The 144,179-nt window shown below is 33.2% G+C and overlaps 1 protein-coding gene across 4 annotated transcripts; it reads left to right on the top strand.

Moving 5' to 3' along the window:
• The first annotated feature begins 23,675 nt into the window (after positions 1 to 23,675).
• LOC127700935 (synaptogenesis protein syg-2-like) lies at positions 23,676 to 137,952 on the top strand. Of its 4 annotated transcripts, none has more exons than XM_052204665.1 (22): positions 23,676 to 24,020; positions 52,539 to 52,679; positions 67,413 to 67,544; positions 93,582 to 93,767; positions 95,401 to 95,733; positions 96,349 to 96,639; positions 100,180 to 100,470; positions 102,720 to 102,845; positions 103,262 to 103,429; positions 105,430 to 105,735; positions 108,657 to 108,926; positions 111,148 to 111,429; positions 112,506 to 112,624; positions 115,020 to 115,395; positions 116,218 to 116,316; positions 116,869 to 117,027; positions 117,946 to 118,103; positions 119,258 to 119,383; positions 121,683 to 121,842; positions 123,745 to 123,827; positions 125,127 to 125,340; positions 134,458 to 137,952. In XM_052204665.1, the coding sequence occupies exons 2-22, from the start codon at positions 52,625 to 52,627 to the stop codon at positions 134,565 to 134,567; spliced, it is 4,044 nt and encodes a 1,347-aa protein (XP_052060625.1). In that variant the 5' UTR covers positions 23,676 to 24,020; positions 52,539 to 52,624; the 3' UTR covers positions 134,568 to 137,952. The 4 variants fall into 4 exon arrangements, with proteins under 4 accessions (XP_052060625.1, XP_052060628.1, XP_052060626.1 ...); XM_052204666.1 differs by lacking the exon at positions 23,676 to 24,020 and adding an exon at positions 49,852 to 50,087; XM_052204667.1 differs by lacking the exon at positions 23,676 to 24,020 and adding an exon at positions 52,327 to 52,452.
• Positions 137,953 to 144,179: the final 6,227 nt, after the last annotated feature.

Below are 144,179 nucleotides of genomic sequence, written 5' to 3'. Positions count from 1 at the left end.
AACTACGATCATCCCTTGGTATAATTACGTCAGAAACAAGATGTAATCAGTCATTGTCAGTACTCTGTACAGTGTGATAATGGAAACAATATATTTCCCAGCAGGAGATAATGGAGTTTTGACATTGAAAATATTCTTCAAGAAAATCACATAATGTACGTATATCAGTGTCTCAAAGTGGCTGAAGAAAAATCGAAACTCCTGTACCTTTTCGATTAGTTCGTCTATCTGTATGTATGTTTGTTTGTTTGATTGTTTGTTTGTTAGTATGAAATAGTGTTGTGACGGGCATTGTTGCTCCTAATAAGTATGTCTTACCCTATATAAACGGTATTCTAAAATGACTTTAAATTTACTAATTATACACGGAGATGATTGTCCCCAGATGGCTTTTATGCAAGACCTCCCCATTATGGATTGCAAGTGCCCAATTATTCGGCTAAATGAACTGTTAAACCATATAAATTATCCTAGATTGACTAATAGCCCCTAGTGATTTGCCTAGATTTATAGCAAGTTAATAAAGCCTATCACATTATCGATGTGAAAATGATATGCATCTTGCCGTTGTTTTTACTATATCTATAGTTTATCGAAAATACTTCCCCGACCAAAGCAAGCGTTACAGAGAATACGAACTGAATGATGCAGCAACTTAGTTCATACAATCATACTATCAAAACCTATACAGTACAAGATATCCCAAACTACCAAAGTCTATAACACAAGATGGAGTACAAGATAAGGTCAAACTATCAAAGTTTAAAACTCAATTTACCCCGCGATACAGTACAAGATAGGGTCAATCTATCGAAGTCTAAAACCCACAATACAGTACAAGATAAGGACAAACTATCACAGTGTAAAACCCACGATACAGTACAAGATCAGGATAAACTATCGAAGTCTAAAACCCACGATACAGTACAAGATAAGGACAAGCTATCTATCGAAGTCTAGAACCCACGATACAGTACAAGATGAGAACAAACTATCGAAGTCTAAAACCCACGATACAGCAAAAGATAAGGACAAGCTATATATCGAAGTCTAAAACCCACGATACAGTACAAGATCAGGACAAACTATCTATCGATGTCTAAACCCACGATAAAGTACAAGATAAGGACAAACTATAGAAGTCTAAAACCCACGATACAGTACAAGATAAGGAAAAGCTATCTATCGAAGTCTAAAATCCACGATACAGTACAAGATAAGCGTAGTCTAAAACTCACGATACAGTACAAGATAAGGACAAACTATCGAAGTCTAAAACACACGATACAGTACCAGATAAGGACAAACTATCGCAGTCTAAAACCCACAATACAATACAAGATAAGGACAAACTATCGCAGTCTAAAACCCAAGATACAGTACAAGGTCAGGACAAGCTATCTATCGCAGTCTAAAACCCACGATACAGTACAAGATAAGGACAAACAATCGAAGTCTAAATCCCACGATACAGTACGAGATAAGGACAAATTATTGCAGTCTAAAACCCACGGTACAGTACAAGATAAGGACAAACAATCGAAGTCTAAAACCCACGATACAGTACGAGATAAGGACAAACTATCGCAGTCTAAAAACCCAGGATACAGTACAAGATAAAGACAAACAATCGAAGTCTAAACCCCACGATACAGTACGAGATAAGGACAAACTATCGCAGTCTAAAACCCACGGTACAGTACGAGATAAGGTCAAACTACAAAAGTATAAAACACACGATACAGTACAAGATAAGGTCAAACTGCCAAAATCTAAAACAAACGATAGAGTACAAGATATGCTTAAATTACCAAAGCCTAAAATATACCATTCAGTAAAAGATAGGGTTAAACTACCAAAGTATAAAACACACGATTCAGTACAAGATAGTGGTAAACTACCAAAGACCTACCACACGATACAATACAAAATAGGCTCAGACTATAAAAGTATAAAACATACGATATGGTACAAGATAAGGTAGAACTACCAAAATCTAAAACAAACGATAGAGTAAAGACACACGATTCAGTACAAGATAATTAGTGTCACACTACCAAAATCTAAAAGGTTATGATATGGTAAAGGGGAAATTATACTGCCATTCCACCACCTATGCTCTACATGTACACCTGGTGTAGTTATGGGGAGTAATTACAATACTGTTCTGCCATCTATGCTCTATAGACGGGTATGTTATGTTAGAGGGGTAATTGCCCTGCTGTTCTGCCATCTATGCTCTACAGACGGGGAATGTTATGATAGAGGGGTAATTGCCCTCCTGTTCCGCCATGTATGCTCTAAAGACTGGTATGTTTTATGGTAGAGGGGTAATTGTCCTGCTATTCTACCATCTATGCTCTACAGATAGGAATGTTATTGTAGAGGTGTTATTGTCCGGCTATTCCTCAGTCTATGCTCTACAGACGGGGGATGCTATGGTAGAGGTGCAATTGCCCGGCTGTTCCGCCAATTTTGCTCTATAGACGGGGATGTTATGGTAGAGGGGTAATTGCCCGGCTGTTCCTCAGTCTATGCTATACGGGCGGAGGGATGTTATAGAAGTGGGATAATTACCATGATGTTCGACCACCTATGCTCTACAATATCCTTGTCAAGCTAAACTATCCAGTTCTCACATCATTTATTTCGCCATATTTGTAATTGATATATATTTTAGCATTGATGTTAGAACCCCGGGAAGTTGGATAAACATCAATATCCAAGGGGAAATTATGACGTTTTATTCTGTTATTGTTTTGTGGTGTAATGTTAGATTGCAATCTTGATCTTGATAACCATTTTAATTTATTTGAATTGCTGAATCGTGAAAATTAAGATTTAAATCCTTTAAATGTCAACTGATGTGTCAACGGCATAAATAAATGTACTTATAGCATCTGTTACAAAACTTTGATGAAATTTCTTGATATTTGTATACTGACGATGAAAAAGTGGAAAGGCAAACTTCTTTTATCCTTTATATTGTTAAAATTTATAAACATTTCTAGGAGTGGCGGAATTTATAAAAAATATAAGAAAATTAACATTCAAATATAGATGGGTATAATACTTGCACACTTTATAAAAGATATATTCAAAAGTTGTTTAATTTCAAGATGTATTAAAAAATCAAAGTTCATTTATTCTGATTGTCCCGGTCAAAAGGAGGAAAATATAAATTCTGACCTTCCATGTCAATATCAGAGGAAATCTATTCTGACCATTCAGGTCAATATCACGGAAAATGTATTCTGAACTTCAATGTATCAATATCAGAGATCAGAGAAAGTATATATTATCCTTCCAAGTTGATATCAGAGATAATTCCTTAATAGTATTATTTTAATTAGTTTTTTAATTTGATTTTGTATAAAATACATATGTACCCGAAAAAAAGTGGTATTCACTGCGCTTAAAGTCACGTGCTTAATGTACATGAATAAGTATGGTAAAAATGTTTGATGTACAATTGTTTTAAGTAGATAATTGTCATTAAATTAATATTTTTCTCTCGGAATATAAAATAAACTACTTCTATCTTTTGTGTCTGTAAATATGTCACAGTGGTTTAATTGACATTTGAAAAACTTATATTTACTTCGGCCGATAGTTCAAAACTTATATTTCTCCAATATTGACCTGGACATTCAGAACTTATATTTCTCCAATATTGGCGTGGATGGTTAGAACTTATATTCCAATATTGACCTGGATGTTCAAAACTTAAATTCCTCCACTGAATATTGACCAGGATGGTCAGAACTTATATTTATCCAATATTGAGCTGGATTTCTCCAATATTGACCTGGATGTTCAGAACTTATATTCTTTCAATATTGACCAGGATGGTCAGAACTTACATTTATGTATCTTCAATATTGACCAGGATGGTCAGAACTTATATTTCTCCAATATTGACATGGATGGACAGAATGTGTTTGCCTGCATGCATATGTTCAGAAAATATTTCTCCACATATAGAATGTATTTCTCCCGATAATGACATGGAAAGTCAAAATATATTTTATACAATTACTGTAATTTGATGAGATAAATGTGGATTTATCGACTATTGAATATAGTCCCTAGTGAAGTCAGTGTTTAGTCTACAAATATAGTTCCTAGTTCGGTTTGTGTATAACATACGAATATAGTCCCTAGTGCGGTTAGTGTATAACATACAAATATAGTCCCTAGTGCGGTTAGTGTATAACATACAAATATAGTCCCTAGTGCGGTTAGTGTTTAACATACAGATATAGTCCCTAGTGCGGTCAGTGTATAACATGCAAATATAGTCCCTAGTGGTCAGTGTATACACATACAAATATAGTCCCTAGTGCGGTCAGTGTATAACATGCAAATATAGTCCCTAGTGCGGTCAGTGTATATAGTCCCTAGTGCGGTCAGTGTATAACATACAAATATAGTCCCTAGTGTGGTCAGTGTATAACATACAAATATCGTCCCTAGTGCGGTCTGTGTATAACATACAAATATAGTCCCTGTTGCTGTCAGAGTATAATATACAAATATAGTCCCTAGTGGTCAGTTTATAACATACAAATATAGTCCCTAGTGTGGTCAGTGTATAACATGCAAATATTTTTCAAATTCAATATTTATGTGTTATGTCTGAAATAGCAAGTATGGAGATGAAATAACACTGTTAAAAAATTGGGTCATGAATTTTTAGGTAAAGTAGAGATATGGTCCAGTTAAAAAGGTCAAAAATTAGTATGTCTGAAGCTGTCAAACCAAATTCAAGCCCCCCCCCCCCTCCTCCCCGGGCCAACATAAAATTTGTAAGTTTTTTTAGTTTAAGCTGATGAAGTTTCGGTCTATAATATTGATATGATTTGTCCCAAAAGTAATACTTCACACTGCAAAAATATCATTGAGAAACTGCAAGTGTGCTTATTTTAAATTTGCACTTATTGTTCCAAAGAAATGCACTACACATTTTGTGTCATCGGGTCAATATAATTTTATAATGCCATAATGTCATGGATTATGTTTGATTATTTCCTGTCCAGTTTATAGGTTTTTTTACTTATACATATATAGTCAGTGTAACATTTTTTTTTCAGGTTTATTTGAGGATTTTTATGAATGTGTAATAGGAAAATATTGGGGTTATACATTAAGTTTATAAACCATTTATATAACAACATAGGCATTAGAGAGTTACTTTTTATTCTCAATAATATAGAATTACATCCGTATTTCAATGATGTAATACCTAAGCTTTTGGTAACGCCATAATAATAAGAATTTACTGTACACCGTACATTGACCTCTAGATGACCTTTAGATTTCTGCTTAATAAACTTAAACAGAACAGTCTACTTAATTATAACTATATATATTTATGTAAGATTTTAAATTCTATTATAGCTATATATCTTGTTGTAAGATTTTAAATTCTATTATTTGTAGATATGGATTTGATAAAAAAAAAGGTAATGATTCATTTGATCTTTTTCGTGTTACTATATGAAACAGAAATATCTAATTTGAGACGTCACGCAACAGAATGAGTACAGGAAAAAAAATCCCAGTCTACATTAATTGGGTACTTTCACACTTTAAAGTGAGAATTCGGTTTTAGCACTTTACTCTGTTTTCACCCCAGCTTAGTTTTCTTTATGCCACACATAATTACAGTGACCATAAGATGTCCTACCTTGTTTAATATAGGACCCGCTGTTTCACATTAACTTAATTACCATTACTACACACCTGTATCTATTGTATACCTGTATCACAATAGATAGAAATCGGAATCAGTAATGACCTGTTAAAATGTTTACTTTGTAGTTTATTAGTTTACATTGACAATCAGTAGATACATAGATTACTTTGTAAAGTATATTAGTTTTCATCGACAGTAAATATACATTGTATATCTATCAATGTAACAATCTGTGAAGTTAAATAACGGAATACATCTGTCTGACCAACGGTTCCTGACAGGTAAGTTAAATAACGGAACACATCGGTCTGACCTACGCGGTTCCTGACAGGTAAGAGAAGATCTTAATAAGACATGTGCATTGTCAGTATTTTTCTAAGTTTATTTGAACGAAAAAAATGTATTTGAATAAAAACAAAGTTGTTTTAAGGTTTACCGGATTTTAAAACTTTAAAACTTTCTGAGAACAAAGACCAGAATTTGAAGTAAATTTAATGGTTAAACATTAGAATACCCGAGTTAGATACGTACATTCAATGGTAATACATATTAATACCGAGAGACATTTTCAAATTCGCTTTACTTTACTTAATTCACAAAGTTATGCATTGTATGTCTTGTATGAAAGAATGAATGAATGAATGAATGAATCTCAGCATGGTTTATACTCCAATGAGGCAATCCTGTTCGCTCAGCATTGCTAATACTCTACTGTTCGTTGATTCATTTTTTATAATTTGTGACAATGTTTTACTATCTCTAATGCTAGAGCTAGATATTGTCATCGAATTATTAGCTCCCCCTTTTCTTGTGTGTTTGAGACGAATGTCTTCAGACACGACCATACAGAAGAACTACTCAATACATTTCCTCTATAAATATTTGATGAAGTTCTGTGAATTTATTTAGAAGATAATGGGTATAATAATGTACCATATTAAATTATAACATTGTCTTAGACTGTTTGAATGAATATTTCATTCGTAACTGAACATGCGTCATAACATGATATGCTGCACTGTACAGTTGGTATGGAAACCTAATAGTCTATTACCCCGTTCATACTATACCTTTTTAAACTGGGTTCGACCCGAAAAAGTTAATCCGGGTTAGATTTGGGTAGTGTTAACGCCTTAACGCGTGGCGAACCCTAATTAAAATTACCCCTTATTTTAGGTGGAGTTAGTGTATTCGACTCCAAAGCCTTTTTTTAGCTTACTATACAGTGTGGGTTGTTCTCATTGTTGAGGGCCGTACGGTGACCTTTATATATAGTTGCTATAATGCGCGTCATTTTGTCTTTTGATGGATAGTTGTCTGATTGAAATCCTACTACACCTTCTTATTTTCATATATATATATTCCCGTTTCCATCCTGAATTTTATGTTAGATAAGAATTTAGATTATTACAAGACAGTACACAATTTTATCGCCATTTTTTATGATCATGACATGGACGTCACTTTATTATCTACTGTAGTTTTAAAATAACCAACCATTTGTCATTTTTTCAAAGACTGATGTATATGTGAAGCATAGAAGTATCTTTGTACAATATACAGATAAGAGCTAACTTTTAGAGAAAGTAAACATAGAAGGAGGGCATTTTTAATTACTATGTAATGAGTGCTAGAGATGAGCCGCTGGGATAGGTCATTATTTCAAGTTTCCTTGTTAAATATGTGAAGGGCGAGAAATTATATTAAATATACAATAAGTTTGCTGATTACATCATAAGTATATGAATTAAGCTACTAAATCAGATTCAGTATTTTTTAACGTGTAATAAAACACACAGTCGTAAATGCATCATATATTTGTGAAATCTATTTTACCTGCATGAAATAATGTTAATCTATTTGACCTGCATGACATAATGTAAATATATCGCTACAGGTCAATTTTTTGGTGAGAAAAATATATGATTGGGTGTGTACTTTTAAATATTCAAAATGTATGAAAAGGGTGGGGTACTGGATGTCTCACCTCCCTCGAAGTGCTCCCCTCCTTTTTCCCTCCGAGTGCTTAGCTTACACCCAAACGAGCGTTGCTTTACCGGCACCCACAAATATGTTTCAAATATGTTTTCTTCTTCAAATAGTAAATAAAAGTTAATCCAGATTACAAACTTCAAAGATAGCTTAACTTGCCCGACTACCACTTGTCTGAGACATGTTAGTAATTGTTTTAATCCCTCAGGGAATAATGGATTTTCACTTGATTTAATCAATCCATTTATCTCTGTTCCTTTAAAAGATTTCAGTCACCTACAAAGACATGGTGTAAAGTACTAGATTTTATCATTATACCATTATCACATGGCTGATAGTAATCGATTGTCAGTCGTTAAATAATTTCAGTAGAATTTTCTTGTAATGGTCAAGTATTCAAAATGTTAAGAATTTTCTGAAGAAAAAAAATAGTGCTACATAGTCATAATAATTTTGATCCACCCATGTATTCTCGTTGAGGGAGATTTATACACTTTTTCAAGAAAGACTGTTTCAACACAATATCGTGTAGAGGGGGTGGGGTGTGGTGACGATATAGGGTGAATGAGAGTATACAGGTACAGATAATTTTAGTAACAAATCAAGGTGCCTTTGAAAGTCAGCTTAGTTACAACGTAATTATTCATAACATAAAAACAAACTAAACATTAAACTAATAATTCAATGATCGGTGCATTCGATTATACGTTATTCTAATGAAGTGTTCAAATGAATACCAAGTCCCTCTCGATGTGGACTTCTATAAAACGTTACCCACCCGAAGTGTTCAAATGAATATCATGTCTCTCGATTTGGATTTCGAATATACGTTACCCAATCGAATCGTTCAAATGAATATCAAGTCTCTCTCGATTAGAACTTCGATGATACGTTATCCAATCGAAGTCTTCAAATGAATATCAAGTCTCTCTCGATTAGAACTTCGATCATACGTTATCCAATCGAAGTGTTCAAATGAATATCAAGTCTCTCTCGATTAGGACTTCGATGATACGTTACCCAACCGAAGTGCACAAATGAATACCAAATCTCTCTAGATTAGAACTTCGATGAAACGTTACCCAACCGAAGTGTTCAAATGTATATCAAGTCTCTCTCGATTAGGAATTACATTTGTCATATACCGAATTAAGATTATACTTTTATCTACATCCTTTGTTGTATACCGAAATAAGATTATACTTTTATCTACATCCTTTGGTATATACCGAAATAAGATTATACTTATATCTACATCCTTTGGCATATACCGAAATAAGATTATACTTTTATCTACATCCTTTGGTATATACCAAATAAGATTATACTTTTATCTCCATCCTTTGGTATATACCGACATAAGATTATACTTTTATCTACATCCTTTGGTATATACCAAATACGTACATCCTTTGGTATATACCAAATGAACTGTGGATTTATTTTCATGGATAGAAGAAAAATCTTATTTTTGGGGAAATTGGATTAGTGGATTTGCCAGAGTTTCCATACAAGCCTACAGGAAACTCATATTTCGTTGATTTTTTAAATTCGTGGTTTGCCTCTTCCAACGACCGATAAACTACTTTTTAAAATATTATTTTTTTAACCTGCACAAACACAACTTTTAAATCCGTTTATTTACGAAAGTATTTCTATATTTAAAGTTCACGTGAGGAGAGCAGAACTCGAAAACGTAGATGTGGAAAACAGGTATATTTTGGGATATTGTAACATCCTAAGGATTATGTAAAAATTAGTGACTCGAAAGAGTCTTAGATTTTTTATTGTCTATTCTATTGTTCTCGCGCATCGGTTTTGCCACTGAGCTGGATTTGTATGTAGATGGATTTCTTCAATGATACTTTTAACATAATCCTCTTTGATTTGACTACATTTTGGACATACAAGTATAAAGTGGTATTCATCTTCAATAAAGCTAGTGTTACAGTTTATACATAATTTTATTTTTTTATCAACATTATAATATCTATTTTCTATGTTTAAATTATGAGCTGATATATATATGGTTTTTACAAAAGTATGGTTTGTATATATGATTTACAGATCTTTCTAAATATCATTGCAAATCTTATGTACTGTACAAATACAAAAATAACATTGCAAATCATATGTTGCATATATGGATATCTATTTTTCTTTTTGTCTTTTTGGGCTGCTTGTTTGTTATCTATATCAACCACACTTGCAATAAAATGCATTAGTATTAAAAAAAACATACTATAGATTCTTTGTCTACGTATTCTTTAAGAACTTAAATAATTCTGGTTAAACTTTTTTTTTTATCTCACTGTTTGTATTGTATTATGAAAAATTATTGATGTTGTAATGTTTATGCCCTTTGGGGCCCATAATTGGAAATAAAATATCTTATCTTATCTTATCTTATGTACTGTACAAATACAAAAATAACATTGCAATTCATATGTACTGTACAAATACAAAAATAACATTGCAAATCATATATACTGTACAAATACAAAAATAACATTGCAAATCATATATACTGTACTAATACAAAATTAACAAATAGTTTTCTTGACTAATCACAGTGCCCGTGTTAGGGCAGAATAATTACAGTTAAATTATAACTACAAAACATACAATACTAAAGAAACATGATTTGAATGATGGAGTTGATTAAAACATTGAACACATTTTTATAAAACTGACGTTTACTTGAAATTAAAAATAAAAAAACACGCAATAATGAATGCACCAACTATTCTTTCTTTCAATTGAAATTGAAAAAAGAAATATCTGTCTCTTTGACACATTCCCCATTTCCATTCTCAATTTTATACAACCCTTGGACTTAACCAAACACAATTAAATCCACATCTAAACAAAACATCTCTAATTTTACAGCATCAATTTTTTTTATCACTCTTTTTAATACAACTTCTTTCAAACATTTCATCGTAGCAATTCCTTAATATAAAAAATTTTCTGTACATACAATTTTGAACCAATATTTCACTATTTAATGTACATGTACATAGACAAGTTACCCAATTCACTAAAACTATATTAGTTACAGTACTCATCTTGACTTTAAGAATACGATTGAAATAATACAAATGGACTTTTGTCAAATGAAATCACCAAACTTCAGAGCAGTAGTTTAATATGCTCGCTACATAGTTATCAAAAAGAGACAACACAGTTTTAAGATTTAGATTTTATTATTCTGGATTTTGTGACCACTAATTTGGACACATTTAAAAGGAATAAATCTTACCACTTATTTCCTTTTGACCAGAGTAAAAGGACTTTATACAAAAGCAAGGTGTGTAGATTGTAAAAAAAGATTTAAATGATGGATAATGATATGTCTCTCAGTGGTCAACAGCATCTTAGTGTCATTGTAAAAGTTTTAAGATTAATCATCTGAATTCCTTAACTGTAGCATGATAATTTTGTAATTCTCCTCATGATGAATCGTTGGTATAATTATAAAACAAATGATATGAAAAAAAGATAACTTTCATCTAAAACAAAACATTTTTTATCAAAATTCGCTCATTTACAGGGGAAAATAGTAATATTTTATGTGTATTTTTGTTACACAAAGAGTTATAATCTTAAGTGGACGCAATAATAGTCCTAGGGGGTGACCTATACACCTACTGATAATATTGAGGAATTTTTAAATTAGTACAATGATATCATGGAGTTAATTGGAAAATATCGGTTACAGATTGACTCTAAAACTGTACAATTATCTCCAAAAGTGTACATTTATCTCTATATATTAATATATAGTTGATAACTAAGTGAATTGATTTGAATAAAAATGAACAATGGTTGAGATTAGGCAATCGGTACCAGAATTATATTTTACACAAAGGTCTCTCTTAGTTAATACTGCTGGTCTCTTTGAATACGATCTGGTTAATACTGCCCTATATGGTCTCTTTGAATACGATCTGGTTAAAACTGCCCTATATAGTCTCTCTGAATACTATCTGGTTAAAACTGCCCTTTATGGTCTCTCTGAATACGATCTGTTAAATACTGCCCTATATAGTCTCTCTGAATACGACCTGTTTAATATTGTCCTATATAGTCTCTCTGAATACGATCTGGTAAATACTTCCCTATAAAGTCTCTCTGAATACGATCTGGTTAATACTACCCTATAAAGTCTCTCTGAATACGATCTGGTTAAAACCGCCCTATATAGTCCCTCTGAATAAGATCTGGTTAATACTGCTCTATATAGTCTCTCTGAATACGATCTGGTTAATACTGCTCTATATAGTCTCTCTGAATACGATCTGGTTAATACTCCTCTATGTAGTCTCTCTGAATACGATCTGGCTAAAAATCATCTACATAAGTCTCTCTGAATACGATCTGGTTAATACTGCCATATATAGTCTCCCTGAATACGATCTGGCTAAAAATCATCTACATAAGTCTCTCTGAATACGATCTGGTTAATACTGCCCAATATAGCTATAGTCTCTCTGAATACGATCTGGTTAATACTCCTCTATATAGTATCTCTGAATACGATCTGGTCAATACTGCTCTATATGGTCTATCAGAATACGATCTGGTTAATACTCCTCTTTATAGTCTCTCTGAAAACGATCTGGTTAATACTGCCCTATATAGTCTCTCTGAATACGATCTGGTTAATACTGCCCTATATGGTCTCTTTGAATACGATCTGGTTAATACTGCTCTATATCGTCTCTTTGAATATGATCTGGTTAATACTCCTCTATATAGTCTCTCTGAATACGATCTGGTCAATACTGCTCTATATGGTCTATCAGAATACGATCTGGTTAATACTCCTCTTTATAGTCTCTCTGAAAACGATCTGGTTAATACTGCCCTATATGGTCTCTTTGAATACGATCTGGTTAATACTGCCCTATATGGTCTCTTTGGATACGATCTGGTTAATACTGCCCTATATGGTCTCTTTGGATACGATCTGGTTAATACTGCCCTATATGGTCTCTTTGGATACGATCTGGTTAATACTGCTCTATATCGTCTCTTTGAATACGATCTGGTTAATACTCCTCTATATAGTCTCTCTGAATACGATCTGGTTAAAACTGCCCTATATAGTATCTCTGAATACGATCTGGTTAATACTGCCATATATAGTCTCTCTGAATACGATCTGGTTAAAACTGCCCTATATAGTATCTCTGAATACGATCTGGTTAATACTGCTCTATATGGTCTCTTTGAAAATGTTCCGGTTAATATTGCCCTATTTGGTCTCTTTGGATACGATCTGGTTAAAACTGCCCTATATAATATCTCTGAATACGATCTGGTTAATACTCCTCTATATAGTTTCTCTGAATACGATCTGGTTAATACTCCTCTATATAGTCTCTCTGAATACGATCTGGTTAAAACTGCCCTATATAGTTTCTCTGAATACGATCTTGTTAAAACTGCCTATATAGTATCTCTGAATACGATCTGGTTAAAACTGCTCTATATAGTATCTTTGAATACGATCTGGTTAAAACTGCTCTATATAGTATCTCTGAATACGATCTGGTTAAAACTCCTCTATATGGTCTCTTTGAAAATGTTCCGGTTAATATTGCCCTATATGGTATCTTTGAATATGCTCTGGTTAACACTGCTTTTTGTGGTCTCATTGATTATGCTCTTGTTAATACTGCTCTATAAGGAAACATTTGTTTCAGCTGCCTCTGTTCTGCCAGGATGTCTAGGGGATAATGTGGATGAAAGCAGTCAAGACGAAACACTAAATAAGTGTTTGTTATGATATTCTTTATATAAATTCAGTAAGTTTGAACAACTTCCGGGTTTTGTGAGTGGTTAACACAGGTGAAATTGGCCCTATCTCTGAGTCAACATTATAAGCAACGTTGAGTGTTCATACTGTATCTTTGAAGAAATGATATCTGTTTATAATTGTAACGGTCTGTGTGAAAATAATTGAAGCAATTAAGATAATACGTTAAAGAATTGTTTGTTAAGCGAATAGGAAAATGTAAATTATTGATTTTATCTTCACCAGTCATTGGAACGAATCTGATCGAGTTTTAGACAATAATAACAAAAATATCATGAGAAAATCAAATTTGTCTTTCCATTATGGAAATGTATTTTCTTGTAGAAAAGTTTCCAAGTGGAACCTCTATGTTATTGATTCTAAATATTACACAAATTTGTTGTTTAACCAACCGACAACACATTATATGTTCTTAAATATTTGAAGAGAAAATAGATTATTTATCTCAAGTTTCTGTGATAATCAGACAATTTTGTTAGATTGATTGGTTATTTATAAATCTGAAATCTGACTTTATTTGTTTATTTCAGTACTTCTCTAATAGTTGTTTAATTACTGTTAATAACGGATTGTTTTTACCTCAGTACAAAAGACAATTCTGTTAATAACGGATTGTTTTTACCTCAGTACAAAAGACAATTCTGTTAATAACGGATTGTTTTTACCTCAGTACAAAAGACAATTCTGTTTTTACCTCAGTACAAAAGACAATTCTGTTTTTACCTCAGTACAAAAGACAATTCTGTTTTTACCTCAGTACAATAGACAATTCTGTTTGAAAGTCAAATATAAACAGGCCAATGAAGAGACAACTTAACATTTATTATAAGAAATGAATGCTTCTTTTTGTAATTTGATTGGGTGTAAAAGTGTTGACCGAAGCAAATTTTGTATGGCGGAAGCGCTTCATTCTAAAAATGTGTGCACGATCAACACTTTTACAACCCTATCAAATTACTAATAGAAGCACTCATTTCTTATGATTACATGTAAATGCTAAGACCATGAAAAAAAAGTTTATCAAGTTTTTCTTTTATTTACCTGTGCACTTTTTCGTGGAAGCACGTATCATTACGAATGTAACATTTCATTTTGATATGAAGAGGTTATTTTTTAATGACGCGCGATTGTTGTTAGCCAATCAAACTAACGGATTCTCGTGAAACATACATGTAACGTAATTATATGAATATCAATACATTTTGATGGTACAAAATGAAGGCTGATTATTACATTCTTGTCCTTTGGACTCTGGTGGATAGTTGTACCATTTGCAATCATTCCATATATCCATATTTTCATATTGATCTCAAACATAAATTATGTTCCGTCTTTTCATATTAGAAGTGAAGCTAGAATAATCTTCCAATGTGAACAAGAGAAAACGCAAACAAATCTTCATGTAAACAAAGATAAAACTAAAGCAAACCTTTCCTGTCTATCATAGAAAGATCAAAACTTCCATATGAACGAGAGAAAGGTCAAACTAACTTGTCATGTCAACAAGGAAGGAAGGTCAAACGAATCTACCATGTTAACAAGAGGAAAGTAAAACTAATCTACCCTGTTAACTAGAGGAAGGTCAAACGAATCAACCATGTTAACTAGATGAAGGTCAAACGAATCTGCCATGTTAGCAAGAGGAATGTCAGATGATTCTACCATGTTAACAAGAGGAAAGTAAAACGAATCTACCATGTTAACAAGAGGAAGGTCAAACGAATCAACTTTGTTAATTAGAGGAAGGTCAACGAATCTACCATGTTAACAAGAGGAAGGTCAAACGAATCTACCATGTTAACAAGAGGAAGGTCAAACGAATCAACCATGTTAACAAGAGGAAAGTAAAACGAATCAACCATGTTAACTAGAGGAAGGTCAACGAGTCTGCCATGTTAGCAAGAGGAAGGTCAAACGATTCTACCATGTTAACAAGAGGAAAGTAAAACGAATCTACCATGTTAACAAGAGGAAGGTCAAACGAATCAACTTTGTTAATTAGAGGAAGCTCAAACGAATCTACCATTTTAACAAGAGGAAGGTCAGACGAATCTACCATGTTAATTAGAGGAAGGTCAAACGAATCCACCATGTTACCAAGAGGAAAGTAAAACGAATCTACCATGTGAACAAGTGAAAGGTCAAATGAATCAACTTTGTAAATTAGAAGAAGGTCAAACGAATCTACCATGTTAACAAGAGGAAGGTCAAAAGAATCAATCATATAAAAAAGAAGGTCAGATCAACCTTACATTTTACCAAGATGAAGGTGAAAAAACCTTATAATTTAACAAGATGAATGTCAAACACACCTTTCATGTTATAGGAGAAACGCCAAACAAATCTTTCATGTTATAGATACAGTCAAGTCTGCTTAATATCTTGACTTACATCTAGAAATTAACAATTAGGGCAAACCTTTACGACAAAAGATATAATTTCAGCTTCCCAATTGTAAACTTTTCATTTCTATGTAGCAACATTCCAGGAGCGCCTGCATATGGAGTATAAATCTCCTAGTTGATATTACATAGTATGCATTTCCTATCATGATTTCTTTGATAGAGGGTTGCTGCTTACAATGAAGCTATCAAACCAACAGTTCAAAGTGGTGAAGTTGAAGTCATCCCTTCGAAAATTTTACGAACGCCATCTAATAATAGTTAGTTGAACATTTGTTTCATAGATTACGACGGCTATGATCCAATTGTCGGAACCACTATCCCGACCTTTTTTCCTCGGATGTTAAGGAGATATGGACATTCAAATAATTCCATAATGTCACTTCTTATCAAGAATTTATTCACAATGCGTAGAATAAAAATGTAAAGCAGAGAGCTGTAGTATTGCTTTGACCCTAATAATTAAGTTTAAAGTAGAAATAATGAGTAAAACACTTTCTACAAAATGCCAGTTCATGAAACAATATCCTTGTATGTGTACGGGATGCATAACGTAGTCTATCAGGTTTACTTTTGTTTTGTAATTACTGCTAAAAATAAATAGTTATTGTTAAACCATCGATGTAGATATGCGATCCTATTTCAGTCTTTGATATATGCTTGTATTTGATATATCGATGTAAATATACAATCCTATTTCAGTCTTTGATATATGCTTGTATCGGATATATCGATGTAAATATACAATCCTATTTCCGCTTTTAATATATGCTTGTATCGAATATATCGATGTATATATACAATCCTATTCCAGTCTTTAAAATATGATTATATTGGATATATCGATTGAGATATACAATCCTATTTCAGTCTTTAATATATCATTACATATCCATATGGGATATATTGATGTAGATATACAATCCTATTTCAGTCTTTAATATATCATAACATATCCATATGGGATATATCGATTGAGATATACAATCCTATTTCAATCTTTAATATATCATAACATATCCATATGGGATATAATGATGCAGATATACAATCCTATTTCAGTCTTTAATATATCATAACATATCCATATGGGATATATCGATTGAGATATACAATCCTATTTCAATCTTTAATATATCATTACATATCCATATGGGATATAATGATGCAGATATACAATCCTATTTCAGTCTTTAATATATCATAACATATCCATATGGGATATATTGATGAAGATATACAATCCTATTTCAGTCTTTAATATATCATAACATATCCATATGGGATATATTGATGAAGATATACAATCCTATTTCAGTCTTTAATATATCATTACATATCCATATGGGATATATCGATTGAGATATACAATCCTATTTTAATCTTTAATATATCATTACATATCCATATATTGATGTAGATATACATGCAGTTCAATTTGAGTCTTTTATATATGCTTCATAAAAACACATCGATAACCCTTGTTAGAAAAAGAAGATCTCTTAACAACTCTTTTGATGACATGTTGCATGACAGGAATCCGTATCGAATCCCACTTCTCCTTTACAAATGATGGTTTTTCTTGCTTCATCTGGTGTTTTAAGTAGACCTGAATGCCATGATGTCTTGTGATATCGTTTTGTTTGTTATCAAAATGGATTCTAGTCTTATTGATATCGTTTTATTTGTTATTGCCCTGGATACTAGTCTTGTGATGTCGTTTTATTTGTAATCAACTTGGATTCCAGTCTTTTTATATCGTTTTATTTGTTATTGGCCTGGATACCAGTCTTGTGATATCGTTTTATTTGTTATCGCCATGGATTCCAGTCTTTCGATAACGTTTTATTTGTTATTGACCTGGATACCAGTCTTGTGATGTCGTTTTATTTGTTATTGGCCTGGATACCAGTCTTATGATATCGTTTTATTTGTTATTGGCATGGATACCAGTCTTGTGATGTCGTTTTATTTGTTATCACCATGGATTCCAGTCTTTGGATATCGTTTTATTTGTTATTGGCCTTGATACTCGTATGTAAACAATTATACAAAATAATAAAAGGACAGAACATAGGACGAATAATCACAAAAAATAAAATAATTACTTGAAATCGAAGAACATACAAATTTCAAATACCATATTACGTGTACTAACTTTTTAATGGAAATGAAATTTGAGTCTGCTTTTTTACAGTTCTTTCAGGTTTAATGAGCTTTCATTTAGATCATTACCAAACAAATGACAGCAAATTGGGCGATACTTGTGAATTATGTGAATTATGATTTTTAAAACGTATTATAAAATGTGGTTGTTCATTGTAAACGTACTTTATATTTATAATCCTGATGTTTAATAGTACGTTATCATAAAAAGCCATGCCGTAAATCAAAATTTTTATGTTTGTTAGATAAGTGGTTTTATCTCTTAATACCTATGTTGATGTGATTTTTGTTTCAAAGGATACGTTTTACAGGCTCGACGTATTTGTGTGGTTGTATAAAAAAACTCAATGAAATAAAAGGCTACCAACTACACAACAACACCAACGGCTATCTAATTTACCAAAACAACACCACTAACTGCTAACTTATCTACCCTATCACAACACCAATGGCTTCATCATCTACCATACATGTACCATAACGTCAACGGCTATCTTATCTACCCTATCACAACACCAATGGCTTCATCATCTACCATACATTTACCATAACGCCAACGGCTATCTTATCTACCCTATCACAACACCAATGGCTTCATCATCTACCATACATGTACCATAACGCCAACGGCTATCTTATCTACCCTATCACAACACCAATGGCTTCATCATCTATCATACATGTACCATAACGTCAACGGCTATCTTATCTACCCTATCACAACACCAATGGCTTCATCATCTATCATACATGTACCAGAACGCCAACGGCTAACTTATCTACCCTATCACAACACCAATGGCTTCATCATCTACCATACATTTACCATAACGCCAACGGCTATCTTATCTACCCTATCACAACACCAATGGCTTCATCATCTACCATACATGTACCATAACGCCAACGGCTATCTTATCTACCCTATCACAACACCAATGGCTTCATCATCTATCATACATGTACCATAACGTCAACGGCTATCTTATCTACCCTATCACAACACCAATGGCTTCATCATCTATCATACATGTACCAGAACGCCAACGGCTAACTTATCTACCCTATCACAACACCAATGGCTTCATCATATACCATACATGTACCATAACGCCAACGGCTATTTTAACTACCATACCATAACATCTACGGCTAACTTATCTACCCTATCACAACACCAATGGCTTCATCATATACCATACATGTACCATAACGCCAACGGCTAACTTATCTACCCTATCACAACACCAATGGCTTCATCATATACCATACATGTACCATAACGCCAACGGCTAACTTATCTACCCTATCACAACACCAATGGCTTCACCATCTACCATACATGTACCATAACGCCAACGGCTAACTTATCTACCCCTTTCACAACACCAATGGCTTCATCATCTACCATACATGTACCATAACGCCAACGGCTAACTTATCTACCCTATCACAACGCCAATGGCTTCATCATCTACCGTACATGTACCATAACGCCAACGGCTAACTTATCTACCCTATCACAACACCAATGGCTTCATCATCTACCATACATGTACCATAACGCCAACGGCTATCTTATACCCTATCACAACACCAATGGCTTCATGATCTACCATACATGTACCATAACGCCAACGGCTATCTTATCCACCATACCATAACCTACGGCTAACTTACCTACCCTATCACAACACCAATGGCTTCATCATCTACCATACATGTACCATAACGCCAACGGCTATCTTATCTACCCTATCACAACACCAATGGCTTCATCATCTACCATACATGTACCATAACGCCAACGGCTATCTTATCCACCATACCATAACCTACGGCTAACATACCTACTATACCACAACACATACGGTTAACTTAAATAACCTATCACAACACCAATGGCTTCATCATCTACCATACATGTACCATAACGCCAACGGCTATCTTATCCACCATACCATAACCTACGGCTAACATACCTACTATACCACAACACATACGGTTAACTTAACTAACCTATCACAACACCAATAGCTTCATCATCTACCATACATGTACCATAACGCCAATGGCTATCTTATCTACCCTATCACAACACCAATGGCTTCATCATATACCATACATGTACCATAACGCCAACGGCTATCTTATCTACCCTATCACAACACCAATGGCTTCATCATCTACCATACATGTACCATTACGACAACGGCTATCTTATCTACCCTATCACAAAACCAATGGCTTCATCATCTACCATACATGTACCATTACGCCAACGGCTATCTTATCTACCCTATCACAACACCAATGGCTTCATCATCTACCATACATGTACCATAACGCCAACGGCTATTTTAACTACCATACCATAACATCTACGGCTATCTTATCTACCCTACCACAACACCAATGGCTTCATCATCTACCATACATGTACCATTACGCCAACGGCTATCTTATCTACCCTATCACAACACCAATGGCTTCATCATCTACCATACATGTACCATAACGCCAACGGCTATCTTATCTACCCTATCACAACACCAATGGCTTCATCATCTACCATACATGTACCATAACGCCAACGGCTAACTTATCTACCCTATCACAACACCAATGGCTTCATCATCTACCATACATGTACCATAACGCCAACGGCTATCTTATCTACCCTATCACAACACCAATGGCTTCATCATCTACCATACATGTACCATAACGTCAATGGCTAACTTATCTACCCTATTACAACACCAATGGCTTCATCATCTACCATACATGTACCATAACGTCAACGGCTAACTTATTTACCCTATCACAACACCAATGGCTTCATCATCTACCATACATGTACCATAACGCCAACGGCTATCTTATTCACCATACCATAACCTACGGCTAACTTACCTACTATACCGCAACACATACGGTTAACTTATCTACCCTATCACAACACCAATGGCTTCATCATCTACCATACATGTACCATAACGTCAACGGCTATCTTATCTACCCTATCACAACACCAATGGCTTCATCATCTACCATACATGTACCATAACGCCAACGGCTATCTTATTCACCATACCATAACCTACGGCTAACTTACCTACTATACCACAACACATACGGTTAACTTATCTACCCTATCACAACACCAATGGCTTCATCATCTACCATACATTTACCATAACGCCAACGGCTATCTTATCCACCATACCATAACCTACGGCTAACTTACCTACTATACCACAACACATACGGTTAACTTATCTACCCTATCACAACACCAATGGCTTCATCATCTACCATACATGTACCATAACGCCAACGGATATCTTATCTACCCTATCACAACACCAATGGCTTCATCATCTACCATACATGTACCATAACGCCAACGGCTATCTTATCTACCCTATCACAACACCAATGGCTTCATCATCTACCATACATGTACCATAACGTCAACGGCTAACTTATCTACCCTATCACAACACCAATGGCTTCATCATCTACCATACATGTACCATAACGCCAACGGCTATCTTATCTACCCTATCACAACGCCAATGGCTTCACCATCTACCATACATGTACCATAACGCCAACGGCTATCTTATCTACCCTATCACAACACCAATGGCTTCATCATCTACCATACATGTACCATAACGCCAACGGCTAACTTATCTACCCTATCACAACACCAATGGCTTCATCATCTACCATACATGTACTATAACGCCAATGGCTATCCTATTTACCCTATCACAACACCAATGGCTTCACCATCTACCATACATGTACCATAACGCCAACGGCTATCTTATCTACCCTATCACAACACCAATGGCTTCATCATCTATCATACATGTACCAGAACGCCAACGGCTATCTTATCTACCCTATCACAACACCAATGGCTTCATCATCTACCATACATGTACCATAACGCCAACGGCTATCTTATCCACCATACCATAACATCTACGGCTAACTTACCTACCCTATCACAACACCAATGGCTTCATCATCTACCATACATGTACCATAACGCCAACGGCTATCTTATCCACCATACCATAACATCTACGGCTAACTTACCTACTATACCACAACACATACGGTTAACTTATCTAACATAAAACACACCATCGGCTATCTTACTGACCAAAAACCACAACACCAACAGATTACTTATCTACCATATCATAACACCAACGGCTACCTTATCTGTTATATCACAACACCAACAGCTTCATTATCCACCATACCACCACACCCAACAGCTATCTTACTGACCAAAAACCACAACACCAACAGATTACTAATCTATCCTACTACAACACCAACAGATTACTTATCTATCCTACCACAACACAAACAGATTACTTATCTATCCTACCACAACACAAACAGATTACTTATCTATCCTACCACAACACAAACAGATTACTTATCTATCCTACCACAACACAAACAGATTACTTATCTATCCTACCACAGCACAAACATCTAACTTATCTGCCATATCACAACACCAACAGCTACCTTGTCTACCATACCACAACTGCTACGGCTACCTTATCTGTTATATCACAACACCAACAGCTACATTATCTACCATAACACAACACCCAACAGCTATCTTACTGACAAAAACCCACAACACAAACAGATTACTTATCTATCATACCATAACGCCAACCTTATCTACCATACCACAACACCAAGCAGCTACATTAGCTACCATACCATAGCGCCAACGGCTACCTTATATTCCATACTACAATACCAAGCAGCTACTATACCATACTGACACAAAAAACGACAAGCAACACCCAACAGCTACCTAACTCACAAAAAACCACAACACCAACAGATTACTTATCTACCATACCATAGCGCCAACCTTATTTACCATACCGCAACACCAAGCAGCTACATTATCTACCATACCATAACGCCAACGGCTACCTTATATTCCATACCACAATACCAAGCAGCTACTACACCATACTGGAACAAAAAAAAACGACAAGCTAACCCCCCCCCCTTTCCCCCTTTTTCAGAATTAGCCTTTGACTAGTATCACAAGTCCATTAATATCTCTGAGTATATACTAGTAATTTATTCATTTCATATCTTACTTTAAATGTTCACTTTTTTCTAAACAAATCTGAAAAATAATTATATCAAATGGTCCTATTTAGCAAAAGATACCGGTATGTGCGACAATCTACGTTAAAACTGTCAGACCAATCAGCTTCTAGGATTTCGACAGGTGCGCTTCTCATATTTTATATTTTAAATACCTTGTATGTGGTTACAACACCGTGGGAAAAGTTGCTACGATTTAATACAAAAAAAAAAGATTTTTAATACAGTTTGTTGAAACACTTTAAACATTTGAACAACTTTTTGTGCAATTATAAATTATTTGATATCCATACAGTGTATAACATTTAAGTATAATTTTTTACATAAAGTTTATGATATAGAAGATGTGAGGTTTATACAGATTGGAAAAATAAATATCACAAAACGGTCAGGTATATAGCGGCTGAATAAAGAAAGTTCTGGTCCATTGCTTCAATAGAACTGTATGATTATTGAATCAAATATTTCAAATTTAATTGATAAAAGGTTTTAAGTAAAATGTAGGAAGTATATACAAAGGATGAAAGGACAAAGCCCACGATGTAAATAAGTCAGGGCTCAACGGTTTTATGTTAAATAATATGACATGTTTATAACAACAAAATGTATATAAAATAATTTGTGAATTATTATGATGTGTTTTGGCATTTCACCAGCCAACCAGGTTAGCTTTCTCATCAACTGCGTATGACATCGCATTTTTTTTTACTTATGTGCTTTGTGAATTTCATTGGATTATTCGATTTCGAGAAGGGGGATTAATACTGTAAGTATGTTGTTATGCATTGACATGGGTGCAGTATATTACACTAAACACATAGAAAGTTTATTATTTAGAATAATATTTTTAAAAATCCACAGTAAGCATTAAGTGCAGATTTATTCATTGCAAATATAAATTTAATAGCAAAACCCCAACTTGAATCTTAATGAAGGAAGGTCTTTACAAAATGAAGATGAAATATTTTACCAAAACATTACATCTATTATATTGAAGATTTAAATATTTTTGATAATGAAAGAGATTTCCCCTTTACGTGTTAGTTTATGCGATATTTACAATGACGTTAGTTAGACTGTTACACTTATTATTGAAGAACATTTGAACATGACAGTTTTGTTTACTTTACCATTGTCATTCTCAGCTTGACATAGTAAGTCTGAAACATGACTTAATCCTAAAATCATTCGATGTAATATATCTACCAGATTATAGACAACCGTTACTTAATGCCAATATATACTCTCTTGGGAATGTCCTAATATAACAGAATTATGTCGTTCGTGGTTTTGTATGTAAGATGAAGAACAATTCGTCTTTATTTTTTAAAAATAATTACTTTTGAATAAAACCAAGCTTAGAATTTTCAGATTGCTTGAGTATCAAAAGATTTGTTGGTTAAAGGCAGTTCATTACCTTGGCCAACGCCGTATCTAAAGATTTGTTGGTTAAAGGCAGTTCATTACCTTGGCCAACGCCGTATCTAAAGATTTGTTGGTTAAAGGCAGTTCATCACCTTGGCCAACGCCGTATCTAAAGGTTTGTTGGTTAAAGGCAGTTCATTACCTTGGCCAACGCCGTTTCTAAAGATTTGTTGGTTAAAGGCAGTTCATAACCTTGGCCAACGCCGTATCTAAAGATTTGTTGGTTAAAGGCAGTTCATTACCTTGGCCAACGCCGCATCTAAAGATTTGTTGGTTAAAGACAGTTCATTACCTTGGCCAACGCCGCATCTAAAGATTTGTTGGTTAAAGGCAGTTCATTACCTTGGCCAACGCCGTATCTAAAGATTTGTTGGTTAAAGGCAGTTCATTACCTTGGCCAACGCCGTATCTAAAGATTTGTTGGTTAAAGGCAGTTCATTACCTTGGCCAACGCCGTATCTAAAGATTTGTTGGTTAAAGGCAGTTCATTACCTTGGCCAACGCCGCATCTAAAGATTTGTTGGTTAAAGGCAGTTCATTACCTTGGCCAACGCCGCATCTAAAGATTTGTTGGTTAAAGGCAGTTCATTACCTTGGCCAACGCCGTATCTAAAGATTTGTTGGTTAAAGGCAGTTCATTACCTTGGCCAACGCCGCATCAAAAGATTTGTGGGTTAAAGGCAGTTCATTACCTTGGCCAACGCCGTATCTAAAGATTTTTTGGTTAAAGGCAGTTCATTACCTTGGTCAACGCCGTATCTAAAGATTTTTTGGTTAAAGGCAGTTCATTACCTTGGCCAACGCCGTATCTAAATTTGTTGGTTAAAGGCAGTTCATTACCTTGGCCAACACCGCATCAAAACGAGTTTTCTTTGAAGGGAATCCAATACCTCATCACCTAATATAACATCTAATAAAAACCAAGAGTTTTGGGGGAACTAATATAACATCTAACAAAAACCAAGAGTTTTGGGGGAACTTATATAACATCTAATAAAAACCAAGAGTTTTAGGGGAACTAATATAACATCTAATAAAAACCAAGAGTTTTGGGGTAACTCATTATCTTAAACCTTCTAAAAATGTTGACCTCTCTGTTCTAATTGCCATGGGAACTTAACCTCAAAAAGTTCAAAAAATAGGAAAATATCGTTTAAAAGTTTTAAATGATGAATGATCGTAACTAGAGTGTTACGTACAAAAAAATGTATGAACTTCTCGTGGTCTTCACTGCACATAAGACTTTTACTGTACTCCTCACTCACATTAGTATTTCAACCATAGTCGTCGACACAGACTTTGCGGTTATAAAAATTTCGAGTGCGATTATCGTCCTCAGAATCAGAATGTAACCAATCAAAATATTGAATTTGGTGTTTCAAGAACAAATCGTGCACCTTGAGTACTAAGTAAAGGAGTATTTTGTCTGTACTTACTGTACGACAGTTTTAACAGCATTCGTCTCGTCACTAAACGAGTATCAACCATACTCGTCACTATACGAGTATTGTAACTACTCGTCACTACATGAGTATATTATCCGTACTCTTCTCTGAAAGTGTATTTTTACCACACTCGTCATTACATGAGTATTTTAGTCTTACTTTCCACTGGAAAATTATTTTAACCGCGAACCGGCCACTACTTGAGTATTTTAACCGTACTGGTCACTACAATAGTATGTTAACCATACTTTTCACTATATGAGTATGTTTAGCATACGTGGCATGACATGAGTATTTTAACCCTACTTCCCCCCAACATGGAATGATAAGCATACTCGTCACTGCATGAGTATGTTAACCGTTCTGGCCACTACAACATTAGGTAACCGCATTCTACACTACAAGAATATGCTTACCATACTCGTCATGACATGAGTATGTTAACCGTTCTGGCCTCTGCAACATTAGGTAACCGCATTCTACACTACAAGAATATGTTTACCATAATCGTCACTGCATGATTATGTTAACCGTTCTGGCCTCTGCAACATTAGGTAACCGCATTCTACACTACAAGAATATGTTTACCATACTCGTCACTGCATGATTATGTTAACCGTTCTGGCCTCTGCAACATTAGGTAACCGCATTCTACACTACAAGAATATGTTAACCATAATCGTCATGACATTAGTATTTTAACCCTACTTCCCCACACCATGGTATGATAAGCATACTCGTCACTGCATGAGTATGTTAACCGTTCTGGCCTCTGCAACATTAGGTAACCGCATTCTACACTACAAGAATATGTTTACCAAACTCGTCATGACATTAGTATTTTAACCGTACTCCTCAAAACATGGTATGATAAGAATACTTCTTCACTGCATGAGAATGTTAACCGTAGTCCTATTTGCATAAGTATTTAAACCGTACTTTTCACTGCATGAGTATTTAAACCGTACTCCTCACTGCATGAGTATCTAAGCCGGATACCTCACTGCATGAGTATTTAAACCGTACTCCTCACTGCATGAGTATTTAAAATGTATTCCTCACTGCATGAGTATTTAAAATGTATTCCTCGCTGCATGAGTATTTAAACCTTACTTCTCATTGCATGAGTATTTACTCCTCACTGCATGAGTATTTAAACCCTACTTCTCACTGTATGAGTATTCAAACCGTACTGCTCATTGCATGAGTTTCTAAACCGTATACCTCACTGCATGAGTATTTAAACCGAAATCATCACTGCACGAGTATTTAAACCTTACTTCTCATTGCATGAGTATTTAAACCCTACTCCTCACTGCATGAGTATTTAAACCTTACTTCTCACTGCATGAGTATTCAAACCGTACTCCTCATTCCATGAGTTTCTAAACCGTATACCTCACTGCATGAGTATTTAAACCGAAATCATCACTGCATGAGTATTTAATCCGTACTCCTCGCTGTTAGTTTAGCAATAATCGTCACCACACGGGTATATAAGCCTAATTCGTCACCAAATGAGTATTTTAGCAAAAGTCGTCACTACATAAGAAGTTAAGCAAAATTCGTCACTGTACGGGTATTTAAATGATCATAGATACTACGTGAGTATCTAAGAAATAGTTGTCACTGCATGAAAATTCTAACAATGCTCGTCATTACACGGGTGTTTAACAAGTATCGTCACTACAGAGTATTTTAGCAACAGTCGTCGCCACACGGATATTTGAGTCATACTCGTCACCAAATGAGTATTTTAGCAATACTATTCACCACTCGATATTTTAACCATATTCGTCACCAAATGATTATTTTAGCAATACTCGTCACCACTCGATATTTCAACCATATTCGTCACCACACGATATTTTAACCATATTCGTCACCAAATGATTATTTTAGCAATACTCGTCACCACTCGATATTTTAACCATATTCGTCACCACACGATATGTTAACCATATTTATCACCAAATGATTATTTTATAAATACTCGTCACCACTCGATATTTTAACCATACTCGTCACCACGTGGTATTTTAACCATATTCGTCAGCAAATGATTATTTTAGCAATACTCGTCACTACACGATATTTTAACCATACTCGTCACCACACGACATTTTAACTTTACTCGTCACCACATGATAATTTCAACCATACACGTTACTTTCTAGATGAGTTTTTTTTAACCATACTCGTCACCACATGATAATTTTAACCATACTCTTTACTTTCTAGATGAGTTTTTTTTAACCATACTTGTTACTTACTACATGAGGTTTTTTAACCACACTTGTCATGTCTAAACTTATTTGATTTGCACTCTTTACATCATGCCTGAGCTGAGTTACTGCTAATAGACATTTGCGGAAACTACCGTCTAATAGACATTTGCGGAAACTGTTATACACCTACGATTAGGACTACAATTACACTTACAGGTAGCATTTAAATTTTGGGTCGTTTCAAAATGTAAATATAAACCGTCGGTTCAAAACAAAGACTAACTCCTATGTTGTTTTTCTATAGTTGAACAACGGGTTTCAACGAAATATCGGTAAAAATGGCTTCTTAGCAGCCTGAGGTGAAATCTCGGGCCAATTTAAAGATAAGCCGGACCACTTTTAAAGACAGCTCGGACCAGTTTGAAATACAACTCAGACCAGTTTAAAACACTTGTCAGACCAGTGGCTCTTCGTGGTTTTTACGTTTAATATGATTTTTATTTGATTTTGTCTAGATTTTTTTCTTCTCAGTTTCCCCTATCTGACCATCTTAGCTTGCTGTGACAACTTGTCAGTTTGATGCATTCCAATAAGTTCTGTTACTATAAATTGTTTTATGACGGTCTAACGAGATCAATTAGAAATGTAAAACAACAAATATCTTACAATGCAATGAAAATATAAAGCAGATATATATTCGTCTTTACATATACGGGCCCGTGTTGTAATATGTGATCCTAGAAATCTTTCAAGATGGTTGAAATGCCATTTACCGTCAGTCGCCAAATGGTAATTTTCGACTATCGTTTGCGTCAACTTGATTCAGTTTATATTGTGGTTTGTCACATTATCCTCATTTGTCAGAGTTCACAAGAATTTCGTTTAAATATTCTTAAAGCATTCAGGTTGTCTTTTAAAGTACACGGATGTCTATGAACCCAATTTTAGATTTTTGCAAGTCAAACACTTTTTTTAAACGATGATTTTTTCTTATATTTCTTTAGAAATAAAGTAGTTATATGTTATAAAATAAAATTGTATTACATAATTCTTAACTTACATGCTCTTTGCTTGTATAGATATTTGAATGCACACGAATATCAATTGGATCCGAATCTTAATCAAACACATGACACATCATTTATAACGAGATATTTTCATATTTCATTAGGAATAAATTATAAGCTGATATTAAAAACAATCGCCAACGTGATATTTACTACATGTATCGTTAAGGTTAAAAACAGTAGAAAAATACCGTTTATATTATTTGGCAAGATTTAAACGTTATTTAAAAAAGAATCACACACTTTTTAAGTTGTTTAGGGAGCAGTGGCGGATACAAAAGTGTAATCGTATAAAAGACGAACGACTCCCAATTACAATATACCACCCACTTTTGTAAGGCGAGTGGAACTATTAATAGGGAAAATGAATAAATCAAAAGTGTATTTCGTGCATTTATTTTATTTCCCCCGTTATGAAGAACCCAGATTAACCATCATGGTAGCTTTACCTGCCCTGATGCAGACTCCACCAGATGTTATGGTTCCGTGACATTTCATTCGTCATCTGATTCTAACCCTGGAAAACCAATTTGACCACCGACGGCCAATCTGTTACAATCAGGGAAATATTATAGGTAACGATGTACACTTTTGGAATGGGAGAGATGTGTTCACTTGTTTTGCAAGCAAATGATCATAAGCTTTGCCCTGGCAAAGGAATTCTTCTTTTATGTTATGGTTACAATCGAACCCGTATTCTGAAATAGTTGACGTTTGTGTTTCGACTACCAAAGACGAAACAAATACATGTATACCTATTTCAAGAAACATATAACCGTCTTATTTATTGGCCTTCTTTGGATGATTGGCAGAACTTGTAAGGTGAGTGGCCAAAACTTCCGTTTGCAGTTGGGCTATCGCCATCGGAGAATTAAAAAAAACCACAAAGTTATGGAGACTTTGTGCCGATTCACATCTGTTGTAACCATAATTTTCTGCATTTGTGTGTCGTCGAAAAGACTTATTTACATGATAAAACAAAATATCATTTCATTTTACTATGTATCTCAATTGGGTTTATTTTTTATTATTTTGAGAGGACCCCTTGTTTTTGGTCAACCGTAATCGTAAGTCTTGTTGTTCGTCTTTTCGGTGTTTTTCTTTATGTCATGATGTTGTTCGTCTTTTCGGTGTATTTCTTTATGTCATGATGTTGTTCGTCTTTTCGGTGTATTTCTTTATGTCATGATGTTGTTCGTCTTTTCGGTGTATTTCTTTATGTCATGATGTTGTTCGTCTTTTCGGTGTATTTCTTTATGTCATGATGTTGTTCGTCTTTTCGGTGTATTTCTTTATGTCATGATGTTGTTCGTCTTTTCGGTGTATTTCTTTATGTCATGATGTTGTTCGTCTTTTCGGTGTATTTCTTTATGTCATGATGTTGTTCGTCTTTTCGGTGTTTTTCTTTATGTCATGATGTTGTTCGTCTTTTCGGTGTATTTCTTTATGTCATGATGTTGTTCGTCTTTTCGGTGTTTTTCTTTATGTCATGATGTTGTTCGTCTTTTCGGTGTATTTCTTTATGTCATGATGTTGTTCGTCTTTTCGGTGTTTTTCTTTATGTCATGATGTTGTTCGTCTTTTCGGGTTTCTCTTCTATGTCATGATGTTGTTCGTCTTTTCGTTTTTTTTTCTTTCCTTATGCTGTGCTGTTGTTCGTCTTTTCTGTTTTTACCTTTATGTCATGATGTTGTTCGTCTTTTCGGTTTTTTTTTTCTTTCCTTATGCTGTGCTGGTGTTCGTCTTTTCTGCTTTTACCTTTATGTTATGATGTTGTTCGTCTGTTCGGTTTTTTCTTTATGTTATAATGCTTTTTGACTTTCTTATGTCATGGATTTTGTTGCCCCTTAGTAGCATTCGATTTTATTTTTTTTATATTTTTTGTATTATTTTATTCATGTTTAAAATGTAATCCTTACTCGTCATGATACGAGTTATTCGACCTATAATCTTCACTAAGTAACATGAGATATTTGATATACACAATATGTATTCACGTATGGAACTCATTCTCGCCATGGCATAAACTATTAAACTCATACTTGTCATGACATAACTTCTTAATTTTTAAAATGTACAAGTTTTAGGGGCGGTGCCTTCCAACATTTCCTAATCCATATACTACTGTTTATTTCCAAGAGAGACAAACGTTAGCGTCGGTATCTTCTTATATTTTTTTCAAATATTAACGAAGCTACCTCCCATCTTTTCACAAATATTAACGGTGCTTCCTCCAAACTCCCCCGGTCATACGAGATCTTTTAATTCCCAGTTTGACAAATACTAGCAGAGGTACATCCAAACTGTCTCTCATCCATATGATATATTTTAGTTCCCTGTTGGGCAAATATTCGCGGTGGTACCCTCCAATTTTCTTACATTTATGTTATGTCTTTTATTTCTCTGTAACGACACAACTAACCCTATAATAACCTGTTAGCCTGAAGTGAGAAATAGTGGACATAAAGACAGAAGTCTAATTGTTCTTTAATGATTTGGTCATCTTAGAGAATTTATACGATTAGGTCTGTTAGACATTAAGTCTTATTTATGGACATTAAGTTGATTGGGATCGTTATTGTCCTGGTATCAACCTGGCACGGACAAATTAGATGCTTTTCTTCTGTTCAGCTATTCTTCTGATAATAGCCCATAGCCCAACACGGATAAATTATATGCTGTCCTACTGTTCAGTCATTCACCTTATAATAACCTAACACGGACAAATTAAATGCTTTCCTACTGTTCAGCCATTCACGAATTCTATGATAATTTGATTGTTTAATTTAACTTGTAGTCAGTATGATTGTCATATAAACCATCTGAATAAATTTTATGACGGATAAAATTCTGCATTTGGATATTTGTTACTAGCTGATGACGATTTCCAGTTTGTCAAATAACTGACTGAGATTGTAGTTTTTCCTTGCTAAATCGATGCTCAGTTTTTCATATTGCGATTGTAGTTGTTTATGATCTAAATCAGCACAATATCAAATCTGTTTTTTTTTATTTTTTTTTATTGAATACAGGAATTTGCTTGCATCAATTTGTCTCCAATCATTGCTATATTATAATTTATGTTTCGTTCGAGTTACCACAGTGACAGTTATGTTTCATTCGAGTTATGGCCAAAGTAACAGTTATGTTTCATTCGAGTTATGGCCAAAGTAACAGTTATGTTTCATTCGAGGTATGGGCACAGCAGCAGTTATGTTTTATTCGAGTTATTGCCACAGTAACATTTATGTTTCATTAGTGATATGGATACAACATCAGTCCTGTTTCGTTGATGTTTCATTGTTCATTGATGTTATTCTTATGATTTAGATAAGGCCAGGTTGCATATATAGCATGTGTCATTTTTAGTATGCCAATAAAGCTACAGTTTCAGTTATTTTTAGCATGCCTATAAGGCTACAGTTTCAGTTTTCTTTAGCATGCCTATAAGGCTACAGTTTCAGTTATTTTTAGCATGCCTATAAGGCTACAGTTTCAGTTATTCTTTGCATGCTTATAAGGCTACAGTTTCAGTTATTTTTATCATGCCTATAAGGCTACAGTTTCAGTTATTTCTAGCATGCATATAAGGCCACAGTACTAGTTTCAGTTATTCTTAGCATGCCTATGAGACTACAGTTTCAGAAATTTTTAGCATGCCTATAAGGCTACAGTTTCAGTTACTGTAAATTCAGAAATTATTGCGATGTTTTTATTATTGCGAAAAATGCGACAGGGTAATAATCGCAATAATTTAAACTCGCATTTTGAAATTTTTTGTAAGGATTAAACAGGATTTTTCTCAATATCGCAAAAATTAAAATCGCATTTTAGTCTAAAATGAGAAAATAGCAATAATAAATCCACGCAATAATTTCTGAATTTACAGTATTTTTCATTCGTAATTGGCTGCATTTTCAGCGGAGACAAGTTCCATGTCTATAATTTCTTTCGTGTCAGGCTTTTCGGTCTTCTCTGTTTGTAAGTTCTTTCGTACATGTCAGGCTTTTCAATGTTCTCTGTTTATAAGTTCTTTCGTGTCAGGCTTTTCGATGTTCTCTGTTTGTAAGTTCTTTCGTGTCAGGCTTTACGATGTTTTTTGTTTGTATGTTTCTTCGAGTCTGGCTTTTCGATGTTCTCTTTTTGTAAGTTCTTTCGTGTCAGGCTTTACGATGTTTTTTGTTTGTATGTTTCTTCGAGTCTGGCTTTTCGATTTTCTCTCTTTGTAAGTTCTTTTGTGGCAGGCTTCTCGATGTTCTCTCTTTGTAAGTTCTTTTGTTGCAGGCTTCTCGATTTTCTCTCTTTGTAAGTTCTTTTGTGGCAGGCTTCTCGATGTTCTCTCTTTGTAAGTTCTTTTGTGGCAGGCTTCTCGATGTTCTTTATTTGTAAGTTCTTTCGTGTCAGGCTTTTCGGTGTTCTCTGTTTTTTAGTTTTTTTGTTTCTTTTTCTTTTTGTTAATTCTTTCATATCATCTTGGTGTTCTATGTCTGTAAGTTCTTTTGATTTTTGTATGTTTTAGATGTCTACCAATTCTTTTATATCATGTCAATGTTTCATCTCGGAAGTTCCTTTGCGTGTTGTGATATAACATTAACGGTACCAATTTTTTTGCTCCAGATGCGCATTTCGACAATAAATGTCTCTTCAATGATGATGGTTGTATGTGTGTTTTTCATGTCCGCTCGACAATAAATATTTCTTCAGTGATTATGCTTGTATGAGTGTTTTTCGTGTCCTCTCGTTGTTTCGTAATTTAAATTTTAATCGTGTCCTCTTATAAGTTCATGTATGTAATTCTCTTGAAAATCCATGTATGTTAGTTTTTTCGTGTCAAATCAATGCTCCATGTTTGTATGTATAATTCATGAGCTGTGTATACTGCATGTCTGTTAGTTTTGTCGTGTCATATCAATGCTCCATGTTTGTTTGTATAATTCATGGGCTGTCTATACTGCATGTCTGTTTGTTTTGTCGTGTCAAATCAATGCTCCATGTTTGTATGTATAATTCATGAACTGTCTATACTGCATGCCTGTTAGTTTTGTCGTGTCATATCAATGCTCCATGTTTGTATGTATAATTCATGAGCTGTCTATACTGCATGTCTGTTAGTTTTGTCGTGTCATATCAATGCTCAATGTTTGTATGTATAATTCATGAGCTGTCTATACTGCATGTCTGTTAGTTTTGTCGTGTCATATCAACGCTCCATGTTTGTGTGTATAATTCATGAGCTGTCTATATGTCTATACTGCATGTATGTTAGTTTTGTCGTGTCATATCAATGCTCCATGTTTGTATGTATAATTCATGGGCTGTCTATACTGCATGTATGTTAGTTTTGTCGTGTCATATCAATGCTCCATGTTTGTATGTATAATTCATGAGCTGTCTATACTGCATGTATGTTAGTTTTGTCGTGTCATATCAATGCTCCATGTTTGTATGTATAATTCATGAGCTGTCTATACTGTATGTCTGTTAGTTTTGTCGTGTCATATCAATGCTCCATGTTTGTATGTATAATTCATGAGCTGTCTATACTGCATTTATGTTAGTTTTGTCGTGCCTTTGAGTATGACAAGTCTGTTAGTTCATCCGTATCTTATAATTATCGTCCATCTTCTATATTCCTACTTATCAAGTTTTATATCATCTGCGACAAACCACACGACAACGCATTCAGTGGAACAAATATGTAAATGCTATCAATGTAAACGATTTTAACACATTGTACTCGATAGCAGAGGGAGATTTATCTGCAGATAAATAGTTGTAAACAATTTTTATGCCCCACCTACGATAGTAGAGGGGCATTATGTTTTTCGGTCTGTGCGTCCGTTCGTCCGTTCGTCCGTCCGTCAGTCCGTTCGTCCGTCTGTCCCGCTTCAGGTTAACAAATTTTATCAAGGTTTTTTTTTTATGAAGTTGAAGTCCAATCAACTTCAAACTTAGTACACATGTTCCCTATGATATGATCTTTCTAATTCTAATGCCAAATTAGAGTTTTGATCCCAATTTCACGGTTCACTGAACATAGAAATGATAGTGCGAGTGGGGCATCCGTGTACTATGGACACATTCTTGTTATTGTATGTTTTACTTATTGGTTAAACTTATTCCAATTATGATTTATTTTTAGTTTTTATACAGAATGAAAAAAATCCTTGCAGATAAGTTAAATTTGACAATTAAAATATTCGACCAATCTGTGTCATTTAAGGGAGAGGTTAACAGTTCTGGGTCTGTTGTTCAACTTGTCGTTAAACTAATCATATTATAAATTGCACCTTTAAAGGGGATTTTGTTACCTTTTTCAAGTCTCCTGTGTAAAATTAAGTGATACTTCAATTTTTTCTGCATGTAATGGTGTTATCTAAGTTTTGACAAAAACTTTCACGCTCTAATCAATTAAATCATAACAACATTTTTTGAAGATCCTTATGTGGGCAGTTGAAAGACAATCTTTCTGCCACTTTCCAATATTCCCTTCTTTTTCAAGTGACACTTCAAATGTCTCGACCTATTTTGCAGAACAAAGCTATGGGGTATACTTTTAATTTGTTCGCGTCGTATGTATGCATTAAATATTTGCCATTGTACTTTAAGCAACAATATCTAATGTCCTGGTGCTTATGGATTTGGTGGTGTCTTGGGGTTATGCAAGTAAAATTATCATCATTATCCTAATCTCTGTCGTTCTTTCTTCGTCCCCTTCCCTTCTTTTAGTATAGTTTAGTAATATTTATGTTGTTTATATTATATTATGCATGCTTACATTCAATTAAGTATTTACTTGTGTCTGATCCTTTTTGCTTTGAGCAAATAAAATATGTTTAAACTAGACAAATGTTCTGGTGAATATAAATAGGGTGATGTCTTATGGTTAGACCAGAGACAATGTCCTGGTATTTTATAAATAGAGTGATGTCTTATGGTTAGAGCAGAGACAATGTCCTGGTGTTTTATAAATAGGGTAATGTCTTACAGTTAGACCAGAGACAATGACCTGGTGTTTTATAAATAGGGTAATGTCTTATGGTTAGACCAGGGACAATGTCCTGGTGTTTTATAAATAGAGATATGTCTTATGGTTAGACCAGAGACAATGTCCTGGTGTTTTATAAATAGGGTGATGTCTTATGGTTAGACCAGAGATAATGTCTTTGTGTTTATAAATTTATGCTGTCTTGTGGTTAGACCAGAGACAATGTCCTGGTCTTTTATAAATGTGGTGATGTCTTATTGTTAGACAAGAGGCCAGAGACAATGTCCTGGTATTTAATCAATTTGGTTTTGTCTTAAAGTTTGACGAGAGACACAATATATGGTTGTTAGTCCCTTGTACTTGAGATGGTTACAGTATTTCAATCTGTAGTTCACTGTTTAGTGTTTTGTGGACTATTGCATATCCACGTCATTCAAACACTGGTGGATAGTTGCCTCATTGGCAATCATACCACATCGGACAATTACATATCCAAGTTGTTTAAACTGTGGTGAATATTTATCTCATTGGCAATCATACCACATCGGACTATTACATATCCTAGCAATTTAAACCCTGGTAGAAAGTTGTCTCATTGGCAATCATACCACATCGGACTATTACATATCCTAGCAATTTAAACCCTGGTAGAAAGTTGTCTCATTGGCATTCATACCACATCGGACTATTATATATCCTAGCCATTTAAACCCTGGTGGATAGTTGTCTTATTGGCAATCATACTACTTCGGACTATTACATCTCCAAGTCATTTAAACCCTGGTGGATAGTTGTCTTATTGGCAATCATACTACTTCGGACTATTACATATCCAAGTCATTTAAACTCTGCATGGTGGATAGTTGTCTAATTGGCAATCATACCATATCGGACTATTACATATCCTCGTCATTTAAACCCTGGTGGAAAGTTGTCGCATTGGCAATCATACCACATCGGACTATTACATATCCACGTCTTTTAAACCCTGGTGGAAAGTTGTCTCATTTGCAATTATACCGCATCGGACAATTATATATTCACGTCATTTTAACTCTGGTGGATCGTTGTCTCATTGGCAATCATACCACATCGGACTATTACATATCCACGTCTTTTAAACCCTGGTGGATAGTTGTCTCATTGGCAATCATACCACATCGGACAATTACATATCCAAGTCATTTAAACTCTGGTGGATAGTTATCTCATTGGCAATCATACCACATCGGACTATAACATAACCACGCCATTTAAACCCTGGTGGATAGTTGTCTCATTGGCAATCATACCACACCGGATTATTACATCTCCAAGTCATTTTAAACTCTGGTGGATAGTTGTCTCATTCGCAATCATACCATATCGGACTATTACATATTCACGTCATTTAAACCCTTGTGGATAGTTGTCTCATTGGCAATCATACCACATCGGACTATTACATATCCACGTCATTTAAACTCTGGTGGATAGTAGTCTCATTGGCAATCATACCACATCTTATTTTTATTATAAATCGTCCTTTGCTTTTTAGTTTTTTTTCTTCCTTTGTTATTCTCAAAGTGTCAACTGTTTACTTTCCTCTTGGTTTCATTTTACTTACCAGGAAAGCTGTTGACAACAACAATTATTTAACAATACATGAATATCATTTACAATTAGAAACGTGAAATAAAAATTGACAATAAAATTGAAATTTAGATTGAATGTAAATATATTTAATTGTGACAACATTCAGCTATACTCTATAGTCAATATTAAATTCGCCTAAGTGTACAATTTTTTTCCTGCTGTTTTATAATTATTTGTTGTTTGAAGCGCACTTTTCAAAATGTAATTAAATGTTTGATAACTTAGATTTTGTTCTGTGTATATGGAAAAGATTCAAGCACTAACATGTGTCCGATTTCTAAAGACCTACATCAAAATGCAACTATATAATATTATATATCTTTATTACCAAAGTCTATATAAACTATAGGTGCACATTTGAATTACATCCACATCAATAATACATATACACATCAATAATACATATACACATCAATAATACAAACACAGACTATGTGACAGAATAGCAGAAGGTGTGTTATATAAACACTATTTTAACATATCAGTTCTAAGCCTAAATATCTTCTAACATATTTTGTATGATCATCGATTGAGTTTCCATATTGAATATTGGTTGATGTCACATTTAAATTGAACTTTCTATTTGTTCAAATCCACGTTAATGTAACAAGAGTTAATTAGTTTTCCTACTGTTTTAATAAAAGTTGTAGCATCTGTTTTTAACTATTTTGTGTTTCCTCAAATGAGCTTCTTGAAGTTAGAGTAGAAAATATTGGGCTAGTATGTTCATTCTGAAGATATTTTGGCATTTAAAATCTTGGTTTGCTTCGGATAATTGACTAGAAAAATGACCACAGCATCATATGATAGCCGTGAAATTAACTTACAATAGATGTTTGATAAACGAGAAACACACACAACGTTACCACAGTAAAACCATTAGTTTACAGCACAACCGAAAGATATAGTCAAACCAGTAATAATCAGATATGCCACAGTCAAACCAGCAATTTACAGAACTACCACAGTCAAACCAGTAATAATCAGATATGCCACAGTCAAACCAGCAATTAACAGAACTACCTATGTCAGCATAGCAATTAACAGACCTACCACAGTCAAACCAGCAATTAACAGAACTATTACAATAAAACAAGTCATCAACGGAATTACCACAGTCAAATCAGTAATTAACAGAACTACCTATGTCAGCATAGCAATTTACAGAACTAACACAGTCAAACCAGCAATTAACAGAAATACCGAAATCAAATCAGTAATTAACAGAACTATTACAATAAAACAAGTCATCAACGGAATTACCACAGTCAAATCAGTAATTAACAGAGCTACCTATGTCAGCATAGCAATTTACAGAACTAACACAGTCAAACCAGCAATTAACAGAAATACCGAAATCAAATCAGTAATTAACAGAACTACCACAGGCAACACAGCAATTAACAGAACTATTACAATATAACAAGTCAACAACGGAACTACCACATTCAAACCAGTAATTAACAGAACTACCACATTCAAACCAGTAATTAACAGACTACCACATTCAAACCAGCAATTAACAGAAATACCACAGTCAAATCAGAAATTAACAGACCTACCACAGTCAAAACCAGCAATTAACAGAACTATTACAATATAACAAGTCAACAACGGAACTACCACATTCAAACCAGTAATAAACAGAACTACCACAGTCAAATCAGTAATTAACAGAACTACCACAGTCAAACCAGTAATTAACAGACTACCACATTCAAACCAGTAAAAAACTGAACTACTACAGTCAAATCAGTAATTAACAGAAAAAATTCCACAGTCAGCACAACAATTTACAGAACTACCACATTCAAAGCAGTAAAAAACAGAACTATCACAGTCAAATCAGTATTAACAGAACTATCACATTCAAACCAGTAATAAACTGAACTATCACAGTCAAATCAATAATTAACAGAACTATCACATTCAAATCAGTAATAAAATGAACTACCATGAATCTGTAGTTCAGTGGTTGTCGTTGGTTCATGTCTGTCATATTTGTTTTTCGTAAATTGTTTTGTTATAAATTATGCCGTGAGTTTTCTCAATTTAATTGTTTCATATTTTTCATGTCGGGGCCTTTTATAGCCGTCTATACGGTATGGGTTTTCTCATTGTTGAAGGCCGTTCGGTTGCCTATAATTGCTTACATCCACTTCATTTGAACTTTGGTGGATAGTTGTCTCATTGGCAATTATGCTATATCTCCTTATTTTCATATGAACTACCAGAGTCAAATCAGTAATTAACAGAAATACCACAGTTAGCACAGCAATTTACAGAACTACTACATTCAAACCAGTAGTTAACAGAACTACCACAGCCAAACCAGTAATTAACAGACCTACAACGGTCAAACCAGTAATAAATAGAACTACCACAGTCAAACCAAAGAGCAGTAAAACCTATGATAACTAGAACTAATATTAATCCTCGATATTACAATTCAAACGAGAAAACCAACGACCTGATCTGATTTATGCTAAAATAATAAATGAAAAAAATGACAGACAGCAACCGACTACAATAACTGGCGTATAACATCCTGACTTGGGACAGGTGCACACAGAATACGGCGGGGTTTAGCTTGCAAGTGTTCAGTCCTCTCCAACATAATGACTACCATATCTAACTCTATACACTATCAAACAGCTAATTACGTGATTATTGATAAGCCTCCGCAAAATTTAGATGAACAAGTTTTGCCAACTAATGTTGAATAACATCCGTTTAATTTTTCCAAACTTTGGGAAAGCTTTTTATTAATTAAAGAGGACATTGTAGTTGATTATTGTATTGCAAACTTCGTAATTCGCTATTTTACCAGTGGACGACCAAGCAATGGGTTTTCAATTTCAAATCATGTAAAATTAAGCGAAAAAAAGCTACAAACCACAGATTCACCTTCAAAACCCAAACATATGCACTTGTAATAAATCCCTCAATCTTTCCCTGTTCAAAACCATTCTCTTTTCATTTAAAAAACCGATTCCCAGGATATAGTATATACATTATTCTAGTCAGAATGATACTACCGGTATGTTATGTAGTAGAATAGGCAATTTGTTCTGATTTATTACTTTAATGATTATGCGATGATATATAGGACCATCTGTGATAAACTGTTGTTATAATAATTGGAAGTGGTGAGCCATGAAAAAAGAAGAAATGTATAAATATGATTTGACTTTCTTCTCGTATATATCAGATCTCACATCTATGTTAAATTTCTTGTCGTATAGTGCCTCAGTATTGTCTTCGTCGGTTTTGTCAGATCTCACGTCTATGTTAAATCTCTTGTTGTATAGTGTCTCAGTATTGTCTGATCGTTTATATCAGATTTCACGTCTATGTTAAACCTCTTGTTGTATAGTGCCTCAGTATTGTCTTCTCGTTTATATCAGATCTCACGTCTATGTTACACCTCCTGATGTATAGTGCCTCAGTATTGTCTTCGTCAGTTTTGTCAGATCTCACATCTATGTTAAATCTCTTGTTGTATAGTGCCTCAGTATTGTCTTCGTCCGTTTTGTCAGATCTCACATCTATGTTAAACCTCTTGTTGTATAGTTCCTCAGTATTGTCTTCTCGTTTATATCAGATCTCACGTCTATGTTAAATCTCTTGTTGTAAAGTGCATCCGTATTGTCTTCGTCGGTTTTGTCAGACAATGATGGCATTTGATAGTTAACCATCTTAAATGAATGCCAACATTCGTTTTCTTTTCCATGATTTTTTATTATTCAAATGAACAGTAAAAGAAGCTAATATTGACCTTTCCTTAAATATGATACAAAAGTCGGTGGTATGCAGATATCAATGCAAGATTATATTAGTGAGATTACCTTATAGTTCTGAGTTAATCAATAGCTATTTTTTCTACCAACGCACATGTTGCTTTCGTCTTTGTGCCTTCTTCTAAGTGAGTCCTTTCGTTAATATTAATTTTTACGGTCTATTCAATCCATATGGCATATTGTGTTTTAAGTTTAAGTTGTGCCAGGTATTTAACATGTTAATTACAATGTGTCCACTGCAGGACACACACATTAGTTCTCTACTGATTGATTGTTAACAAGTTTAACAAAATCTCTTACGATACCGATGATATTTAATCCATACCGATATTATAGTATCGCTTTTAGTATAGGACGATACCGAAACTATTAAGTCCATACCAGTAATATTTGTTAAGTCTACACCAGTAATATACAAATCAATCTAAGAATACGACGATACCGAAAATAAGTATACGTATCGTTCTTAGTATATAGGACGATACCGATTATATAAAGTGCATACCAGTGATATACATATCGTTCTTAGTATATAGGACGATACCGATGATATGAACTTCATACCAGTAATATACATATCGTTCTTAGTATACAGGACGATATCGATGATATGAACTTCATGCCAGTAATATACATATCGTTCTTAGTATACAGGACGATATCGATGATATGAACTTCATGCCAGCAATATACATATCGTTCTTAGTATACAGGACGATACCGATGATATGAACTTCATTCCAGTAATATACATATTGATCAGTTATAATGAACTGAAAAGTTCTGTACGATACTTGGTTGTTGATCTTTATTGATATCAGCCAAGTACATCCGTAAAAACAAATCGAAACATTTGGGAATGTATCTTGGCCGTTGGTCTGCATTGACATCAGTCAAGTACATCAGTAAAAACAAATCGAAACATTTGGGAATGTTTCTTGACCGTTGATCTTTATTGATATCAGTCAAGTACATCCGTAAAAACAAATCGAAACATTTGGGAATGTTTCTTGGCCGTTGATCTGCATTGATATCAGTCAAGTACATCCGTAAAAACAAATCGAAACATTTGGGAATGTTTCTTGGCCGTTGATCTGCATTGATATCAGTCAAACACATCAGTTAAAATAAATCGGAACACTTTAGTACGTTTCTTGGTCGTTGATCTGCATTAATATCAGTCAATTACATCGGTAAAAATAAGTAGGAACACTTTAGATCGTTTTATGGTAGTTGGTCTGCATTGACATCCAAAAAGTTTTGTTATTATTACAGTAAATGGGTTACAGTGTTTGTGACAATCGTATGTGTTCTGATTAGGACATTTTGATTAGTACAGACAGTTTATTGTATTGTATTCCATCAGTTTTAAGAATAGGAGTGTTCCCATATTTTACAAATATATTAAATGAAAGGTATAATCGAGGTTTTTGTTAAGTTATGTAAAATTGGAATAAAATGTGATCACGTGCTTGTAATTTATAATTCTGCGTGTTTGGTAAAAGAATATATTGAGAAAATACCCTCTTCACAAAAGTAATTTAACAATTGATAACGTTAAATAGGTTTAACTTAGTTAGATGATATAGTACTGGTAAGACCAGTGATGGTTAATAACAGGGTTGACAGTTCTAAATAGAAGAGGCGTGCGAATTTCACACACTGTTATCCAGATAAATATACGGTTGGTAAACTTTCTCAGGATATGTAGGTCTTTTCCAAAGTATAGTTTAAATTAAAGGGTTGGCGTGGAAATCAATAAGTTTTTGTGGAGTGTTTAACTGGTTAACCGTTTACGAGGAAAAGAATGTTAAGTCATGTCTTCTTTGACTGTCCATGACGTTAAAATACTAAATTCCTGGGATGTGTTTTAGTTGATTTTAGTCTCTGATGCATGATTTTTTATTATTATTTTTTTTGGCTTTTAACTAGCTGTCAGTAACTGCGAGTACTCTCAAATCGTACTTTCTTGTTTATTTGACCTGTTGATACTAATTGCAATGCTTTTTTGTTATTTAATGTTATTCGGGGTTATATCTGGTCTATATACCAGCTTTGATAAGTGTTTGGTATTACTATAAATTTTCACTTCTTCGTTCTATGAACATCAAAATTATTTATTTCGTAAAAATATTTCCTTTCTATATTTGAACTGTACACGTATACCTAACAACAAAATTATTTGCATTTACCTGTGTTTAAAGTAATTGCAAATGGCTGGTATTTTTGTTCAAGCATATTGTTTTTCTTAAATTGTTTAACATTTCACAGCGGTATAACATGTTACTTAAATTATTCTTCCCTTAGTTTATTTATTTTGTATTTACATTGTATCATAGATCAAATTTATTTGTTCAGTGTATGTTCACTGGTGTTAATATGTCTTTTGATTGAGTTAAGCCATTTCAATTGATATTTTATAGTGTGTCTTTCTATGTTGTGATGTTACACTATTGTTTCAGATAAGGGTGAAGGATTGGTACCATTAAAACGTTTAAACCCGCTGCAATTGTTTGCACCTGTCCTAAGTCAGGAATCTGATGTTCAGTACTTGTCGTTTGTTGATGTGGTTCATAAGTGTTTCTCGTTTCTCGTTTTTTATATAGATTAGACCGTTGATTTTCCCGTTTGAATGGTTTTACACTAGTATTTTTTTGGGGCCCTTTATAGCTTGCTGTTCGATGTGAGCCAAGGCTCCGTGTTGAAGACCGTACTTTGACCTATAATTGTTTACTTTTATAAATTTTGACTTGGAGGAAGAGTTGTCTCATTGGCACTCATACCACATCTTCTTATATCTATTAACATAGATATTGAACCGTTCTTAGTTCATTTGATAGTTATAAATATTTTGTGATACGCTTATTCGAACATTGGGTATTGAGTTCAGAACTAAGTCGGTTTTTTTCATCTATTTCTAAAAAAATTTTGGTCGATTTCAACAGAATCATTTCCCCCCATCTACTTCAACAGTATCATTCTCCACTTTGATATTCAGCAGTGTAAACTTAGAGATAGAGTATAACTGTTCGGTGTAAACTTAGGGATAGAGTATAACTGGTCGGTGTAAACTTAGGGATAGAGTATATAACTGTCCGGTGTAAACTTATGGATAGAATATAACTGTTCGGTGTAAACTTAGGATAGAGTATAACTGTTCGGTGTAAACTTAAGGATAGAGTATAACTGTCCGGTGTAAACTTAGGGATATAGTATAACTGTTCGGTGTAAACTTAGGGATAGAGTATAACTGTCCGGTGTAAACTTAGGGATAGATTATAAATGTCCGATGTAAATCTAGGGATAGAGTATAACTGTCTGGTTTAAACGTAGGGATAGTAAAAATTTCCTTACCATACCAATATGACCGAAGAGAGATTTCATCTATTTTGAAGAAGTCATTTTATTTTTTCAGTGCAACAGAAGTGACAAGGGCAGACGGAGATCTATTTTTTATTTCAATTTAATACTGGCAAATTGAGATGAACATGACGTTTAAATTGAAACCTAGAAAGAGACATGATTAATATCCTGATAGTGGAGCAATTTAAATACAACAATGAATTGATAGTGGCTGGTTAAGATGTCCGTTTAACATGTTCAGTTATTCTGGTCATGACGGCTTATATAATCACGACACAATCTTTTAATCAAAGAGACGGATTTAGTCAGATTAATTTGTCAAACGTGTCTCTCGTGTAGATTACTTCTGGATATGTGACAATCCCTATGCAGCATTAGTATACATTCTGATATTATTTGCCTTCTGTAGTAATAATCCACATTTACTATGTAGAACGGATTCTTTCTCTTCACCTTTAACTTATATGTATATTCTGAAAATATAAGTCGATATATATACTGGCTCTAAAAGAATGGATGGTTAACATGTTTGTAATTGGTCACAACACATACATGTAGTGTATCCAGTTTGTGGTATATTGTGTGTCTGTCCATCTTCAACCTATACCTTTAATTCCCGTACCACCTTTCTTTCTCGTGGTATTTTCTCTTTTTTTTATAAATGACATTTTTGCTGTTTTTATGTTATTGTCACTCACAAGTGATATTATATTATTGTTAACCAAGCTGTATGAAAGAATCATCGCTTCATTGGCTTTAAATAAAATTGTCGCAGTTAAGTGTTCCTGATCACGGAAGGCAAGTCCAGAAAAGCGATTCGGACGCACGAAATTTATAAAATATTATTTTCATATTTATTCAATCAGGGTTTGTGCGAGCACGACGAACGCCAAAAAGATATTATGTCAAGCAGTTGATAATTTGAGAACTTTTCATCATTTTTCAGTTTTCTGTGAAAAAGTACTAATAAAAATACCGAACTTTAAGGTAAATAAAACAAAGGATTAATCCACCAAACCTGACAAAATCAAACGCTCGACTATATCAACCAACGGCCGAAAATATCAACCAACGCTCGACTAGATCAACCAACACTTGACTATATCAACCAACGGACGACTATATTAACCAATGGACGACTATATCAACCAACCAGTGGCGGATTCAGGGGGGGGGGGGGGGTCCGGGGGATGGAACCCCCTTTTTTTTGACGATCAGTGCATTTGAATGGGGACATATAGTTGGAACCCCCCCTTATCCTGGGTCAGGAACCCCAACTCCCCTTTTATAAATGGCTGGATCCGCCCCTGCCAACAGACATTTTCTGAAGAAAAAAAGTGGTAGGTTAAACCTGGTTTTATAGCTAGATAAACCTCCCACTTGTATGACAATTGTCTATAGTTCCGCTATACAGACAAAACCGGTCAGCAAACATAATTGATGAAAACATGACAATAATTTGGATCCAGCAACTAAAACTGTGTAAACATACATAACAGACATGAAGAGTATAAACACAACTGACTTAGAAATTAAAACAATAACATACAAATAAATCTGACAAAGATGCCTAAACTTTTTTTGTAGTTGATAGTACATACAGTATTGTAAAAAATATTTTCATATATACTTTCCCAATAATTGGTACCTAGCAGCCAAAACTGTTTAAACATACATCACAGATACATGTATACAAACCAAAATGACTAAAAAAATATACATACAAATCCGACAAAGACACCAACAAAAAAAATATAGTAAAACAATTCCATATTCACCTTCCCAATCAAGCACAAAATAAGCAAAAATATTAATACAAGGGTGTACAAAATGAAAACAACACTACAAAAACCTCATGTACCGAATCGTACCGTTCATGTGTCCGAATCGTACCTCATGTGTCCGAATCGTACCTCATGACCCACCCGCGTTAGGAACGCCCAAAGCCAAAACCCCGATAGCTGTATGCACAAACAACGAGTCACGACAAGAGTCATACGACCAAAATGATATAAATGAAAAACTGTCAAGTAAATAAAATGAAATGAATGTTTTGATGGGTGCTGTTTGACTTATCATTTCTGTATCAAAACACTGTCCGCTGTCTTTGTCTTACTTGTCCCTTGTTTGTCGACTTTTGCCTGTCTTCTCGCCAGTTTCCGTATGGGCTTTGGGCTCCAGATTTTGACTTGACACAACTTGTCTCTGTGTTGTGTCTTCAACATTGATTCCTGTTTTCCCACAGGCGCTTGGTTACAGGATTTGGATTTCTCGTCATTGTTTGCACTAAATATTCAAATTTCCATGTGTATACCACATACTTAACATTTCCTGTTTTGGATGTATTTATCAACTCTGATGCTATCCCTTAGTTTACTATCAAAACCGGGGGAGGGGGGGGGACGTATTTAAAGGATAAGTGATTTCAGAGTTGATAAAAGAAATTCACCCGAAACAATGTAAGATAAGAACAATAGTCATATTAAAGTATGTGGTATCAAAATAAAAAATTGAATATTCAGTACAAACAAATTCACAATGAAAAAAAATATCCAAATCCTATACCCAAGCGCCTGTGGTTTTTCCATCCCTATATCATCATAGTTTTCTGATCCCATTTTTTTTTTATATTTACATCAAAGGGATAACACTCTTAAGCCATTAATTAAGTTAGTTAAGTTCCGTATGATTAAATCTGTGAAGACGAACATGTGTAGTATATGTATCACTCATTCCTAGTGCCCCATTTGCAGGAGGAATTCCAGTTTAAACACAACCCTTCTATTATGAGTTAAGTCCCTTGTATTGTTCTCTAACTCGGAGGGATTCGAAATATATCTATATATGGCTGAGTTCGGGGGTAATCTAAAACAAGGCTTGATTTTTGAAGTTGTACAATTTATGTTAACCATATAGCTTAATTGAGCTATAAAAATTACTTCCCTTTGACGTTTTCAAAAGAATTATAAGTTTCGGCATTAGGCACCGTCACGTGTGTGTGTTTTTTTTACAGTTTTTTTTTTATTTTGTTTTTGTTTTTTTTATTTTGGGGGAGGGGTTTATTTTAAAACAAATTATTTTACTGTAAAGTTATAGAATACAATTAGGAAAGCTTTGAAAATCAGGGGGAAATATGACATTGAGTTTTCAAAATAATTTCTTAATGTTCTTGTTAAAAAATTAGTTTGTTTTTGAATAAAGTCGAAAACAATGTTTGACCTGAGAAAACGAAAGCACATGTCCCATCAAAAGATTCATGGTCGGTGTCTCATTACTTGAAAGTGATAAAACTTTACAGACACAATTAAAGAGACAAGATACATGTAATTATTTCATGTGTTCAAAATTTCAACTTTTATCTAGATTTTGGGGTAATCCAAACAATAATAACAGCTTTTCTATGTTCTATTTGGGATTTGTTTTTTAAATTTTGAGACTAAAGTACACCAGGGACTGTTATACTAATATATTATGTCCCAGAGTACACTATGTGTATAATATTAAAAGCACAATTTTGGTGTTATAATGTTTTTATACCATGGTTTCTGAATTCTAACTGCTGTTTTTGTTACGCCATGTGTTTTTTTTTTTCTTCAAAGGTGTTATTTTGTTCTGCTGTACTGTCCAATATATTTAGGACACCTGTTATCCTTTTTTTGTGTTATACATCCTTTTATCTTGACTTTGTGATCTGCTGCAGAAAGGCTCCATAGTAGATATAATTGATTACCAATAAGGAAACATTTGTTAAAGTTAATACCTGATTATATATTCACCCCTAGATGGAAACATGGAGAGTGATTTAGATAATTAAACAACAGTGTCACCTCTGACACCTTACAATGGTGACATTATCTTTGGGCAGGGTACAGGTGTTATCATAAATCCAGCATTATTCAGATAATATTAATACATTTTATGCAGATTAGCTGATACCATAAATTGTATCCACTTGTTATATTTGATCATTTTAAGGTATACTGGTTTTACTTGAATATCTTTAAGAATTTATTGGGAAGTGGAATAACTGAGTTAATCAGATTTGTTTTAAAAAATAGAGATAAATGTATTCGTTATATTTTAATGATTTTTGACTTGATAGTTTTTACACCTTAACAGCTGAAGCCATATCAGAAGACTTCTTACATTTATGAATTATCAATGAAGACAATTAGTGGTAATTCAATAATTCATTCAATTTTAATGATTTCTTTAGATTATTTTTTTCTCTCACAAAAATAGAAAAAAATTATAAATCTTTTGTGTGCTAAGACTTAAAGTGGAAAAAAAGATTTTGAATTCATAATTTTTAATTCTCAATTTAAATTCATATCCATGACTTTTGATGATTATGTACGAGGTTTAATAGTGTAATTTGATTACTGTCTTGAAGCCCTGTTGTAATGTACTTCTTCAAGGGCTGATTTTCATTATTTAGTTAATGATGTTAGCCTTTTATAACAATCATTTAAATTTAACTATAGAAGTTAGATCAACAAAAAGAAAATAGCGATCTTTTGTATGGAACCTTAATTTCTCCATGGTATTTCTTTGCATGACAAAATGATGTAAAATTACAGGTAACCCAAGGTAAGCTTGTAAACATACCTGTGAAAATTCTTTTTCATTGCATGGTTAAGTGTTTGATTTTTACTGAAGGATTTAAAGTAAACACGAACCACATTCATAGTTTTTCCAATACATTGGGAAGAAAGGAAGAGATCGTCCTGTAGTATTGAATATCGACATCAACTCAGGCTACGTCTATACAAGCACAGATTATTTTATTTATGTCTTTTGTGCCTACACATTTTTGAAATCTAAAAGCATTTTACAAAGGATTACATATATTTTATGTGACTTATTCTTGTAGTGTTTGGTGGTAAGTAAATTATAAATTGAGATAAAACAATATAAATACAATGATAAAACTTAATGTTTAGAAAGCAATTATTGTTAATTTGAAATATTTGTTTTTAAATACAATGTATTGAATTTTACATCTTGCTTTTATCTTGCTTTTGCATGTATATTGCTTCATTTATGATTGTTTTGGATGAAATGATTTCAGATGTTACCTTATTTCATTTATGATTGTTCTAGATGAAATATTTTTGGATGATAAATTACTTCATCTGTATGGTTGTTGTAGTTGGAATATTTTTGGAATGTCACCTTACTTCATCTAAAATTAAGAAGATGTGGTATGATTGCCAATGCATGAATAAGACAACTCTCCACTAGAGATCAAATGTATGGTTGTTTTAGATGAAATTTTTTTGGATGCTACGTTACTTCATATATGATTATTTTGGGACCTCTGTGACCTGTGGTCTAAGTAATCTAATTACTGCTATATCACAAGCCTGTCAACACTGAAGTTGTGAGTTCGAATCCTGCATGTGGTAGGTTTGCTGGACTCCAATCTTAGTTGACTAGGGTTGTGACTGTGAGTTTTCCTACCGAAGGTCGGCGGTATTCTCCTGACATTCCAGCTTCCTACACCAATAAAAACTGAATGCTACGAAATAGCAGAATTAGTGCTGAAGTGGCGTTAAACACCAATCAATCAAATTAAATCATTTATGATTGTTTAAGATAATGAAACCTACTTCGTCTGTTTGATTAATTTACATGAAATTGTTTTGAAAGCTTATCATAATAATGTATCATTTTGTTTAATGTTTTACATGATTTAGATTAAAAAGTTTTCATTTGGTGAAACCATATTATACTCTTTCTATCGGTTTTTTGATGTTACAAATGATTGAAAAATTATTTCAGTGCCTATCCTTTTTTTACTCCAGAATTTCATTAAAATCAGAACAAAGATAACTCTCTCTCTAATATAAAAAGATGCTCAGAAATAAATGTTTACAAATTTTAATATAATTTATTTATATTTAATGTTAAGACCATAGAAACTGTGCAATAAGAAATCCTGTGTTCAAATTTTATAAAAATTCAGTATTTGGGTCTTCTGATTGAGTGAATATTTATAATTAGATTACCTTCTCAATTTGACCAATTGAAACTTTTAATATTACTACAGTGAAAAGTAATGTGAAATACAGTTATAAATGATGAAAATGTTGATTTATGAATGTAACTTGTAAGAGATAATTTCACAGGAAATAAAATCACAATCATAAGAACATTTAAATTAATACGAAATTTAATGTAAAAGTTTCCTTTTTTTTAAGAATTTCAGAAGGTTTTCATATATTTTCTCTATCTTATTAAAACTTTATGTGGAACTTTTATTGATAAGTAAATGGATATTTAGAAACAACCTATATTTTTTTATGGTGTTATAAATGTGTAATCTGTTCAGACAGTAGACAACTGACAGGCAATGTAAATAGTTTTAGGCAGTTAATTAATTATATAACCTGGTAACAATCTGGTGTACTGTTTTAAAAACTCCTCATCTGTATGGACAACATTTAATTGATGATTAAGGAATGGTTATTCAATTGCAATAAACAGAAATATTGAAATGCCAGTCCCCTTTATGTATTCTAACTTTATTTGGTAGTTCAGAGAAAGTTAATGGTTTCATTTATTCTAACTTAGTTATTTGTAGTAAGAGAAAGTTGATGGTTTCATTCACAATTTGTATTAAAAAAAAAACATAACATACATTCTTTAAATCTATATTTTTGACACAAATTATCATATAATTTCATTTTCAAATAAAAATAATTTTCCTGTGACTTTTTTTACTGCATATATCAGATGTGTGACTTTTTTCCTTCAACTTCTTTGTTACCAAATGTGTGACTTTTTTTCGAACGACTTTTCCCCCCAGCTAAGATTGATGTCTCTGAACTTCATGAGCCATTGAGGGTTTCATATGGTGGGGACCTGTCTCTGGACTTTATGAGTTAGTAAATTAGTAATTCTAAGCAATTTAATGATATTGAAATAAAACGACAGAAAAGGTTTTCTCAAACTAATTGAATCTGAAACGAGGTGATATAAGCTTGGCCTTAGAACAAATAATTAATTAGGTGTAGCCTTTATGCATATTTTGGCACTACACAGAGATTGTAGATAGATTTATTAATAAGACAAGTGATTACCATGTAGTATTGTGTGCTGACATGTGCGCATGCAAGAATGTTAAGGTATGGCTGGATAAGTGTGTTGTGTATTCTTTCTGCAGGAAGTCATCAATTACCAAACTTATCTTCAAATCAACTGTTTCTTAAAGTATACAAAGAGAATTTACTGTAGGATTTGATGTAAGACATCTCAAGGATAATTATAAGAAGCCTGTGCAATAATTGTAAATATTGTACTATAAATTATGTGTTTTTTCTTCTTTCAGAATTGTGGTGTGAGTTGTAGCCAAGTTTTTCAAGGATTCCAAAGTTTACAATTGAGATTTAAGTGATTGTGAATTATGTTATAGTGATGACCATGGATTATACAGTTTATTATATTTGGATTACATGTTTAATTACTTCAGGTGAGTTATATAAATGTTTATAATTGAATTACATGTATCAGAACAAGAATAGCAATTATTATTCACCAAATAAGGGGCCTAGTAGTGCATGTTTAAAACAAAACAATTTGATGGAAACATTTGCATAACAATAATATACATGTATGCAGTATATGCTGTTGACCAATCTGAAGAGTTGCTGCATTTAGTTGAATTAATCTTTTCGTGTTAGTAATGTAGATAAGTCAAAACATATATTATTTTTTTACGAGTAATTTGGATAAATTTACATTAATTTCAATATAATTGACAAACACAAATAATTTGTAAATACTTTTGTTTGCCTAACATGTCTTAGAAAAATAATTATTATATAACCTTTATGTGAAGAGGGGGACCAGTGAGACGACATAGTTCATACATTGATATTTGTATAGTTTGGGTAAAACTGGGAATTGCTGGCAGTTTTTTGTGTAAACTGGTATAAAATTATTGCCAAAGTTTGCTTTAAAAAGAATGGTAGCCTTTATTTGACCATGAAATATCATACATTAAAAAAATGAATTATAACATGAAGAGACAGACACCTGGAATGTTGATTACAACATTTCTATTGGCTTACTTTTCTTAGTAATCTACTTGTATCTTTAACAATATAACAAGCTCTGAAATGTTAATAATAATAGTCTTTTGTTCAAAAGCAATACAGCATATAGAATTGACATACAAAATATAACAGCATCAGTGATTATCTAGTATGTGTTTTACAAACAAGTTTGAATCATCAATGGAGAATGACAACAAATAACATAAATAATGAAATGTTAAGATACAACATATATATACATCATATACATTTGTAGTACAATACTACATGTGTCTGAAATCTTGAGATACACATATAAATGATATAGTATCTGAAATGTTAAGATACCACATATATTCCTGGACAGGTAGAGCTTGTCCCAGATGCTCAAGCTATGGAGGTGAAGATTTTTTATCTTAATTGCACCTCGCTAAATAATGAGAAAAGCAAACTATAACAGAGTGCTAAGAAAAATTGTGGTAACTTTGATAAGTTGACTACCCATGATCAGTTTATTTGGTTATGATAAGTTGAATTGACTACCCATGATCAGTTGATTTAGTTTGATAAGTTGACTACCCATCATCAGTTTATTTAGTTATGATAAGTGGACTACCCATCATCAGTTTATTTGGTTATGATAAGTGGACTACCCATCATCAGCTTATTTAGTTATGATAAGTGGACTACCCATCATCAGTTTATTTGGTTATGATAAGTGGACTACCCATCATCAGCTTATTTGGTTATGATAAGTGGACTACCCATGATCAGTTTATTTGGTTATGATAAGTTGAATTGACTACCCATGATCAGTTTATTTAGTTATGATAAGTGGACTACCCATCATCAGTTTATTTGGTTATGATAAGTTGAATTGACTACCCATGATCAGTTTATTTAGTTATGATAAGTTGACTACCCATGATCAGTTTATTTAGTTATGATAAGTGGACTACCCATCATCAGTTTATTTGGTTATGATAAGTGGACTACCCATGATCAGCTTATTTGGTTATGATGAGTTGAATTGACTACCCATGATCAGTTTATTTGGTTATGATAAGTTGAATTGACTACCCATGATCAGTTTATTTAGTTATGATAAGTTGAATTGACTACCCATGATCAGTTTATTTAGTTATGATAAGTTGACTACCCATGATCAGTTTATTTAGTTATGATAAATGGACTACCCATCATCAGTTTATTTGGTTATGATAAGTTGACTACCCATCATCAGTTTATTTAGTTATGATAAGTGGACTACCCATCATCAGCTTATTTGGTTATGATAAGTTGACTACCCATCATCAGTTTATTTAGTTATGATAAGTGGACTACCCATCATCAGCTTATTTGGTTATGATAAGTGGACTACCCATCATCAGTTTATTTGGTTATGATAAGTTGAATTGACTACCCATGATCAGTTTATTTAGTTATGATAAGTTGACTACCCATGATCAGTTTATTTAGTTATGATAAGTGGACTACCCATCATCAGCTTATTTGGTTATGATAAGTTGACTACCCATCATCAGTTTATTTAGTTATGATAAATGGACTACCCATCATCAGTTTATTTGGTTATGATAAGTGGACTACCCATCATCAGCTTATTTGGTTATGATAAGTGGACTACCCATGATCAGTTTATATAGTTATGACTACCCATCATCAGTTTATTTGGTTATGATAAGTGGACTACCCATCATCAGCTTATTTGGTTATGATGAGTTGAATTGACTACCCATCATCAGTTAATTTAGTTATGATAAGTGGACTACCCATCATCAGCTTATTTGGTTATGATAAGTTGACTACCCATGATCAGTTTATATAGTTATGATAAGTGGACTACCCATCATCAGTTTATTTAGTTATGATAAATGGACTACCCATCATCAGTTTATTTGGTTATGATAAGTGGACTACCCATCATCAGTTTATTTAGTTATGATAAGTGGACTACCCATCATCAGCTTATTTGGTTATGATAAGTGGACTACCCATGATCAGTTTATTTAGTTATGATAAGTGGACTACCCATCATCAGTTTATTTAGTTATGATAAATGGACTACCCATCATCAGCTTATTTGGTTATGATAAGTGGACTACCCATGATCAGTTTATTTAGTTATGATAAGTGGACTACCCATCATCAGTTTATTTAGTTATGATAAATGGACTACCCATCAGTTTATTTGGTTATGATAAGTGGACTACCCATCATCAGTTTATTTGGTTATGATAAGTGGACTACCCATCATCAGTTTATTTAGTTATGATAAGTGGACTACCCATGATCAGCTTATTTGGTTATGATAAGTTGACTACCCATCATCAGTTTATTTAGTTATGATAAGTGGACTACCCATCATCAGCTTATTTGGTTATGATAAGTGGACTACCCATGATCAGTTTATTTAGTTATGATAAGTGGACTACCCATCATCAGTTTATTTAGTTATGATAAATTGACTACCCATCATCAGCTTATTTGGTTATGATAAGTGGACTACCCATCATCAGCTTATTTGGTTATGATAAGTTGAATTGACTACCCATGATCAGTTGATTTAGTTTGATAAGTTGACTACCCATCATCAGTTTATTTGGTTATGATAAGTGGACTACCCATCATCAGTTTATTAAGCATGCTTAGTTATGATAAGTGGACTACCCATCATCAGTTTATTTGGTTATGATAAGTTGAATTGACTACCCATGATCAGTTTATTTAGTTATGATAAGTTGACTACCCATGATCAGTTTATTTAGTTATGATAAGTGGACTACCCATCATCAGTTTATTTAGTTATGATAAATGGACTACCCATCATCAGTTTATTTGGTTATGATAAGTGGACTACCCATCATCAGTTTATTTAGTTATGATAAGTGGACTACCCATGATCAGCTTATTTGGTTATGATAAGTTGACTACCCATCATCAGTTTATTTAGTTATGATAAGTGGACTACCCATCATCAGCTTATTTGGTTATGATAAGTGGACTACCCATGATCAGTTTATTTAGTTATGATAAGTGGACTACCCATCATCAGTTTATTTAGTTATGATAAATTGACTACCCATCATCAGCTTATTTGGTTATGATAAGTTGACTACCCATCATCAGTTTATTTGGTTATGATAAGTGGACTACCCATGATCAGTTTATATAGTTATGACTACCCATCATCAGTTTATTTGGTTATGATAAGTGGACTACCCATCATCAGCTTATTTGGTTATGATAAGTTGAATTGACTACCCATGATCAGTTGATTTAGTTTGATAAGTTGACTACCCATCATCAGTTTATTTGGTTATGATAAGTGGACTACCCATCATCAGTTTATTAAGCATGCTTAGTTATGATAAGTGGACTACCCATCATCAGTTTATTTGGTTATGATAAGTTGAATTGACTTAACCCATGATCAGTTGATTTGGTTTGATAAGTTGACTACCCATGATCAGTTTATATAGTTATGACTACCCATGATCAGTTTATTTAGTTATGACTACCCATGATCAGTTAATTTAGTTATGATAAGTTGACTACCCATGATCATAGATATAAGAAGATGTGGTATGAGTGCCAATGAGACAACTCTCCATCCAAGTCAAAATTTATAAAAGTAAACAATTATAGGTCAAAGTACGGTCTTCAACACGGAGCCTTGGCTCACACCAAACAGCAAGCTATAAAGGGCCCCAAAAATTACTAGTGTAAAACCATTCAAACGGGAAAACCAACGATCTAATCTATATAAAAAACAAGAAACGAGAAACACTTATGAACCACATCAACAAACGACAACTACTGAACATCAGATTCCTGACTTAGGATAGGTGCAAACATTTGCAGCGGGTTTAAATGTTTTAATGGTACCAAACCTTCACCCTTATCTGAAACAATAGTGTAACATCACAACATAGTTAATGAATAAGGAAAAGAAGGATATCTTGTTTGAAATGTGTGCTCTCATTAAAAATCCTCATAATTTATTTCCTTGTCTTTAATTGTTTTTAAGAACTTTTTTTCTCAGAGCCTTGGGACAAGTTGTGCTAGAGACTGCATCCAAAACCAAATAATTTTTGCACTAAATTTTTACAGTACATAATAGAATGTCCCTTTAGCACTTGCCCTTGGTGACTATTGCATTTTGATAACTGTTTAGTATTCTTGTCCATGTGCATCAGCCCCCAAAAAAGGACTAGATAATAAATTTTTTAGCATTTATTATATAAATATATTGTAAATATTCATATGTTTGTTTATTTGGTTGAGTGTCCTTCAAGCACCTGCTCTTGGTGACTCCTGCATTTGGATAGCTTTGTTCATCTGCATCAGCCATGAGGAGTACTTAATTCATACATGTCATAAAAGCTTATAGTGGCATCTGCATCAGCCATGAGGAGTACTTAATTGATACATGTCATAAAATCTTATAGTGGATATGATGCTGCTTATGGTGCATGGTCAAAGAACACTGAACATTATGGTTCATATGTAAGACATAATAGTGTCCTGTGAAAAAGTGTCCACCTGGACAGTTTTTCATAGAATTGCCATGAAATATTGTCCCTCAAGTGGACAGATTTTTACTGCAAAAGTTATGAAATAGTGTCCACCCACAGGACAAGTTTTCATAGAAGTTGCTATTAAATTGTGTCCTCCAAGGGAAGTAATACAAAGGTCATTAAAAAGTTTTATTATACTTGAATTTTAATAAAATCTGAACGATTGATTAGAAATTGATTAATATACAAATTACACCCCAGTTCTATTGTTATACTTCATAGTTTCTATTTCTGAAACAAGTGTAAATTGAATAGATCTATTGTTACGAATAACAATGGATTTTGACCACAAGGTGTGACGAGCGGGGTTTCTGGAAACCCCTGCTTTCTACATCCCGAAAACAAAGTCCATTGTTATTCATTACAATAGAAATCGATTATTTTTTAGATAGCATGAACATAAGAAATTACTAATAGTGTTCACTACAAGTTGTTTCAAGATATTAAAAAACACATTTTAGGAAATTCCAATAGAGAAAAAAGTATTAAGCATCTATTTTGAATAAAAATATTCCTTCAAGGGAAAAATAATTTGATTGATAGCGTTGAAAAACTAAATAAAATTGTTCGTGATTTGTGAGAAAAACAATTTCTGACTCTGACAAAAAACAATCCCCCCCCCAAAACCCCTTTGAAGTTAAAATGGTTGCTCCCTAAATACTCCTTTACTTGAAGGTAAAATTTTTGATCCCAGTCATATGTCTCTATTCTAAAGCATTGTTCTTAAGGTTAGTCTGTACTCGGAGTAGTTTTTGAGGTCTAAACACAGCCATTTTTGTCCATTTGTTATGATGAACCTTAAAAAAAACAGGTATTCTAACTCTCTGACCCCCCCCCTTGGATCCCGGTCGTAGGGTTTCTAATCCAGACACACCTATCCCTCAGTGTGTCCGAATATGAATGTTTGTTTATATTCGGACACACTGAGGGATAGGTGTGTTCGAATATGAATGTTTGTTTATTCTCGAGAAGGGGGGGGGCTTCTTTTTTTTTTTTATAAAACCGTAACATAAAAAATACATTTATGATTACCTTCATTAAACTGATACATGTAAGTACTTTTGGTTATAATATTGCCTTTATCTTTAGTCTCTTCTACCAAATCCAACGATTGACTCAAAATGTCGTCCGTCTTATACCCATCCATATTGACAACTGCATACAAGGAGCATGATGTATTTTTTGTGTGATAAGAATGCACGAAACGGTCAACCTTGAACTTCTGATCGATATTAGCACCAGGATTTAACGGGAATATGCAAAACAGCAACTTTGACATTTGTAAAATCTACTCACTTGTCAAAGTTTGAAAGAACATAGCCAAAGTAAGGTTACATGTACTAGTGGGGTTTCATGTAAAAAAAAAAAAAAATTTCTTATAATTCATGGTTGGATTTTGTCAATAAATATGCTATCCATTCTTTTTCATTTAATAATCAATGTTAAAAATATAGGGTTTAGCATTGGGTGTAAGTTAGTTATTCACCTTGGGATACGGCGTGTCTGGATAAGAAACCCCTCCGGCCTCCTGCCGTCGGGGTTTCTTATCAAGACACACCTATCCCTCCGTGTATAACTATTACATAAACAAACAAACAATGGAGGGAAGTGAATATAGAGACATTTATGTTCTAAGAAATACCCAGCTAATGCTATAAATGACAATGAAAGAAGAACAATAAGAAGGAAGTGTGTAAATTATAAAATCAAATGTGAAGAACTTTACTATATTTTTTATGAGAAGAAGGCAAAAGAAAAAATGAATTTTGGTATTAAATTTTGTCCATTGCCATGAAATATTGTCCCCTAAGTGGTCAGCATTTTAAAGCAACAGTTATGAAATATGGTCCACCTACAGGACAATTTTTTGTAGTGATGTTATTGAATTGTGTCCTCCAAGGAAAATAATACTGAACAACATCTGTTACTTGTTTGAATTTAAATCATTATACATTTATATTAAAAAATATAAATAAGAAGATAAGGATGGTATGAGTGCCAATGATACAACTCTCTGGACAAAGTAACAATGTATTAAAATTCGCAATTATAGGTTAAAATAGTCCAGTAATAACAAGGCAATGGATATCATTTAATACTTTAATCATATCAAAAAATGTCCTGTCGGACATAATGTCCTGTGAGAAAATGTCCACCTGGACAGAATTATAGTATTAAATAATGTCCATGTTCATGGACACTTTTTCATACCTGAGGACATATTTTTATAGGAAATTGTGTCTGGAACACATTTAAATAAGTAAATATTGTCCATGGACAGTATTTACTATGAAATAATGTCCGGTTGAGGGTTCATGGGGGACATTATTAAATCCTACACATATATATCATGTATATGGTTATATTTTTAATAACAGTATGGTTCATATGGTTATATTTCTAACTTATGTTACATTCCATATTTGAGTTGTTTTTCTTGTGTACTATCTACTTGATCTATATTGTAAAGGTTTATTGTGCTAATCATTGTACTGATTTTGCCCACAATGGGTCCTGTATTGGAAGTACAATTTATCTTATCTTAAACCATATAGTATCTGAAATGATATGATACCACATACATCATGTGTTGTACATCATGGCACTTTATAGAGGTGTGAAAAGGGACAAAATAGGATTAAGATATTGAACATACATGACATACAGTAAATAAAAGTTAGTATATTGAAGGATCTGTAGACACAAACCATCTCATATCTGTTGCAGAGATGAAATCACCAGTTTTTATGCCCCCGCTGTAGCGGTGGGGGCATTAAGTTTTACCCTTGTCCGTCTGTACGTACGTCCCAAAATTGGTTTCCGTTCTCTAACTTGAGTTTGCCTCAACCAAATGTTATGAAACTTATACACAATGCTTATTACCACAAAACACAGATCAAGTTTGAATTTTGGTGGCGTCACTTTAACCGTTCTAGAGTCATGCCCCTTTATAAATGGAAAAATTGCAAATTTTTTATTTTCTTCTAAATATTAAGTAATTTTTAAAATTGGAGTTATCTTCCTTTGTCCATGATTATAGTTGAATCGACTACAATCAATGCTTTATACAACGCATTGTTTAATTTTGACTTCCACTGATAAAACACAGATCAAGTTGAATTTGGGTAGTGTCACTTTAACCATTATTGAGTTATGCCCCTTTATAAATCGAACCATTGCAAAATTTTTAGTTTCCATTCTGTAACTTAAGTTTGCCCAAACTAAACATTATGAAACCTATACACAATATTCATTACCACAATACTTAGATCAAGTACAAATTTTTTGTTTCCCTTTTTATAACTTTAGTTTGCCTCAACCAAATGTTATGAGACTTACACACAATGCTTATTACCACAAAACTCAGATCAAGTTCAAATTTGGGTAGCGTCCACAGGCACTTGTTTCTATCCATGGGAAGCCCCACTATCAACGTAAATATACGTTGATAGTGGGGCTTCACATGGATAGAAACAAGTGCCTGTGGTAGCGTCACTTTTACCGTTCTTCAGTTATGACTTATGTCCCTTTATAACTATATGATATGCAAGCAGGGACATCATCTGTTATTTATCCACATTTATCTTAATATATATTTGCTGATTGTAGTTATGGGGTTTTATCATTTGATTGTTCTTGTTGTACTTGCAAGTTTGTCCTATAAATTCAAATATTAAAAAGAAAGGTCAGATAAAGCATATAATTGTAATCATCATAAAATTAAATACCTACTTTTCATTTTTTTCAAAAGTGACGAAAAATTAGAATTGAAAATTCCACACTGTGAAAAAAGGGGGAGTACTGGTAATGTATATTTGTTCTGCCTAACAGAAGTTCCCTGGAAACTTTGTTATAGGCAATGCTATAATATCTGTTCCTATTGGAGCAAATATTCTATACACTTTATTCCGTTAGGAATAATTAAAGATTGTAATATTTGTTCCAGTGGAAACAATATACATGATATAACAGAATATTTCTTTCACTTGGAGTTTATATTATGAAAGAACTTCTATTTCATGACATTTTATTCATGTGTGAGTATCCTGGTTCTGACCCAAAGATAAAGGCTTTAAAACTCCAATATTTGTAAAAATCCACAGCTATATACAGTTTAATAAAACACAGGAAAAAGAACTTGCTCTCAGATAGGACTGGATTAGGAGATGATATTGCATTGATATGTTTAATTTGGTACCTTGGAACCTGAGGGCTAGTCTGTCGGCCTGTCTGTATGGGAACATGTAGAATCCTATTTAGGCTTTTATACACGGTGGAGAAGAGCGCTGTTGTTATGGGCAGTGTTCCTGTAGCGCAGTCTTGAATGCCTCAACAGAATCTGCACGCACAACTTTATCTTGCAGTTGGTTCCAGGTTATAATTATTTCCAATAAAAATGAGTGTTTATATTGTGGCTTATTGCTGTCTGGCACTTTTAAGTCCTAGGGTGTTGTTTATTATGTGCCATTCAATTATATTATCTGTTTCACAGTTTATAAATACTTTGGCTATGATAGTTCTTTTGGGTCTTGCTGGTGTGACAAAATTGTTCGCTGTCAGAGCTGGCATTAGTCCCTCGCCCACCTTGTATATCAAAAGTCTCCTTTTTTATATGGGTCTCAATTGCTAGCAGACATCTCATGTTAGTTATAAATCCTGTTTCTTGACTCCTATAGTTTTTTTTTATGAATCGTATGTATATATAGTCAGGGGACCAGATTTCATTGTTTTCGTAGGTAACCTTGTACTGGGGACAAGATATCATTGTTAATGTTCAAATAAGTACCTTCTATCCTTGTTGGACCATATATCATTGTACTGCTAGGTTTCCTCGTACTCTCAGGGGACCAGATATCATTGTACTGCTAGGCTTCCTCGTACTCTCAGGGGCCCAGTTATCATTGTACTGCTAGATGTCCCCGTAATCTGAGAGGCTCAGATATCATTGTACTGCTAGGTTTCCTTGTACTCTCAGAGGCCCAGATATGTTTGTACTGCTAGGTTTCCTCATAATCTCAGGGGACCAGATATCTTTGTACTGCGAGGTTTGCTCGGACTCTCAGGCGACCACATTGCATTGTTCTCCTAGTATAGGTTTCCTCCTACCCTCACAGGACCAGATATTGTTGTTAACATAGGTTTCTTTACACCCTCAGCAGACCAGTTTTCATTCTGTAAGGTTGTGGTGTTCACCCAGGACACCAGTTTTCAGTTTTCTTTCTGTTAAGTTGTGTGGTTCACCCATGACACCAATTTTCATTCTGTTAAGTTCCCTCATACTCTAAGGACACCAGACCAAATTATTATGTAAGGTTCCTTTGCACCCTCAGGGAACCATGGCCACATTTTATTATTATGTTAGGTTACCTTATCTTGTACTCTTAGGATACCAGATTTCATTCTGTTAGTATAAACTAAGGTGATGTTGTATGATTTCCACTGGCATGACTGAGACAACTAACCAACAGAGTCCCAATGATTAGGATTTCACCATTTATAGCTCACTAGCATTCAACTTTTAAAGACCATAGATTAGAAACAGATGCAAACCATCCAAATATGCCAACTTGGTCTTTGTCATGATTGTTTTGTCTTGTGATGTTGAAAAATTCAGCCTTAAAGGCATTCCTCAGTTTTCAGAGTCATTGATAATTCAACATCCAGTAAAAGTTTATTTCACTTTAAAATCTGAAAAAGAGATAACTTAGTTTTATAGATCCACTCATTTGACTGGGTGAATAACATATTGGGTTAAATGTGCCATCTAATGTGCCATCTAATGTGCAGAGCAAAGCAGTCTTTTCTACTTCTGTATTCTATAAGGTAAAGAAAATCTGTTCATCCACATTCGCATTGACAGTTGCATGAGTACTTAGTTCTAAAATATTGTTTAACCGTTCTACATCATGTACAGTAGTGCATGAATGAATGAAATGATCTATTGTTTCTGAGTCTTATTGCATAGGAGACAGATTGGATTGACCTTATTTTACCTTCTATAGTAAAGAGTTCTATTACTTTTGTTTAATTTCAATTGGATTATCCAGTTGTATGCTGCATCATTTATTGCTGTGTCCATTTTGTCACCTACTGTACTAAATTGAAATGGAATTTGTGGGGTCAGATTCACAGATTAAGTGGTTCTTATTTACTTGTCTGCATATTGTTTTTATTGTGTAAATATTCAACACAAACAAACAGAAGGAAATCCCTTCACTATCATTGCTATGTATATTAAAACTAAGTATGTTATCAAATGTAAAATTGGTTGAAAACCATTAAATAATCAATTTCATTCTCAATTGCAGGTCAATATATGTAAATCTGCAATTAAAAAGAAAACTTCCATACCTCTGATTTCTGAATTAAGATGGAATTTTCAGTAAATCAATTATTGGAAATCTTCCATCATTTTACAACAGCCATTATCAATGTAGAAAAATTACAAGACTTTTGTGCCAAATGTTCTCCATCATTGGTTCCAGCTGAGGAGTTTATTTTAGTTTGTAAATTGTTTATTATGTCAATTAAGACAAATTAATAGAGCTTTTACTATGTTTGTGGTGATTAGTCCTTGTTAGGCAGAAAATTCAATTAGAAAAGTTATAATTAGTTTACTCTGTGTTAATTCTCTAAAATTTCCAGTTTTATTATTTCTTTGTTCCAAACATAACAAAGTTAAAAAATAATTTGAATTCCTTACATATATTATATATAAACTATTTGTTCGTTACAGTGCATAGATTTTCTTAATTTGTTCTTAGAGTTCTCTAAAATAATAAGTTAATATCTTAGAATTGTTTTTGTTAGATTAAAGAATATATGGGCACAGGCACTTGTCTCAGAATTTTTTTTCCCTATATACCTTAATATAACACTTAAGGTATATAGGGAAAAAAAATTCTGAGACAAGTGCCTGTGGATATGGGGTATAGGTCTATAATGCTCAAATCAACAACAAGAATAGCCAATTGATTAGTAATACATATTATTGCCTAGTGCCTCCTGGAAAATGGATTACTGGGGGGTGGGGTGGGGGTTGGGTTGTGTTACGTTTTGAGGATGTGTTTTTCAACAAACAATCAGCATACCGATGGGCACCAACTGTGCTCCTCTTGCTTACTTGATCCTTTATTCATTTGAGGCAGACTACATACAGGAGGATCTTAGGAAGAATAAATAGATGCTAGCATATTTAACTTCACTTTCTGCCCTATAAATGATGTCCTATCATTAAATAAAATAATATAAAGTTTGGTTACTATATTGAAAGCATCTATCCAACCAAACTTGACATTAAATATACAACAGATACAGTTAAGTCTACCTCATATCTTGACTTAGATTTAGAAATTGACATTGAGGGTTGGTTGAGATCAAAACTTTATGAGAAAAGAGCTTCTGAATTTGAACTTTTCATTTCTAATGTAGCAACATTCCAGGAGTGCCTGTATATGGAGTATATATCTTCCAGTTGATGGGATATTCCAGAGCTTGCATTTCCTATCATGATTTCCTTAATAGATGGTTGCTGCTTACATGGAAGCTGTTAAACCAAAGGTTCCAAGTGATGAAGTTGAAGTCATCTGTTTACAGTCACCTTCACAAGTCTGTTAACTGTTATAGAATATCTGTTTCACAGATGAAGATGGATGTGTTTAATTGTAGTAAACGCAATTCTGTCCTGTTTTCTTCGAATGTGGAATCACAGAGTTTGTAAAAGTTTACATATTAAAGCAACATGACGGGTGCCATATATGATGCAGGATCTGCTTACCCTTCGAGAACATCTGAGAACACCACTGGTTTTTGTTGGGGAAAGAGTTTTAAGTTTTCTTCTTTCTGTTTTGTATATACTGTTGTTTGTCTTTCTGTTGTTTTTCATTTTTGCCATATCGACTTGTCAGTTTGTAATCCTCTTATGAGTTGGAATATCCCTTTAGTATCTTCTGCCTCTCTTAAAGTAACAAGGTTACAGTAAAACCTCAAGCCTTGGAATATCTCCAAAGATAGCTCTTTAATATGATCAGAGTTAATATACCAGTCCAAGATTTGTGCAGATAGATTATCAAGTTTTCTGCGCTTTGGTATCATAGAATATCAGATGTGAGCCACAATGTTAATCTTTTTGGCAAGTGAGTGCAGCCAAAAGGCAAAAAACTTGATTATTGTTAATATAGTAGTCCAAGATTAGTACAGTATAACCTGTACCTCTAGCCTTAGATTATCTCCAAAGACAGCTCTTTATTTCAGATTTTTTGTTTGTATTGGCTGAGTCTCCAAAAAGGTCTTGCTATTTGAAACTTTAATAAACTAATTGTTGTTTTACAATGGTCACAACTTGTGCAAACATTTAACTAAATCTCTCATACTTAAATCAAATATTTTAACAACCAAATATTTTATCTTTAAAGAAAAGCTTTAAACCCATGAGGTGAAATAAAGCGGTATATATTGTCCCTTTGATATAATTAGAATGTTTATTATAACCAGTAATAACAGTGATTTATCAATATTGTTACATATAGTCTACCAATACAAATAGTGTAGAAAACTTGACTGTATTCTAGTAGCTATAGTAAACATAATAATATATACAAGTACCTCAATATACTGACTTAAATATCTTAGTAAATAAATAAAGCCAGGGTTGTGTCAACAATCAGTCTATAAGATATTATGCAAAATATAAAAAGAAACTCAAATAAGGCAAACAAAAGTAGTTAGTTAGAAATTGCTTTCTGATGTTTCACTTAACATTTCCTTGTCAGTTCCTTCTCATAGGCTTCAGAAGATTGAGATACTACAAATTTGATTTAACATATGTGAATCAGTATAAAATTGTTTTGGGGAGATTGTTTAAACATATATGAAAGTAAGAACCTGTTTTGGCAGTGGCGGATCCAGGGGGGGGGGGGGGGGTTCTGGGGTTGGAACCCCCTTTTTTTTTGGACGATCAATGCATTTGAATGGGGACATATGGTTGGAACCCCCCCCCCCCCCCCTTTATCCTGGGTTGGGAACCCCCCTTTTGAAAATGACAGGATCCGCCCCTGTTTGGGGAGATTCGATTTAACATATGTGAATCAGTGTCAACCTGTTTTGGGGAGATTGTTTAAACATATATGAATCAGTATGAACCTATTTTGGGGAGATTTGATTTAACATATATGAATCAGTATGAGCCTGTTTTGGTATGATTTGATTTAACATATATGAATCAGTATGAGCCTGTTGTGGGGAGATTTGATTTAACATATATGAATCAGTATGAACCTGTTGTGAGGAGATTTGATTTAACATATATACCTGTTGTTTGTGATTCAGTATGAAGCATATAATTTGTGAATCAGAATGATATATAAAAATAAGGCGATGTGGTATGATTTCCAATGAAACAGCTATCCATCAATGACCAAATGATGTAACTATAACAGCTATCCATCAAAGACCAAATGATGTAGCTATAAGCACTTATTATATGAAGCTGTATGATCAGACTTGATCAAGCATATATGTATTAGTATGATTCTTGAATCGGTAGGTTGCATTTTTGCTGTCTCCTTTCAGTTTTTGCTGTGCAAGAATTTACTGTTACCCCACAAGATAAAAGAGTTGTTCAGGGAACCAGTGTTACATTTGAATGTAAAGTGAAAAACCAAGTTGGAAGAATTCAGTGGATATTTAATGGAGAACCTTTAGGTAAATATTACAGCAATCTAATATAGTTGTTCCTATTACAAGATTGTTAATGTACAGTCTGACAGAGCTCAGACATAAACAAGTCTCTTTTTGTTTCTGACTTATTCAAGTCAATCATGTATTTTGATAAAAATGTGTTTACAATTTTGGACTTGTCTGAGTCGGACTCATATCTGATATAACATGGATTTGAGTATTTAGAATAGGTTAATGTATCCCTAAATATATATTCTGGCCCAGATAATATAATTAAACTATCATAAAGAGAACAATCTTGTTTCCAAATCATGTGCATGTATTTTAATAATCAAATAAAGTATAATTTACAACATAATATATTATAAATTTGAAAATGGTAAATGTTTGATTTATAATTGAAGTCAGAAAGTTTTGTAAAAAGACATTTAATCCAACATGTCAGCAATAGGTTTACCCTCAGGGGAAGTGTTCTCTTAGTTCAGCAGCTTCATCATGTTCATAATCAGGCTTTCTCTCCATGATGATAATCAATGATAATGTAACAATGCTGAAAGGAATGAAGGAATGAAAGTATATAGGATTAATTAAGCACCTGTCTTAACTCTGTTTTTGGAATTCTAATTGCATTTTCCTATTTGTCATGAATTTAGTCTGAATAACAAATGCATTTTTTTAAGTGGGCAATAATACTGTTTAAATTTATGATAATGAATCAGTAGCTTGTAAGTTCACCCACCCCTGTACCATACCAACTATTTATCTTCTAGTAGGTTGAAAGTACACCCACCCCCTGTACCATACCCGCTATTTATCTTCTAGTAGGTTGTAAGTACACCCATCCCCTGTACCATACCCACTACTTATCCACTTGATTAAAAAACAACCTGAAATATTTCCAGTCCCCTGCATCATATAAATTTTACCCTCACTGATCCTGTTCCCAGTGAATCCTTGAGTCATAAAACATTGGCTATATAACTTTTAATAGGTAAGTGAAGTCATTTAATGATCTGACGGGGCAAAATATGTATGATTTTTGTGTCTCATGTCGATTAAATCATTAATGGACTTCTAATAATAAAGTACTTCAATTTATGAAGATTTTGAGATTTAAATTGAAATAAAAGTAACCATTATAACACCTACCTTTTTACTTACATATGGTTTATAATCATTACAGTGTGACTGGGTTACTGTAGTTACCAGTCTAAACATTTGATTTATATGGTTGGATGCAGTAGAACATGTTCAATCCTTACAACTTTCTTGTTATGTGACTGGGTTACTGTAGTAACCAGTCTAACCATGTGATTTTATATTTGGTTGGATGCAGTAGAACATGTTCAATCCTTACAACTTTCTAGTGAGAAGATTTCTCATGAATGTACTTTTTCATCATATAACTAAGATTACATATGCCATGGGGAAATTCAATTTGTCAGGCAATGTATGAAAACAACACTTATATATATACACTTTGTTTATATCTACCTTATAGTTCTACCATTAAAGACATTGTAGTTATTATGGAACCTTTAGAGTAAATCCAAGATTACACAACTACTGTCTTATAAAACCTTACATCAGGTATCTACAATAAAGTCACTAATAATCTCATATATTACCTGTCTGCACCAAAATCTTTTCCAACTACTAGTCCGAAGACCAATATTCCAACAATTTACTTATGTGTCTAAACAAATATTTGCAAATCCTTACTAGTCCCAATAACATTTTACAAGTCTGGACCATCAGACTAGTGGCTAAAGGTGCAGACTGTATTACATAGTATATATCATCAATACTCTCAGATTTTGTTTTTCATCTATAAATTTATAATTTCATTGAAAAATTATTGTGATGTAATTTCTTAGATGTTTAACTCTTCAAATGCAGAATAACTCCTGACATCCATTAGTGTAAGTTAAAATATTAATTTGATGTTTTAATATTGAGTGTCATTATTAATTTTAAAAATGTTAAAGAAAATATCATATCTGTAAATATAACTTTTAAATATATGTGTTAAACTTAAAAAAACCAAAAATTTTGAAAATTGGTTTATTTCTGTTTTTATCATGTTTATTTGTCCACATCAGGACATATAAGTAACAAGAGAAATATAGAATGGCACATAAGTACCAAGACAAAAATAGAATGACACATACGTAACTAGACAAAAATAGAGTGACACATACGTAACTGGACAAAAATAGAGTGACACATAAGTAACTAGACAAAAATAGAGTGACACATAAGTAACTATACAAAATTAGTATAACAAATAAGTAACTAGACCAAAATAGAATGACACATAAGTAACAAGAGAATAAAATGACACACAATTAATTAGAGAAATATAAAATGACACATAAATAAGTAGACAAAAATAGATTGACATATAAGTAACAAGAGAAAAATAGAATGACACACAAGTAACAAGACAATAATAGAATGACACATAAGTAACTAGACAATAAAAGAATGACACATAAGTAACAAGACAATAATAGAATGACACACAAGTAACTAGACAATAATAGAATGACACATAAGTAACAAGACAATAATGGAATGACACACAACTAAGTAGACAATAATAGAATGACACACAAGTAACTAGACAATAATAGAATGACACACAAGTAACTAGACAATAATAGAATAACAAATAAGTAACTAGACAAAAACAGAATGACACATAAGTAACAAGAGAATAAAATGACACATAATTAACTGGGAGAAATATAAAATGACACATAAATAAGTAAACAAAAATAGATTGACATATAAGTAACAAGAGAAAAATAGAATGACACACAAGTAACTAGACAATAATAGAATGACACATGAGTTACAAGACAATAATAGAATGACACATAAGTAACAAGACAATAATAGAATGACACATAAGTAACTAGACAATAATAGAATGACACACAAGTAACTAGACAATAATAGAATGACACACAAGTAACAAGACAATAATAGAATGACACGTAAGTAACTAGACGAAAAAAGAATGACACATGAGTAACAAGAGAAAAATAAAATGACACACAAGTAACTAGACAAAAATATTTGACACATAAATAACACCAAATCAAACCATTCAGAATCATTTAGAGGGACACTTAAAAATAAATAAGTTAAAATTATAAACCTATTAATACTTTATTACATTGATTGCAGTGAATTACAGTGATTTCTGAGTCAAATAAAAACTGATATTTCACATGTGCAAAAAATTAAAGCTATAATAAATCCTGTATTTACACTCTTCTAAGTTCAAATGTCAGGCAGCATTAGGTGTTGTTATAAGAAGAATAACTGATCCAAGTATTCAAATATTGAAAAATATTCAACAAGTGACCTAACAAGACTTTAATTCACAAATATGCATAGTGTAGAAGTGTTGTTCTTTTTTTAACAATTCTTTTTTACCTCACCGGGCCTAAAGGGCCCCATGTGAACTTATATCTCAAAAACTAAATCATTTAGATCAAATCTGGCAAGGGTAAAAATGTTCAATAGGTCAAGATCTATCAGCTCTGAAATTTTCAGACGAACCGAACAACTCATTGTTGGGTTGCTGCGACTAAATTGGTAATTTTAAGGAAATTTTGCAGTTTTGGTTATTACCTTGAATATTATTATAGATAGAGATAAACTGTAAACAGCAACAATGTTCAGAAAGTAAGATCTACAAAAAAGTTAATATGACCAAAATTGTAAATTGACCCCTTAAGGAGTTATTGCCCTTCAAAGACAATTTTAAACAATTTGTTCATCATGTTTGCTAACATTTAAAAATCTTCTCTTCTGAAACTACTGGGCCTAATACTTCCAAACTTTAACTGAATGTTCCTTAAGGTATTTAGTTTGTAAATTGTATCCGAAGTTTTGATCCATCAACAAACATGGCCACGATGGCTAAAAATAGAACATTGGGGACAAAAGCAGTTTTTGGCCTAAATCTCAAAAACTACAGCAGTTAGAGCAAAAGTGAAAGGGAGTTAAAGTGATAAATTGGTCATGATCTATCTGTTATGAAATTTTCAGACAACTTCGACAACCCATTATTGGGTTAATGTTGGAAATAGTTTATTTTTTATTAAATTTTACTTTTTTTGGTTATTTTCTTTAATATTATAATAGATAGAGAGAAAGTGTAAATAGCAATAAATGTTCAGCTAAGTAAGATCTACAAATAAGTCAACATGATCAAAACAGTCAATTGACCCCTTAAGGAGTTATTGCCCTTAAAACGTTTTTTTTTACATTTTTTACATTTTTTGTGAAAGTCTAATTACTTTTTCAAAAATCTTATTCTCTGAAACTACTTGGCCAAATACTTTAAAACTTTAATCGAATGTTCCTTAGGGTATCTAGTTTATAGATTGTATTCATGGATTTGATCCATTCAAAAACATGGCGGCAGTTTCTAAAAATAGAACATAGGGATCAATAGAAGTTTTTGGCTTTCATCTCAAAAACTAAAGCAGTAAGAGCAAAACTGACATAGGTTAAAGTGTTAAACAGGTTTAGATCTACCTGTCAAGTAATCTTCAGACCAATAGGACAATTTACTGTCCAGAAATTGTTTTTAGGAAATTTTACAGTTTTGGGTTACGTATTATCTTTAATATTATTATAGAAAGAGAGAAAGTGTAAATGACAAAATTGTTCAGCAAAGTAAGATCTGCAAATAAGTCAAATGCCTGAAGCTGAAATAACGGGTGAGCGATATCAGGCTCTCATGGGCCTCTTGTTTAATAAATTATTATATGCATTCTTCATTGACTAGAGATTTGTTTATTTCTTAGTAAAGTGTGTGTAAAAGTTATTCGGATGTGGTTGATCCTCCAGTAAAGTTATAAATATATTGAACCATACTTTGTATTCAGATGTTCTTAGTAAAGTGTGTGTAAAAGTTATTCAGATGTGGTTGATCCTCCAGTAAAGTTATAAATATATTGAACCATACTTTGTATTCAGATGTGGTTGATCCTCCAGTAAAGTTATAAATATATTGAACCATACTTTGTATTCGGATGTGGTTGATCCTCCAGTAAAGTTATAAATATATTGAACCATACTTTGTATTCGGATGTTCTTAGTAAAGTGTGTGTAAAAGTTATTCAGATGTGGTTGATCCTCCAGTAAAGTTATAAATATATTGAACCATACTTTGTATTCGGATGTGGTTGATCCTCCAGTAAAGTTATAAATATATTGAACCATACTTTGTATTCGGATGTGGTTGATCCTCCAGTAAAGTTATAAATATATTGAACCATACTTTGTATTCGGATGTGGTTGATCCTCCAGTAAAGTTATAAATATATTGAACCATACTTTGTATTCAGATGTGGTTGATCCTCCAGTAAAGTTATAAATATATTGAACCATACTTTGTATTCAGATGTGGTTGATCCTCCAGTAAAGTTATAAATATATTGAACCATACTTTGTATTCAGATGTGGTTGATCCTCCAGTAAAGTTATAAATATATTGAACCATACTTTGTATTCGGATGTGGTTGATCCTCCAGTAAAGTTATAAATATATTGAACCATACTTTGTATTCGGATGTTCTTAGTAAAGTGTGTGTAAAAGTTATTCAGATGTGGTTGATCCTCCAGTAAAGTTATAAATATATTGAACCATACTTTGTATTCAGATGTGGTTGATCCTCCAGTAAAGTTATAAATATATTGAACCATACTTTGTATTCGGATGTGGTTGATCCTCCAGTAAAGTTATAAATATATTGAACCATACTTTGTATTCGGATGTTCTTAGTAAAGTGTGTGTAAAAGTTATTCAGATGTGGTTGATCCTCCAGTAAAGTTATAAATATATTGAACCATACTTTGTATTCGGATGTGGTTGATCCTCCAGTAAAGTTATAAATATATTGAACCATACTTTGTATTCGGATGTGGTTGATCCTCCAGTAAAGTTATAAATATATTGAACCATACTTTGTATTCGGATGTGGTTGATCCTCCAGTAAAGTTATAAATATATTGAACCATACTTTGTATTCAGATGTGGTTGATCCTCCAGTAAAGTTATAAATATATTGAACCATACTTTGTATTCAGATGTGGTTGATCCTCCAGTAAAGTTATAAATATATTGAACCATACTTTGTATTCAGATGTGGTTGATCCTCCAGTAAAGTTATAAATATATTGAACCATACTTTGTATTCAGATGTGGTTGATCCTCCAGTAAAGTTATAAATATATTGAACCATACTTTGTATTCAGATGTGGTTGATCCTCCAGTAAAGTTATAAATATATTGAACCATACTTTGTATTCAGATGTGGTTGATCCTCCAGTAAAGTTATAAATATATTGAACCATACTTTGTATTCAGATGTGGTTGATCCTCCAGTAAAGTTATAAATATATTGAACCATACTTTGTATTCAGATGTGGTTGATCCTCCAGTAAAGTTATAAATATATTGAACCATACTTTGTATTCAGATGTGGTTGATCCTCCAGTAAAGTTATAAATATATTGAACCATACTTTGTATTCAGATGTTCTTAGTAAAGTGTGTGTAAAAGTTATTCAGATGTGGTTGATCCTCCAGTAAAGTTATAAATATATTGAACCATACTTTGTATTCAGATGTGGTTGATCCTCCAGTAAAGTTATAAATATATTGAACCATACTTTGTATTCAGATGTGGTTGATCCTCCAGTAAAGTTATAAATATATTGAACCATACTTTGTATTCAGATGTGGTTGATCCTCCAGTAAAGTTATAAATATATTGAACCATACTTTGTATTCAGATGTGGTTGATCCTCCAGTAAAGTTATAAATATATTGAACCATACTTTGTATTCAGATGTGGTTGATCCTCCAGTAAAGTTATAAATATATTGAACCATACTTTGTATTCAGATGTTGTCGATCCTCCAGTAAAGTTATAAATATATTGAACCATACTTTGTATTCAGATGTGGTTGATCCTCCAGTAAAGTTATAAATATATTGAACCATACTTTGTATTCAGATGTTGTCGATCCTTCACTCACTCTATCATCATTTATCAGGACAGACAAATGGCTCAGGTCAATTTTTATGGCAGACATAGATTTTAAGATAGAGAAAAAAAATGTCAACAAGTTGATTTTAATTGGCCATTTATGTATAAAAAATAGATTATAAAAACAAGACTTTTCTAATTATCATAAATACTTGTTTTTTGTAATATTTTGTGGTACTATCCATCAAAAGGAACAAGCATAGCAAGACAGAATGACTAAATAGTTTTAATTTACATATGTATAAAAACATTTATTCACCAGCTTATTTCATATTCATGTCATTAAAAACGGATCTTCGCAGAATTAATTTAATATACAACATTAGAAACTGAAAGTATTATATGTCAAAAGAGAAGGTTTGAATATGTTTCCAAGCAGGTCTTCTTAGTTATAAATCTAGAGAAGGTTTGAATATGTGTATTCTGAAGGCAGTTGATAGGATGTGATAAATTTAAATATTTCCAAGCAGGTCTTCTTAGTTATAAATCTAACAGTTTTGTCATAAATCAGGCCATTGGTGTTTTTCTTGTAGGAATTGTTTCCCATTTTGTCATGTTGCATCTTTTTATAGCTGACTATACCAGATGTGTTTTGTTTATTGCTGAAGACCCTACTGTTACCTTTAGTTGCTTAAATCTACATCATTTTATTTGGATTTGGTGTATATTTGTTTTATTGGCAATCATACCACATATCCTTATTTTATATCAAAGAGAACAGAATGAAAGAATGCGTTGACCTTGATTTCAGAGGTCAGTGATCATGGTTTGGTTGGATTCAATACCAGTTAACATTGTTAAGTTTTGTTGATGCAACCTTGATTTCAGGGACAAGTTGTCATGGCAAAGTTGGATTATGCAACCTTGATTTCAGGGGTCAGTGATCTTGGTAAAGCTGGGTTTATGTGACCTATATTTTTAGGGGCCAGTGATCAGTGTACAGCTGGGATGACATGACCTTGATTCCAGGGGACAGTGATCATAGTATAGTTGGGATGATGTGACCTTGATTTCAAGGGACAGTGATCATAGTATAGTTGATATGATGTGACCTTGATTTTCAAGGGCCAGTGATCATTATAAAGCTGGGATGATGTGACCTTGATTTCCGGGGACAGTGATCATAGTATAGTTGGGATGATGTGACCTTGATTTCAGGGACCACAGTTATTCTAATGATAATGAAGTTGCTAAGTGATAATGGACACAATTGTATTTTTTTTTTTTTTTATTTAACATTTATCAAAGTATTGGTTAGAATATTTAAACAAACATTAGTTCTGCTCGTTGTTAACTATTCCTTAGAATTTCTTTGCAGAAATCTTAAGAGAAAGTTGTTGTATAAATAAGGTTGTTAATGACAGACTGGAAGGTTGACATTTTGATTAGTAGTTGGTAGACACATGATTTCATTCCATTGGTAATTAATGATCACAATGTTATAACATAAATTGATTTCTTAATAGGACATGAAGAGATAAACAGACTTCCTACTGATATAGGTTTGGTACTGAGAGAGATGTATACAAACTACCACACAATAGCAAAAAAAAGATTATGTATTGATGTGCTCACTCTTTAAAGGAATCAAGCCCTTTGTTGTTCAGTTTGTGATTGAAAGACTGAGTTTTCAAATCAATTAACTCCTTTAAAAAAAACCTTTATTACTGATATTTCTAAAAAAAAATGTGCTTTAATAAAGTGACATTCAGTTGAAAGTTCATGGGTGTTAAGCAAGCAACAATCAATTAATCAAAAATTTCATGAACTCTTGATGTCAATCTAATCAGGTTCATATATATTTACTTGTTGATGCTAAACATGCTGTAAACTAATATATAGTAATTATTCAACTTTGATCTGCGAAGATGTTAAATTGACATATTTGCCACATTTAAAATTGATACTAGATTGATGGCAAAATTTAGATTGTTTACAGTACAACATAGGAAATACAAGGAATGAAACCTTTTTTTCATTCTTGATTCAAGGTATAGTTAAGAATTTTGGTTAAATGGGAAAGTACTGTAACAATCTAACTGCTCCAGGGCTTAAAATAAATAGACAAATTGGTCTAAAACTTGACAACATGGGAAGAGACATAAAAGATGGAGGACAGATGATAACAATTTGAGGGGCCTAAAACTATTTGTCAAAGAATGCCATAGCACTGCTTATATTGTGTCACTTAGAAAAATCATTATTCATGTTACTTTCATTATTCATGTTACTTTCATTATTCATGTTACTTTCATTATTCATGTTACTTTCATTATTCATGTTACTTTCATTATTCATGTTACTTTCATTATTCATGTTACTTTCATTATTCATGTTACCTTTTAGCTCTGTTTTTTTCTTAAGTGAAATGAACAATCAGGAATAAATGTCTCTTTTCCCTGTGGATATTTATGTGACGAGACTTTTTTTTTAGAAGAATAGCAATTAAGTAAAGAGGACATTTTCGACCAAATCAGCTATCTGAGATGTGCCAGTTAATCAAAAGATTAGAAAAGCTGTATGGAAATTAATAGGAAAATGAATTTGGCATACAAAAATGTGATTTTGATAAATGCTGCAGGCAGATATTGGTATTTTCTTAGCACATGTTATCATCCCATACAAACTTGATTCCTCAATAGATTGCTTTTTATCTTCACTCCACTGAAGCAAAATAAATATTGCCACTAATTACATGGTCTTTCAGACTCTACACTTTAGATGCTGACGATACAAATTAACTAATTGTTCCGATATCAAAAGATGATTGTTATTGTGAAATCTATAATAGGACTAGAAATATAATCATCAAATCTGTTAACGTGCTAATTTGGAATTATTGTCTTAATTATGGTTGATAGCAATTCCATAATAATCACATATTTAAGTCCATTTTCAGATTAAATTGGGTTTTTTTAGATTAATTTCAAATAAAGAAGTAATTAGCATTGTATTAGAAATTCATGTAAGAGTTACTCTCTTTGTCAGTTTGTTAGGTTAATAAAGGTATTGAAGATTTGTCAAACCAATAAATAACAACTTGTTGGAATAAACCTTTGTGTTTATAAAACCAATAGATAACAACTTGTTGGGATAAACCTTTGTGTTTATAAAACCAATAAATAACAACTTGTTGGAATAAACCTTTGTGTTTATAAAACCAATAAATAACAACTTGTTGGGATAAACCTTTGTGTTTATAAAACCAATAAATAACAACTTGTTGGGATAAACCTTTGTGTTTATAAAACCAATAGATAACAACTTGTTGGAATAAACCTTTGTGTTTATAAAACCAATAGATAACAACTTGTTGGAATAAACCTTTGTGTTTATAAAACCAATAGATAACAACTTGTTGGAATAAACCTTTGTGTTTATAAAACCAATAAATAACAACTTGTTGGGATAAACCTTTGTGTTTATAAAACCAATAGATAACAACTTGTTGGAATAAACCTTTGTGTTTATAAAACCAATAGATAACAACTTGTTGGAATAAACCTTTGTGTTTATAAAACCAATAAATAACAACTTGTTGGGATAAACCTTTGTGTTTATAAAACCAATAGATAACAACTTGTTGGGATAAACCTTTGTGTTTATAAAACCAATAAATAACAACTTGTTGGGATAAACCTTTGTGTTTATAAAACCAATAGATAACAAAGATAACAACTTGTTGGGATAAACCTTTGTTTTTATAAAACCAATAAATAACAACTTGTTGGAATAAACCTTTGTGTTTATAAAACCAATAGATAACAACTTGTTGGGATAAATCTTTGTGTTTATAAAACCAATAAATAACAACTTGTTGGAATAAACCTTTGTGTTTATAAAACCAATAGATAACAACTTGTTGAAATAAACCTTTGTGTTTATAACACCAATAGATAACAACTTGTTGGGATAAACCTTTGTGTTTATAACACCAATAGATAATAACTTGTTGGGATAAACCTTTGTGTTTATAAAACCAATAGATAACAACTTGTTGAAATAAACCTTTGTGTTTATAACACCAATAGATAACAACTTGTTGGGATAAACCTTTGTGTTTATAAAACCAATAGATAACAACTTGTTGGGATAAACCTTTGTGTTTATAAAACCAATCAAATTATAATAAAATATGTAAAATGTACAAGAAAGTGTCAATCAAAGAAGACTTAAGATACAGGAAAGTGTCAATCAAAGAAGACTTAAGATACAGGAAAGTGTCAATCAAAGAAGACTTAAGATATTGTACTTAGTTACCCATCATTGGTTACATATCCTTATGTTAGGTCAGCTGTTGATGGTCATTTAATACCCATGAATTGGTTCTGAGTAAGCTAGGTCAACTGTGGATGGTCATTTAATCCCCATGAATTTGTTCTCCCGAGTAAGCTAGGTCAACTGTGGATGGTCATTTAATTCCCATGAATTGGTTCTCCTGAGTAAGCTATGTCAACTGTGGATGGTCATTTAATCCCCATGAATTGGTTCTCCTGAGTAAGCTAGGTAAACTGTGGATGGTCATTTAATCCCCATGAATTTGTTCTCCCTAGTAAACTAGGTCAACTGTGGATGGTCATTTAATCCCATTAATTGATTCTCCCAAGTAAGGTCAACTGTGGAGGGTCAATAAATCCCATTAATTGGTTCTTCCAAGTAAAGTCTTTTGTGGATGGTCAATAAATCTCATTAATTGGTTCCTTTAAGTACGGTCATCTGTGGAGGGTCAATAAATCCCATTAATTGGTTCTCCTATGTAAGGTCATCTGTGGATGGTCAATAAATCCCATTAATTGGTTCTCCTCAGTAAGGTCATCTGTGGAGGGTCAATAAATCCCATTAATTGGTTCTTCCAAGTAAAGTCATTTGTGGATGGTCAATAAATTCCATTAAATGGTTCTCCTAAGTAAGGTCATCCGTGGATGGCCGATAAATCCAATTAATTGGTTCTCCTAAGTAAGGTCGTCCGTGGATGGTCAATAAATCCCATTAATTGGTTCTCCTCAGTAAGGTCATCTGTGGATGGTCAATAAATCCATTAATTGGTTCTCCCTAGCAAGGTCGTCCGTGGATGGTCAATAAATCCCATTAATTGGTTCTCCCAAGTAAGGTTGTCCGTGTATGGTCAATAAATTCCATTAATTGGTTCTCCCAAGTAAGGTCATCTGTGGATGGTCAATAAATGCCATTAATTGGTTCTCCCGAGTAAGGTCATCAGTGGAGGGTCAATAAATCCCAATTTATTTTTTCATCAGGGTAAGGTTATCTATGAAGGGTCAATAAATCCCATTAATTAGTTTTCTCTAGTGAGGTCGTCTGTGAATAATTCACTAAATCCAAATGAATTGTTTCTCCTGAGTAAGCTAGGTTATATATGAATGTTAACTAAATCTCAGTTATGACTTCTCCCTGGTTAGATTATCTCTGGATGTTCACTAAATCTCAGTTATGACTTCTCCCTGGTTAGGATATCTGTGGATTTTCACTAAATCTCAGTTATGACTTCTCCCTGGTTAGATTATCTCTGGATGCTCACTAAATCTCAGTTATGATTTCTCCCTGGTTAGATTGTCTCTGGATGTTCACTAAATCTCAGTTATGACTTCTCCCTGGTTAGATTATCTCTGGATGTTCACTAAATCTCAGTTAAGACTTCTCCCTGGTTAGATTGTCTCTGGATGTTCACTAAATCTCAGCTATGACTTCTCCCTGGTTAGATTATCTCTGGATGTTCACTAAATCTCAGTTATGATTTCTCCCTGGTTAGATTATCTCTGGATGTTCACTAAATCTCAGTTAAGACTTCTCCCTGGTTAGATTATCTCTGGATGTTCACTAAATCTCTGTTATGACTTCTCCCTGGTTAGATTGTCTCTGGATGTTCACTAAATCTCAGCTATGACTTCTCCCTGGTTAGATTATCTCTGGATTTTCACTAAATCTCAGCTATGACTTCTCCCTGGTTAGATTATCTCTGGATGTTCACTAAATCTCAGCTATGACTTCTCCCTGGTTAGATTTTCTGTGGATGTTCACTTAATCTCAGTTATGACATCTCCCTGGTTAGATTGTCTCTGGATGTTCACTAAATCTCAGCTATGACTTCTCCCTGGTTAGATTTTCTGTGGATGTTCACTAAATCTCAGTTATGACTTCTCCCTGGTTAGATTATCTCTTGATGTTCACTAAATCTCAGTTATGACTTTCCCTGGTTAGATTATCTCTGGATGTTCACTTAATCTCAGTTATGACTTCTCCCTGGTGAGGTTATCTCTTGATGTTCACTAAATCTCAGTTATGACTTCTCCCTGGTTAGATTATCTCTTGATGTTCACTAAATCTCAGTGATGACTTCTCCCTGGTTAGGTTATCTCTTGATGTTCACTAAATCTCAGTTATGACTTCTCCCTGGTTAGATTATCTCTTGATGTTCACTAAATCTCAGTTATGACTTCTCCCTGGTTAGATTATCTGTGGATGGTCAATAAGTCCCATTAATTGGTTCTCTGTTAGATTATCTGTGGATGTTCACTTAATCTCAGTTATGACTTCTCCCTGGTTAGGTTATCTCTTGGTGTTCACTAAATCTCAGTTATGACTTCTCCCTGGTTAGATTATCTCTTGATGTTCACTAAATCTCAGTATTGACTTCTCCCTGATTAGATTATCTCTGGATGTTCACTAAATCTCAGTTATGACTTTCCCTGGTTAGATTATCTCTGGATGTTCACTAAATCTCAGTTATGACTTTTCCCTGGTTAGATTATCTCTGGATGTTCACTAAATCTCAGTTATAACTTTTCCCTGGTTAGATTATCTCTGGTTGTTCACTAAATCTCAGTTATGACTTCTCCCTGGTTAGATTATCTGTGGATGTTCACTAAATCTCAGTTATGACTTCTCCCTGGTTAGGTTATCTGTTGATTTTCACTAAATCTCAGTTAAGACTTCTCCCTGGTTAGATTATCTCTGGATGTTCACTAAATCTCGGTTATGATTTCTGCCTGTTTAGATTTATCTGGATGTTCACTAAATCTCAGTTATGATTTCTCCCTGGTTACCTTATCTCTTGATGTTCACTAAATCTCAGTTATGACTTCTCCCTGGTTAGGTTATCTCTTGATGTTCACTAAATCTCAGTTATGACTTCTCCCTGGTTAGATTATCTCTTGATGTTCACTAAATCTCAGTTATGACTTCTCCCTGGTTAGATTATCTGTGGATGGTCAATAAATCCCATTAATTGGTTCTCTGTTAGATTATCTGTGGATGTTCACTAAATCTCAGTTATGACTTCTCCCTGGTTAGGTTATCTCTTGGTGTTCACTAAATCTCAGTTATGACTTCTCCCTGGTTAGATTATCTCTTGATGTTCACTAAATCTCAGTTATGACTTCTCCCTGGTTAGATTATCTCTGGATGTTCACTAAATCTCAGTTATGACTTTCCCTGGTTAGATTATCTCTGGATGTTCACTAAATCTCGGTTATGACTTCTCCCTGGTTAGATTATCTGTGGATGTTCACTAAATCTCAGTTATGACTTCTCCCTGGTTAGATTATTTCTGGATGTTCACTAAATCTCAGTTATGACTTTCCCTGGTTAGATTATTTCAGGATGTTCACTAAATCTCAGTTATGACTTTTCCCTGGTTAGATTATCTCTGGATGTTCACTTAATCTCAGTTATGACTTCTCCCTGGTTAGATTATCTGTGGATGTTCACTAAATCTCAGTTATGACTCCTCCCTGGTTAGGTTATCTGTTGATTTTCACTAAATCTCAGTTAAGACTTCTTCCTGGTTAGATTATCTCTGGATGTTCACTAAATCTCGGTTATGATTTCTCCCTGTTTAGATTTATCTGGATGTTCACTAAATCTCAGTTATGATTTCTCCCTGGTTAGGTTATCTCTGGATGTTCACTAAATCTCAGTTATGACTTCTCCCTGGTTAGATTATCTCTTGATGTTCACTAAATCTCAGTTATGACTTCTCCCTGGTTAGGTTATCTCTTGATGTTCACTAAATCTCAGTTATGACTTCTCCCTGGTTAGATTATCTCTGGATGTTTACTAAATCTCAGTTATGACTTCTCCCTGGTAAGGTTATCTTTTGATGTTCACTAAATCTCAGTTATGACTTCTCCCTGGTTAGATTATCTGTGGATGTTCACTAAATCTCAGTTATGACTTCTCCCTGGTTAGATTATCTGTGGATGTTCACTAAATTTCAGTTATGACTTCTCCCTGGTTAGATTATCTCTGGATGTTCACTAAATCTCAGTTATGACTTCTCCCTGGTTAGGTTATTTCTGGATTTTTACTTAATCTCAGTTAAGACTTCTCCCTGGTTAGATTATCTCTGGATGTTCACTAAATCTCAGTTATGACTTCTCCCTGGTTAGGTTATCTCTTGATGTTCACTAAATCTCAGTTATGACTTCTCCCTGGTTAGATTATCTCTTGATGTTCACTAAATCTCAGTTATGACTTCTCCCTGGTTAGATTATCTCTTGATGTTCACTAAATCTCAGTTATGACTTCTCCCTGGTTAGATTATCTCTGGATGTTCACTAAATCTGCATTGATACATGTACTAGAATAAAATAAAATAGAAACTAATAATGGGCCATTCCTTGCATATTCAATATATGCAATAAGATTATCAACATTAATAGTGATTTTAATATTTTTCTGAGAGGATCTGAGCAATCACATTTACTATGAAGATATTTTTTTTTTATAAGTGCCTAAGCTGTTTTTTTTTTAGATAAACCAATTTCATGATATTGAGAGTATTTATCAGAATGAACTTCTGTTTGATCAGGCTGTATTGATGTAGCTACAGAAACTACAAACCCATTACTAATTTCACTTTGTTTTTCCACTTGGTTTGAGTGCTGATAGTTTTTCTGTGTAGTACACAAATGCATTTAACTTTCAACTAATATTATTGGATTGTAATGAAATTGTACATGATGACCTTAGAGTTCATATAATTATCTGACAAAAGCAGGTGTAAGAGGTCAAGCTTATTCTCATATCTTCATAAGAATTTATCATGTCCACTCAGCTCAATACTTGAAAGCTATTCTTGTTTGTTTCCTCCATAAGGAATTAGTGGAAGATGACATGTCAGTAAACCACATATTTATCACACTCAGTGATTGTTTAATTCAAATAATTTGGTATCTAAAAAGGAGTCCTCATTGATTTTTACACACTGCACTTGCAGAATTATTTATGATCATTGAACACAAGAAACAATGTCAAAAATAAAAAAAATGTCCTTTTATAAAGAAGTTCAACACAGCAGAGAGATCTTTATGATTTGTTTTAGAAGTGATGATTTTTTTGAATGCATTTTTGTGTAAAGATGCAAAGGCCATTTATTACAAATGGCATGTGTTCAAATATTTAAAGTAAGGTTTGACGTGTGCCAATCACACGAATCATCACCACCAGGTGACTTTTTACCTGTGTTAAAAAGAAAACCTTTTGATGTTAAATACTTTTTTCTGGTGAGAAAATTCACATGATTACATATCTACTTTAGAATTTAAATTCAAATTAAAATGTGTTTATGTTTAAATTGAATTTGAGTCACACAAATATGATTTGAAAAGATAAAAATCATCATGAATGTGTAGTTTTGGTGAAAACCTATAGAAAAATGTAAACTTAGTCATTTCAAACATCATAACTGTTAATCTTGCAAGTCTGATTGTTATCTGAAATAAGTAATAAAGAGCACTCACATTTCTCCTAATTAGTTCTCTAATAATTAAACAAGATATCCAGGTGTTTTTTAGTTTTCTAGTAATAAAGAAATCCAGGTTTTTTCTCTTATCCACAGATGGCTTATATTGATAGTGCAAGAAATACAAACTTCTTTACCTCTATTTAATACAGGAATATTCTCCCAACCAGGAGACAAATTTCTTTACCTCTATTTAATACAGGAATATTCTCCCAATCAGGAGACAAACATCTTTACCTCTATTTAATACAGGAATATTCTCCCAATCAGGAGACAAACTTCTTTACCTCTATTTAATACAGGAATATTCTCCCAATCAGGAGACAAACTTCTTTACCTCTATTTAATACAGGAATATTCTCCCAATCAGGAGACTTCTTTACCTCTATTTAATACAGGAATATTCTCCCAACCAGGAGACAAACTTCTTTACCTTTATTTAATACAGGAATATTCTCCCAACCATTTTCCTGCTGCTATTCTACTTTCAGTATCATGATATTTGGTGCATAATTTTATAAATAATGGAGCTTTTATCCCTTTGAATGTTTCAGAAATGGAAGCTCTAGATATATAACAATAATCACTGTGAGAGTTTAACCTTCACTTAACCATGAGGGTTGTAATATTTACCAATAATGGAACATAATATAAACTTTTTAGTTGGAAGCCCTTTGGTTGAATTAGATAGTAAGATTTGTTGTAGTTCAATGGCCATTAGCAATAACAATCATGGTTTGAACAGTAAAAATTTCAAAATCAAGTTTTAATCACACAGACAAAATTGTAAAAACTCATCAAAGGTACGAGACTTCTAATGTTTTACACCAGACACTCATCTACATACTTCTCATCAAAGGAACGAGACTTCTAATGTTTTACACCAGACACACATCTACGTACTTCTCATCAAAGGTACCAGGCTTCTAATGATTTACACCAGACACACATCTACATACTTCTCATCAAAGGTACAAGACTTCTAATGTTTTACACCAGACACCAATCTACATACTTCTCATCAAAGGTACCAGGCTTCTAATGTTTTACACCAGACACTTATCTACATACTTCTCATCAAAGGTACCAGGCTTCTAATGTTTTACACCAGACACTTATCTACATACTTCTCATCAAAGGTACCAGGCTTCTAATGTTTTACACCAGACACACATCTACATACTTCTCATCAAAGGTACCAGGCTTCTAATGTTTTACACCAAACACACATCTACATACTTTTCATCAAAGGTACCAGGAGAACATTTAAAACCAAAAATGCCAATAAAATACAGATAAGGCCATGTACTGTGTCAGGTAACGCAGAGAAGAAAGCTATCAGAAATTGAGGAAGCAAAGAATTAATATGATTAAAAACAAAAACAAGAATTACAGAAAAATATATGCTAGTGTTGACATAGTGGTCCAAATGACTTGTGAATCTGAAATGTTTGTCTCCTTGTCCAAATGACTTGTGAATCTGAAATGTTTGTCTCCTTGTCCAAATGACTTGTGAATCTGAAATGTTTGTCTCCTTGAGAAAGGGAGAGGACATTAACATGTTGTCTTCAGAAATCTTTACAGTTTTTTTTTATTAAAAACCCTATTTTTCTCATATTATACGAATCATCTTGGCTAATTATAATTAAAGAGAAGTTCCTTTTCTTAATGATTGTATTACTCATAGGGGATAACTCAGATAACTATTGTTAATTAAGATGTAGACAGCTAAACAACCATTGTTACAAGGTGCCCTGTGGTATTAAACTTATAGATTTTTGACAGAAGTGACAACAGTTATTTGTTATAGATAATTATGGTGAATTTAATCTGATTTTTTTCCTCCATTTTATATTGAATTTACTGTTTTTTTATATGGTCCGAGTACACAGTTATTTCGTAGTGCATTTCTTTTAGACAATAAATGAAAATTAAAAAAATCCCACCTGCGCTTTCTCAATAATATTTTTACAGTGTGTTGTACTACTTTTGGGACAAATTATATCAAAATTATAGAAAACTTCATCGGCTCTAACTCAAAATATGGACAATTTTATGTTAAGGGGGTCTTCAAATCTTTTGACAGCTTCCGAAGTGCTAATTTTTTACCTTTTTTCAGCTGGACCAAATCACTACTTTACTTTAAAATTCATGACCCAAATTTTTTTACAGTGTCATTTCACCCCCCTACTTGCTATTTGAGTCATAAAACATGGAGAAATAAATTTGGAAGGGGTATAAAAAAAAATGGCAAGTAACACACTGTCCACACTAGGGACTACATTTGTGGACAACGAAAATCAAAGGACGATAACTGTGTACTCGGACCTAATAGGGTAGAAAAAGTTGACCAATCTTAATGAAACTTGGTATGACCAAAGCTTAATAAATTATAAGACTGCCTACAAAGTTTCATGGCAATAGGATATATATTATAGACAATATGACTAATTCTATATTCAACTTTGCGTGTTAAATGTAGACGTTAAAATTGAAAAATTTCAACTATCAACATTTGGGGCTTAAAAAATTTAAACATTGCAAAAAAATACTTTTGAAATGCCTTTATATATAAAATATTATGTATTAAAAGCAATTGAGTACTCATTTGATTTATCAGACTTATCATAATTATTAAAAAGTCAAATTTATATGAGCCTGTGCCTAAAAATGGAGGTTTTCCAATGAAGGGGGGCCTTACATGAAGATGTAATATTTTCCAGCAATTTTAAATTTGTAAAGCTTTTTGGTTATAAATAATCCTTACATATACATTTAATGTACTTTAAATGGAAAGAAAACTCACAAATAACATATCATATTAGTTTGAAAGGGTCTTAGGCCAAGTAAGACTGAAAATAATTTAGGGTCAATTTAGGCCGTAGCACATATTTACATTTAAAAATGCACATTGAAGCTATAGGAAATAAAAATTTGTGTCTTTTCTATCATTTCTATACTCAGGTGACATGATACAATAAATCTGAGCACAAAAAGACTCTTGCATTCAACTTTTTTGCTGACAGTATGGTCTGATACAAAGATTTTTCACTTTTTAGTGAAAAACATGCATGCAATTTTAGTCGCAACAAGCTTATATTTGAACCACTTGCTATCCTACAGAAGAAAAGAAAGATATTATGTGACATGAAACAGGTACAAAAGACATTGTTAAGTGCTTTTTATACAAATTTAGTGAGGTCTTTATTATGGACTTCAACTTTTATGTTCCAAGCTCCTCACATTTAACTTGATCCAAACAGGGCGTTAGACGAGGGTCATATATACAACACATTTTGTACATATTGTCTGAGATAATCTTCTTTTCTGTAGATTCAGAGTTCACAAATGAGTAATACAACTGGATTGAAGCATAGAAACACAAATATTGACACATAAAAACCTGTCAGATAGAAAGTCAGAATGCCACTTATGCATCAAAATTGAAAAAGCTATGAAATGCTTATTTTGACCATAATATGCCCAAATTGGTCATTTTTGCAGAAATTCTATCAAATAAAAGTTTAAATCCTTTAGTTTTATGCTATTTGACAAATTGACACCATCTAATCATTCAGGGAAGTTGCCAAAGTACAGATTCTATATTTCCTGATTTCACCTCTTAGGTCCGAGTACACAGTTATTTCGTAGTGCATTTCTTTTAGACAATAAATGAAAATTAAAAAAATCCCACCTGCGCTTTCTCAATAATATTTTTACAGTGTGTTGTACTACTTTTGGGACAAATTATATCAAAATTATAGAAAACTTCATCGGCTCTAACTCAAAATATGGACAATTTTATGTTAAGGGGGTCTTCAAATCTTTTGACAGCTTCCGAAGTGCTAATTTTTTACCTTTTTTCAGCTGGACCAAATCACTACTTTACTTTAAAATTCATGACCCAAATTTTTTTACAGTGTCATTTCACCCCCCTACTTGCTATTTGAGTCATAAAACATGGAGAAATAAATTTGGAAGGGGTATAAAAAAAAATGGCAAGTAACACACTGTCCACACTAGGGACTACATTTGTGGACAACGAAAATAAAAGGACGATAACTGTGTACTCGGACCATATGGTGTTAATTGTGTTTTTGGGGAATTTACTATGTGTTTTTTTTTTTATGAAAATTATAGATTCAATGCTTAACAAGTTATTAAAATTTGTAAAGTAAAAATTAAAAAAAATCAAGGTTGATGTAGAAAAAGAGATCCCAAGAATATATCAGTTTATAAGATGTAAGATATCTTGGTTATTTGTTGGGTTGATGATTCATTAAGGTATACCCTACATATCCTTAAATTCACTTCCCTGTTTTTAAACATTTTTTTTCTATTGTGCATGTTTTTTTCACAATTTTTTATCAGATTTTTAATATTTATACATGTGTATTGACAGTTTGATCAGATTTTTAATATTTATACATGTGTATTGACAGTTTCTGTCTTTTTATCAGATTTTTAATATTATACATGTGTATTGACAGTTTCTGTTTTAATATTATACATGTGTATTGACAGTCTGTTTTTTTATCAGATTTTTTATATTATACATGTGTATTGACAGTTTCTGTTTTAATATTATACATGTGTATTGACAGTTTCTGTTTTAATATTATACATGTGTATTGACAGTTTCTGTTTTAATATTTTTACTATACAAATCCTTGATATGTGTATTGACAGGTTCTGTTGACTACATAATTATAATATTTATATTGGCCTTTGAAGGAAAATGTTGTTGTTTAGAATAAATTTGAAGCCAGGCTTATGGTTGTTAAATCTTCTTTTTTGAAAACAGTCAGTGCCCTGATTTTTAGATGTAAAAAATACTGTGTTGAAGGGGGGACTTTAAATAAGGCTTTAAAAATATTGTAATTTAAGGAGGGATCTAAATGTGGGGAGGCTTTAAGTATATTGAGGGGGAGGGGTCCTAAGTGTGTTGCGGCTTTAGTATGTTGTTTTTTGAGGGGATCCTAAATTTGTTGATGCTTTAAGTATGAATTTTTAGAGGAGGGATCTAAAATATAGTGAGACTTAATAGTGAGACTTTTAAGTATGTTGTTACTAACTCCAATGTTTATTATATTTAATGTTATGCACGCAAATATTTTGCAAACTTCTGTAATAGACCCCAGATGGAATATAGTAAACATTTTGCAGATTCCTGTTGGAAAAGCAAACATAAGAGCTAGATAAAAAGGTAAATTCCATTTGCAGGTGTTGTTGTATCAGTGGTGTATAATCATATCAAGGGATAGTTTTGTATATCTTATACACTTTAATTAAATCTATAATTCCTGTCACACGACCACACTCAAAACATTATTGCATAATAAAACTATACATATTTTCAAATTTTCAAATTTAAATTGAATTCAAATGATTTCAACATAATTAATTACAAAAATTTTCTTTATTATTTTCAAACTTTCTACTGTAATTTGAGTTATTGTAATTTTCTATCATTAAAAACACTTTAAGGAGAGTAATTGAATTCAAAAGTTTGGCATTTCACCAACAGGTTTAACAAACATACATAAAAGATATAATGGTGTGTACCTAAAGGAGTAGATGTTTCTGTATACATACAGTAATTAATTCTCTCTTCATTATAGAATTCACACCATAGGAGTGATGATGTTATAAATCTTGTTTGGTTCACTGATATAGAGTTCCCATTGTAGGTGTATGATTGGTCTATATGATTCCAGGCTCTAACAATTATTGAGTTATTAGTTAAGTAAATGGCTTTTATAGTACCAGTACATTTATATGTCAGGAATTCATAGGAATGAGATTTACCAAGAAGGATAAAAGTAGGAGATGGTTAATTAAGTAAATAACACTACTTATCCACAAATTTCTATTTAGTTTTTATCTTTAAGGTGGTACCAAACATTAATTTGGCTCGTTTAATTTTCATAAAATTTTTAAAAAATATTTATTTTGACCCTTTGACAGAATTATATAAAAATTTCAAAAAACTTGAACCACACACTTTATCGGAAAAATTTCATTGGATATATAGCAGTTTGACAAACACAAATTTTGATCATTGAGAAGCTTAATATTTCCTTAACAATAGAACGTGATTAAAACGTTCAGCTGATTTTTACAGAGTTATCTCCCTGTAGTGTTATATACCACCTTAAACTGATTTTGTAAACTTAAAAACAGATATTCTTAGAATAACAGCAAAAATTGTATAAAAATTTTAATGGGGTATTTTGGAACTCTAAATACAGGCTAACTTCGATTTTAATCATTTCACTTTTACCATTCTAAAGATATTTAAGTCTTAAGGGAAAAGTACAGAATTTGTGCTTTTTGGATTATAAATAGATATTGGTTGATTGAGTTTTTCGTTCACTAAAAGCACATTGTTTAAACAGATCATAACTTTGTGTTTCTGAATACTTCTAAAGTGGAAAACATTTATCTTAATATTATGATCAACCAATGTTCCCATCATATGTTATATAAAATAAATGTGTCATCAGCCTCTGTCCCATCATATGTCATATAAAATAAATGTGTCATCAGCCACTGTCTCATCATATGTCATATCAAATAAATGTGGCATCAGACAAGTTCCCCATCATATGTCATGTAAAATAAATGTGTCATCAGCCACTTTCCCCATCACATGTCATATACAATAAATGTGTCATCAGCCACTGTCCCATCATATGTCATATACAATAAATGTGTCATCAGCCACTGTCCCATCATATGTCATATAAAATAAATGTGTCATCAGCCACTGTCTCTTCATATGTCATATAGAATAAATGTGGCATCAGACACTTTCCCCATCATATGCCATGTAAAATAAATGTGTCATCAGTCACTTTCCCCATCATATGTCATATACAATAAATGTGTCATCTCATACAACAAATAAGAGTTCCTGTCAGTCATTTCAGTGCCATGGCTGAACACATGTTTGTTCTTGTCAGTCATTTCAGAGCCATGACTAAACACATGTTCGTTCTTGTCATTTATTTTAGTGTCATGGCTCAACACATCCTTGAATATATATCACTATAGCCCAGTAATCAGTGGTGTCTATGTCGGAGTCAATACCATTACTGTTGGACTGCAGGTCCTTAAATACATCACTATAGCAAGGTAATCAGTGGTGTCTATGTCAGAGTCAATACCATTACTGTTGGACTGCAGGTCCTTGAATATATCACTATAGCCCAGTAATCAGTGGTGTCTATGTCAGAGTCAATACCATTACTGTTGGACTACAGGTCCTTGAATATATCACTATAGCCCAGTAATCAGTGGTGTCTATGTCAGAGTCAATACCATTTCTGTTGGACTGCAGGTCCTTAAATACATCACTATAGCCCAGTATATAATCAGGGTTGTCTATGTCAGAATCAATACCATTACTGTTGGACTGCAGGTCCTTGAATATATATCACTATAGCCCAGTAATCAGTGGTGTCTATGTCAGAGTCAATACCATTACTGTTGGACTGCAGGTCCTTGAATATATCACTATAGCCCAGTTATCAGGGTTGTCTATGTCAGAGTCAATGCCATTACTGTTGGACTGCAGGTCCTTGAATATATCACTATTATCCAAGTGAAAACACTCTGGGTCCTAGTATGAGATTACCCTGACGTCTGACAGCCTTTTTTAGGACTAGCTGGGGCCATCATAAGTCAGTTAAATCTACGAATATCAGCGTCTATACCCTTATTGGTGTTTTAAAGTATCTTCTTATCATATAGATACTGAGAATGTTTGTATAACTATATAAATGAACCAGTCTTATTATATAAATGAACAGTCTTATTATATAAATGAACCAGTCTTATTATATAAATGAACCAGTCTTATTATATAAATGAACAAGTCTTATTATATAAATGAACAAGTCTTATTAGATAAATGCTAAAAATGTATGTATAACATTATAAATGAATCAGTAACTAAATACATATAGATGGTTCCAAAACATTAATTCATTTCACTTTTTCTGCCATATTTTCAGTATTAAAAAAAAACAGAAATCTTCAAATCTTAATTTCACCCATGAAATCTAATCTGACATATAACCTTGAACAGAAGATATTAAATACTACATATTGGAAAGACTTTATTTTACAGTTACCAAGGTGATGTTTTTCCTTAAATGGAATTTGACCCTCCATCTTGCCGTCAGGTGAAGTGATATTAAATGTTAAGAAGTTTGATTGAATTCAAAGGAATTATATTTATGGTGTTTACAATCAAATCCTTGGTTAAACAATAATGGATGTCTCAAAATTAAGTAAAGTGGATTTTTTAGGATACTGGTATACTTCAATAACACAAAACTTAAAGACATCGTTATAGTATTTAGATATTTTATTAGCATGATTAGTGTTTGAAAGTTAGTATTTTTTTTATCATTGGATAATTAAGGAAATGCATAAAAACTGTGGACCTTGCATTGCAAATAATAAGTTTCTTTACGGAAAAAAAATCAAATACAATTCTTCAATTATTATGCTGCATTTTTAGCTCACTGTGCTCAAAAATACCATTGGAAGTGCTTGACATCTTTTTGCATAGATCTATCATCTATGACAACGGTCATCTGTAGACTACTTTGAATGTGTGCACTTTCCAGTAAATTTTCCTATGTCACAATGCTTATGTTATTAGGTCACATTAAGAACCTGTTGTTCCACCCTGAGATTTAAAGAAAAAATTTATAACTATTTCTGAAATGCCTGCAAATATTGAGCTAGTTTTGGAAAGTTAAGTGTATCATTTATGACATCCAAATTCAGAATGGGTCTTGTGGTCTACTAACTTTTTGCAGATTGAACACACTTTGGCTAGAAAATTTCTTAAAAATTGAATGAATCTGTAGATTCCATCAAATATTCATTGATAACTTAGGCTACATGTTCAGGCTGACAAATCACACATCCTAGTATCTAAACATTCCAGCCTTTGAACTTCACATTGGTGTTCATGTTTTTTTATTTACAGATTTACAATACCTTGACCTGTAACAATAAATATGTATTGTTTATTTGATTTTACCCATCATCCTGTGACATGTATCAAAATTTATATATTTTGAGTTTCAGGATTTGACCCTTATATCATGTATATTCCTAGTTTTAACTTATATCTAACTTAATGAATTTATATTAATCCACCATTTTGAGCAGTGATCTGTATCCACACATTTCTATTTTTCAGGATTTAATCCCAGCATTCCTGCCTTTGCCCGATATTCTGTCATTACCAACACAGATGGGGATATTAATGAGTTTAATTTACATATTGTCAATACTCAGTTGTCAGATGATGGAACCTTTGAATGCCAGGTTTTACCAAATGATGACAATCCTCCACTCAGAGCTAGTGCTACCCTGACAATACTAGGTACATGTAATTATTGCTAAACATAGGTATAGAGCTTCAGTATCTTCCACTCAGAGCTGTAAGTAGCCACCCTGACAATACTAGGTAGTTATATGGTTAAACATAGGTATAGAGCTTCAGTATCTTCCACTCAGAGCTTTAAGTAGCCACCCTGACAATACTAGGTAGTTACTGTGGATTCATTATTATTCATTGGATACCAATTTTCTTGGGTTTCTTGGAACAGGTGAACCACGAATTCAAATGTTCAATGAATTACAAATTTTCTATAGGCTTTGTATGTAGAGATTGGCAAAACCACGAATTCAAATACCCACGAAAATGCAAGTTTTCCTCAATCCACGAAAATTGATACCCACGAAAATATATGAATCCACAGTATATGGTTAAACATAGGTACAGAGATTCAGTATGTACCACTCAAAGCTGCAGCTAACGTGACAATATTAGGAAATTATATGACTAACCATAGGTAAAGAGTTTGCATATCTTCCACTCAGAGCTGTAGCTAGCCTGACAATACAGGTAATTATATTGTTGAACAAAGGTAGAGAGCTTCAGTATCTTCCACTCAGAGCTAGGGCTACCCTAACAATACTAGGTAATTATATTGTTAAACAAAGGTACAGAGCTTCAGTATCTTCCACTCAGAGCTAGAGCTACCCTAACAATACTAGGTAATTATATGACTAAACATAATTACAGAGCTTTGGCATCTTCCACTCAGAGCTAGATCTACCCTGACAATACTAGATAGTAACATTGCTAAAATGAGGTATAGAGCTTCAGTATCTCCCACTCAGAGCTGTAGCCACCCTGACAATACTACGTAATTATTATGGATATTGCTAAACATAAGTACAGGGCTTCTGTATCCTCCATTCAGAGCTTTAGCTACCCTGACAATACTAGGTAATTATATGGATATGGCTAAACATAAGTACTGGGCTTCTGTATTCTCTACTCAGAGCTTGAGCTACACTGACAATACTAGATAGTTATATTGCTAAAATGAGGTACAGAGCTTCAGTATCCCCCATTCAGAGCTGTACCTACCCTGACAATACTAGGTAATTATATGGCTCAACCAAGGTACAGAGCTTCAGGATCCTCCACTCAGAGGTTGAACTATTTTGACAATTTTAGGTAATTATATGGCTAAACACATGAACAGAGCTTAAGTATCTTCAATTCAGAGCTTGAGCTACCCTGACAATACTAGGTATTAATATGGTTAAACTAAGGTACAGGGCCTAAGTATCTTCCTCTCAGAGCTGTTGCATTAGCTACCCTGACCATACTAGTTAATTATATGGTCAAAGATAGGTCCAGAGCTTCAGTATCCTTCACTCAGAACTGTTGCATTAGCTACCCTGACAATACTAGTTAAGTATATGTCCAAGCATAGATACTGATGGTATTAGACATTTAAATGGCTCAGCATAGGTCCAGAGCTACAGTATCCTCCACTCAGAGTTGGAAGAATACAAGGTGACTAGTAAGTCTTTTATTATTAAAACAATGCACTACACTGCAGAGCTTTTGGATATCTGAAAAAGAATAGTAAAAATAGTATAGTTGCAATCCAGATTTTCTATTTTACTCCATATTTAATTGATAATAATGATTTCAGTTCCACCAGACATTGTCGAGATCGATGGTTACAGTAATGGTACAAAAGTGGATGTGAATGAATCCACTCCGTTACTTCAGTTAACTTGCCACGCTAAGAATGCCAGACCTGGTGCCGGGATAGAATGGTATAAAAATGGCCGACCTGTTACCACTAATATTGTTAATACTACTGAACCTATACCTGGTGATAAAAGGGAGAATACTAAAAGTGTTATATCCATACGAGGAGATCTCAGGAACGAGCAACAGGGAGCAGTATACACATGTCGAGCTACACATGAAGCTATTACAATTACAACATTACAGACTATGGTTACACTTAATATTCTTTGTAAGTTTGATTGTTAATGTAGTCATAACTCTAACTCAAAGTAAACAAAAGAAAATTGTAAAAGTTCAGATTATAACAATGGACATGTTATAGATGTAAGGGAAAAAGTAACTTTATATTTATATAATTAAACATTGTGTTTATTGTTGTTCGTGAAACAGGAACATACATAAAGAAAATTTATACTCTGAGGAATTTTTTAATGTTCATTTTTCATATGGCTTTGGTAGCAAATTAAATGTGGAACCTATGAAAAAATTATTTTTGGGGTATTTTTTTTCTACAATAATTGAATTGGCACACATTTGTTAGTATTTTAAATTTACCATTATACCATTACTTATGGCATCAAAATTCCTTAATGATATATATCACATTCTATGCCATGTTTTGTAAATGTACAAATATATAGAGCTAGTAGTAAGCAGCTCATACCAGGGGCAGATAATCCTTAATCAAGTGCCTTGTGTGTGATCTACTAATAACCCTATATCCAGACACCATACTCTAATGGAAAAGAAAGTTTTATGTGATAATGTGTTAATTAATGAATCAAAACCTTTCACATGTGACATCCAATAGCATGATTACTTTTGAAACAATTTTACTTTGCAGATCCACCAGCCATCCCTATTATAACAGGGTACCAGTCAAAAAGTCCTGTAAGAGCCAAGGATACAGTTCGTATGATATGTGAGTCTGTAGGAGGGAACCCTGCTCCTCAAGTTGTTTGGTTCAAGAATGATAAGAAGCTAGATTATTCCTTTAGTATTGGTCATGGTAAATCTACAAATGAGTTGACATTTACTGCTGATCCGTTAGACAATGATGCTATTTATAGATGTGAATCATCCAATCAGGCAACACAGATACCTCTGACAACACAAGTCACTCTTGTTGTCCATTGTAAGTAATATTTGTATGAAGATCAGGATTATTTGCCTTATTTTCTTCTCATTTAGTAACATCTATGGGACCATGACCAAGGGTCTAGAAATGGACATGGTTTGATCAGACATAATTTGAACTTTTCAAGGAATTTTAACCTGCAGAGTTTAGCTAAGCTTGCTTCAACTGGTCAGGCTTAGATTTAACTTCTTTAATGTATTTTAACCTGCACAGTTTACTTAAAGCTGGCTTCAACTGGTCAGGATTACATTTAACCTCTTCAATGTATTTTTAAACTGCACAGTTTACTTAAAGCTGGCTTCAACTGGTCAGGATTACATTTAACTTCTTCAATGTATTTTAACCTGCACAGTCTACTTTAAGCTGGCTTCAACTGGTCAGGATTACATTTAACTTCTTCAATGTATTTTAACCTGCACAGTCTACTTAAAGCTGGCTTCAACTGGTCAGGATTACATTTAACCTCTTCAATGTATTTTAACCTGCACAGTCTACTTAAAGCTGGCTTCAACTGGTCAGGATAATTACATTTAACCTCTTCAATGTATTTTAACCTGCACAGTCTACTTAAAGCTGGCTTCAACTGGTCAGGATTACATTTAACCTCTTCAATGTATTTTAACCTGCACAGTCTACTTAAAGCTGGCTTCAACTGGTCAGGATTACATTTAACTTCTTCAATGTATTTTAACCTGCACAGTCTACTTAAAGCTGGCTTCAACTGGTCAGGATTACATTTAACTTCTTCAATGTATTTTAACCTGTACAGTCTACTTAAAGCCCTCTTCAACTGGTCAGGATTACATTTAACCTCTTCAATGTATTTTAACCTGCACAGTCTACTTAAAGCTGGCTTCAACTGGTCAGGATAATTACATTTAACCTCTTCAATGTATTTTAACCTGCACAGTCTACTTAAAGCTGGCTTCAACTGGTCAGGATTACATTTAACCTCTTCAATTTATTTTAACCTGCACAGTCTACTTAAAGCTGGCTTCAACTGGTCAGGATTACATTTAACCTCTTCAATGTATTTTAACCTGCACAGTCTACTTAAAGCTGGCTTCAACTGGTCAGGATTACATTTAACCTCTTCAATGTATTTTAACCTGCACAGTCTACTTAAAGCTGGCTTCAACTGGTCAGGATTACATTTAACCTCTTCAATGTATTTTAACCTGCAGAGTTTATTTACTGGTAAGGATTACATTTAACCTCTTCAATGTATTTTAACCTGCAGAATTTACTTAAAGCTGGCTTCAACTGGTCAGGATTACACTTTACAATTTCAAGGTTTTAAAATTTCAGAGTTTATTACCTAAAGCTGGCTTCAACTAGTAAGAATAACAAAGACATTTGTGAACTTACATGCAAATTGTTATTTATTAATAACACTCAAGGAATTAATGTATGAATTTTTTCACCTTGGAACCATATCTTGACCTTTGATCATGAGGGTGTATCATTACACCAACATATTATGTATCACAGAGTAGTCTTCAAAGAAACACACTTGGTGATTATATTGAGAACCAATAGATTAACAAAATAAAATGTCTAATTAATATTTAGTATATTCCCAAAAGAGGCATATTTTTAAACCAGCTATTTTTACAACATGCAACCTTAAGAAATGTTATTTTGACATTTAAGGTATTGATATACAAATCAAACCATCATGTCAACTCTGGTGGATAGTTGTCTCATTGGCAATCATACCACATCTCAGGTGGATAGTTGTCTCATTGGCAATCATACCACATCTCAGGTGGATAGTTGTCTCCTTGGCAATCATACCACATCTCTGGTGGATAGTTGTCTCATTGGCAATCATACCACATCTCAGGTGGATAGTTGTCTCCTTGGCAATCATACCACATCTCTGGTGGATAGTTGTCTCCTTGGCAATCATACCACAACTCTGGTGGATAGTTGTCTCATTGGCAATCATACCACATCTCATGTGGATAGTTGTCTCCTTGGCTATCATACCACATCTCTGGTGGATAGTTGTCTCCTTGGCTGTCATACCACATCTCTGGTGGATAGTTGTCTCCTTGGCAATCATACCACATCTCCTGGTAGATAGTTGTCTCATTGGCAATCATACCACATCTCCTGGTAGATAGTTGTCTCATTGGCAATCATACCACATCTCCTGGTAGATAGTTGTCTCCTTGGCTATCATACCACATCTCTGGTGGATAGTTGTCTCCTTGGCTATCATACCACATCTCTGGTGAATAGTTGTCTCATTGGCAATCATACCACATCTCAGGTGGATAGTTGTCTCCTTGGCTATCATACCACATCTCTGGTGAATAGTTGTCTCCTTGGCTATCATACCACATCTCTGGTGGATAGTTGTCTCATTGGCAATCATACCACATCTCCTGGTAGATAGTTGTCTCATTGGCAATCATACCACATCTCCTGGTAGATAGTTGTCTCATTGGCAATCATACCACATCTCCTGGTAGATAGTTGTCTTATTGGCAATCATACCACATCTCTGGTGGATAGTTGTCTCCTTGGCTATCATACCACATCTCTGGTGGATAGTTGTCTCCTTGGCTATCATACCACATCTCTGGTGGATAGTTGTCTCCTTGGCTATCATACCACATCTCTGGTGGATAGTTATCTCCTTGGCTATCATACCACATCTCTGGTGGATAGTTATCTCCTTGGCTATCATACCACATCTCTGGTGGATAGTTGTCTCCTTGGCTATCATACCACACATCTCCTCCTTTATTTAGCACTTTCTTAAAGATGTTGGGTTTTTTTAACTTACAAATACATGGAAACAGTGTCTTTTTAACCCAACTGTCAAGCCTTGAGTTGAAAAAGTGTCCCAGACCCAACGGTAAAACATTGAGTGGACCTTACTGTTGAGTGGAAACAATGACCTACTGGACAAATTTCCTAAGATTTGAGTTGAAACCCTGTCCTATCTGGCCCCAGTTGTAAAGCCTTCAGTGGAAACATTGTCCAACTGGACCAATCTGCCAAACCTTCAATTGAAACAGTGTCCTAACCTGGCCACAATTGTAAAGCCTTTAGTGGAAACAGTGTCCAACTGGACCACTCTGCCAAGCCTTCAATTGAAACAGTGTCCTATCTGACCCCACTGTCAAGGCTTGAGAGATGACTGAAATCAATACTTTTTATAAGCCTGTTGGGTCGTATTATGGTATACCTCTTTCTGTCCATCCGTCTGTCATCAACATGTCAGGCATTAACTCAAAAACACTTTCCCCAATTTCATGAAACTTTGGTGAATTGTTTATATCTATTGACGTAGCCTCCCTTTCGATTTTCATAAATTTTAGATTTTAGGTTTCGGAGTTATGGGATTTTATTCATAAAAAAATGTGGGATTTTCCAGTTTTCTGACTAATTTAAAAAATGCTTTTAGCAATTTTCATGAAACTTTGGTGAATTGTTTATATGTATTGACATAAGTTCCCTTTCAATTTTTTAAAATTTCTGATTTATTTTGAATATATAACCCATTTAATTTTTTTATTTCAGTTCCTCCAAAGTCAGTGACCATCACAGGTCAGAAGTTAGGGAAGGCAGGAGAGCAGATTCAGCTCCAATGTACATCCTCGAATACTAACCCTCCAACTAATCTAGCATGGCTGTCTAAAGGACTGACTGTGGCTGGGGCTAATGAACAGGTTGAAGCTTCTGACCAGGGAGGATACATAACTACATCAACCTTAACTGTTACCCTAACAAACCAGGAGCCTACTGTGTTATTTATGTGCCAGGCAGCTAACTACAGTACTGTGGTCAGCACCATAGAACTAAGCGTTTTGTGTAAGTGTAATTTATATCGAGTCAACACTGACCACTACCAAATCATTTTTCGTCTATTTGTGATAGAAAAAGGAGTAATATACATTTATCATTGACTATTACATTAAACCAAGTGTCAAGCTAGTATAGAATAACCATTGACTGTTACATTAAACCAAGTGTCAAGCTAGTATAGAATAACCATTGACTGTTACATTAAACCAAGTGTCAAGCTAGTATAGAATAACCATTGACTGTTACATTAAACCAAGTGTCAAGCTAGTATAGAATAACCATTGACTGTTACATTTAACCAAGGGTCAAGCTGTTATAGAATAACCATTGACTATTACATTAATCCAAGTGTCAAGCTAGTATGAATAACCATTGACTGTTACATTTAACCAAGTGTCAAGCTGCTATAGAATAACCATTGACTATTACATTAATCCAAGTGTCAAGCTAGTATAAAATAACCATTGACTATTACATTAAACCAAGTGTCAAGCTAGTATAAAATAACCATTGACTATTACATTAAACCAAGTGTCAAGCTAGTATAGAATAACCATTGACTATTACATTAAACCAAGTGTCAAGCTAGTATAGAATAACCATTGACTGTTACATTAAACCAAGTGTCAAGCTAGCATAGAATAACCATTGACTGTTACATTAAACCAATTGTCAAGCTAGTATAAAATAACCATTGACTGTTACATTAAACCAAGTGTCAAGCTAGTATAGAATAACCATTGACTGTTACATTTAACCAAGTGTCAAGCTGTTATAGAATAACCATTGACTATAACATTAATCCAAGTGTCAAGCTAGTATAAAATAACCATTGACTATTGCATTAAACCAAGTGTCAAGCTAGTATAGAATAACCATTGACTGTTACATTTAACCTAATGTCGAGCTAGTATAGAATAACCATTGACTGTTGCATTAAACCAATTGTCAAGCTGATATAGAATAACCATTGACTCTGACATAAAACCAAGTGTCAAGCTAGTATAGAATAACCATTGACTGTTACATTAAACCAAGTGTCAAGCTAGCATAGAATAACCATTGACTTTTACATAAAACCTAGTGTCAAGCTAGTATAGAATAACCATTGACTTTTTCATTTAACCAAGTGTCAAGCTGTTATAGAATAACCATTGACTATTACATTAATCCAAGTGTCAAGCTAGTATGAATAACCATTGACTGTTACATTTAACCAAGTGTCAAGCTGCTATAGAATAACCATTGACTATTACATTAATCCAAGTGTCAAGCTAGTATAAAATAACCATTGACTATTACATTAAACCAAGTGTCAAGCTAGTATAGAATAACCATTGACTATTACATTAAACCAAGTGTCAAGCTAGTATAGAATAACCATTGACTATTACATTAAACCAATTGTCAAGCTAGTATAAAATAACCATTGACTGTTACATTAAACCAAGTGTCAAGCTAGTATAGAATAACCATTGACTGTTACATTTAACCAAGTGTCAAGCTGCTATAGAATAACCATTGACTATTACATTAATCCAAGTGTCAAGCTAGTATAAAATAACCATTGACTATTACATTAAACCAAGTGTCAAGCTAGTATAGAATAACCATTGACTGTTACATTTAACCTAATGTCAAGCTAGTATAGAATAACCATTGACTGTTGCATTAAACCAATTGTCAAGCTGATATAGAATAACCATTGACTCTGACATAAAACCAAGTGTCAAGCTAGTTTAGAATAACCATTGACTGTTACATTAAACCAAGTGTCAAGCTAGCATAGAATAACCATTGACTTTTACATTAAACCTAGTGTCAAGCTAGTATAGAATAACCATTGACTGTTACATTAAACCAATTGTCAAGCTGATATAGAATAACCATTGACTCTGACATTAAACAAAGTGTCATACTGCTATATAATAACTATTGACTGTTACATTAAACCAAGTGTCATACTGCTATAAAATAACTATTGACTTACCTTAAACCAAGTGTCAAGCTGTTATAGAATAACCATTGACTGTTACTTTAAACCTAATGTCAAGCTGCTATAAAGTAACCATTGACTGTTACAATAAACGAAGTGTCAAGCTGTTATAGAATAACCATTGACTGTTACATTAAACCCACTATTAAGCTATAGTATCACCATTGACTATTACTATAATAAATTAGTAAATAACTTTGACCATTAAGGACAAATTAGATTCAAAGGTATAGCATTGTAAAATTGATTTATATTGTAGACCCCCCAGGAAGACCTGCTATAGAGGGTTATAACCCCAATGATTATGTTGCAGCAGGCTCTGCCAAAAGTCTGAAGTGTGTTTCCAGTGGTGGAAATCCAACTGCCACTCTAAAGTGGTTCAAAGGTATATAAAATAAATCAACCGGCCACCCTGAAGTGGTTCAAAGATATGTAAAATAAAATCCACCTGCCACCCTGAAGTGATTCAAAGATATGTAAAATAAAATCCACCTGCCACCCTGAAGTGGTTCAAAGATATGTAAAATAAAATCCACCTGCCACCCTGAAGTGGTTCAAAGGTATGTAAAATAAAATCCATCTGCCACCCTGAAGTGATTCAAAGGTATGTAAAATAAAATCCACCTGCCACCCTGAAGTGATTCAAAGGTCTATAAATAAAAAACAACTATGTCTCTGATCTATTATTATCATTATTAAAGTATTAAATAAAATCCAACTGCCATAATGAAATCATTTTTATTTAAAATAAATTTAAAGAGAATGGTTCTGGTTTAAAGATATGTTTGCTCTCCTTTTCAGGTAGTGAGGAATTGACCTCTGAACCTCAGGTGAATGTAGGCAATGTGGTGACATCAGATTTGATATATGTTCCAAAACCTTCAGATAACCAAGCAGAAATTAAATGTACAGCATCAAATGAAGCTACATCTGTTCCTTTGGAAAGAAAAGTGACTGTTACTGTATATTGTAAGTCATTGACTCATTTTTAATCAGATTTACAAAGAAAAATATCGGTTATTAATTTGGTGATATACGGCGGGCAGGCGGCTGCCAAAGTATCTGTTCGATAACTTGAAAACGGTTTGACACAAAATCTTTTCAAATGTATATATGTTGTTTCCTGTGACTAAATGATGGTCAAGTTTGATTTTCACATTTTCATTGTTGAGTTGTAGACCTTTAAGTAGTGAAAAGTGATACTTAGAGCGTTGTCCGTGCAACAACTTGAAAACGCTTTTACGAAATCTTTTCAAATTTAGATATGTTGTTTTCTGTAACTAAATGAAGGTCAAGTTCAATTTTCATGATTTTAGCTTATATCGTTGTTGAGTTGTGACCTTTAAGTAGCAAAAAGTGATACTTAGATTGATTTTGGCTTTTCCATTTCTGAACCCTATAAAAATTCATTTATTTTTTTACTTGATCGTGTTTGGGGGTCCAGATTTGCAAATATCATTTTCATGCAGGAAAATCCAGTTTGCTGTCAATCTGACAGCCTCTTGTATAATTTATATTAAAACAGACATTCTTTGTACTTTGGTCTCTGTAGGATCATTATCTTAATGACAATCGTCCTACATCTCCTTATTTTAATACAGTCAAACCTGCCTTCACGGTCATTTCAGCAGTCACCTGCCTCTAATAGTCACTTTCAGACCCTCCAAATTGTTTTCTCAATATAATTTAACTTACTTCAGCGGTCACCTGTCTAATGCGGTCAAGGGTCACCTAATTTTCACACGAAATCCTCATTTCAACTTTTAACAAAGGTCATTAAAATGATGTTCATATTTTTAACAACCAAAATATAGTTATGACGAAAAATATATGTTTTCAGTATTCAGGTAAAAATGACAGTCAGAGCCCATTTATAACTGAGGTTGCACAATAGGAGGTGAATTTTGTGTATTTTTAGTGTTCCACTCCTTTCAGTTTCCATTGAAAACCGTATCATCGACTTATTTCTCCCCAAATATTGACTATTTCGAATGTTAACTTCAAATTTAGAGCGCTGGAATCTGCCATTTTTAATTTGTCTGCTTGCATGAACGATAACTCTACCGCTTGAAAACACTAAAACAATTTGCTTTTATCCCGACCACATGTGATGTGAATTTTTTTTCGGAACCTCATTTAAAAGGTCACCTCACTTGAGTGGTCACTTTTGATACTTCCCATTTGTGACTGCTTAATACAGGTTTGACTGTATTTATAAATGTATCAGTGAAACAAGAAATTAGTCATAAGAAATAAGAGATATAATTACTCTCCTGAAAAAGTGTATACCCCGGTACATGTAACTAAATTTATAATAAATTACAATTTTGTCAAGAGAGTTTATACTCATTGTTGTTCAGTGGTTGTCGTTTGTTGGTGTGGTTCATAAGTGTTTCTCGTTTCTCGTTTTTTATATAGATCAGACCGTTGGTTTTCCTGTTTGAATTGTTTTACACTAGTCATTTTGGGGCCCTTTATAGCTTGCTGTTCGGTGTGAGCCAAGGCTCCTTGTTTAAGGCTGTACTTTGACCTATAATTGTTAACTTTTTACACATTGTGACTTGGATGGAGAGTTGTCTCATTGGCACCCATACCACATCTTATTTATATATTTATATACTTTTGTTCACATTCGTAAATTTTGTCTATTGATCCTTAAGAATGCTACATCATTCAGCTCCAAGTCCGATTCACCTTTCTCATTGTCCTGTAAAAATTCTGTAGACAATTTTCCTTTAAAAAAAAACATTGAATATAATTATTTTGAAACCTAACTCTTATAAAATGATTACATTAAAGTATATTGTTATTGCAGTTTCCCCTTGTGACGGAGTACAATACTGTATAAATGTTAATTGTTATTGCAGTTCCACCTATGACAGAGTAAAATACTGTATAAATGTTAATTGTTATTGCAGTTCCACCTATGACAGAGTAGAATACTGTATAAATGTTAATTGTTATTGCAGTTCCACCCATGTCAGTTAATATCACGTTTTCACCACCTGAACCAAAATCTGGCCAAGTTTTACGCCTGACATGTATCTCTGGACCAAGTAACCCTGCAGCTTCCATTATATGGGTAAAGAGTGGTACAAGGATGAGAGGTACTAACCAGGGGAATACTCCTTCAGAACATGGTGGATATACAACAACTAATATTCTAGAGATAGCTAGTCCTTCATATGATGATCATGGAGCTGCCTTTTTCTGTGAAGCTAAAAATCTGGTTCTGGACAAAGGATGGTCAGATGCTGTCACACTCAATGTTAAATGTAAGTTCACAAAAATCTGGTTCTTGACAAAGGATGGTCAGATGCAGTCACACTCAATATTTAATGTAAGTTCACAAAAATCTGGTTCTTGATAAAGTATGGTCAGATGCTGTTACACTCAATGTTAACTGTAAGTTCATAAAAATCTGGTTCTTGATTACACTTAATGTTAAATGTATGTTCATAAAAATCTGGTTCTTGATAAAGTATGGTCAGATGCTGTCACACTCAATGTTAACTGTAAGTTCACAAAAATCTGGTTCTGGGCAAAGGATGGCCATATGCTGTCACCCTCAGTGATAAATGTAAGTTCATAAAAATCTGGTTCTGGACAAAGGATGGTCAGATGCTTTTACACACAGTGTTAAATGTTAGTTCACAAAAAATCTGGTTCTTGACAAAGGATGGTCAGATGCAGTCAACCTCGGTCAGTGATTTTGTGATGGAACCGTTTCAAAAGTTGTAAAGATGATCTAAATAATATTTATATACAATGGTTCAATGCTTTAATTTCCTGTTTCTTAGGGTTACACCTAAAGAAAAAATATGGCAACCTTCTACATATTAAACAGCCAGCAAAAACCACAAAATTATCTTATCATGCAATTAAGTACTTAAACTTTTGTACATTGCTTTTCTGAATTCCACAATTGGCCAGTTCAATTTGAAATCCATTTGAATCAATGTAAATTTATAAAGATGACCTGTTGTTGACAAAAATACCCAATGGATGATTTTGTTCAGTGGTTTATGTTAGCTGTTATGCATGTAAAAGGCCTAGGTTACCATAGCTAAGATGCAAACCTACAAAAGATAGTGCATCATGTGCAATGATTTTCATGTAACAACTTCCCTGGTCTCAATCCAATAACTGTCAAGCCATCTGGTAATCATATATATCATAACCAGTACCCTGTCCAGGATTATTCCAAATGTTTTAACTTCTTACAGCAGTGTACAGGTGAAACTTGATATACATTTTCCGTTTTTACAGGAAAATAATGTTATATCGTCTTAGATTTTACGTTTAAAAAATTCCCAATTGGGATGAAAATTCCCAATATGATAGTCAAGGGACCCATTTGAAAACACCTGGAATCATCCCTGATTATAGTCTAGAAGTCAATGTCTGTGATTCTCACAGATTGTACTGAATACAGTCATTGATTATTATAGTCGAGAAGTCAATATCTGATTCACACAGATTGTACTGAATACAGTCATTGATTATTATAGTTTAGAGGTCAATGTCTGTGATTCACACAGATTGTACTGAATACATTCATTGATTATTATAGTTTAGAAGTCAAAGTCTGTGATTCACACAGATTGTACTGAATACAGTCATTGATTATTATAGTCTAGAAGTCAATGTCTTTGATTCACACAGATTGTACTGAATACAGTAATTGATTATTATAGTTTAGAGGTCAATGTCTGTGATTCCTGACTTTGCAAAAGCTTTTTATGAATTGGACATAAAGTTTACACAAAGGCTATACAAATATCACCATCAATCCTACTTTTGTATATATAAATGAATCTGATCCTGATCTATGATATGATAACTTTCAAATCTGTTATTCAAGATGGCTGTAACTGTAAATCATAATGATACATACAGTCTGTACCTTTCTTGCTGTTTACTTACAGTTAAAACTCATCAAGGATACCAGAGATAAGACTCACTAAAGACACTTGAATCAAAACAGTTAGAAGGTCAAATCAAATATAAAGCTGAAGAATATTTAAAACCTAAAATTCTTAGCGGAGGGGGCATTAAGTTTTACCCTTGTCCGTTCTTATGTACAAACTTCCCAAAGTTGGTTTCCGTTCTCTAACTTTAGTTTGCCTCAACCAAATGTTATGAAACTTATACAAAATGCTTATTACCACAAAACACAGATCAAGTATGAATTTTGGTGGTGTCACTTTAACCGTTCTAGAGTTATGCCCCTTTACAAATGGAAAAATTGCTGAATGTTTCGTTTCCGTTCTCTAACTTTAGTTTGCCTCAACCAAATGTTATGAAACTTATACACAATGCTTATTACCACAAAACACAGATCAAGTTTGAATTTTGGTGGTGTCACTTTAACCGTTCTAGAGTTATGCCCCTTTACAAATGGAAAAATTGCTGAATTTGTGGTTTCTGTTCTTTAACTTAAGTTAGCCTCAACCAAATGTAATGAAACTTATACACAATGCTTATTAACACAAAATACAGATCATGTTTGAATTTTGGTGGTGCCACCTTTTCTGTTCTAGAGTTATGTCCCTTTATAAATGGAAAAATTGCTGAATTTTTCGTTTCTGTTCTCTAACTTAAGTTTGCCTCAACCAAATGTTATGAAACTTATACATAATACTTATTACCACAAAACTCAGATCAAGTACAAATTTGGGTAGCATCACTTTTACCATTCTTCAGTTATGTCCCTTTATAAATTTATATGATATGCAAGCGGGGGCATCATCTGTGTCCCATAGACACATTCCCCATTTATTTTCTTTATAAATAAAGTCAATCAATATGCAGGGGTATAAAAACCTTAGTTTTTCAAAGTGCTGACTACGGGACTGGTGATAACTTTTTGTCTATAATATTTTGAAACTATCTCACAATCTTAGCAATATAATGATATTGTGCACCTCCCATTTCCGTTGTTTGGTTATTTTTTTTATCAAATCATGTACCAACTACAGTTCACATTTATATTCACTTCTCCAAGATCCATAATCAGAATTAGATGAAATTTTCTGAGAATCTTCACTAAATAATGCAATTGTGCATCTCCAACTTTGTTTTTCTCTCAATTATTTTAGTTTGTGAGCTGTGCTGACAATACCTCTAATTTTATACCCATGCTTTATATACATAGTTAAATCATTATTTCATACCTATTTTTTAATATTTACAGTTAAACCAGTATTTAATGCCTATGCTACCCATCACATAGAAATAGTAGAAGGACAGAGTGCAACCTTGAACATGACAGCCTTGGGAAATCCAATTGACATTACTTACAGTTTATACAAGGATGGTATTGAGGCTTCTTCCTCAGCTGTTGACATCAGTAATGGGATACTGGAACTGTCAAGTATTGATAGAAGTGACTCTGGTTCCTTCTCACTAAAGTCAAAAAACACTCAAGGGGCAACATATCATAACTTTACTATTAATGTTACATGTAAGTAAACAGCCACGACACTCAAGGGTCAATATATCATAACTTTACTATTAATGTTACATGTAAGTAAACAGCCATGACACTCAAGGGGCAACATATCATAACTTTACTATTAATGTTACATGTAAGTAAACAGCCATGACACACAAGGGGCAACATATCATAACTTTACTTTTAATGTTACATGTAAGTAAACACCCAAGACACTCAAGGGGCAACATATCATAACTTTACTATTAATGTTACATGTAAGTAAACAGCCATGACACACAAGGGGCAACATATAATAACTTTACTATAACTTTACTATTATTGTTACATGTAAGTAAACAGCCATGACACACAAGGGGCAACATATAATAACTTTACTATAACTTTACTATTAATGTTATATGTAAGTAAACAGCCATGACACTCAAGGGGCAACATATCATAAATTTACTATTAATGTTACATGTAAGTAAACAGACATGACACTCAAGGGGCAACATATCATAACTTTACTATTAATGTTACATGTAAGTAAACAGACATGACACACAAGGGGCAACATATCATAACTTTAGTATTAATGTTACATGTAAGTAAACAGACATGACACTCAAGGGGCAACATATCATAACTTTACTATTAATGTTACATGTAAGTAAACAGACATGACACTCAAGGAGCAACATATCATAACTTTACTATTAATGTTACATGTAAGTAAACAGACATGACACTCAAGGGGCAACATATCATAACTTTACTATTAATGTTACATGTAAGTAAACAGCCATGGTGCACAAGGGGCAACATATCATAACTTTACTATTAATGTTACATGTAAGTAAACAGACATGACATTGAAGGGGCAACATATCATAACTTTACTATTAATGTTACATGTAAGTAAACAGCCATGACACTCAAGGGGCAACATATCATAACTTTACTATTAATGTTACATGTAAGTAAACAGCCATGACGCACAAGAAAATAACTAATGACCTTAGGTACTGTTTGAACTCCTTGGCAACTAAATATCGTCTTTGCAAAGTAACATACAGAGAAGCAACTTCTTTGCCCTGGTCCCCAGCAGCATGAGCCCTTGACTATTATGTAATATTCATGTAAATAGCTCCATCTTGAGCATTAGATATTGATATAAATGAAAATTCAAAATGTCAAAATTCAAACAGAAGTTGTACTAAAATTATTAACATTTTAATCTGCAGATGCCTTCAATACAGACATTACCATAATAATAATTGGCAGCCATAATCATGAAAATACCAACAAACAAATGATATATAGCATATAAACAGATCAGTTCCAGATAAAAAGAGAATTGTAGACATGTATAGAAGATTAAATTTACTTATACTTTATATATTATATATAAATATATACAGGCTTTCTACCAAGGACACTGTCTATATGTAGTCAAAAGTTAAATCACAAAAATACTGAACTCCGAGGAAAATTCAAAACGGAAAGTCCCTAATCAAATGGCAAAATCAAAAGCACAAACATATCAAACGAATGGACAACAACTGTCATATTCCTGACTTGGTACAGGCATTTTCTTATGTAGAAAATGGTGGATTGAACCTGGTTTTATAGCGCTAAACCTCTCACTTGTATGACAGTCGAATCAAATTCCATTATATTGACAACGATGCGTGAATAAAACAAACAGACATAAAAGGTAAACATCATGCTTAAAGCAAGTTGTGGGATATATAACAATAGGACGACAACCCCACAACACAAATAGCCAAAAGATTTAGAGATCAACATAAATTTTGAACAATAGATAGATGTCTGTATCAGTGTTTATCTCCCTTCAAATAACTTGTGATAAGGTGTGATCTTGAACCTATAAGTTGTCATTTTATTTTCAGATCCTGGTCAATATTAATATTTACCTCCCTTTATTTGTTATAAGGTGTGATCTTGAACCTATAAGTTGTCATTTTATTTTCAGATCCTGGTCAATATTAATATTTACCTCCCTTTATTTGTTATAAGGTGTGATCTTGAACCTATAAGTTGTCATTTTATTTTCAGATCCTGGTCAATATTAATATTTACCTCCCTTTATTTGTTATAAGGTGTGATCTTGAACCTATAAGTTGTCATTTTATTTTCAGATCCTGGTCAATATTAATATTTACCTCCCTTTATTTGTTATAAGGTGTGATCTTGAACCTATAAGTTGTCATTTTGTTTTCAGATCCTGCCTCTATTAGCACTATTACAGAAGAAGTAAGTAAAGGTATTGGTGGAATAGCTTATTTTGAATGTGAAGCTGCTGCCAATCCATTGGTCCCTAACATGATCACATGGTCTAGACAAGGTTTTGACATGACTAAGACTAAGCAGACATATGACTCCTCTGGTAAAAGTTACCTGACAGTAACTGAGCTAGCCAAAGAGGATTCTGGGATGTTTACATGCACAGCAGACAACAGAATTGGTTCTCCATCAACCAAAGAGGCCAAACTTATTGTTGTTTGTAAGTTTACAGAGAAATAATCAGTACCAATGATTATCTAGAAAGAAATGATATACGATGAATATTCTTCTGACAACAACAAAATATTGTACTAAGAAATGCAATTATGTAAAAATAACTTTTTCCAGAGTATGGTGAGACAGCAAGGGATCAATGATAATGATAGCCATTCTCTCTATTTAAGTTGACCCTAAGATAGATGGGTCACCACAGAATGCTAAGGCTCAAGGATCTCACAATTGTTCTTTCTATTTCAGTTGATCCTAAGATAAATGGGTCACCACAGAATGCTAAGGCTCGAGGAATCTCACAATTATTCTTTCTATTTAAGTTGACCCTAAGATAGATTGGTCACCACAGAATGATAATTAGGCTCAAGGGATCTCACAATTATTCTTTCTATTTAAGTTGACCCTAAGATAGATTGGTCACCACAGAATGATAAGGCTCAAGGGATCTCACACTTATTCTTTCTATTTAAGTTGACCCTAAGATAGATTGGTCACCACAGAATGATAAGGCTCAAGGGATCTCACAATTATTCTTTCTATTTAAGTTGACCCTTAGATAGATGGGTCACCACAGAATGCTAAGGCTCAAGGGATCTCACAATTATTCTTTCTATTTAAGTTGACCCTAAGATAGATTGGTCACCACAGAATGATAATTAGGCTCAAGGGATCTCATAATTATTCTTTCTTTTTAAGTTGACCCTAAGATAGATTGGTCACCACAGAATGATAAGGCTCAAGGGATCTCACAATTATTCTTTCTATTTCAGTTGACCCTAAGATAAATAAGTCACCACAGTATGCTAAGGCTCAAGGGATCTCACAATTATTCTTCCTATTTCAGTTGACCGTAGATAAATGGGTCACCACAGAATGCTAAGGCTCAAGGAATCTCACAATTATTCTCTCTATTTAAGTTGACCCTAAGATGGATAGGTTGCCACAGAATGCTAAGGCTCAAGGGATCTCATAATTAATCCCTCTATTTCAGTTGACCCTAAGATAGATGGGTCACCACAGAATGCTAAGACTCAAGGGATCTCACAATTATTCTTTCTATTTCAGTTGATCCTAAGATAAATAAGTCACCACAGTATGCTAAGGCAGCAGGGGATCAAGGAGACACAATTGAATTGATGTGTAAAGCTGAGGGATCACCAGAAGTCCATTTCAAATGGAAAAAGGTCAGAAAACTGCTGATAACACAAAGGGGTCTTCGCCACTACAAAACCTAAGGGACAAGCATCACTGCAAACACAAAGGGGTCTTCACCACTACAAACACAAAGGGACAAGCATCACTGCAAACACAAAGGGGTCTTTACCACTACAAAACCAAAGGGACAAGCATCACTGCAAACACAAAGGGGTCTTCACCACTACAAAAACGTAGGGACAAGCATCACTTCAAACACAAAGGGATCTTCACCACTACAAAAACGAGGGGACAAGCATCACTTCAAACACAAAGGGGTCTTCACCACTACAAAAACGAGGGGACAAGCATCACTTCAAACACAAAGGGGTCTTCACCACTACAAAAACGAGGGGACAAGCATCACTTCAAACACAAAGGGGTCTTCACCACTACAAAAACAAAGGGAAAAGCATCACTACAAACAAAAAATTTGTAAGGGTTCCACGGAACCCACTGTCTTGCCTACTTTTGCTGTTAATCGCAGGCTCAACAAAAATGAGGAAAAAAATTAATAAAAATATTCCTCTCTATACTAAGTTTTGATTGTAAGTAGCTTCTGTCCAAGTTTGGTAAAAATCCAGGATAGTTTATGAATCTAATAAATGTTTTAAAAACTTAAACTGCAGACTGTATGTAATGTTAACTGGAAGAAAAACTAAGTCCATTTATAAGTAAAATACGAAAAAAATGGAACAAAATTTTAACAAAATTTCCTTCTAGATACTAGCTTTTAATCATAAACAAGCTTCTGTCCAAGTTTGGTACAAATCCAGGATAATTTAAGAAAGTTGTTAAAATTTTAAAAACTTTAACCACAGAGTGAATGTAATGTTAACTGGCAGAAAAACTAAGTCCATTTATAAGTCAAATACAGAAAAAATGGAATTTTTTTTTACAAAATTTACTTCTGGATACTATCTTATGATCATAAACAAGCTTCTTTCCAAGTTTGGTAGAAATCCAGGATAGTTAAAGAAAGTTATTAAAATTTGAAAAACTTTAACCACAGAGTGAATGTAATGTTTCCTGACAGAAAAACTAAGTCCATTTATAAGTAAAATACGGAAAAAAGGGATTTTTTTTTTTACAAAATTTACTTTTGAATATTATCTTATGATCATAAACAAGCTTCTGTCCAAGTTTGGTAAAATCCAGGATAGTTTAAGAAAGTTATTAAAATTTCAAAAACTTTAACCACAGAGTGAATATTTGTGGACACCGACGACGACGGAATGTAGGATCGCTATGTCTCGCTTTTTCGACAAAAGTCGAAGGCTCGACAAAAAGGAGTCATCACTACTGCAAACTCAAAATAGCAAGCATCAATGCAAATACAAAGGGGTCAGAACCACTACAAAAACGAAGGGACAAGCATCGTCTCAAACACAAAAGGCACAGCATTGTTGCAAACACATGGGGGGTCAGCATTGCTGCAAACAAAAGGGGATCAGCACCGCTACAAACACAAAGGGTTCAGTACGACTCCAAACACAAAGGGGTCAGTACGACTACAAACACAGAGGGGTCAGCACCACTACAAACACAGAGGGGTCAGCGCCAATACAAACACAGAGGGGTCAGCGCCAATACAAACACAGAGGGGTCAGCACCTTTGCCAACATATGTTTGTTCTGCCTAACAGAACTTCCCCTGGAAACTCTGTTATAAACAAAGCCATAGTATATGTTCCTGTTGGAACAAATAGTATCCACCCTTTATTCTGTAAGGAACAAATTCTGTACTATTTGTTTCAGTTGAAATAATATTACATATTATTATACTTCACTCTATCCCATGGCAAATACTCTATTACCCTTCACGGAGACAGTGTGCGCTTTAATAAATACGGATGATAGTTATGTACAAGACGACATAGTTTATTACTTTGAATTTGAAATTTAATCAACAGTAATAACAGAACATTCAGTATAATAAATTCAATAACACATATCTGAGAGGGTGATAGAGCAGATTGTTACCCCTCGACAATACATTGTCAACCTTGGCTTTGCCTCAGTTGACAATGTTTTAAATTCTCGGGGAAACAATCTGCTCTATCATCCTCCCAGCTATGTGCTATTTATTTAATATTTCTTCCATATGGAACTTCTATTTTGAAGGAACTTTTATTTCATGAAAACACTACAAACATGGAGAAGACTTGATAAGTCTGTTTGACTTGTGTCTTATCTAATTTGTGTTTATGCAAATAAAATATGTTAAAAGCAAACATACAGGAGTCAGCATAGCTGCAAACACTGTTTAAGACCTTGTATTTAAAATCATCTTAAGTATTACTTTGTTTATTTCAAATAAATTCTGAACATAATTTTAAGTTTATAAATAGAATAATAATATAAACTGAATCCTGATATGTTACAGGACAATAAAGAAATTTCTAATGGAGGCCAGTTTCAAGTTTACAGTAAATTTCTAGAAGGTAACCTCTATCAAGGAGAACTTAAGATAGTGAATGTTCAGAAAGATAACTATGGAAGTTACATATGTGAAGTGGCCAATAAAAATATGACAGTAACGGACATGTTTACAATAAATGTTGATGGAACCAGTATTCCTGATGCTCCATATGACTTAAAGTTCATCAACTCTACACACGACAGTATAACAGTCGCATGGAAACCAGGATTTAATGGAGGACTAACACAGACATTTATAGTCATAATACGTAAATCTAACATGAATACTAAGACAACTATAGAGCTTAAAGAGGAGGATGGTACTATCTATTCAATCAGAGGTAAGCAAAAGTTTATTTATATTCAATCAGAGGTAAGCAAAAGTTTATTTATATACAAACAGAGGTAAGCAAAAGTTTATTTATATACAATCAGAGGTAAGCAATCAAATGCTTATTTATATTCAATCAGAGGTAAGCAATCAAAAATTTATTTATATACAATCAGATGTAAGCAATCAAATGTTTATTTATATTCAATCAGAGGTAAGCAATCAAATGTTTATTTATATACAATCAGAGGTAAGCAATCAAATGTTTATTTATATACAATCAGAGGTAAGCAATCAAAAGTTTATTTATATACAATCAGAGGTAAGCAATCAAATGTTTATTTATATTCAATCAGAGATAAGCAATCAAAAATTTATTTATACTGAATCCAAGGTCAGCAAAGAAGAGCTTATTTATGAAATTATTCATGCAAGCCATAGATTTGTTGGAAATTTTGACATGTGCTGGGTCATTATATTGAAATCTTATCTCGAGCCTTAGCTGAGGTCAGCAAAGAAAAGTTAATGAATATTCAATCAAAGTTCAGCAAGGAAAAGTTTATTTGATATTCAATCTCTGTGGTCAGCAAAGAAAAGTTAATTTATGGTCAATCAAAGGTCAGCAAGGAAGAGTTTATCCAAAATTCAATCTGGGGTCAGTAAAAAAAGTAATTAATTTTCAATCAAAGATCAGCAAGGAAAAGTTTATTTGATAATCAATCTGTGGGCAGCAAGTAACTTTTTATTTATTTTAGAACAAGTCTTTCTAAACATGCTGGACTATTTTATTAATTAAGCACTAGTCTTTATAAACATGCTGGACTATTTTCAGGTTTAGAAAGAGCTACAGAATACACAATTGTAGTAAAGGCCAAGAATGATCATGGACCAGCATCATCTTCTCCTGTACCTATAAAAGCCAAGACTTTGTGTAAGTACTCGTCATAAAAGCAAGGTCAATTGTACAATCATACCAAAGACTACTTATGTTAAGGCTTTTCCCATGTTTTCTGCACCAATAAAAGTCAATAATTGTATAGATTCTCTGGACCATGATAGTTATTTCTTCCACACTAGAAACGATCCTACTGTACGTCATTACATGTTGTGCAAGTTTGTAGAAATATCAGAATGAATAAAAAAAAATTTCAATGTATGTGACTGGGCAAAATTATTGTTGATATCTTGCATTCAATCATGCATTTTAAGCAGCATTGGTGTGATTCTATGGTATTCTTGTTTATCATTTATAAATGTATTACTCATTGTTACTCTTTAAGTGTTTTAGTGACTGTAGAGTACTTCAAGTTGTTAGTTATTTTAGAATTTATAAGAGGTACCAAGGAATTACTTATCCTTAAATAGAGCAACATTTGATTTAAGAACAGTCCTCACAAAGGGAAAAATTTAATATACAAATCCTTGATTGAACATAATCAAAATTAAACAACATAGTTTGTAAAACAGGTTATTTCCATTTCAGTATCTGCACAGGAAGGAGATAATCAGCTAGCACAGTCAGACGATGATGACATGCCAGTGATAATTATACTGGTTGTCTGTATTGTTGGGATCTTTCTACTGGCTCTTAATATTGGACTGATACTGTTCTTTGTAAGGAAAAGGAAAAAGAGATTAGAAAGTAAGTATAGGGTACCAGTTTTGAATGTACTTGTTGTCTGTATTATTGGGGACCCAAGTTTAAACTGGAATGGGTGCTTTGGGGGCCATGGTTGGTCAAAGTTGACCCCGACTTTGACCAGGAGATCTATATATATATCTCTTCAGTTTTTCTGAACCCACCAAGTAGCCCTGTGGTTCTCCTAGAGTACTTAGGCTTTCTCCATCACAATAACAGTCTGTAACCCGGATTTGTTTTCTCTTAATCGATTTATGACTATTGAACAGCGGTATACTACTGTTGCCTTTATTATTCCCAGTGTCCTAGCACTCCCTTTGTTTTTAGGTGGGAATTGTCCTTGTTAATATTGTTGTAAATACGTTAGTGACACATCTCCATAAATCTCGTTAGGGAGTGTACACAGTTCCACTGTAACCTCACAGCTCTCGAAGGGTGCTCCACATAAAGGAAGAATCTACCCTTACATTCTACTGGCTCTTAACATTGGACCGATACTGTTCTTTGATAGTAAGTATTGGGTCTGTATTTTTGGGATCTTTCTTCAGACTCTTAATATAAAACTGATACTGTTCTTTGTTAGGAAGGGAAATATAACTATAAAAGTAACATTAATACTGTACAGTTATATGAATCCTTTACAGCCTCACATCTATATCTCCATATGATTATAGAGTTGTAGAACTTTATTTATTCTAGGTGGAAGCCATTGTCACATCAATACTTGTACTGTACAGTTATATGAATCCTTTACAGCCCCACATCTATATCTCCATATGATTATAGAGTTGTAGAACTTTATTTATTCTAGGTGGAAGCCCTCGTCACATCAGTACTTGTACTGTACAGTTATATGAATCATATACTTCTGTATTAAATGACTCCATGGTAGAGTTGTGAGACTTTAATTATTTGTTCTAGGTAACAGTGATACCACTAGTCATACCAATACTATAGAGTTATATGGACCAAATAAGGAAGCAACCCTGTATCCAATGACTCCGTCAGATGATGGTAGGAGTTATGGAACTTATGAGAAGAATATGGATGGATTTTCTGATGATTACAGTAATTATGAGGTACATTATTCAAGTCTTCATAAGAAGTTTTAGACATTAGCCTGGTGTGAGATGTTCCTGTTTTTATAATAATCGATTGTGCATTGTCAGTTTTGAGCTAATATCCTCATTTAAAGTCAAGTAGTGTTATGATTATTGTGATTTTTTTACCTGTTTCCCTGTTTGAAATTAACCATATATTTAGCATGATCAATTTCAATGATGTTTCCATAATGAATGTTAATATACAAATTATCAGAAGTTTGTTGCATGAATGACATGCTAGTTGTTAGTTATATTTTGTGGAAAAAAAACATTTGCAACAGAATTGTTTCAGAATTAGAAAAGATAATTTTTAAGCATGTTTACATATTGTTAATAATTTTGTGTTTCTGTTATCTAGAGGAAAAAAAAGGTACTGAGTGTTTTTATTTTGTTATCTTCTTTATTTTTTTATAAGGATTTCTGTCTTGGAGACCTTCGGGATAATACGTCCATGACAATCCTCACAGTATAAGTCCATTTGTTGTCAGTTACTTTGTTGACTTCAAAATAAAAATATATTGTCCTTCTCAAAACTTCATATAATTGTTCAAAAATTTTATATTTGAATAAGGTTGAAATATAAAATATTTGAATCCACTATAGATATTTGAGATTTGAAATTTATGCCAATTTTATACCTAGCATGGGTTAATTTGAAGTTGCCTCCCTTGGAAAATTATCTCCCCTGTTTTTTGTTTTTTAACAAAATTGATAATATTCTAAATTTACAGTGTTGTTTGATTGGTTATTACAAAATAGAATGTTTTGCTATCAAATTTTAAAGTGAATATTATATTTAGGAAATTTGTTTAGCAATGTTTACACATTTAAACCTAAAACAATATGTAAAATGTTTGAAATAAACGAAAGTTGATTTTTCAAGCGATCTAGATTATATGCTTTGATTGCACAATTTTATCAGTAGTATAGCTTTGGCTTGACAGCTTTTTTTACATTAACAACAAGAAATGAAATAATGGTTTCACAACATTTTAAATTGTATTGTTGAGGTAAAACAATATTCCCAAATGACAAAGAATTTGGCAGGTTAATCAAACAGCACTGTTCAATGTTTTACCTGCATGTAGTTCAGCATGATTTGCATGACCTTGAACTTTTTGTTTCCATAGCAAAATGATGGGAAAAGTACAAGTACAAACAGTTCCCATTGTAATTGTTACCAGATCAAGGTCGGAGTAAGATCAAGTGTACGAGGGATAAAGGGAAACTGTTGTCTTCCACACGACTCATCAGGGGTAAAGTTTACAATATTATCTTATGTAGGGTGCCAGTTCTCCATTAAGTTCTCTGATCTTTGTCACCATATACAGGGGGCCAGTTCTCCATTGAGTTCTCTGATCTTTGTCACCATATACAGGGGACCAGTTTCTCCATTGATTACTGTGATATATCTCCCTATACATCTGTTGTGTTGTAAAGGATCCAGAATGCGCATCAGGAATAGAAACTTAGTATTTAAGGTTGATTCTTTTCTTTTTTTTCAAAAGTATTTCATGAAAAGGAATAGATTTCTTTTTAAAAATTAAAAAAATTTTTTTTTTCACTTTTTAGTTCACCCAGCCTAAAAGGCCATTCCAGCTTTTGCCATCACTTGACCTTCATCTTCAATAGTATACTGTTTCAAAGATTTTCTCTATAACTCCTGAACCAATTTCACCCAAATTCAGGGTGAATTATCCTAAGGGTAACTATTATAGAGTTTGTGTTTTTTATCAGGTCTGTCAACGAACAAAGTCGCCCTAGCTTAAAATAAAACATAAGGGTAAATTGCATTGGAACTTTGAAAAAATCTTGAACTCATTTCATTGTTTACCATATTTTGTAATTATATTACTTTAATTATCAACACTGTTTCTCTTAATCACTGGTTTCAAGGACTCTTTCACAGGATATTTTTATACGCCCGTTTACGGGACGTATTATGGTATACCATTGTCTGTCCGTCCGTCGTCAACATGTCGGACAATAACTCAAAAACACTTTAACCAATTTGCATGAAACTTTAGTGAATTGTTTATATCTATTGACTGAGCTCCCTTTCGATTTTTATAAATTTTAGAATTTACCTTTCCGAGTTATAGGGTTTTATTCATTAAAAAAGGGGGATTTTCCAGTTTTCGGACAATAACTCAAAAATGCTTTAAGCAGTTTTCATGAAACTTTAGTGAATTGATTATATCTATTGACATAACTCCCTTGTGATTTTTATAAATTTTAGATTTTACGTTTCCAAGTTATGGGATTTTATTCATAAAAAAGGGGGGATTTTTCAGTTTTTGGACTATAACTCAAAAATGCTTTGAGCAGTTTTCATGAAACTTTGGTGACTGGTTCATATTTATTAAAATAACCTCCCTTTAGCTTTGTATAAATTTCTGATATGACATTGAGGAGTTATGGAACTTTATTCGTTGAAAAAGCGACGGGCCTATCATGCGCTCATTGCGCCGCTCTTTATTTACATCATGCCCTTTTGTACTTCTTATTTAATTGTTTGTTATGAATTATTTTGAATGCAAAAGTCAAAGTATCAATATATCATATAAAAGCTTTAGAAAAGTTGTAGTTGGGTAAAAATATAGTTTCTGTATAAAGAGATAATCAATTTATTTATAAGTTAAAACAAAATGATTAAAAGTGATTACATGTACAAAGTTGACACAATCACCCTTAATTCCTCTCTTGTACAGATAAGGAATCACTGCATTAACAGGAAAGGTTGCACTCAATTTGCAGCACTGGGTGAAGGTCATGTAGGGTTGGATACTCATTTATTTATGTACAAATTCTGAGATTTGCAGGAGAAAAGATTATCAGTGGAAAAGTTTTATATACAGAGATTTTCACAGGGCAATGGTTGCAGGAAGATCTTTTATCTTTCAGACATGTGGGTATTAAAGGGAAATGGCACCCTACGAGTCTGTAACCTATAAAATAAACTACTTATACAAACAAGTCAACAAACACATATATCCACACAAATGTATCCATTCTGTTCCTCTATGAGATGGAACTACTTATACAAACAGGTCAACAAACATATATATCTCACACAAATGTATCCAAACTGTTAATCTCTGAGATGTTTACATAATATTCAAATGTTTTGAATGACAAAATGACATTTCAAATGTGTAGTGATTTTGTGTAATGAATTAAAACACTGTATCCCTTCCTCCATTTATTTCTTGGATATGTTTCCCTTATATATTACATTTAGGATTCATTTTTAAAAGAGCATATTAAACTTACCATTTTTGGAGATTGAAATAAGTAATTGAGTGAAACCTTTTATAAAAAAATATGCTTTTCTAATTACAAATGGAAAAATTTAAGAATATATTTAAATATATATATATATAATGCAATAGTAAAGTATACTTTATAGACAGTCTGCACATAGCTTCATTATTTCTTTTATACCAAATTCTGCACTTTGCCTTAAAGCTAAGATTATAGAGTAGACCTCTGCCTTTATTAAATGTGGAGTACAATTAGAATCAGAGAACAATCATTTATTAATATGTTTTACAGGATGAAGATGTGAAGCGTGTTTTCCTGCCTCCTCCGGCTTATCAAAGTAGGTCGTACACACCCAGTAAATCTGATTCTCCAATGATGAACCATAAAACATTCCTTTCTGATTCAAGAACCTATTTAGATGACCCAGACAGACAACAATGGCGATATGAAGGTTAGTTTATAAAATACATTCAAACACATAAAATTCTACTGAAAACATGACACCTTAAACAATCAATCATTTTGATATTCCAGATCCATATGATATTGTTCTAAAATAATCATTCATTTCGATAATGCAAATTCTTATAATAATGTTCTAAAACAATCCACCATTTTGATATTGCAAATTCTGATAATAATATTCCAAAGCAACCAACCATTTTGATATTTCACATCTATATAAATAAAACAACCAATCATTTTGATATTCCACATCTATATAATAATTTTCTAAAACAATCAACCTTTTTGATATTCCACATCTATATAATATTGTTCTAAAACAATCAACCATTTTGATATTTCACATCTATATGAATAAAACAATCAACCATTTTGATATTCCACATGTATATAATAATTTTCTAAAACAATCAACCTTTTTGTTATTCCACATCTATATAATAATTTTCTAAAACAATCAACCTTTTTGTTATTCCACATCTATATAATAATTTTCTAAAACAATCAATCCTTTTGATATTCCACATCTATATAATAATTTTCTAAAACAATCAATCCTTTTGATATTCCAAATCTATATAATAATTTTCTAAAACAATCAATCATTTTGATATTCCACATCTATATAATAATTTTCTAAAACAATCAATCCTTTTGATATTCCAGATCTATATAATAATTTTCTAAAACAATCAACCATTTTGATATTCCACATCTATATAATAATTTTCTAAAACAATCAATCCTTTTGTTATTCCATATCGATATAATAATTTTCTAAAACAATCAATCATTTTGTTATTCCACATCTATATAATATTGTTCTAAAACAATCAACCTTTTTGATATTCCACATCTATATAATAATTTTCTAAAACAACCAACCATTTTGATATTCCACATCTATGTAATAATTTTCTAAAACAATCAACCATTTTGTTATTCCACATCTATATAATAATTTTCTAAAACAATCAATCCTTTTGATATTCCACATCTATATAATAATTTTCTAAAACAATCAATCCTTTTGATATTCCAAATCTATATAATAATTTTCTAAAACAATCAATCATTTTGATATTCCACATCTATATAATAATTTTCTAAAACAATCAATCCTTTTGATATTCCAGATCTATATAATAATTTTCTAAAACAATCAACCATTTTGATATTCCACATCTATATAATAATTTTCTAAAACAATCAATCATTTTGTTATTCCATATCGATATAATAATTTTCTAAAACAATCAATCATTTTGTTATTCCACATCTATATAATATTGTTCTAAAACAATCAACCTTTTTGATATTCCACATCTATATAATAATTTTCTAAAACAACCAACCATTTTGATATTCCACATCTATGTAATAATTTTCTAAAACAATCAACCATTTTGATATTCCAGATCTATATAATAATTTTGTAAAACAATCAACCATTTTGAAATTCCACATCTATATAATAATTTTGTAAAACAATCAATCCTTTTGATATTCCAAATCTATATAATAATTTTCTAAAACAATCAATCATTTTGATATTCCACATCTATATAATAATTTTCTAAAACAATCAATCCTTTTGATATTCCAGATCTATATAATAATTTTCTAAAACAATCAACCATTTTGATATTCCACATCTATATAATAATTTTCTAAAACAATCAATCATTTTGTTATTCCATATCGATATAATAATTTTCTAAAACAATCAATCATTTTGTTATTCCACATCTATATAATATTGTTCTAAAACAATCAACCTTTTTGATATTCCACATCTATATAATAATTTTCTAAAACAACCAACCATTTTGATATTCCACATCTATATAATAATTTTCTAAAACAACCAATCCTTTTGTTATTCCAGAACCATATAAGAATAACAGTCGAGGTAAAGGTACATTTGATGACTATATAGACAATGGCTATGATGATGATACTCGACCAAAAGTAAGTATGGTTTTTTTAAGTTTATGTGTTTTTGAAATAAAATGAATTTTATGTTTAAATCTTAAACAAAGAATTTCAATGTAATATGAATATGGACCCTGTTTGTACTCGACCAACTCCCTGAGCTGAATTTTAAATATGCTAGTTAATAAGGTAACAGTTAGCAGGACATATCACCCTACCCAGACACATTATTTTGCATCCAAGCTGACCAGTCTTTTCTTTTACTCCTAAATGCCACATGTGATGCAGAAAACAGCAACAATAATGAGTAACAATGACCTGGGCTGGTATAAAACCCCTGGCGTCTTGTACTGGAGGCAAGAATTCTACCATGCAGTTACTTATGACTTCTGAGATTATTAGTAGATTTTAATTTAATGAATCCCAATGAAAATCTGAATTATAGGTCAACCATATTTATCATATGGATTGGTTTTGAATGCTAATTTCACATATATCGTAACTTCATAAGACCTTAATCTCAGTTTCCCACTCCAGTTGTCAGGTTAAGTTTTCAAGATTACTATAACTTGAAATGTCAACAATGTTTGATGTGTGAAAGGTTATAAATAATATATGTCTGTCTTGCCAAGTGTCAAATGGCCTTGACCTCAATATTACCCTCAAGTGGTCAGGTTATGAGGTTTGTTTCTCAGTAAATGTACATAACATATGCTATTTTGATTGACTGCAAGGAATCTGTCTGACAAATCTTATTTCACCTTGATCTAAATCTTATGACTCAATGATCTGGTTTAAATTTCAGGATAAGGTTTTATGAGTAACTATGCATAATAAATCAACAATACTTGGTATGTAGAACAGTTGGGAGGAGTATATGGCTGTCTAAAATATGTCATATGACCTTGGCCTCATTTCCAGTGGTCATTTAAGTTTGTGTACCTCAGAATTTTTACTTGATAGGGTGAAAATAACTTACAAGTGAATTACTTATATGTACATAAACAAATGCACTTTTAGAAAAATCTAATTTTACAGCAGTTAAACATGTACCATATGTGTGTCATGTATTGCTTATTGTTTACAAGAACATTGTCTAGACTTGACAATATGAATTCAAGATTGATTTTCTCTACAGTGTTGACAAGTGTCCATCATTGCAGACTATATTTTGACCTGTAGATGTATATCTTTGGTTTACATACATTGTATGGTTGCTGTAAGGTTTTTGCTCAAATTCTTTTTCAGAATTTTATAAATTATAAAAAAGATTTTGATAAACTTGGTTACATACTGTGTATAATCTGGTGATGACATCATTATTTTCTTTTGTAGAGTACAACAGATTTTTCTGACAGGTCAAGTCGGACAACATCCAGTAGTAGACTGGGAGGTAAAACTCCACCCCCTCAGCCTCCAATCAGATCATCAAGTAAAGGTGCTACAAATCATTATTGTCAATCACCAGTTCCACCGCTACCAGCTAGAAACTATGACTTGGAGGAGTTACCTCCACCTTTTGAGGATGAACGATATGTTCGAGCCCCAGGTAAGTTAACACCAATCAATGTCATTTATAAAATCAAAACTCTGATTATAGTGTTAGGATGTCTATTTAGTGTGACGTCCATTTTCACTGAACTAGTACACAATTTTATTTAGGGGCCAGCTGAGGACCACCTCCGGGTGCGGGATTTTCTCACTGAATTGAAGACCCATTGGTGGCCTTCGGCTGTTGTCTGCTCTTTGGTCGGGTTGTTGTCTCTTTGACATAGTCCCCATTTCCATTCTCAATTTTTCTTTATATCAGGATACAAAACTCTGATTATAGTGTTAGGACGTCCCCTTCAAAATATACCTTTATATCAGGATACAAAACTCTGATTATAGTGTTAGTACGTCCCCTTCAAAATATACCTTTATATCAGGATAGAATTCATAGTGGATAGAATGAGAATAGGCACAACTCATCAGACACTAAAACTATCAGGAATAAAGCCATCAATCTAGAGAAGTAATTTTGGGTCAGTTTATATATACTAGACAGAACTTATATCGACACATCAAAACACTGTGAATGCTTTCAAGAGGGAAATTTTCCTGATGTGTTTAGTTTTGTTAATTTTGTGTTTAAGATGTAATGGCTAAAAGTTTCCTTTACTTAAAAATCATTCTTAAGGATGATAACGGTAATTTATTGATACTTGGCAGAACTTATATTGGTATGAATTTGTATTGGACAATAGTAGAGAAAGTATAATTGTATGAAGATCCACTTCTGATAGACAATAGTTCATAGTGGACCTCTGAAGAGACTTAATTTGAATTCTGATTAAAAAAAGATATGCAACATGACATCAACAAAAACACTAGTGGATCAACATCCAGTTTTTAAAAATAAAAAAAAAAATATACCAAGTGGGTAATTTAAAACCCTTGTTTGAAGTAAGATGGATAATGTTTCCATGGCCACCAAACATGACAAAGTAGAAGAGACAACAACAGTCTACATCATACCACACACAAAACTAATAGATTTAGGTACACAAACCAGCTCTACAACATACCACGCACAAAACTTATAGATTTAGGTACACAAACCAGCTCTACAACATACCACACACAAAACTAATAGATTTAGCTACACAAACCAGCTCTACAACATACGACATACAAAACTAATAGATTTAGCTACACAAACCATCTCTACAACATACCACACACAAAACTAATAGATTTAGCTACACAAACCAGCTCTACAACATACAACATACAAAACTAATAGATTTAGCTACACAAACCAGGTCTACAACATACCACACACAAAACTAATAGATTTAGGTACACAAACCAGCTCTACAACATACCACGCACAAAACTAATAGATTTAGCTACACAAACCAGCTCTACAACATACCACACACAAAACTAATAGATTTAGGTACACAAACCAGCTCTACAACATACCACACACAAAACTAATAGATTTAGCTACTCAAAAACCAGCTATACAACATACGACACAGAAAATAAAAGATTTAGCTACACAAACCAGCTCTACAACATACTACACACAAAACTCATAGATTTAGGTACACAAACCAGCTATACAACATACCGGTACCACACACAAAACTAATAGATTTAGCTACACAAACCAGCTCTACAACATACCACACACAAAACTAATAGATTTAGGTACACAAACCAGCTCTACAACATACCGGTACCACACACAAAACTAATAGATTTAACTACACAAACTAGCTCTACAACATACCACACACAAAACTAATAGATTTAGCTACACAAACCAGCTCTACAACATACCACACACAAAACTAATAGATTTAACTACACAAACTAGCTCTACAACATACCACACACAAAACTAATAGATTTAACTACACAAACTAGCTCTACAACATACCACACACAAAACTAATAGATTTAGCTACACAAACTAGCTCTACAACATACCACACACAAAACTAATAGATTTAGCTACACAAACCATCTCTACAACATACCACACACAAAACTAATAGATTTAGCTACACAAACCAGCTCTACAACATACCACACACAAAACTAATAGATTTAGCTACACAAACCAGCTCTACAACATACCACACACAAAACTAATAGATTTAGGTACACAAACCAGCTCTACAACATACCACACACAAAACTAATAGCTTTAGGTACACAAACCAGCTCTACAACATACCACACACAAAACTAATAGACTTAGCTACTCAAAAACCAGCTATACAACATACGACACAGAAAATAAAAGATTTAGCTACACAAACCATCTCTACAACATACCATACACAAAACTAATAGATTTAGGTACACAAACCATCTCTACAACATACCACACACAAAACTAATAGATTTAGCTACACAAACCAGCTCTACAACATACCACACACAAAACTAATAGATTTAACTACACAAACCAGCTCTACAACATACCACACACAAAACTAATAGATTTAACTACACAAACTAGCTCTACAACATACCACACACAAAACTAATAGATTTAACTACACAAACTAGCTCTACAACATACCACACACAAAACTAATAGATTTAGCCACACAAACCAGCTCTACAACATACCACACACAAAACTTATAGATTTAGCTACACAAACCAGCTCTACAACATACCACACACACAAAACTAATATATTTAACTACACAAACCATCTCTACAACATACCACGCACAAAACTAATAGATTTAGCTACACAAACCATCTCTACAACATACCACACACAAAACTAATAGATTTAGGTACACAAACCAGCTCTACAACATACCACGCACAAAACTAATAGATTTAACTACACAAACTAGCTCTACAACATACCACACACAAAACTAATAGATTTAGCTACACAAACCATCTCTACAACATACCACACACAAAACTAATAGATTTAGGTACACAAACCTGCTCTACAACATACCACGCACAAAACTTATAGATTTAGCTACACAAACCAGCTCTACAACATACCACACACAAAACTAATAGATTTAGCTACACAAACCAGCTCTACAACATACCACACACAAAACTAATAGATTTAACTACACAAACTAGCTCTACAACATACCACACACAAAACTAATAGATGTAACTACACAAACTAGCTCTACAACATACCACACACAAAACTAATAGATTTAGCTACACAAACCAGCTCTACAACATACCACACAAAACTTATAGATTTAGCTACACAAACAATCTCTACAACATACCACGCACAAAACTAATAGATTTAGCTACACAAACCAGCTCTACAACATACCACACACAAAACTAATAGATTTAGGTACACAAACCAGCTCTACAACATACCACACACAAAACTAATAGCTTTAGGTACACAAACCAGCTCTACAACATACCACACACAAAACTAATAGACTTAGCTACTCAAAAACCAGCTATACAACATACGACACAGAAAATAAAAGATTTAGCTACACAAACCATCTCTACAACATACCATACACAAAACTAATAGATTTAGGTACACAAACCATCTCTACAACATACCACACACAAAACTAATAGATTTAGCTACACAAACCAGCTCTACAACATACCACACACAAAACTAATAGATTTAACTACACAAACCAGCTCTACAACATACCACACACAAAACTAATAGATTTAACTACACAAACTAGCTCTACAACATACCACACACAAAACTAATAGATTTAACTACACAAACTAGCTCTACAACATACCACACACAAAACTAATAGATTTAGCCACACAAACCAGTTCTACAACATACCACACACAAAACTTATAGATTTAGCTACACAAACCAGCTCTACAACATACCACACACACAAAACTAATATATTTAACTACACAAACCATCTCTACAACATACCACGCACAAAACTAATAGATTTAGCTACACAAACCATCTCTACAACATACCACACACAAAACTAATAGATTTAGGTACACAAACCAGCTCTACAACATACCACGCACAAAACTAATAGATTTAACTACACAAACTAGCTCTACAACATACCACACACAAAACTAATAGATTTAGCTACACAAACCATCTCTACAACATACCACACACAAAACTAATAGATTTAGGTACACAAACCTGCTCTACAACATACCACGCACAAAACTTATAGATTTAGCTACACAAACCAGCTCTACAACATACCACACACAAAACTAATAGATTTAGCTACACAAACCAGCTCTACAACATACCACGCACAAAACTAATAGATTTAGCTACACAAACCATCTCTACAACATACGACACACAAAACTAATAGATTTAGCTACACAAACCAGCTCTACAACATACCACGCACAAAACTAATAGATTTAGCTACACAAACCATCTCTACAACATACGACACACAAAACTTATAGATTTAGGTACACAAACCAGCTCTACAACATACCACACACAAAACTAATAGATTTAGCTACACAAACCAGCTCTACAACATACGACATACAAAACTAATAGATTTAGCTACACAAACCATCTCTACAACATACCACACACAAAACTAATAGATTTAGCTACACAAACCAGCTCTACAACATACAACATACAAAACTAATAGATTTAGCTACACAAACCAGGTCTACAACATACCACACACAAAACTAATAGATTTAGGTACACAAACCAGCTCTACAACATACCACGCACAAAACTAATAGATTTAGCTACACAAACCAGCTCTACAACATACCACACACAAAACTAATAGATTTAGGTACACAAACCAGCTCTACAACATACCACACACAAAACTAATAGATTTAGCTACTCAAAAACCAGCTATACAACATACGACACAGAAAATAAAAGATTTAGCTACACAAACCAGCTCTACAACATACTACACACAAAACTCATAGATTTAGGTACACAAACCAGCTATACAACATACCGGTACCACACACAAAACTAATAGATTTAGCTACACAAACCAGCTCTACAACATACCACACACAAAACTAATAGATTTAGGTACACAAACCAGCTCTACAACATACCGGTACCACACACAAAACTAATAGATTTAACTACACAAACTAGCTCTACAACATACCACACACAAAACTAATAGATTTAGCTACACAAACCAGCTCTACAACATACCACACACAAAACTAATAGATTTAACTACACAAACTAGCTCTACAACATACCACACACAAAACTAATAGATTTAACTACACAAACTAGCTCTACAACATACCACACACAAAACTAATAGATTTAGCTACACAAACTAGCTCTACAACATACCACACACAAAACTAATAGATTTAGCTACACAAACCATCTCTACAACATACCACACACAAAACTAATAGATTTAGCTACACAAACCAGCTCTACAACATACCACACACAAAACTAATAGATTTAGCTACACAAACCAGCTCTACAACATACCACACACAAAACTAATAGATTTAGGTACACAAACCAGCTCTACAACATACCACACACAAAACTAATAGCTTTAGGTACACAAACCAGCTCTACAACATACCACACACAAAACTAATAGACTTAGCTACTCAAAAACCAGCTATACAACATACGACACAGAAAATAAAAGATTTAGCTACACAAACCATCTCTACAACATACCATACACAAAACTAATAGATTTAGGTACACAAACCATCTCTACAACATACCACACACAAAACTAATAGATTTAGCTACACAAACCAGCTCTACAACATACCACACACAAAACTAATAGATTTAACTACACAAACCAGCTCTACAACATACCACACACAAAACTAATAGATTTAACTACACAAACTAGCTCTACAACATACCACACACAAAACTAATAGATTTAACTACACAAACTAGCTCTACAACATACCACACACAAAACTAATAGATTTAGCCACACAAACCAGCTCTACAACATACCACACACAAAACTTATAGATTTAGCTACACAAACCAGCTCTACAACATACCACACACACAAAACTAATATATTTAACTACACAAACCATCTCTACAACATACCACGCACAAAACTAATAGATTTAGCTACACAAACCATCTCTACAACATACCACACACAAAACTAATAGATTTAGGTACACAAACCAGCTCTACAACATACCACGCACAAAACTAATAGATTTAACTACACAAACTAGCTCTACAACATACCACACACAAAACTAATAGATTTAGCTACACAAACCATCTCTACAACATACCACACACAAAACTAATAGATTTAGGTACACAAACCTGCTCTACAACATACCACGCACAAAACTTATAGATTTAGCTACACAAACCAGCTCTACAACATACCACACACAAAACTAATAGATTTAGCTACACAAACCAGCTCTACAACATACCACACACAAAACTAATAGATTTAACTACACAAACTAGCTCTACAACATACCACACACAAAACTAATAGATTTAACTACACAAACTAGCTCTACAACATACCACACACAAAACTAATAGATTTAGCTACACAAACCAGCTCTACAACATACCACACAAAACTTATAGATTTAGCTACACAAACAATCTCTACAACATACCACGCACAAAACTAATAGATTTAGCTACACAAACCAGCTCTACAACATACCACACACAAAACTAATAGATTTAGGTACAAAAACCAGCTCTACAACATACCACACACAAAACTAATAGCTTTAGGTACACAAACCAGCTCTACAACATACCACACACAAAACTAATAGACTTAGCTACTCAAAAACCAGCTATACAACATACGACACAGAAAATAAAAGATTTAGCTACACAAACCATCTCTACAACATACCATACACAAAACTAATAGATTTAGGTACACAAACCATCTCTACAACATACCACACACAAAACTAATAGATTTAGCTACACAAACCAGCTCTACAACATACCACACACAAAACTAATAGATTTAACTACACAAACCAGCTCTACAACATACCACACACAAAACTAATAGATTTAACTACACAAACTAGCTCTACAACATACCACACACAAAACTAATAGATTTAACTACACAAACTAGCTCTACAACATACCACACACAAAACTAATAGATTTAGCCACACAAACCAGTTCTACAACATACCACACACAAAACTTATAGATTTAGCTACACAAACCAGCTCTACAACATACCACACACACAAAACTAATATATTTAACTACACAAACCATCTCTACAACATACCACGCACAAAACTAATAGATTTAGCTACACAAACCATCTCTACAACATACCACACACAAAACTAATAGATTTAGGTACACAAACCAGCTCTACAACATACCACGCACAAAACTAATAGATTTAACTACACAAACTAGCTCTACAACATACCACACACAAAACTAATAGATTTAGCTACACAAACCATCTCTACAACATACCACACACAAAACTAATAGATTTAGGTACACAAACCTGCTCTACAACATACCACGCACAAAACTTATAGATTTAGCTACACAAACCAGCTCTACAACATACCACACACAAAACTAATAGATTTAGCTACACAAACCAGCTCTACAACATACCACGCACAAAACTAATAGATTTAGCTACACAAACCATCTCTACAACATACGACACACAAAACTAATAGATTTAGCTACACAAACCAGCTATACAACATACCACACACAAAACTATTAGATTTAACTACACAAACTAGCTCTACAACATACGACATACAAAACTAATAGATTTAGCTACACGAACCAGTTCTACAACATACCACACACAAAACTAATAGATTTAGGTACACAAACTAGCTCTACAACATACCACACACAAAACTAATAGATTTAGCTACTCAAACCAGCTCTACAACATACCACGCACATAACTAATAGATTTAGCTACTCAAACCATCTCTACAACATACCACACACAAAACTAATAGATTTAGCTACACAAACCATCTCTACAACATACCACACACAAAACTAATAGATTTAGCTACACAAACCATCTCTACAACATACCACACACAAAACTAATAGATTTAGCTACACAAACCATCTCTACAACATACCACACACAAAACTAATAGATTTAGCTACTCAAACCATCTCTACAACATACCACACACAAAACTAATAGATTTAGGTACACAAACCATCTCTACAACATATGAGACAGAAAATGAAAGATTTAGCTTCACATACCAGCTCTACAACATACGACACAGAAAATAAAAGATTTAGCTACGGTACACAAACCAGCTCTACAACATACGACACACAAAACTAATAGATTTATGTACACAAACCATCTCTACAACATACCACACACAAAACTAATAGATTTAGCTACACAAACCATCTCTACAACATATGAGACAGAAAATGAAAGATTTAGCTTCACATACCAGCTCTACAACATACGACACAGAAAATAAAAGATTTAGCTACACAAACCAGCTATACAACATACCACACAGAAAATAAAGAATTAGCTACACATACCAGCTCTACAACATATGACACAGAAAATAAAAGATTTAGCTTCGGTACACAAACCAGCTCTACAACATACGACACAGAAAATAAAAGATTTAGCTACACAAACCAGCTATACAACATACCACACAGAAAATAAAAGAATTAGCTACACAAACCAGCTATACAACATACCACACAGAAAATAAAAGAATTAGCTACACAAACCAGCTATACAACATACCACACAGAAAATAAAAGAATTAGTTACACAAACCAGCTTAAGATTATGGTAGACCTAGTTCTTCTTAAGGACCTGTGTGTCAGGTGTATCATACACTTTTTTATTGTTAATTAGAAAACTAAAAAATTAAAAAAGAAAAATTCTTTTTTTTTGCATAATTAACAAAAAAATCTTTTCAATTTGTAGTAAATGAAATATTTGTAGGTTCTAGACAAATAACTTTTCTAACAGAACAAGTAAAACATGTAAAATGTTTCATGTACCATATTTCTGCCTTCTGGAGAGAATTATTCTATGAAAATTAAACCTGAGTAGTGTTTAATTTATAATGTTCAATATTTAGAATTTTTCATTTCTGCTTTCAGGAGAGAATTATTCCACAAATATTATACCAAATCCTTCATATAATGGACCAATATCTAGAGCCCCATCTCGGACATACCAAGAAGATGATATGAGGGGCCATCTTGTATAGCAGTCTGTCTGTGATTCTTGCCTTTGTGATGTAGTTCTGGTATTTTTAGAACCAGCATATTATGTACAAGAATCATTCCAAAAATCATCTCAACATTATACACTTCAAAACATTAACTTGGATTTCTACATTTATAAAGTAAGATCTGAGGTTACTGTATTATACAGATCTTGATTTGCAACAGAATTAGCTTGATGATAATAACAGAATAAACTTCTATTGTAAACAGAGCTTGGTTGTTCAAAGAATTATTACAATGATAATTACAGAAGAAACAATATATCGACCAGTATTAAAGACTATGGACTGTGATTATAGTGTTCAATAAGTACTGTGAAATATTTTCACCATCTCATCAGACAATATTTCCTATATTATTATATGGGTACCATATAAGGAGTTATTATACTGATTTAAGACTGAACTCACTGCCATCAGTATAACCATCACCATTATCAACATTATTATGGTGCTATGCATTGGCTTTATTTTTTTATCTTTGTGATGAGAGTTTATTATGCATTGTTTATTAGGTTTTTGTGTAATTAACAATTTGTTATATATGTCCTTAGTCTATCACTTCATATCACATTATCCATTAGGTTTCAGATGATTTTTAAATCTTTGAATATTGCATAGCACCTCATTAATGATCTTGCTGTCACTCTTCAGGTTACTCTCCTGATGAAGAGTAGCAATAAGACCATTATTTCATTGATATGCTATGAAATTGTCTCCTTTATACAAACTGTTGTGTGTCCTATCACGTCATGATATTTTTGTCCTTTTTATACCCACCTTGTCATATGTATACCCACCTTATTATTTACCTTAGTCGAATCATGTTTATAACATATCATTTGATGAGTGCTTAAAAGATTCTGTTAAAGTTATTATATTAAGTATCATTATTCAAACAATTTGGTCACTTGATTCTTTTGAATGTTGAATTGCTTTTAACTATATTAGATTTGTTACTGTTTGAATGAATAATTTGTTTCATACTTGTCATTTATTTTTATACGACCGAAAAAAATTCACATTTATATATTGCTATCATGTCTTCGTTGTCGTCGTCGTCCGAAGACATTTGGTTTCCAGACAAAAACTTTAGAATAAGTGAATGGATCTCTATGAAATTTAAGCACAAGGTTCAATAGCATAAAAGGAAGGTTAGTATTAATTTTGGGGGTTATGGTCCCAACTGTTTAGGAATTAGGGGTCAAAAAGGGGCCAAAAAAGGAACAATGGTTTTCTGGTTTCCGGACAAATACTTAGGTATCAGTCAATGGATCTCTATGAAATTGTACCACAAGGTTCCAAACCACTCACAGAAGGTTGGAGTCTATTTTGTGGGTTGTGGCTTTAATCGTTAAGAAACTAGAGGCCAAATAGGGGCCAAAAACAAGACTTTTCTAATACTGGCTGAGCTGGTTCTAACATAATTATTTCTGAACTATATAAAGAAACAACAAATACTGATATGGCAGGAGATACACACCAAACAGGGTGTGTAAATTATTATATTTAGTTTGTAAACAGATTTACTAAGTATTGCGCAACAGCAAAGTATTGCACAACAGCAAGAAATCTTCAATTGAAAATAAATACAAATCTTTTAACCAATTTCAATGAGGATTAATTTAAAGTCTTGAATTGTTTGAGGTTTTTACCATGTATTACTATATTGGATATTTGGACATTTTAAATAGGTCTACATTGAGGTCCAAAGGGTTCAAAATTAGACTTTGTTTGATTTCATCAAAAACTGAATTCTTGTGGTTCTATGATATGCTGAATCTAACTGTGCATTCATATTTTTAATTTTGGGCCCTGTTTTCAAATAAGGCCATATTAAGGTCCAAAGGGTCTAAAATTAAACTTTGTTTGAATTCATGTTTTTTTTTTCATATGCTGAATCTAACCATGGAATTAGTTTTTGGATATTGGACCATTAACTAGATTAAATGTCCCATTTAAAATTTTTAAGTTATCAGACCACATTTATTCTGCGTCAGAAATCTATAAAGTGTCAAATATTTTATCACTATCCAAATTCAGAGCTGTATCAAGCTTGAATATTGTGTCCATACTTGCCCTAACTGTTCAGAGTTCGACCTCTGTGGTCGTATCCAGTTGCTCTAGGTGGAGCACATTTTTGAATTATAGACAAAATTTGGAATATAAGTTTTTGAATTCTTTAAATGGTTTTAATGATTTAAATACATCCAATTTTTTTCCTTGAATATTTTTTTTAAAACAGAGATATATTTTATTATTGTTTGATGCATCTGTTATTATTATAATACTGAAAGATGAAAGGATCAATTGTTCTCCATTTTTTGTTTTTTGTTGTAGTACATTTTTTGTTCTTTTTTTATCAGCAATATAAGATTTTTTTATTATCAATTTCATTTGAAGCTTTAATTCACAGCAAGGTTTTAGTGCAATTTTCTATATTTAAGCTTGTTTTTAAAGTTAATTTTTTAACTCTTATATTCAACACATATCATCACATAGTCATATCTTCAAATTATCCCCAAATTATCATCAGACCATTTATTTTACATTTTTATATTTTTTAAAATCTTAGATAATAAAATAATAAAATTTTGACAGAAGTTTGTTGTCTTTACATGAGTAATAGTTATTTGTAGATTATAATGATTTATTCATCAAATATTACTGTTTCTTGAAGAGAAATAAAAAATTGAATTTCTAGGATTTTATATTAATGTTTTGAGTTTTTTGTCCATTTTGATCCTAGCTTTATTTTATTGTTGAAAGCCTTACATTTATTTTTAATTGTATGTTCTGCATATCTCTACTATATAAGGAGCAGCACAATGAGTGTTGGTGTAAAGAATAAATATTTAGCTCTCAGATTAATGTGAGCATTTCCCTACCCTGATTTAAGTCACTTGATGTATTTAGAAAATACAACTTAACTGTCTTATTTTTAATAGTTTTTAAATGTGTTTTATGACTAGCTGTTGTTAAAATGCATCAAAATAATAGAATTTATGTGTTTTATGAGTAGCAGTTGTTTAAGTGCGTCAGAGTGATCAATAGAATGTGTTTGCTTTATGAGAGGCAGTTTTATAAGTGTAAAGAATGTTTGATAGGATTGGAATAATTAGTAGTCCTGTTTTTGAAAATTTCTTTTTTATTCTTTCTTTGCAAAGGTGCATTATTATATCTGTTATTGATGAAGTTAAGAAACTGAATTTATATGGGAAAAGAAATATTTTTATTTGACAGTTAAAGACTATAATAGAATATTTAAATTAATTTCATTTCTTAGGTTAATAGCTGAATGAATGCATGTGATTTCAACAAAGTGTTACATTTTACAAATTAATATTAAAGTTCTTAAACAATAGAATATTTCTTATTGATACTTTTAGTTTGTTGTTTGGTTGATATGTCACACAGTGTTCTGATGGTTGATGTGTCAAATGGTGGTCTGATGGTTGATGTGTCACATGGTGATCTGATGGTTGATGTGTCACATGGTGGTCTTGGTTGATGTGTCACATGGTGATCTGATGGTTGATGTGTCACATGGTAGTCTGATGGTTGATGTGTCACATGGTGGTCTTGGTTGATGTGTCACATGGTAGTATGATGGTTGATGTGTCACATGGTGGTCTTGGTTGATGTGTCACATGGTAGTATGATGGTTGATGTGTCACATGGCGGTCTGATGGTTGATGTGTCACATGGTAGTCTGATGGTTGATGTGTCACATGGTGGTCTTGGTTGATGTGTCACATGGTAGTATGATGGTTGATGTGTCACATGGTGGTCTGATGGTTGATGTGTCACATGGCGGTCTGATTAAGACAAAGGATGGTCAAAATCTTCCATTCCTTTTCTTGATGTTTAGCTGCACTGGTAAGAGAATTGTAATTTGTGACAGAAATTTTGGTCTTAATGTGATATGAAATGTCAGATGATATTTTAAGTCTTGTTGAGATCTTAAGATAACTTTTAATACATTATTACAATATATTTAGTAATGTCTAAATATTTGGCACACTCATGTTCAGATCTCCTCGGTCATTTTCAAGATAAGTCAATGTTAAGACATCTCACAAGAATTCACTTCAGATCTTAACAGTTACTTTCCATTAAGTTTGCCTTTCTTTAGAGCAGATACAAACACTCATTGATCATTCTTCCATTACGTTTGCCTTTCCTTAGAGCAGATACAAACATCCATTGATCATTCTTCCATTAAGTTTGCCTTTCTTTAGAGCAGATACAAACATCCATAGATCATTCTTCCATTACGTTTGCCTTTCTTTAGAGCAGATACAAACATCCATTGATCATTCTTCCATTAAGCTTGCCTTTCTTTAGAGCAGATACAAACATCAATTGTTCATTCTTCCATTACGTTTGCCTTTCCTTAGAGCAGATACAAACACCCATTGATCATTCTTCCATTAAGTTTGTCTTTCTTTAGAACAGATACAAACATCCATTGATCATTCTTCCATTAAGTTTGCCTTTCTTTAGAACAGATACAAACGTCCATTGATCATTCTTCCATTAAGTTTGCCTTTCTTTAGAGCAGATACAAACACCCATTGATCATTCTTCCATTAAGTTTGTCTTTCTTTAGAGCAGATACAAACATCCATTGATCATTCTTCCATTAAGTTTGCCTTTCTTTAGAGCAGATACAAACACCCATTGATCATTCTTCCATTACGTTTGCCTTTCTTTAGAGCAGATACAAACATCCATTGATGATTCTTCCATTACGTTTGCCTTTCTTTAGAGCAGATACAAACATCCATTGATCATTCTTCCATTAAGTTTGCCTTTCCTTAGAGCAGATACATCCATAAATCATTCTTCCATTAAGTTTGCCTTTCTTTAGAGCAGATAAAACACCCATTGATCATTCTTCCATTAAGTTTGCCTTTCCTTAGAGCAGATACAAACATCCATTGATCATTCTTGCATTAAGTTTGCCTTTCTTTAGAGCAGATACAAACACCCATTGATCATTCTTCCATTAAGTTTGCCTTTCCTTAGAGCAGATACAAACATCCATTGATGATTCTTCCATTAAGTTTGCCTTTCCTTAGAGCAGATACAAACATCCATAGATCATTCTTCCATTAAGTTTGCCTTTCCTTAGAGCAGATACATCCATTGATCATTCTTCCATTAAGTTTGCCTTTCTTTAGAGCAGATCAAACACCCATTGATCATTCTTCCATTAAGTTTGCCGTTCCTTAGAGCAGATACAAACATCCATTGATGATTCTTCCATTAAGTTTGCCTTTCCTTAGAGCAGATACAAACATCCATAGATCATTCTTCCATTAAGTTTGCCTTTCCTTAGAGCAGATCAAACACCCATTGATCATTCTTCCAATAAGTTTGCCTTTCCTTAGAGCAGATACAAATAACATCCATAGATCATTCTTCCATTAAGTTTGCCCTTCCTTAGAGCAGATCAAACACCCATTGATCATTCTTCCAATAAGTTTGCCTTTCCTAAGAGCAGATACAAACATCCATTGATGATTCTTCCATTAAGTTTGCCTTTCTTTAGAGCAGATACATCCATAGATCATTCTTCCGCTAAGTTTGTCTTTCTTTAGAGCAGATCAAACACCCATTGATCATTCTTCCATTAAGTTTGCCTTTCCTTAGAGCAGATACAAACACCCATTGATCATTCTTCCATTAAGTTTGCCTTTCCTTAGAGCAGATACATCCATAAATCATTCTTCCATTAAGTTTGCCTTTCTTTAGGGCAGATCAAACACCCATTTATCGTTCTTTCATTACGTTTGCCTTTCTTTAGAGCAGATACAAACATCCATTGATCATTCTTCCATTAAGTTTGCCTTTCTTTAGAGCAGATACAAACACCCATTGATCATTCTTCCATTAAGTTTGTCTTTCTTTAGAGCAGATACAAATATCCATTGATCATTCTTCCATTAAGTTTGCCTTTCTTTAGAGCAGATCAAACACCCATTGATCGTTCTTCCATTAAGTTTGCCTTTCTTTAGAGCAGATACAAACATCCATTGATCATTCTTCCATTAAGTTTGTCTTTCTTTAGAGCAGATACAAACACCCATTGATCATTCTTCCATTAAGTTTGCCTTTCTTTAGAGCAGATACAAAAATCCATTGATCATTCTTCCAAGTAATTTGAACAAAAAAAGAAAGGTTCATTGCATGTTTTTCCCTGCCACATTCTGTATATTCCTGTCCCAAGTCCTTTAATTCAGTGATTTGTTGTTCATTACTATCTGCTACATTAATTTTGATTTATTGTTTTATTATAATTGAGATTGTTGATTTTTTGAAAGATTGGAACTATTGTTCCAATTCTTTCCTAAGGCACCAGACTCCCAAAAAGAAAGAAGAGTGATAAGCTTCTAAACCAATAATCTACACACATTGACATATATATAGAATAAGAAGATGTGGTATAATTGCCAATGAGACAACTCTCCACCAGAGACCAAATGACATAGAAGCTATCTGTACGATCTTCAACAATGAGCAAAACCCATACTGCATAGTCAGCTTTAAAGGCCCGGAAATGACAAATGTAAATCAATTCAAACGAGAAAACTAATGGCCTGATTTATATACAAAATAATGAACGAAAAACAAACATAAAATACATCAACAAACGACAACCACTGAATTATAGGATTCTGACTTGGGACAGGCACATACAGAATGTGGTGGGGTTAAACTAGTTTGAAGGCGCCAACCCTACCCTAGCCTGGGTCTGTTGTGTAACAGTACAACATAAGAACAAACTATAAAAATCAGTTGAAAAGTTCCCAATTGTTCTCATGTTTGTATACATATTTTTAGATGGTGACGTTCCCTTGTCACCATCTTATGGTGTTTATATATCTCAACTTGTTCGATTCGCTCGTGTATGTAAAAACGTATTTGATTTTAACGAAAGAAATCTCTGTATTACTGAAAAATTATTACACCAGGGTTTTCTATATCACAAACTAGTTAAAACATTTACTTAATTTTATCATCGGTACAAGGACATCATTCGTAAATATAAATCAACATGCAGTCATCTTATACTTTCAGGTATTTCACATCCAGTCTTTTACGGTAATATTCTATACAAAGCACAAATATGTCGTCATTCACCTCAAAAGTTAACCAAACCTTTAAACAGACTTATTCAAAATGGATTTAGTTACAATACTGTTGTCAGGTCATTAAAGATGGCATATTTTGGAATTAATATTGATTCACTCATTGGGTCTTTGCATCGGAAATAAACACATTTATTCTAAAACTAGTTGTTGGCATGATACGGGTTATGTTCTTCTCATATATTTTATGATGGTATGATACTAAACCTCTAACGGAAGGGATTGTGCTTGATTTTCATATGATGAAGACATAATCTTTCAATCAGTTTAATTGAGGTCTGGAGCTGGTATGTCAATAACTGCTAGTAGTCCTTTGTTAATTTATGTATCATTGTCATTTTGCTTAGTTTCTTTTGTTACCTATTCTGACATCGGACTTCTTTTGAACTGAGTTTTACTGTGGGTATTGATGTGTGTTTGTTTATTCTACATTGGCTAGAGGTATAGGGGGAGGGTTGAGAACTCATAAAACAAGTTTAACCCCGCTGCATTTTTGCGCCTGTCCCAAGTCAGGAGCCTCTTGCCTTTGTTAGTTTTGTATGTTTTTTTTTAATTTTAGTTCATTTATATGTTTAGTTTAGTGTGACGTCCATCTTCACTGAACTAGTACACATTTTGTTTAGGGGCTAGCTGAAGCCCGCCTCCGGGTGCGGGATTTTCTCGCTGTGTTGAAGACCCATTGGTGGCCTTGGGCTCTTTTCTGCTCTTTGGTAGGGTTGTCTCTTTGACACATTCCCCAATTCCATTCTCAATTTTATATACACACGTGAACTGTAAAACATTTGGTTACATCTTAATTCAGAGAATTGTTTTGAATAATAACAGTCATTACTTTTTTGTCTTGCCTTGACGGAGTCAAAAAGCGAGACATAGTTATGCTGTTTTCGGCGGCGGCGTCAACAGTGTATTAGTTTGTGATTAGGTCTAGTTTATGGTGAACCACTAGTGGTAGGTCAATGATATTTGGTATGCAGTTGTATTAGCATTAGCACATCTCATTACCATGGAGATTATTTGACCCTGCCCCCTCAGTCATGGTCTATTGACTTTGAAACTTTGCTCAGTTTACATGTATTAGTTAGTGATTAGGTAAGTTTACGGGGAACCACTAGTGGTAGGTCAATGATATTTGGTATGCAGTTGTATAAGCATTTGCATATTTCATTTCCATAGAGATTATTCGCCCCCCCCCCCCCCCTCAGTCATGCTCTATTGACTTTGAAACTTTTGCTTAGTTTTCATTTATTAGTTTGTGATGAGGTTAGTTTAAGTTTTCAACATTCAACATTCGTTTTCAACATCCAATATTCGTTTTCAACATTCAACATTGGATTTCAACATTTTTAAAACATTCAAAACATTTTTTTTCATTTTTTTTTATTTTCAACATTCGATTTCAATTTTTAATAAAAATGATTTGCTATATCTTGTTGTTAGTGATTCGCATACAGGCAAGATGATTTAGATTGTTGCTTATTTGTACAAAACGAAGACGAATCCATGTGTAGTCTTTAATTGAAATATGTTTGGTACGTGCTTTACCATTCAGAAGTCTTCTTCACAAGCATCCAAAAGCAAGTCGGTCATATTACGTACCAATTAGAAGAACGACTGTTTGTTTGAATATAAGACCACCAAGCTCGACAAATACGTAATACATCAAACAGTCTAGCATTTTGATGATGTCATCTTCGATGTATATGTTGTTTTCAGTGTGGTTCTTTGCAGTGTAAATATTATCTTAAAAATAATAGATGTAGGTATGAAACTTTGAACCCGGAAACTCAACAATATTTGATTGATTCATTTTAAATATATGGTCTATCTCTTATCAAACTTGTGTCATTCTCTTCTTACTTTCTTTTTTTTATCATTATATTCATGTGTTTCTGTCTTTAAGTGCAAATAGGTAAACTACTATGTATAAACAGATAGGTAACGTCTATGTTTAGATTGACCTGTCAATTTTGGATTGAAACTATTTCTTCTGAATGTCAAATAAATAAAAGGCATATTTACCGTTGAAAAAAGAAAGAAAAACGAATCTTAAGAAGAAAACAAAAAACATCCTTTAATAAGTAATATGTATATATATAAATTTGAGCAGCGGTCGATGTAAATAACCTTCACCATGAAACAGAAGTATAAGATAAACAGTGTACAATTAAACCGGACTTCAAAAAGGCAGACTATTTAACAATCAGCAAGCGAACAATTATTGTGGTGTTTAACCAAAGTAATAATAAGACAAACACGTTTTTGTTTTGAGCTAGCGAACAATTACAGAGAGCTTGCGAACAGTTATGAGAATATAATACAATCTTAATCAAAAACGAAAAAAAAACACTTAAAACTATAAGCTTCATATAAAAAAAGAATACAAACTTCTCTTACCAAAGCAAATAAATCCATTTAAGACATTCAATAGACAGCTGAA

The sequence above is a fragment of the Mytilus californianus genome, unplaced genomic scaffold, assembly GCF_021869535.1.
Source record: "Mytilus californianus isolate M0D057914Y unplaced genomic scaffold, xbMytCali1.0.p SCAF_5, whole genome shotgun sequence".
NCBI lineage: Eukaryota > Metazoa > Mollusca > Bivalvia > Mytilida > Mytilidae > Mytilus > Mytilus californianus.
This window is presented reverse-complemented; position numbering and strand designations above follow the sequence as displayed.

Coding starts and splice junctions, on each gene's coding strand:
- LOC127700935 (XM_052204665.1), top strand. CDS start 52,625: ATGACCATGGATTATACAGTTTATTATATTTGGATTACATGTTTAATT. Junction 93,768..95,400: donor TGCTACCCTGACAATACTAG/GTACATGTAATT, acceptor TAATGATTTCAG/TTCCACCAGACATTGTCGAG. Junction 108,927..111,147: donor CTTTACTATTAATGTTACAT/GTAAGTAAACAG, acceptor TTTTGTTTTCAG/ATCCTGCCTCTATTAGCACT.